The following is a 121,896-nucleotide window of genomic DNA, read 5'->3' on the forward strand; positions in this document are numbered from 1 at the left end:
CCGGTTGTCTGTAGTTTCAACAGTGCTAGTTTTGTGCAGCGCAACATGGTACGCGGTCAGTTGGGAAGTTTGGCCGAGACTGAGGTGCGCCAAGATCGTTATGACGGCGCAGCAGGGGGAGGTGTCGACAGATTCCGCATGGCACAGTGACAGTTTCATGCCAAAAGGCTGCGCCGAAAGTGCGCTGAAAGCTCACCAGCTCCAACCTGATCTAGTTTCAGCGCAGCCGGTCAAGTGGTAGTTTAGCTGACCGGTGCACATGCTCACAAACAGGTTTCCAGATTGTCAGGCAACATATCAATGTAATAAATAATCACAAAAACTACTATTCAATGCAACTATCTGAATCAGCACATGAATGTATCTCTATATCGACTTTCCCATCACATCTGATGTCAGATCAAAGGCGGTTGGCACACGAAATGGAAACTCAACCCGACTGAATTAACACAGCTGAAACTGTCATGCAAACTAACAAGTTCACATCTCTCTCGTCTCAGCCAGCCACAAACAGCCTCGGCATCAGATAGTGAGTATATATTCAACATCTCTCATCTCAGAAAATTCAAAAGAAAAGAGAAAAAGAGAGACGCTCGCCGAAAAGGGCCAGGCCACGGGGCTTGGCGATGCCTCCTTTACGCACAGGTGCTTCTGATTTCATCCCTGTTACGCATGGTATTTGTTTATGTTGTGATCTGTGCACATTACTTATCTTTGTTACACAGGGTTTAAAGGGTTCTAAAAGGGAGCGTCTTTATTAGTTGTTGTTGTTGTTTCTTCGGGGGTTTTTTTTACACTGGGCAACGGTTCTCAGTGTATCAGGGAAAACCTGATTAACAATATTAGTAACCTCCTCCCAGGTTACTTTTGCTTCATCAGCCCATGAAGTTCTGTTCACGTTGCCATATATTCGGCCATTACAACACAAACGTGCCCCGTAATCCGTAATCTCTTGGTTATGACAGACCAACAATACGTACGTATATGATCCACCGCTCCATGGGATGCTTTCTCTCCAGCTTTGTTGAAAACAAATGCACATGGCCGAAGGAGAGTGTTAGCGAAACAGTGGAAAAGCGACCGTACTTTATTGTTGTCGTGGTTTTGGTGTAGAAATGATCTTAGATTTGTAGACATGAGGGTTGTGACATCCATCGTGGGATGAATAATGTCTCTCCTAATCAGACCAGGTCGAGTTCACCAGCAGTCAACGTGTCATTGTTGGTCAGATGAAAATTCTGACGTTTACTTGGCATACGTACTCAACAACTCAACATTCCTTTTGAGTTTAGACACTGAACAAGCTTTCTGGCATCAACAGTCATGCCCCAGTCTGACAATCAGATCACATTTGTCCTCATTTTGATATTTGATTTCCTGAAGCCCCTGATCTGTGTGATTTGCCACATTACAGTGCTGCTGCATGTAATGAAGTGCTCCATGAGAGCATTATGAGTAAAGCATAGAAAGTGCCATTATGTTTCATCTTCTATTTTGTTGGGAAGCCACTCATTTCACCCATAGTACCTTGATTGGAATAAAAATCCCAAAATGAGCTGTAGTAATACAGTTAGTGTGATTTAAGTATAGCAGAAAGTTAAGCTATAAATATTGCACATTATGATTATAGTATTGATATAATACTGATGTGATAACTTTAGTGGAACATGCTTTTAGTGCAGGATGCTGGTGAAGGTTTTAGAATATCGTCCATTGTTTTCCTTTTTCCTTTTTCTTCTTCTTCACAAACACGTGACCTACACCAACTATTTTGATAAGGATCCTTGGAATTTGGTTATTGAAGTGACAGTTTAGGTCATTTGATGTGGGGTTATGTGAGGTACTTGTCTATGGAGATCCCTCAGTAGATTCTGGTTGGTGCGCTGCCAGTTTAGAGAAGGAGGCACGAGCACTGGCAGAGAAGCTGAGTGATGTTCTGCTGTGGGGTCAGCAGTAAAAAACAAAACAAAAAAAACAAAACATGTTTTAACTACTTAAAAATCCCACCACAAAAGTCAACATCTGTTGAATTGTACACTCTGTTTGGAGTATTTTGTAGCTCTTTGTCTTGCCATCAAACAGCTCTCTCTTTTCAAACTTCACTTTCTAAACCGCTGAACTACTCCACTTATATGCACAAGCGTACTTGCACATCTTTGGGATTGGTCGATCTGCCGCTTAACACAGTGTTGCTGCACTTGTACAGTAATTCAACTGTTGACAAAGTGTAGATCCAGAGGCCAAAATGTACCAAATGTTCTGCAGGTAATACACTGGCTCACACAAATAACCCAAACTATTACTTCCACCAAATATGACACATACATAAACTGAGCAACGACTTCTCAGTTGTGCCTCATATGCCAAGAGATGAGCTTTAACTAACACTGGGCACGGAAGAGACTTATAACCATTCTCTTAACAAATTATTCATTTAGTCCGTGACACGTTTACATTGAGGTCCCATATTTGAGATTTCAACATCCTATTAAATTATAAAACAGGTGAACGTTCAATATTAATGCTGTGAAAATATCAAACAGTTCAGTCTACAGAGAAATGCACGCAGCCTATATTCAGTAAGGAAGCATTCAAGACTTCTGAAATCTGCTGTATTTTTATCATATCAGTCAGAAAACAGTCAGCCAATCAGAAGAGAGTCTCTGAGCCTCTCCTCTGATTGGCTCACCCACCTGTTGTTACTAGAGCTCCAGAGAGAAGCCTGAGAAAGATGTTTTATGTCTGTCAATGCTATAAATAAAACTCTAGAAATGTGTAAAATATGAGACTTACTTATGCACATTCAGACTTACAGCATTTGCTTCTAACTGACTGTAAGCCAATGTTAGGCAAAGAAAAAAGTCCAGGTGAACACAGAGACAGATGGTCAAGCAAGAGAGGGGGGCAGGGGGATTCGCAGCCACAGAGAGGGAAAGAGTAGGGCAGGTCACATCTTTGCATCTGTAAAGTGGATTTCCATGTCTGTCTGAGAGTTCACACTAAGAAGTTAAGGGTAAGGGTATAAAGAAAAAAGGTAAAAAAAAGAAAGTAAACCAAAGGTTGCCTAAGGGTGACTGTTCACAGCCCAGTAATAAAAATGTGTTAAATGGACACCAACATGGGCTGGAGTGTTTGTAAAACACAAAACAGATACAGAGTGAAAACCGACAACTTAAATTGAACATGGCAACAAATAGGCACTTCTAACCAAATGCCACAGCAGCAGAAACATATCACTATAAGCACACATTGCAAAGTGCTTTCAAAAGTCGTCCAAATGTTTTTTTGCTGGCCTTCTTGCAGAAAAAAAACCTCATGCAACATATCTCTCCGTCCTTGTTCTTTTCCATTTCTGGTTGATATGCTAAAGAATGTTGTGTTTGTGTTTTCACGTGGCGTTGCCAATGTCCTTTGGGGGTCTCAGTATCTCTCCTCTTGCAACAACACTGAAAACAATGAAGTGGAAGTTGCCTAAAATAGAGGCACAGCCAGAAACAGCACGGCATACAAATGTATGTACACGCACTGCAGCTTTGTGTTTCTTTGTTTATTAATACTCTATAGCGACGGAGAACATGCAGATTAAAGACTGTAACTGTGACCTGGGGATACTGGAACCAGAGGTGACAGAGAAATCACAGAATAACAGCAACATCAGCGGCTCTGCTGAAAAGAGACAATATAGGCAGCAGAGGATTCATCGAGGTTTAATCAAAGTTCATCAGCATAATTTATCTTACTGAGTCCTCCCCAGCATTTCAATGAGATCTCCATGAACAGCCACGAGCGGACATTGAGCATGTTCATCACAATTATGATTACCTCCTTCATAATAGGTTGTAATGCAACTGCTATACAATGGATGTGCGCATGCACAAAAACACACACACACGCGTACCATGTATATACTATCTTCACAGAGATAGTCTAGAGACACAGGAGGTCTGACAAGCTCTTACATATATTTTTCATTGCTCCCTAACGTCAGGCTATTTTTTATATTTTCACAAATACATCCATCTTTTTCCTTGCAGGATAATTGCCCCTTTGTAGATGACTTGTCTTCTCTCCATCTATTATTTCAAGAGCAGCAAAAAAAGAAAAAAAAAACTTTCCCTGGTGCTCTATTACTTTCCACACACGTCAAAACAATCAGACATCAGATCTTATTTGGCTGCATTTTATGGAAATCTAATGGACTGGGCTCATTTACATCTGTAATCTTAGTAAATACCCAGCTGAATAGAAAAACAGTGGTGAGGCAAAAATGTTGCTTCTCTTTATAGGCTTATCAATGCTCCCCATCCCCATCCAGCTTAAAAACACACTAAATGCTCAATCTTAGAACCACAGGTTTTCATATTTCTTTTTTTAAAAGGTATAGGGGAAAAAAGTTGTTGCTCCTTGACCTAAACCACTTTTCATCACATCATCGAGTAAGAAAGTCAAGCTCTTGCCAAAGCACCTTCCACCACCAGCTCCAGTAATGTTTCCCTTTCCACCTACCTTTTCTGTGTTGGTGCACATTAAAGGTTGACCTGTCCGGGATGTGCCCTGCCCTCGCTCTGTGTCAGCTGGAATAGGAGGAACTCTTCTAAGTAAGCCTCTGTGACGCACAACCAGGCCAATCACAGGAAAGTGCTCTGTATTTCAGAGAAAAAAACAAAACAACAACAACACTTGAGCCACAATTGGAAGGTACTCTACTGCGATGATGTGTTTGCTTGCTTGCTGGCACCCTTTAATTTAATTTAATTGCATTTCCTGAAAAAATAAATTCTGTCTTGTAGTTTGCTAGCTCAGTGAGGGAAAGGGAATCAACCCCTGATGCTGAGTTATTAATAAAATTAAAACAACAAAATGAATACATCAATAAATAACCTAACAAACAAAGAAAATATTATGTGTCTCTACTGTTATCATAAGCACACGGACTGAAATACTGCTTCCGCAAAAAAGACAGAGATATCACTTCATACAATGTGGGACCTTCAACAGATAAAGAATAGTGCAAAAACCAGCTCAGTGCAACTAAACCACAACCATCCTCATCTTGAAGCAAAAAGACTTGGAGTGGATTATGCAGTTTATATTTTTCTGTCTTATTATAGAATTTGTATGATGTGATTTGTTGTTGCTTTCTTAGAATTACATTAGAACAAGAAGTGACAGGGGAAAATATTTATTCTACTGCAGCACATCATTATGCCTTTTTACATTATTAATGCTGTATGTACACAGCACTCGCAGATCAGCCTTGACAGGTAACAATAAAAACTTTGTGTCGGGGTATCACGCGCAGCTGTGATTGTACGCAAAACAGTGTAGTCACAAAAGTGAAAATGCAAACAGAGCTGTTAATAAGGAGCTTAGAAAAGCATGAGAACAGTGTGGAGATGCTCTGAAACGAGATTTATTAGAACAATTTCAGTTCCACTTGTTCATAACTTCGTAAACAAGACACCTTTTGTCTGTGCCGAGACTGAACAAACTGGAGTCTGTTAGTGACAGGATGACTTGTCACATGCTGTGTGATCTGACGGCAGTATAGATGCTGTCTCCTTCAAGACTTTGTCCTTGGTGAAGAAACAAATATGAAGTATGTCATAAAGTGTTCTCGCTGTTTCTTGCTCTTTCTTTTGTCTTTTATAATACTCCACTGCCCATGAAGTTGGAACATTCTGTTTTCAGACACATTTCTCTTTTTATTCCTCTATTTATACACATCAGTAATCACCTTTGACCATGTGCAATGATTACTGTGAGTCCCAGCAGTTTTGAGAAGATACTGTATACACTTTATGAATGAATAAAATCACATCATCACAATCATTGTATGAGAAGAGGTGAAAAATATATATTTTATTCCAACTTTATGGGCAACAGTGTAGATAAAAACCTTCATCATATCATCATATACAGACTTTGTGATTTATTATATTTTACTTACTAAGAAGAAGCTGATTTGTTTGCTTGGTACCCCTGGCTTTTTCTATTTCAGTTTATTTTAAGTCAAGCTGTCACCAAGCTGTGACGGCTGCTTCTCCTTTTGCTCTTGGGTCAAATTTAACAACTTTGTATTTTGCCTCATAAATGTAGCACTGAATATTTGATTCAAAACTCAAAACTTTGGGTTGTGTTCCTTCATTCTCAGTGGAATCAGCAACTTCATCCCAAGAATGAATAAGAAAGGAACTGAGTGGAGTTTTGTTGCCACCAGGTAAAATCACTTCGGTCTCAATGGCTGTGCATTTGTCACACAGTACCTCCCTACAGCTGTAGAGTGTGATTCCACAGCTCTGGTTGAAAAATCACCAAATATTATCTAACATTATGCAGTGCTTTCTCAGTTTGGACATGCCCTGCGGCTGTTCTTGAAGCCAGGCTTACAGAGTGACGAATACAGAGCAGCAAGAAGAGGAAGTAGAGCTTGTAGTCTACGCAGTCTGCAAAACTCCATCAAGTGATCTTTTATATCACTCTATGGAGATTTAAAAGAGAATAAAGGAAAGGAAGGGGGAAGTTTAATGCTGTAAGTATGTATGTAAGCCCAAACCAGAACCGTAGGAATCAAATCTGTGAAGTCACCCTTTCAGTTAATTATTTGGAGAATCTACGAAAACAATGTTAACCAACGTAACCACGTCATTTCTCGTTTTTCGTTCCCATGCGTTGAGTGCCAAAAACGAGATTTCTCGTTTTTTGCTTTTTTTTTTAACTGTGAAACTAGACACTTTAACACACCTTATGTGTAAATTTGGGGACTCTACAACGAGCAGAACTGAAATAGATGACGATCAAAAACTCATGACCGCTCATGATCTGGAAGTTTTTATCATAACTCAGCTTTTGCAAACGGAGTTCTGCATGTGGATGCAGCGCAGCTGCTCTGCTCTCACCCGCGAGGCTCCAGCAGCTCGGAGCCGAACAGGAAGCTCTCAGCCGACAGTCCCGCCCGGTCTTCATCTGGAGCAACACCGTGTCCTCCCCAAGGTCCTCCCGCGGTAAAATGTGATGATCCCTCGGTCAAAGCAGGCCACCGGCACCGACCCGTACCACAGAAGTACCGTGACCACCGGTGGGGCCGGTGTTCCCGACCTGCTGTGGCCGAGAGACCATCACATTCCGCGGCGAGAGGCTGTGACACAGCACGGTGCGTCTGTGTTATTGTTGTTTAGTGGCGCCCCCCCGCCCCCGGTGGTGGTTTTGTGAATAGAACAACAATTGTTGTATATATTTATCTTACACGAGCCCTTTGATCCAGAAATGCGAGTGTCAGAAGAGCGACAGACACAAACAGAGCACCATGTTTAGCTTGACTTTTCTCAGGAACGGAGGCACCTAGAAACAAACGGTTTGTGGCCATTTGAAGCATAAAGTTTCACCTTTCAAATGAGCCACAGTATGTGTTGGTGGCAATAATATAGAATACACTATGGCTCTACAAAAATCGTAGAAAATTGTCTAAATTGCCGGTACACTTGACTAAAACTTTGGAAAGGAGCGCGGCACTCAGTGAGTTAATTGATGATACTAAGAACTAAGCTTATACTACACTTTTTTCACCTGGTATAAAGTAGAGATTCATAAACAGATACAGAAAAAAACAGACCCATTCAGTAACTCTTCACATCCTGTTTAACATGAGTGATTTCCATTTAATGTGCCAACTTCTTCTGTCTGCAGTAAAAGCACTGTCTGCAATTAACAATCAGGTCCACAATCTGTCTGCAGGCAGAGACCAAACTGTTCTCACACACCAGCACCAGACCTCAGCCTCCTACTGCACGTCAACACCACAGTTTAGTCAGAGATGAGCAGAGTGCAACAGGAGGTCTAATTTTTACAGGTGTCAACATGTGGATTCAATCCCCCTCCTCAGCTGTTTTCTTAATAGAGTATTTAGCAAAGATAATCATTAAAACGAACACAGCATCTGTCTCTTGAGTTATATTTATGTGGGAATAAACACAGTGTTTTAGGCTCCACATGTGCCCACATGATGACACATCTGTCAGAGTTTTCGAACAGAAGCTCCCAGTGGGCCACTGTCAAAGTCCCACATGAATGACAAAAAATAAGGCTTTTTCTGAATTATGTTGTAGAAAACGTCTCTCTCTCACTCACTCTCTCACTCTCACACACACACACACACGCACGCACGCACGCACACACACACACGTATAGTGTTTTGTTTTTTCAGTGGAGAAATTTAACGGTCATATGGTTAAAGAGAAATGATCCTTAAACACAAGGCAGAGTGGATCTATACAAAAACATATTACTGGGAAAAACACATTTTGTCTTTAAAGGTTCATGAGGCAAGAAATGCACATGCGTTTTAAGTTTTTTACTGCTAATGGGCGATGAAGCGTTAAAAACCAAAAAGAATGAGCCCACTCGCGTATCTCTCTGTTGCCTTGAACAGGCTGTGTGCTGCATAATGCGCTGCAATTCTGGGTCCGAATTTCCCGCGCTGTCCGCGGATGTGACGTCAAATGACGCTGCATGCGCGTCCTCGACAGCTTCGGCTTTCCAGCGCTTGCGACCAGCGGTCGGCGGATGTCTTGCAGCCTGAACAGTTATGTGAGCAGCGAGTAGAGAAATAACGTCACTTTTTAAAATTTTAATATTTTTTCATGCGAGAAAGTGACGGTTTAGATTCCCAATCTGTTGTCAGTTTATCCAAATAACGTCTGTAAGTACTAGATTTGCTCCGACATTTTTCGGAGGAGTGCAGAGCCACACACACGCAGCAGCAGCGGCTCGTCACAGAGGCTGCAGCCGGGGAGCTGAGCTCATCGGCCGGGCAAACTTTGTCCTCCTTACAGGGAAGAAAACGAGCCGAGTAACTTCCCCACAGGTTTTTAGAGGTTTTCTGCCGGCTGGTTGAATTGTTTTTAGGAGCTGGTCTCATTGATGAAATCTAACAGTGGCACTGCGGCAGTCGCATAGTTCATTTGAATGAAAAGTGGAGCTTCAGGTGTGTGTGAGCAGCGCAGTCTTGGGGCTCTGTAGCCTACGTACAAAAATCACCATATTTAGGCTACTTCAATAAATAAATAAATAGTTTTACAATGAGCCGATTGATTCATCCGTGGTCAGTTTATCCAAACAACGCCTGTAAGGAAATTCTCCGACGTGTTCGGAGGAGTGCAGAGCAGCTGAGCCTGGGCGGTCAACCTCCCGGTGTCGCGGTAAATTGAGCACTGTACAATGAGCGCGGCATGGCGCATTTACTGTTTATTAACAGCCAAGCGCTGTGTGTGTGTGTGTGTGTGTGTGTGTGTGTGTGTGTGTGTGTGTGTGTGTGTGTGTGTGTGTGTGTGTGTGTGTGTGTGTGTGTGTGTGTGTGTCGTGAGAGAGACAGCAGGTAGAGGGGCTGACTGGCAGAGATGAGAGATAGTAAAAGCTGTTCTGTTTTCTGTGAGAGACTGCTGCGGCGGACCCAAACGAAACTGTGGCGGCTGATTAATGGAGAACACTGGTATAGTAACGTTATGCCGTTTCCAATTCAGCCACAGTGTCACTGTCACAGCATCAGCTGCACTGCTGTGGAGAGTTAATGCGCGCTCCCGCACCAGCTTGGCTGATGGCTGCAGTAACCCTGACAGCCGCTACGGCCGTTGTATCGCTAATGAGTTTTATTCCTTGATCTTGCCTCAAGCTCCTTTAAATATTAGCACAGTGTGAGACATGAGTGTGAAGGTGTGTTTGTGAAAATACCTATTCCACTCCTTCCTGTTTTTCTATCATTAGGGGTCCGAGCAAGTAAACATCAGGAATCCTATTGTTTCTGTTGAGATTATTGTTTATGGTAGCTACTCCTCTAAAAGCGTGTACAACAATGATAAATATCTACAAACATCAAACTTCATGACATGTCTCCCTCTCAATACTCAAGCCACAAAACACAAGGCACTGTAATCATAGAGGGCACTGTAGTAACAATGCTTATAGCATATCTCAGCAACAGAGAATTCATGCCAGTCTCTCTATTCAAGTGTATTTTTTCTCCATTGAACAGAACTTGACCGAGATCAACCACTGACCTTTCTGATTTCAAATTATAAATGCCAACAATATGTCATACAGTATATGTTACCAATGACTTGATTGTTTTGTTGGGTTTTTTTTTTCATTAAGTAACACGTAATTCTTTACAACATGCACACATTAGTGCCTCATTAAAGGGCAATGATGACTTGTTTTATAGTGTCTGGCAACCTTTCCTGAATTATCTTCCTGGTGACCTTGTTGACCTGCTTCAGAAAGGGCGACCATATTTTGCCTTCATCAATAAGTTATAGAACTTTCATTTCCATTCTCCTCTTTTTCCCAATATAGTCCCCATGTCAATTTTTGTATGTTGTATGATGTGCAATTCATGTATGTGAATTAGTGTATTTCTGTTTTGCAGTTTGGCTGTGTCTGTGCTGTATGGTTTGTTGTTTGTTTTTGTAAAATCAATAAAATATATTACAAAAAAAAATAGTTGAAGGGGAAGTACAATAACAACAACCTCCTTTTCATCGACAAACTGTGAGGAACAAGTTCAAGATCCTGTTACAGTGACTCATAACATTTTTCTTTCACAATATTGCTTAAACCAATGTCGCTTCCAGCAATAGAAATACAGCATCTTGTAATTTCCCCTATGAAACACCAATCAATCAAAATTGGTATGAAGGTTGATGGCAACATGAAAACGTTCAAAAAGAGTTCAAAACCATGGACCAAAAAGCCTCAACAATGACAGAGATATGTTTTAAATGACTATACTTTTTCTTTTTTTTTCTCCATGAACCCACTCATGGTGACTAACCTCCTATCACTGTTGCAACTGGAAAGGGGTTGAAATAGCAGCTCACACACAGAAGCGGGAAAAAAAAAAAACATGGCAGCACTAGCAGCCGCTAATTAGCGTGATTTGGCTATTGGCCCGGTTTCGCAGACAAGTCAAAAAGGTGTTCAGATATGGCCCTTTGTCCTTTTTGTCCCACCTCTGTCCATGAGTTTACGCACGAGTCTACAGAAGTAAGGAAAACAAATTTGATTGGGCGTTATCGAGCGGGCGGGATATATACTAACTTAGCTAGCTAGGCTAAGTGATGGACCACAGAGATCTGGAGGAGAGTGAAATAGAGACGGAGGAGAGTTTTGTCGGTGGTGGTGGACGAGTCTCCTCCATCGTACCTCTCGTTTTTCTCAGATGCTTGATTGATGGATGACAGATCCTGATATCATTGACTGATGAATCGTGAGCAATGTGACACATAATTTGCGCACCTGCATTATCTAATGTGAAAAAAAACTACCCCACTTTCACCCTGGATTTACTCGAAAATATAATTTTGCCCAAAGTTTGGGCTACATCGTCTGATAGATTACACTAATTTTAAGACCCATAGTCAATCAATCAATCAATTTATTTATTTCGGGCATGTCAAGCACATGGCCGAAAGGGAAAGCGGGAGAAGCAAAAGCTTATCTAGTCCCGCCCCCATTATTGTATTTGTTGATACATATATAATCCCATATATAGTGGGATCAAATTCAATTTTCTTTTCTGAACACCTAGTCCCAGACTAAAATGCTGTTTGAGCTGTCTTAACTTTAAGTCACATGTACAGACTTATTTTAAAAATAGTCATAGATTTAGCCTATTCTGGATTAAACAAAGACAATTGCAAGAGGGTGGATTAGAGCTAAATTGAAGTTTATATTAATCCTGCAAAGAGGCAGGTTTAACTGTTTGTGAAAGGGAGCATAGATGGTTTGGGAGCATGGAGTATTTGGACTATTTAAATGAAGACCAATATTCGCTACAGAGGCCAGCCAGACAAATAATTGTGGATAGTAATCCATTGAATCAGTTTGATGAAATAACTTTCCAAGATCGCTTTCGTATGTACAGAGAATATGCACTGGAGATAATTACTTTGCTTGACCCTAGACTTTCCTCCATGTCTCAAAGAGGAAGGCCTGTACCCAGTTCTCTCCAAGTTCTGATCACTTTGAGATTCATGGCATCTGGAACCTTTCATCGTGAAACTGGTCATTTGTGTGGTGTCAGTGAAGCAACAGTGTGTAGAATAGCTCACAAATCCTGCAGTGCCATTTTTGAACTGAGAAATCTGTACATTAAGGTCCCTGATGCTGCTGAGCAAGCCAACTGTAAAATGCGATTCTACGAATATGGGAACTTCCCAGGAGTGACTGGCTGTATGGATGAATGTCATGTTGAAATCAATTATGCTGAGGAGTACAGGAACCGTAAGAACTGGTTTTCCACCAATGTTCAGGCTGTATGCAATGTTTTCAAAACATTGTTGCCTGTTGGAAAGGAGCAACACATGATTCAAGGATGTTTCACTGTTCATTGTGTGCTTAGTTTGAGAGAGGGCAACATAGTGGACTACTACTTGGTGACAAGAGGATGTGCTCAGAATTTCTATTTATTCACGCCTTGGCCACACGCAGAAAAGATACAACAGAACTCATATTCGCACTAGAGGGATGGTCGAGCATATGTTTGGAGAGTGGAAAAATCGATTCTAGTGTTGACGCAATACACTTGAGCCAAGAAGATGCTGCAAGGTGATCATTGCTACACTTGTGCTGCACAACTACCTGAAGCAGCATAATTGTCCTGACCCTCAAATGGAAGACAATGATCCAGATGTGCCCATGCTAGTGGCAGAAAATAACCAATGAGGACTTGTGCTCAGAGCTACTTTCACATTGCATCACTTCAGTTATAAAAAAGATACATTTAACCATGGAATGTATTGGTTATGGTGTTTGTTGTATACAAGATATAAATAGTGTGCTGAAAAGTCAAAAGAGAAGCTCAACCAAGGATGTTCTCAAATGTAGGTTGGACTATAATACTCACACTCTTGTCAAGTGAGAACAATTTTATTTTCACAATGCAGGGTTTCCCGCAGCACTTTCCTGTTAAGGCGGCTGCCTTAACAACAAAGAGCTGCCGCCTAAACTAACGTCTTAAAAAAATTAAAATGTCCCCCCCGTCGGACGATCGCCTTCATTCATCTCCATTCATCTCCGCATCCTCTCACACACATGACACACCACAGAGAAGCATGCATGCATAACAGCAGCGCGTGGTGAAAGCGAAACTTAATATGGCGCGCCGAACCGAAGGCTGTCTTTCAAACTGCCTCTGCATGCAATAGGGTAGCGCTACGACTAATCAGAGCAAAGTGCAGGATGACGTTGACAAGCCAATTAAAATGTATGTCAACATCGCGTTAAGCCCGCCCAACGACTCTCTAAACAGATAGAGCGCTGTGATTGGTGAACACAAATGGTGTTCGAGACTCAAAAAGTTCCTGTGGCTCGTTTCTAGACCCACCTACGGAGCAAATATATTTGCTGCCGCTAGGGTGCGTCTAGATTTCTAGGCTACAAATGGTCATCACCTGGTATACCATCCAGAGGTTGCTGGTCCTCTATTATTCCAGTCAACAAGTCAGACAATTCATCAGTCTTGTGGGGATCCACCACTAGTAGTAAATCTGTCTTCTGGCCTCTGCATTCCTTTTTCAAATCTAATTTTATGTTCTAAAGTCTATGAAGGCAATATAAACAATGTCACAAAACTATATGACATCTGTCTCACCTGCAGTTGCTGTACCACTCTCGTGGTTACATTTTCATTTTCATTGAATTCACTGCAAATGGCAGCCCAAGCACTCCTCTTCTTATGTTCAATAGCAGCACTATGGCCTTTACGTTCAATAACATCATGATTTCCCACAATTTGTTTAAGTAGAGTTTTTTCATACTCAGAAATGTTTGGTGTCAAAATTCCCTCCAGCAAAGCTGTCCTCAATTCCATTCCAGGTTTTTATGAGCACCATTAGGCTAACAGGCTGTACCCCCCTTAGGCCAATGAGGCTTGACCCAGGTGTTCTCAATTAAGCTATACTCCATGACTCCACAGTCTGGAACTAACTAAGACAAATGTAAGCCACACTCATACAAGCCACTTAAATGAGCTTAGCTTTACTAGTCTGATTTAGGCATCTTGGCTTAAGCCTTGTCTGTGAAACGAGGCCTTATTTTATTAGGGTTCCAGCGCCACATCTGTCGGAGAAAATCTTTATTTATTTTTTCTCTCTGTGAGAGACTGTGGCGGCCGCTAACATAGTGACGGGTCTTCCTTGACGGCAATATAACACAATCTCTGTTTGAAAGGGGCTTCAGAGTGTGCACAGAGAGGAGGGGCTGTTCACAGACAAGTCCGTTTTCTATGCGTTTTTGTGTGTAAGAGAGGGAGAGCACGACAAGGAAATACGATTTTAAACATAATTTCTGCAAAAAACATGTACTGAAACCAGACTGAGAACCGTGACCCAAAAACCAAGGTACGGACCGTATCGTGTACTGTTGCATTCCGAGAGGTTACTATGCCCACTGAGCAGCGCTACATCTTTAGACAGACTGGAAGTCACAGTGAGTGACAAAATTGGCTTGCTAGTTAGCATGCTAACTTCAGTAGAAGAAAAGACACTCCAAATGTACTGAGGTCTGAATTTACAAGCTCTGAGTTGGAATTTTAATGTAGAACACCTACTGAGGTCAGATTTCCGAAAGTTAGACAAATTTCACAAGCCCCAGTATAACGGCAGGGACACTGCAGCCGCAGAAGCGCCAAAAATAGCTGTGAAGCGCCGAGAAGCGGAGCCAGTTTCCTTAACCAATTGTGTTGTTCACAACAGCAGGGCCACGACACACACCTCCACGGCTGGCTCACGCCCTGCAGCGATCATTTCGGCATTGGATCTATTTTGTGCGCGAGCCGCGAGCAATCTTGTCAAGCCGAGCAGAAACTCAAAGAAATTAGAGAATCCAGTCAATTTTCATAATACAACAATTTTCGAAATAAAACCCTGCAATTGACAAATGCGATGTTATGTGTGTGTGTTTATATATTTGTCAGTATCTAAACAGAGCACGAGACAGATGAACACACAAACACACAGCTGAGGGGCAGAAGCGCTTGTCACCTGGCGCAGAGAAAAAAAATCAGTCATTACCAAGATTTGGATGCACCATAATTGGATGTGCGGGATGTGCAGGCCTTAAAGCAAATGACGTATGATAATATAATTACAGCAGTGTTTCGGGCCGCGCCGCCACTCCTTAGAAAAATCTTGGAGGACAATGCAGTTGAAAATTGTGCAAAATTATGCTTCCTCAAATAGCTCAGTGGCTAGCTATTTCTCTGTCAATCAACAGGCGAATAGTTCAAGTCCTGGCAGAAACATTGTAAATTATAAAATATTCCATTTGCTGCCAAATATGCTCTCTCTCTGCATGGACTCTGATCATTGCTGCTTGTAGTTATATGTTTTAAAAAAAAATTTTGGGGTGATTGAAGTTTAATCTGAAAATGTGAAATGTCATGGCAGTAAAAGGAAAATAAAGGATGGCTGTGAATGGTGTGCACTTAAGGATGAGTGGACTGAGAAATGCTTATTCTTTCTGCCCAGGGGTAGCACAAAACAGTGTGCTTATTTTTCAGTGGCTATTGTGAAGGAAGCAAAATGCCTCTACAACACTTAGGGTGCCCATTTTGACTGTTTTTGAAGCTGTCCCTAAAGGCTGATGTATATACACACGATAGAGTATGGGTGTGATGTGTGTAAGGACATTAATTGTGCTGAGACCAATATCCCCTCTGTGTTATCAGCAAAGCTTACAGTATGCAATAATAGTTGTCAGACTGGTGTGTTTCCAGCAAAATGCTGGTTATTAGAGTGAAAAGACTGGGATACAGGGATACTTGACTATGATCTGGCAAGCCTCTACTTCAGAGTACATAATGCACTGTTGACCAGTCTGGCAGCGGCAGTGGAGTTGTTAGTGCTGGTGAATTGTAAACAGTACGTATCTATAAAGGTTTCAAAAAGCACAGGACTAAAAATGTCAAAATTAACAACAACTGATTTGAATTTGAATTTCACTGGCTACTGTTCACCAATTTGTCAGGTAAAACATATCTACTGTAGTGAATTAAAACATCAGGTCCCTTTTAGAGAAGAACTCAAGGGTAAGAAACAGCCAAGCTCAGCTTGGAAGTTTAATCCATCCAAACATGACATGTTTACATGAGCCATTGTATCTTCTGTGGAATCTGTTGAAAAATATTTAATATTTAAAGAGCTCCACTCCTTCTTTCTATGAGTAAATATACTTACTGCATGTGGGCCATTAAGACATTAACATTATTTAAAGTAAATTAGCCACAGCTTGTCCAAATTATTATTTGTTAACATCGTTTTATTTTGAAAATTCTGTTAAGACAACAAAGACACATACTGTAGATAGGTGAGCTCTGAAATCCTATTTAGATATCTTACAGCACATAGTATCGGATAGTTCAGAAACCAACTGAAAAATGATTCAAGTATAATTACTCAACATTTGTATATATATATATATAAAAAAAAAAAAAGTTTAAAGTACAACTTTGTTCATTCATATAAGTAAACTATTTCTACTAAAGAAAACTTAAAGGAGACATACACTATATTACCAAAAGTATTCGCTCACCCATTCAAATGATCAGAATCAGGTGTCCTAATCACTTGGCCTGGCCCCAGGTGTATAAATTCCCTTAGTTCCAGTGAAAGGAACTTTGAATGCTTCAGGTTACCAAAACATTTTGGACGATTCCATGCTCCCAACCTTGTGGGAACAGTTTGGAGCGGGCCCCTTCCTCTTCCAACATGACTGTGCACCAGTGCACAAAGCAAGGTCCATAAAGACGTGGATGACAGAGTCTGGTGTGGATGAACTTGACTGGCCTGCACAGAGTCCTGACCTGAACCCGATAGAACACCTTTGGGATGAATTAGAGCGGAGACTGAGAGCCAGGCCTTCTCGACCAACATCAGTGTGTGACCTCACCAATGCGCTTTTGGAAGAATGGTCAAAAATTCCTATAAACACTCTCCTCAACCTTGTGGACAGTCTTCCCAGAAGAGTTGAAGCTGTAATAGCTGCAAAAGGTGGACCGACATAATATTGAATTCTATGAGTTAGGAATGGGATGGCACTTCAGTTCATAGAATGAGTAAAGGCAGGTGACCGAATACTTTTGGTAATATAGTGTATCATGCCCCCTTTCCACAAATTAAAATAGTCCCCAGGTGTCTTAAAGACATATCTGTGACATGCTTTGGTCAAAATATCCCAAGGATCAAGCACCACAGCTATTTTCATACTCTCAAAACAGTTCAGAACAGCTGGTTTCAGTGCCTGTCCCTTTAAATGCAAATGAACCACTGCTCACCCCGCCCCACCCCTTCTACCAGTCCCAGGTAGGGGTGGTATTATGCAAATCTGAATCCTAATTACATCACTGGAAGACAACTGATGGAACAGCTCATAAAACCACATGGATTTCAACCTACATAGGGAGCCTGCACATTACATTTTTTTTTGTTAATTCTCACATTTTGGGAGCCGGAAGGCAAGACATACACCCAAATATAAAGAGCCTTCAAAAAGTGATATTTCCATATGTCCCCTTTAAGTCAGCCTGTTTTTCTATGTGCATGAGCCAACAAACAAGATACCATATTCATCACTTTTGAGGTGTTTGAGGTCAATCACATTCATTCATCTTTTTTTCTTCTTTTCTTCTCAGTTTGGCTGTGTTATTTGTAGTTCTTGTTTGCTACAGGATAAGTGTCATTTGTAGTTGTTGTTTGCTAGTTGCTACAGGATAGGTCTAGAGAATTGTCTTGAATGTCTTAAATATTTTAACATGTGTGTAATTTATGTATATGTGTATATATGTTTTCGGATTGAGGATATATATATTTTTTATTATTATTATTTTGTATTGTGATGTAGGACCCCAGTAAGAATAGTTGCTGCTGAGGCTATGACTAATGGGGATCCATAATAATAAACTAAACACTGCATTCGGCCCAACCTAAGCCATAGACTTTAAATAAGGATGCAACCGTGGGTCACCCATAGGTTTCTGAAAAACATTTCTGAAGCCTAGAGTGAGCTTTGCCAAACTCTGCGCTAGGCAACACTAGTTCATGCTGATTTAGAAAATGTACCAAAGCACAAACTTCCATTAGTATCATTAGCACATCTTACTGAAAGTTAAAATTAAACCTATAAGCCAACAAGCTAAGCTAACAAGACAGGCACTAAAAACCTAAATAAAAGTAGAATTTCACTTAACTCAAAATGCAGGGCCACACAGACATTGCTTTCTGTTAATCATTCAGCTGCACAGCTAACCAAATTATTTGACTAAATCAGCTGAAGGGATGCAGGGCAGACAGTCAGTTATTCACAGCGTTATAGCCCTACTAAAATTGCTTAGTTACAAAACAATTTTTGCCATGCTACAAACATGTTTATTTTTCATTTCTAAAGCTGAGTTTGTTTGTTTTTTTAACATGGAAGTATTTACCATTTTGAAGAACTGTAGCTTTTGGCACTTCCATGTTGGCTCCATTTTTCAGTTCTGGAGGCTAAACATATCTACATACTGTATCTACACTGGACCTTTGACTCTAGGACTTCTGTTTAAGGATCCTTGCTAAATACCATATGCACATTTGACTAATTCCTCTATTGGCACTGAATGTTGCCATAGAAATTAAATCATATGGATTTCCTGCTTTTAAGTTTAAGTCATAAAAGGCAGCTTTGCAGTCATTCATATGAGACTTGACAGTGGCCAACTGAGAGCTCATATTCAAACATCTGATGGATTTTTACATGCAGACACATGTACAGTCTGAAAACACAGCAGTGTTTATTTCCACATCCAACTTATTATTACTGACTCCAGAGGCAGAGAGCACAGATAAGTAGTGGGACTGAATCCACATCTAAAAGCATGAAAAGGTTAAACTTCTCCTGGTATCTCCTGGTGCTCAGCTCTGATGTGCAGTAGGAGGCTGAGGTGTGGTGCTGGTGTGTGAGAACAGTTTGGTTCCTGCCTGCAGACAGATTGTGGACCTGATTGTTGATTGCAGACAGGAGTTTTGCTACATAGAGTAATGTCTTAAAATTGTCAAATTTATTAGTGCTGACAGAGCCACTCATGTTACACAGTATGTGGACAGCGTGTAGGCTACTGACTGGGTCTCCTGGTTTCAAACATGACTAGGTCAAAACCTTATTTCTGTCTGAACTACTTATGGTCAAATTCTGATTTATATAACTATGTTATCAAAATCACCAACCACCAGTGTTGGGTAGTAACGCGTTATTAGTAACGCCGTTACGTAACGCCGTTACTTTTTTCAGTAACTAATAACGTAACGCGTTGTTTTTTTAAAATCAGTAACTCCGTTCCCGTTACCAAACGCTGCGTTACTCCGTTCCTTTTGGTGAGGTTTTACAGCGGCACACAACATTCCTATAACATTTCAGCGATCAATAAAGTTTCATTGAATTGAAAGAAAGACAGAGCACAGACCATAGAGGCACAGACACTAAGCACTAGTTGGTGGCCGCCCTCTAGCGTTCCACACGTAATCAAACACGCTACATGAAGAGGACTGGACAGGTCAGAGCGATTCTCTGGGCAGGGCATGACGGCGAGCTAAGGTAACTTTGCTAACGCAGCATCCGAGACCGAAGCTGTGTCTCAGTTCAGACTGCAGCCCCTGAACTGGGACACAGCTCGAGTCACAGCGCGCACACACCAGCACCCACTCCACCCGAGCAGCAGCGGTTGGAGTCCGACAGACGGACTCGAATTATGACGCCTGAAACGGTAAACACAGCTGATCGCTCTGGGAAAACACAGCTGATCGATCGATAAAAAAAATACCGCTGGAGTGAATTTACTTCTGTCACTGAAAACAGTCTTAAACGTAACTCGAGATTTTTTTGCAGTTAGGTCAAGCTGCTGCTGACATCATGCAGCATGATGATGATGGTAAAATTGTACAGATAAAAACACGTGTTCCTTCATCAGCATCAGTAGGCTACAGAACTGAAATGAGGTTAGAGGGGAATTCAATCAACCTTTATTTAAAGGGACAACGAGGAGTTTTGGAAAAGCGAAGCGTTTTCACACTACATTTATGAGCCTCCGCGCGCACCGTACATTTCTTTGACCGGGCGCAAGACGGACTCATGTTTTCATTCATCAATAATTAAAGTCAGAGGTTCAAAGAGGTTCACATACCACCGTAGTTCCGACCATAAACGGCGATGCGGCTGCGTTATTCTCATGATTCGCAACGAAGGAAACGCTGGTCGGCTCGACCAGCATTTCCGCCACCACTAATAATAACAAAATAACGATAGAGACAGAACGATATATTTATCGAAAATGGGCCCATTAACAAGTGTGGGTAGCGGAGATTCATCCACATTAACGTGAGACTTTTTTATAACCGAATAGAAACTCCTCGTTGTCCCTTTAATGGGAGCATTGAAAAAAAAAAACTTTTAAAGTAACGAAAAAGTTACTTTCTCAGTAACGCATTACTTTTTGGTTTAAGTAACTGAGTTACTAACTGAGTTACTTTTTTATGAAGTAACTAGTAACTGTAACTAGTTACTATTTTTCAGTAACTAGCACAACACTGCCAACCACCAAACACTGTGCTTTGATTCAAGCTGTATTTTCTATACATTTTCAATATTCAGAGATACAGCTAGAGACATATTTTATTTCTTTAATTTGGTCATTATTACAGTGAAAGAATTGGACATGGGGAAGAGCCAGATTTGAACCCATCCCGAAAGGGCAAATGCTAATCCCAAATGGCAAGAGCAATAACAGGTCGGGTCCCTGGGAACTTACTTTAAGCCTTTTGTTGTTGTTGTTGTTTTCATAATTTTGTTCCTCTAACACCTCGCAGCCTCTCTCTGTCATCCACAAAAGTTCAGTTCATTATTTTTTTTACCTTTATAGAAGCAACAGTCTTAAGAGGCAGTTATGTTTGCTAACTCCCACTGTATGTAGAGTTGGTCACGGTAGTTAGCCTTTTTCCCGATCACTCCACTCTCCTCCTTTGCTTCCATTAGTACCAATGATACTGTACATGGAAGTAGTTAATTTGTACTAATAGAACTGAAACTCATTGTAGAGGAAGCACTCCTCTTCACTACTGTTTGCGAGCAGCTGGGAAATCAAGTTAATTCATTAGACTAGCTGGGCAGTGGGCACAGTCAGTACGTTTACATGCAGAGCTTAATCGAGCTATGCTCAAAATTCGATTTTGACGTCAAGTCGGACTTCTGTCCTTGTCTCAATATACATGCAACTGAGAAAATCGAATAACTGACGGGGTCCGCCCCCTCATGCGGCGTCACCTGTCGTTTCAGCGGGTTAATACGCCGCCTGTCCTGTTGACTTTTCTGTCACCTCGTAAAAAACTGAATATAAACAACTTATAAGCTTAATAATAAATTCTCAACTGCAGTTCCCGACCAGACGCGTCAGTCTGGGCCGGATTCACGCTGAGAATAGTACGGGCTTCCTTTTTTCATGTCTCTCTCTCTCTTTTTTTTTTTTTTTTTATTTATTTATTTTTTATATAAAACACTCTCGCTGGTTGCGCTGTGTGAAATGCATTGAATCGGCGCTGACGTTTTTTTTTTTTTTTCTTTACTTTGCCTGGGTTTGGCCGGCTTCTCTGCTCCACTTTGTGCCGTCTCTACTGTTGTGGAGCATGCGCACACGCATTGTCCAGTTATACTCTGATTAAGGTGTATACATGACGGAGAAAATCGAATTCCAATCGCATTATCTGGGTGTCTTAATCGGAGTTCTCAACTCCGATTTCAGTCGGACTAAGGTGTTTACATGCACTTCAGTTATCCAGTTATAGTCGGATTAAGGCAATAATTCGGTTTTTTCAAGTGTCATGTAAACGTACTGACTGACTGACTGCTGATGTTTCCACCACAGGTCAACAATCACTGAGGGACATGTGCAACTTAATGGCTGGCTCTCCTGTTGCAGTTATGCAACAAAAAACAACAACAACTTAATATTCTTGTAAAATATAGGCTTAGAGTCATCCATTAACCTTGTTTTCATAATATCCTCTAGTAGAGCTAATTTACCTTAAAGGACAACTTCACGGATTTGCAACTTGATTCCTGTGCTTGTTCTCAAGGCTTAGGTGTGTTTGAATGACATTAAACTTCCCTCTGCCTTCTGTATATTAAAATATCACTCCGCACACCAGCCTGCAAAAAGATGACATCATTTGGAGGAGTTTTACAGCCTGCTTAGAATATAAGCTGTACTTACTCTTCTTACTCTCACTCATACCTCTTACGTATTCCTCCTCTGTAAGCCTGCCTTCAAGGACAGCCACAGGGCATGTCCAAACTGAGGAGCTAAAACAATCCCTCTGCCATCCCATTCTCTGGCCAAGAGGGAAAAACTGACACTAAAATACCAATACATTTGAGACAAAAATAGTTTCGAAGATATAATGTTGGATGATGTTTGGCTCTACTCTAGCCGGGTCAAATATAAATCTGTGGATTCACACACAACAGTGCACTGAAGAGGAGGCTTTTGGCTACAACTGCAGTTAAAGCAGAGGTGCTGCAACAGGCATGACTTGGTTAACTACACCTACACTACTGTTTCTCTGTGATGACTGGTGTAATGGACTCACTGCATCAACATATACCTCAGTTTCAGTTTTATTTATGGGATGAAGTTGCTGATTCCACTGAGAGTGAAAGAACACACCACAAAGTTTTATGCCTCCGTGACAGAAAACTGATGCTCAAATTAATGTACCAGACATTCTTATTGACTGTCCACAAGCGAAATAACAAGTCACAAACATGTTTGGATAGCTTTCATTATGAACACCTTCATCTGAAAACCTGTAGTGGGCTAAAATACTGAAGAGGAAGGAGTTGTGATGACCTTAAGATTTTCTTTTTGTTCAACAAGCAGAAATACTTAAAGGGACAGTATGTGAGATTTACCCCCATCTAGCGGTGCGGTTGCATGTCGGCACGTATTCTTGCTGTTGCGTTTACGTAAACTCGGGCAGAAGTCAGAAAAACAACACACGCTGCATGTATCAGGATAAACAAGCCTCTATGTAAACAAACGGTCCGCCAGCACGAGGCAAAACAATACAGGCGTGACAATATGTTGTCATGGTGATGTCGTATTGTTTACCTGACCCACGTTTTACCGGCTTTCTCTCGTCGAGTAAAATAACATCCAGTTGGTTTGCCGACGGCGTCACTCACGGCGTCATTCAGGTGTCTGACTGCACCTGAAGGCAACACCAGTGCCTCCGTCCTTCCTCACACTAGCTACACGGTGGTGACAGTTTTAACAGGCGCTGTCTGGAAAACTTTCTCCCCGAGCCGAGAGGCGATTCAACATGGCAGAGAAGGTTCGGTGAACCCCCCCCTGTATGTTTGTAACGACTTGTAACATCTCATTCTAAGGTACGAGAAAGCGCTCGTTTGTATGCGGGCGCGATTCCACTTCAGTGAAATACGTATTTATGAAAGCGATATTTGATTTTTGTCAATAAAAAGCCAATAAAGTCCCATACTGTCCCTTTAAACACAAGGAAATTTAAAATTAAGTGTGACGTAGCACACCTACACCCCAACTGCTCCCGTGTTTGCAGTTCACTCACAAGACAACAACATAAGATTTGTGTGGATGGAGGACGAAATACCATAGTACATTTTCTAAAAACATTAATAAAGGAGGAAAACCATCACTGCTATCCACTTGTCCTTGACTTACTTGACTTAAGCCCTTTGCTCCTCTCGGGTGCATAGGCCGTCAAAGAATGTCCTCCACTTCACACGGTTCTTTGCAATTCTTTCGAGTTCACCCCAGTTGAGCCCACTCCCTGACATTTCTGCCTCAACACTTCTTCTCCAGCTGTTCCTAGGGCAACCTCGTTTCCTTTTACCTTGGGGGTTCCATTGCAGGACTTGTCGGGTTATGTTTGTGGCAGGTTTTCTTAGGGTGTGGCCAATCCAGCTCCACTTTCTCCTCCGAATTTGGGATCCTGGCTTGTTCTTTTCCACAGGTCCGCATTGCTCACTTTGTCTCTCCACCAGATGTGCAGTATTCTTCTGAGGCAGGTGTTGATGAATGTTTGCAGCCTGAGTGTTGTGTGTTTTGTTGTCCTCCAAGTCTCAGATCCATACAGTGTCCACTTGTCCGCTTGTAACTAAAGCTTGAAGTCCTCTCTCTCCACGGTGATATCCACAATCCGGGTCGGGAAGGCAGTAAAGCATTAACATGCTGGTTGCCATGCCAACCTGCGGAGAACTCGCGCGAGTTTGTAGTTTTCACCAAAGTCCGTACTTTTAATGGAAACACACAGGATTCGAATTTCTTTGAATGCACATTTAAGTAAGTAAGTAACATTTCCCAGTAACTCGAGTCACTTGGATGGAAACATGGCTTATGTCTCCTTTCTTGCAGTTCCAGAATCTCACCTACTTTTAACCTCAGACTGTCACAATGATGTATCAAATGTCAGACTGCCTCATTCTTTCAGTTTTACAACACATTTCCCAACGATCAAACCGCTTGACCACAAAACCGTGAACCGAACCAAACCGTTCCACCCCTAGTCTGTTGTGTTAGAAGTAATAAAGTCATTCACGCTTCATAGACAAGCTCAGTGCTGGACCTTGGATGTTGCTTGTTCTTCCTCCATAAATGAGAGTTTTTTGTTTGTTTTATTTGCTTGCTGTTACGCTGGTCTACGCCACTAAGTCTGAACAGCAGATGAAATGGCTACTATACAGAAAATCACATTCTGCAACCATACCACCATGAGCATAGGGCTTTCAAAAAGTACAGTATCTATTAAAGAGTCCCAATCTTAGAGCAACTTCTCTTTGACTATAGGCCACCAAATTTGAAACGAACTGCATATGTTGTATCCGACAAGTGACCTAGTTTTAAGAAATGGCCCTTTTTCCAGCAGCAAAGCTCCCTTTTATGAATCGTAATAGAATAGTGGAGGTGAAGCACACAAAAAAAGAAAGAGTTCAGACAACTGGCCTCTATACGGCAGCGAGACTAGAAATGGTAAGTGTGTGCACCCATGAAAACCCTTATTAAATGAATCTTTCCTGTCTCCTCACTGGCGCTGCCTCTACCTCGCTGGTTCCCTACTGTGTATAGCACCACTGTACATGCTTATGACTCTGCAACCTAGCAACTAAATCTTCAGCTTGTGCCTTTGACAATATAAGTTTGACACCCACCTAGAGGCCGAATTAACTGTGCAAAATGGAAAACTGTACTTGGTTAGACTCATTTTTGTATGTATGTGTTATGATACTGAGATGAGTGAATATTACGTAGGCTATCTGGTTATTAACATTTGAAGCTTTGATATTTTTAATTGCAATCAATTATGTTTTCACTTTTCATCATTTTTAACACAATCTGCACTATGTGGGTTTTTGATAAGACGGAAAATGAAAGTACAACTATTTAGCCGACCTTCATAAAAGCAGCACAATCAGTTGTGTTGTCTTTAAAGCTGAACTGCACTCAGACCATCTGCCACAGGAGAGGCATATAAATGAACATTGATGACTGTCTGCCGAGTGATGAGAGGAGCTTCTTTTCTCTTTGTCTTATCCCTGTGTTTTTCTTTGTCTTAGCTCCCTCAAACACACACACACACACACACACACAGTGAGAGACACTGAAGATTCTATTAAGATTAACCTGTATGAAATTGTACAAATTGAAAAACTGAAACTTCATCTTCAGTTCCAAATAAAGTAGACTATGCTAGAGGTCTTTTATCAGTTTGCTGAAAAGGAAGTCCTTGATTCTTGCTCTACAGAAAAAAAAATCATCTCAGCAATCTCTGAATACTTGCCAACCAAATATGAATAGAGGCGTCATTGGTGAATCTATCCAAAGGAGCAATTTATAACCCTTGTAATTATACTTAATACCTAACATGAACTAAAGAAGTTTTCAGAGACTTGTTTGGCTGAGGAACACAGAAATCCAACTAGAACACTATCAGTACCACATATGTCAGGTTCATTACAGGTTACTGTTTTAATGAAGCTAAGCGGAAGTTCAGACAGGAAGAATCTCTTTAAGCACGCCTCAAAGCCCTTTCCCTGTTTTCCCGCTATCCTCTCGCTCCACCCTTATTCTCATAATTCAGCCAATCACAGTCTGCCATCCTCTTTCCCTTCCACCAATCAGTCATTAGCGTCAAATTTAAAAGTTCTCTCTCTCCTGTCATCCAGCCGTCATTCCTGCAAAACTCTCAGCCCACCTTCACCCCGGCACCACCTCCATCAACCGAGGAGTTCCCTCATCAGGCGACTTCAAGCTTCCCTACCACCACCAGTGTCTAGGCCCGGGGGGGATATAACTACTTCAGATGCAAGCTTCTCATCCCCAGATCAGTTTACTCAGCTGGTCTACACCCGTGGTCTAAGCACCACAGTTTAATTTGTGCACAATAAATGTAATTTCATCTTCATCTTCAAACCTGGCTCTCTTGTCGTAAATGGTCTGTCCTGATTGAAATGATTTGCTTGGAAGTTAAAGTGTATTTTTAATGGAGACAGTTTTAATTATAGTTTTACTTAATAGTATTACAAATACGAATTACTTTACTAATCCTCAAAGGGAAATGTGTTTGTCTGTCAGCTCATCTACCATTTGCAGAAAAATTAAAAAGCCTGATGGCTAAAGAGGATCTTCTATATTTCTCCGTCCTGAAGCAAAGAGAGGAGCCGTTCACCACCGCTGCTTTCCTGGTCCATCAAGGTGCCATGAAGTGGATGATCCGAGCCGTCCAGAATGGCCTCCAGTGTGCATCTCTCCACCACATCCCCCAGTGCGTCCATCAGGGAAACATGTTTGAAGGCTCCTGATATCATTAAAAGTGTCTCAGGATGTCTGTATCCTATCAACAACTTCATGGAGAACTTCAGATGGAATGTCAGCAGTTGTCATTGGGTGAGTTGTAAAGAAATATTGATTATGCATTATACATTATTATACATAACAAGGTGGCATCCTCCAGGTCTGCTCCATTTTCAATGAAAGAAGCGCCTCAGCATCCTGAATAATAAATAATCCCGTCTCCCCACAGGAGTATCCATCAGTAGTTGACAAAATACAACAAAAATAAAGCAAAGGTCGAGTAAAAACTCAGAGCTACTTTGCTGCTACCAGTTGAAGCGCATGTTCTGGAATTACCATGGTTGCCAGAAAATTTCCAATCATGCTTTACAAAGTAGATGAATGAAAAACTTTCATCAGTATCTATAACAATAACAGTTTCTCACTTAATAGGCTACCATCAAACAGAAAGACAGGTTATAGGTGTGTAACGCCGTATTATGTAATAATGACGCATTATGTAATAATGTAATAAATCTTCACGTCATTATGTAATAACGCCGCATTTTGTAATAATCTGCCGCATTTTGTAATAAAAATCTTGAACGCAATATGTAATAAACTTCGCCGCATTTTGTAATAAGTTGTTACATTTTGCATCACTTATTACATATTGCGGGTGTTACACTTTTTTATGAAAAAAATGTAATAATTTGGTGCATTATGTAATAAACCACCAAAATGGATGTCTTAATTAGAAAAAAACATTAACAATAATACACGCTGCTCCTCCTCCCCGCTGAGCAGAGCGGTCGGGGTCCGCCCGCTATTCAGACATCCCGCTATTACGACATCCCTCTATCTAGACATGCCGGTAGTCCGACACTTTTTGATACCGCTATTCCGACACGTCTTTTTTTTTTTTTTTTTTTTTTACATCTGCGATACCCAGGCGCGTCTCTCTCTCTCTTTTCTTTTCAGCATGTCTATCACCGGTTTGATGAGGGAGTGATGTTCTTAATCTCAACAACTAAACTATCAAGTCGCAAACAAAACTGACACATATGATAAACAAACAGAACTATGCTGCAGTTTGTTTGTCAAGTTAACCTGTCACCTTCAGCACCACGGACAGCGCCGCGGATGAGCCGCGGAGCTGCAGCTGTGAGCGTCTGGGCTCTGGGCTTATGGCCTGGGGCCTCATTTATCAAAACTGTAAGTTAGCAGTGTAAAACTGCTGCTACTAAATGTTTTTCTTAGGCCTACGGCGAAAAGACACCCAACATATTTACACCTTTTTCAGATCTATCAAACTGTGCGTGCACAACTCTGCACCTCAACTTTGATAACTGGATCCAAGAATGGTGCGCAGTTGCGCACGTGAACACACCTCCGTCCCCGGAATGCCTACACAACCATATATGGTCAGCACGTGCATATTAATTAGCCATGTGCGCTCTGTGGAGCGACAACAAAGTGACAACGAAGACAACGGGCGGAGGGAGGGGGAAAGAAAGCGAGATACATGGCATCGGGCAATAAATCAGGCAAAAACCTCCCAAATCTCAACAAAAGGGAGCAGAAAAAAGAATACTCTTATGTAATCTGCCCCTTTATTCCAGACAATCTTTTTTTTCTTCTTTTACCTATGTTAAAACAATGTAAAGCAGCAGGATAAACTCAGGTGACTGAATAATAACAGTCTCAGTAGCTGCAGATCAGTGTGCGCTGCCGCCGGTGTGTTTTTAAACTTGGAGGGTTTGTTTTTTCTTCTCTAATAGGCCAATGTATTTGTGTATGAGAAACAGTGTCTCAGATGAAAAAATAAAAATAAATCAGAAGGACACGTCTGACTATAACGTAATCAATCAATGTCGGAAAAGCGGAATGTTTGAAAAATAGTAAAGTGCCGCTACTCCGACAATGAAAAAAAAAATGTTGGAATAGTGGGACGCTTAAAAAATAATGTTAATGCCGCTATTCCGACAATTAGAAGTCAATGTCGAAATAGCGGCATGTCTGAATAGCAGCATGTAACCAGAGCGGTCTCCTCCGACAGCGGGTCCCACGCGGATGGTAACCGCTCCGCGTCTCTCCCTCCCCCCTTGTCCACCGACAATAATACGCCCGGGTCATGTTCGTCTGTGGAGGGATGACATGGACCACGGTCCGACTGGAGCTCCAGGCCGGGTCCAGCTCTGCTCCAGCAGCGGCAGGGGTGGCTGGGATCGCCGCCCCCGGAGCCGCAGCTGGGGCGAGCTGGGGGGGGTCGAGCTGTGGGATTTCATCGGGCTGATGATGCTGGAAGTGATTTTGCCTCTGATTTTCACCAGATTTAACATTTTATCAAAATTTGCCCAGCTGATCCAGGCTGTGCCAGGCTCGTGCTCTGCAGCGATTTGTTTATTCATCTTAACAGAGCGCGAGCGAGATTTAACACACACATTCACACAGGCGACACACACATACGGGCTACACATGATACACATACCCACACACACACACATCTGAGGGGCCGAGGCGCCTGCCGAGCGGCACGGAGAAAAGCGCATCTGGTGGCGTGCCCCTCAGGGAGCACCCAGAGCGGAGCGGTGGGATAGATAGATAGTTAGATTTGACCGTCCTACTGGTTTTAGAAATTAATTCATATTTATGATTCATGCATGCTGGTATGCTTAAAGTCAGTGTTATTCTGATGGTCCTAATGTCTTTTTTTTCTAATTAAGACATCCATTTTGGTGGTTTATTACATAATGCACCAAATTATTACATTTTTTTCATAAAAAAGTGTAACACCCGCAATATGTAATAAGTGATGCAAAATGTAACAACTTATTACAAAATGCGGCAAAGTTTATTACATATTGCGTTCAAGATTTTTATTACAAAATGCGGCAGATTATTACAAAATGCGGCGTTATTACATAATGACGTGAAGATTTATTACATTATTACATAATGCGTCATTATTACATAATGCGGCGTTACAAGGTGTCCAACTAATATAGCCTAACAATGATGCAGCAGCCCTCTTGGAAAGACGATTTCATCAGTCCCAGGCGGTAACAGCTGTGTACCGTCCATCAAAATGCTCCCAACTTTAAAGGTAGGGTTGGGGATCCTGGAAAAACGGTTCGAGCAGGCCACATTTGAAAATACACGACTCTAGAGCGAAGGAACACGCAGCGCTTGTACAGTACAGCGTTGGGTTTACATTAAAGGTACATTGTGTAAGAATGACTCCCATCTAGTGGTGCGGTTGTAGATCGCAAGCAACTCAGTCGTATTTTTCATGCTGCATTCACGTGAAATCGGGCTTAAGGCAGACGGACGACAGCCGCTGCACGTAACGGCATAAACAAGCCTCTATGTAAACAAGTGGTCTGTCAGCACGAGGCAAAACAATACACGTGACAATATGTTGTCATGGCGATGTCGTATTGTTTACCTGACCCGCATTTTACCGGCTTTCTCTCGACTTCTGTGACTAAAATGACATCTGGTTTGTTACCGACGGCCGTTTTTCCGACTGCACCTGAATGCAGCATTCACGTGCAGTCCTCACAGTCCTCAGTGCATCGAGGTGACTTTTCACAGACGCCACCTCGACCTGAGTCGACAGCTCCGGTGTCTCCGGTGAGTTTCCGTGGTTTCCTACCGTCGCGCTGCCATTGAACGTAAAAACATGGCGAAACGACATGGCAGCTACCAACCGAGCTTGCCCGCTCGATGTATATATGAATGATATGAACGGCAAATTCAGAGCTTACCGGAACACTTTAGTTTGTTGATGGGGGTGATTATTGATGAATGAAAAACGTACTTTTGAACGAAATAATTGATTTTTGTGAATAGATAACAGAAGAACTTACACAATGTACCTTTAAGTTGAAGTCGCGAAGGTATCACGACCCAATGTAATCCCAATGTGAGTGACGCGGCTTTCTGCGATATTGCGTGGCACTGCGTGACATTTAGCTTACAGGTACAGGTGTGTGATTTGGATCATTGGACTCTCCCCTAGCTCCTCCAGGTAACGTCTAGGGCCTTGTCCAATAAACAGTTAGTCGAATAAACACAAGAATGTTGACAGGAAGTTGTGCCAGTCCAAATACCAGTAGGCTGATATGGACGTGTTTCAGGCACAGTATCCGAGGGACTGGCGGTAGTCCACCATTCTTGTTGTTATGTGATGTCTTGCGCTTTGACTGAGGTTACAGATTATTAGAGAGGTGGGGGTATGCATTTTGGTTGTCCACACAAAAATGCTGGGGTGGCAGTTTCCATGTGGACGAAATGGCAAAACAATAAAATAAACTTTAGTTGATACTCCGAAATCCACCTCCATGTGGACAGGTCCAGATGGTTGCAGTGTATGTGCAAACACATTAAATATCAGCAAGCTATGGGCATTTTTCATTGTGCTACACTTCCTGCACTGAAACTATTGATTAAGACAGATTGTTAATTGTTGCTGATGAGCTTAATGATCTATAACTACAATAATGTGTTTCTTCCCTGTTATTTTTCTGCTGAAGCTGGAGCTGGGTCATGGTGTCTGTGGGGGGTTGTTGACAGAGTGGAAGAGAAAATGTAACAAGTCCTAAGCAGTAGCTTCCAACTGTTCTTAATCCGTCTGATCTGCACCTCCTCTCCCCTCTCTCATCCTGAGCTGACTCATTCTCTATAGGTCTTAACTCTTATCATGTGGAAAAACATAAATGTTATAAAACATACTGTACATCAAATATGATTGATTTTAAATAAACAAGTTTGTTTTATAATTAGATTAGATTTATTATTTTCCACCTCAAAATTATGAATTTTGTGAAGAGACGGACAGGTTTGGGTGGTACCACTCTCCTGGGTCCGACTTAATATTAGTTTCCTGATTCATCATTATGTTCAAATGCCAAATGCTGAAAATATAAGTGAGTGAGAGGCATGGAGCAGCTACAGGCAGCTTTCAAAAAGCTTATATGACCACCGGAGGAGAGGCGGGTGTGATCCACCTCGCCTCACTCAGACTCAAAACACAAACAACTCGGTTTGATCTACAGAAAATACCCCAAAACTGTGGCATTCACAGTGGAGCTGGTCACAGGAGCGCTTACAGGATTTGGTTACTATGGAAACAAAGTGCTTATTGAGTCACATATAAGCTGCATCTGTCCTCATCTACATGTAGTTTAGGCGTAGTTTTCAGATATAATCTATAGAGCGTGGATGCTGTTGTTGATGCCGACTTCCAGTAATGTTTGTTTTCCTTCATACTCTAAAGAAAGGTATGCTTTCCTGCCTCATCAAACAGGCTACACTATCATTGTTAAACTGTGAGTGTTCCTATATTTAGCTAACTAATAACTAAGCTGGTAACTAGTCCTAGACTGCTCTGCTGAGGCATGTTAGTGGCATTCTGGGTAAACTTTACCCTTGCTGGCAACAAGCACATGGTCTATTTTGCCTTTGCTGTTAATTCTTTTTTTATCTAGATAGCCTACTTAGTGACCACCTGTAGACCCTGTATTTATCATGTTTAAGATATTACATCAGCTCCCTTTTTTATTAAAACTCCCACTGAAGCCGATCCAAGACGATGTTATGGATAATTTACAACCATGTGTTTGTAACAGGAGCATTTTCCACTTGAATCCAAATATTTTGGTTAGTTGGATAAAAAAAAGAAGTGCTTTTGCTTCTTGCAATTTGTTGTGTGTTTAGTAAGTCAATACAGTATTTGTAGCAGTAGCCCTGAATCCTTTGGCCGCCAGGTAAATACCCTGAGTAATGTCAGTCTGTAAATGAATTATTGGCTTGTTGTATTTTTCATGGAATGTGTGTTATTTCACTGTGTTTGTTTCAGCTCACAGCATCCTCACAAGTTTATGCATTTGATCGCAAACCCAGTAAGGAAGAATCGAAACCGACGATTTCAGTATAGTTTTGATTTGACATATCCTGGTCTCACAGCGTGGTGTGCACAGTTTGCCTTCCCTCATTTCAACCTGAAGGTGGTCATGATGGAGGATACTCTTGTCTTGGTATTGATTATCTCAGACGGGGGCTGAGGATGCATACATGAATTGTAATTATGTCCTGCGTGGTTGGCAGATCTTGAGTGGAACATGACTGTGTGCTGACAGCTGCCTTAGTAGGTTTTCTGCTCTACAGAAAACCTACTGTATCCAGTATCCAAAGGCAGCCCGAGGCAGACGAATGAAAGAGGCAGGACCCTCCTGCCACTAAAACAGAAAGGGTTACAATTTCTGCTACTGTAATCCTGTGACTTCTTAAGCTTCATCTTACTGCGCGTTCACACCAAAAGCTTCCAAAGACGCAAAGTCGCCTGAGGATGCGCTTCAGACAAGACAGCTTCCAAAGCGGCTAAATATTTTTAGCCGCTTTGGTCGCTCTTCACGTGACTGATGTCAAAGTTCGATCACACTGGTCATTTAAAGGAGCCGAAGGACACCTCTATTCCGACTGGTTGCTGCCGAACCGTGTAATTACCATAAAGTTAACTGAGATTCAGCTTCTCGTCTGGTGACGCTTTGGAAGCGTGGATGAGGGCAGTTGACACTTTGCTCGCTCAGGTCGCCGGGCTCTCATTGAAAATGAATATTCTGCCATTTTTGAAGCTTTTGGTGTGAACGCACAGTTAGAAGGGCTGTTTGTCAACTGACAAGCTAATTCATGACAAATATGCAGGGGAAGAGGAGGAAGATGTTAAGAACAGAGGCCAGAGCCAAGGTTGGTCATAATCTGCAGGCGAGATGCATAAATTATGCGTACACACACAAACCGTGACTCCACCATTCCCTGCATGTAAATTAACATTAGTAAACACACAGTGCCACAGTGTCACAGTGCGTGTGACAATGTGCGCACCTTAGGCTTTCCTTGAACCATGAATACTGTATATATGGTTTTTCCGAAGTAATCCAAATTACGGTTACACTGCAGAATGAGCCAACATGCGTGATATGTATGAGAGGTTATATGAATAAGAGTGTGTCTGATTGTAATTTCCCAGTGGGATTAATGAACTTCAACACCAAATTAATGGAAGGTACAAGTTTAAACTGAGGCAAGCAAATAGCTGAGAGGTAAACAACACAAACTCTAGGTCGTTCTTTGAGCTGCAATTTCAGCTGTATAAATCATACTTTTTAGGGTCAGGATCAATGCACTGTCAGGCTTGAAATGAAACAAGAAGATGAACTTGTCATGGCTTGTGATGGAGTTATTGTTGTCAGGTATCTTTGGTATTTCTGCACATACATGTTATATTTATAGGCCAGTTAATTGACACAGAAACATACATAGGTTAGGCATAGGTTTAGTTATGATCCAAAATATGTGCTTTTTGTTTGAAGGACACACCAGTTCAAACTACTCCCACCTGGGATTTTGCTAGCTCTCTATATATTAACAAGATGCATGGCAGCTGCACTGGCCCTGCTGCAGGCAAGGGGAATGTGAATTCTTGTATAGGTACATGACTGATTGCAGAGGACAAGGACACAGGCAATCAGAGACAAAGCGTCAGCATGTATAGCCAGTTTCAAAGCAGACAGTGTTCATATGTTAATAGGTTGTACTCCTTATTGAGAGAAAAACTAGAAAACTACGGGTTAGTTTACAAGTCCTTGATTAATTTAGGGGGCATGTTCATGGTTCACTCATCACCACTTCCATTAGATCCTCTGTCTCTTTGGTCTCTTGAGATCAGGCAGACTGGTGTAGTCAGAGCCCACAGGCCCAGATTAGTAGAGGGTTATGGTACACTGGGTCACATTTCCCTGAGGCCTTATCACCACAATGATATACAGTAAAACTTTTTAGAGATGTGCTGGTTTTCTGGTTCAGAGGCTCCAAAGCAAATGTCAACTAGGTCTTTTGACGATTAGCATTTTGTAGCATTTTGTAACCAGTTTTGGTTAATGAATCTAGTAAAAAACAAACCCTAATGAAGATTGATAGTTTACAGTCACATTACCCCCATCTTATTCTACTCAGAAAAGACAATGTATAAATGGTTTGCAAAGGATGGTTTTCAAAGATTAAATTGGAGGAAGTAAAGATGTCAATTCACTAAAATCCACCTTTTATTTCCTTGGTTCCCAGTTTAGTTCATTGCCTTTCAGGAAGCGCTCAAATGTGGGGTGGATGACAGAGCAGGCAAAACAAGGCAATTTAAGTGGCTGACTGGACTGATAGGGTCTAGAGGTGAGTGAAAAAAAGACAATATGATACATGCATTTAGTATAGCAAACATGACAATGTGTACAGGCCTATTAGATTCATGAAGTAGCCTAGGGAAAATGACCTCAAAACCAAAACAAGGTGCAAAACAAATGCAATACCACAATTAAGGCTCAAAATAAAATATTTGGCCCATGAGTGATCTGAGTGATCATCACCACAGTGTGGTATACAAGTTTGATCAACTGACTATGTAGGCCCATCACTGACTGACCAATTACTGTTTTTATTTAGAGTCAGCTGTTTATTCTACATGGCCATGTACAGTTCTGCTTGTGATGCAGAATTCAGAGAACCACAACATTTGTAAGATAAATTTGTATCTATATGTTTTCTCTGAGAAATAACATTATACACGCTAATTAGCGATTGTACACTGAAGTGACTTTTGGCTGTCAGTGTGGTGTATCGATGAAACTTCAGTGGAGAGGAGGAGCGGTGGCTTATTATGGTAATGTGACCTTCTCTGCTTGACTGACCTCTGGCAAGTAACTGACATGGATGCTCACAATTTATGTCAAATTGAACATGCACCATTTAAGCATTATTAAGAAATAGATTTGCCTTGAAGCCTGGGCCTGTTTTCAAACTGATTCGCAAAAAAAAAAAAAAAAAAAAAACACTTTAGGAAAGTGTGTGTGTGTGGGGGGGTGCTGTAGTTGCACAAACTATCCTCACTTTCCCTCCTTTGAAATTAAAACTTAAAAAAAAAATATATATATTTATAAATATATATATATATATAACATTTACCTCTCTTCATAATTGCTGATTTGATGGTCTGATTTTGTGTTTGACTGGGAGAAGTCCAAAGTTGTCCATTTTGTTCTGTTAAAGTCCAAAAGATTTAAAAAAAAAAGGGGGGGGGGGGGGGGGGGTTGTGAAATGTGAGACCTACTACGCTGGCAGGATGATGATTGCAATTCTTTGGTTCTTGAGGTTTAGACATCCGTGTCCACATGGAAATTACTCGCCATCAAAGTGGCCCATCAAAGGATTCATCCTCAAAGGCAAATCTGGTTCAGAGCTCTCATTCAACACAGATTCACTAGTTGGGTTGAATGCTTATCTGTTGTGTAGCATCCCCTATCTGTATGTCTTCAACCAGCATGAATGGCTACCAGGTGCACTGTGAGATCGACACACAGTTACACACACCGTTTAGAGTTTACATTTTACCCAGTGTGTTTTCATGATAGACTCTCACAGATACAGTAGATGACTGAACCATGAACTCATGCAATCATTTCCAGACCATCTCTGATGAAAATTATGTTCTGTCCTATTATTGTAGATATACTATAAAGTGCCTCTGCCATAACATTTTCACAATAGAACTTTAAAGACCCCCTCCGATGAAAATTGTGTTTTTTGTGCTTTTCACATGTTCCTGTGACATTTTTCTGATGTTAGAGGACATATCAGCAGAAAAGTAAGTTTTTCTGCCTTCAAATTGCTGTGAACCAACGGCAAACGCAAACTGGCAGTTTCAGGCAGACTGGGGTTGACGGCGTCATGACCCCAGGGCGGGGCATAGTGCTAACAAGCTCCCGCCCCTCTCTGCATCTGGTTTAAAATGAAGGGCTATAGAGCTCGGTGTGAGGCGGCCTGCAACAGTCTCATATGGGTCCGCCACAGTTTCTCACCGAGAAAAAACAAACAACCGTTTCTTTAAAGGTGTACAGAAAAGAAAATTGAATTTGAGCCCACTCTGGATCATAAAATTAATGTAATAACTCATCTTACAGATGATGTAGGCCAAACTTTGTGCAAAATTCTATTTTTGAGTCAATCCAGGATGAAAGTGTGTATTTTTTTTTCGCATTGGATAATGCAGGCGCATGGATTATACGTCAGCCTGTACACGATTCATCAGCCACTGATATTGGATCCGTCATCCGTCATTCAAACTTCTGAGACACGCACACACACACGGAGCTCGGGCTCGCCCCAAGCTTTGAATATCCCGCCTGCTCGATAACGACCAATCAAATTCGTTTTCCTTACTCGGGTAAACTCGTGTTGCAGCTCGTGACAACTCGGCGCGACAAACAGGACAAACGGCCATTTCTGTACACCTTTAACAGTGTTTCACCATCTTTCATCTGTCAGTCAGGTGCTGTGAGGGGGGTGGCTGGGTGCAGGCTGGGTGGGTGTAAAGCACTGGAATAAGAGAGTAACAACACTTCCATTGACTCCCGTGGTAAGCATTTTGCGCCCCGAGAGGCAGGATATGGGTATTGCAAAAGTGCCCAGAAAACCCATTCACTCCAGTGTATGTGTGTTGCCCACATGCTTGTAAATTGATGAAAACGGCCGTGTTTTTGTTTTTAGGTGTCTTGGTCATATCAAATCACACGTATAATTTGTTTATTATAAAATGTAGATTGAAACATTCATGTAGAAAACTGTTTTTTTTTGTTGTTGTTGTTTTTTTACTAGCTTATGTGTTAAGGTTTATCTGTAAAAGGCTGCTATTAACGTGGGTGATCTAGAAATGTCCTTAAATTATTGAAAATACCACAAACACGCTCATTCACCAACAATGCAGAGATGTCAGTTCTTGGGCACTTTTGCAATACCCATATTCCGCCATCAGGAGGCGCTTCCATTTGACCAATGCGTGTCGTTACTCTCTTATTCCAGTGCTAGGTGGGTGCAGAGCAGCGCAGTCTCCGCCCACCACTCAGCGGTGCATTGCTAATGAGCTACTGGTGCTGTGCAGAAGGAGAGCCCTGGGAAATGGCACAGGATTTGTGATTTTGGCTAAAAACTTCATAAACACAATTTAAAAACCACAGAGAATGCTTTAAAATAACGAAAAAGGATGGTTGGAGGGGGACTTTAAATAACCAGTGTTACATAACAGATTCAGACAGCCAAGAATGCATATGCTATACAAAAAAAAACCAAAAAACAATACTGTTGATTTGAAGGGGATGGTGGATGGGCCAAAACAACACTGGAACCTGTCAGCACAGAGTGACAGTTTGCATTAGCACAATCACAAACACAATGCGAGCAGCCTCCAGTTAACAAAGATAATATGGCTGCTAGTCTTCAGTTTTAGTCCACAACAAACCCCTGGGTTTGGCTGAGTCTCTCTGTGAACACTTACCCCAGTGATACAGACTGCTCTTTTACTGAAACCTTGTCAGTAGAGAGAGCAAGAGTTTCCTCATAATGATACGTGTTCTAGTTGTCCATTTGATGAACAATAAAAGCCTCACTTCCTCCTCTCACATCTTGACATGCTCTGCTCTTTCAACTGTCACCCAACACCAGCAGTGGTGGTGGGTCCAGCATAAGGCCTGATTCAGATTTGTATTCATTGTCTGTATCTCTATTTTGTACAACACCATCAACATTCATATGTTGAAATTCAGCAGAATCATTTTTATTCTGTTATCACTCATCACTGTACTTCCTATTCATCATCTGTGCAGTTTCTTTTCTTTCTTTCTTTTTATTCTGTATAGTGCTTGCTGTTCCCATCGGGAGGCAAACAAGAGATAATTAATGGCAGGGTAAATTATAGAAATCTTAAAAAAAGAAAAAAAAGGATGCATCCTGTATTCATAAGATTTTACATTCCCTTTTCTTTTGGGGCTGTATGAGGTAATGGAGCTGTCCCTACATCCTGTCACTGCACAAAATGTTGGATGAGCAACTCTCAGCTATCCCTTACAGACAGTGTAATTCCTCCTTGCAAGAAATCCAAAAAGCTCTAATATGAGCCATGATTGATTTTTACCGCATATTAAGGTGTCTTAAGGACTGATGTCAAGATTCATGATATTTTCAGCAGTTAATTAGAAGTGCTTGGTGCAACCGATTGCGGCAAAATTAGTAATTCACTTTTGTCCCCCTGTATGAGTAAACATTATAGAACTTTATGTTCAGTGTAGAAATTAGTTTGAATATCCTTTAGGATTACTGCATTGAATTATTACCTGATACAATATAAGCACAGACATTTCTGACGTTAAGTGTGTGGCAATGAGTCAGAGGAAAATCAGCGACTTTGGCCACTTGAGATTTACCTAAGGAAATTGAAGGAATTTATACCCATAAATGATGACAAGGAAAACTTGTCGACAGCAGCGTTCTTAGGTGTATTAGCTGTGGAATCCAGATGCTGCCTTAAATTCCAGCCATCTAATACGCATGTGATTTTAGACTTTGGAAAGCAGACAAATATAATTATCGACCTAGCAGGATAGAAACCCAGTGGGATTCTGTATCTTGAGGGTGGTAATTGAAAACCACTGATATGCAGATTTAATGGAGCAGCATGCCACTCAGCCCAACTCGCAGAATCTAGGAACTGTATTAAAGAACAGGTACTTCATGTATTTTAGAATTTTTAATGAGTCTTTTAGGGAAACCAATACTCCGCATGAAAAAGTGAGGAAGGTTGTCACACAATTTGTAAACAGATACAGCAGTGTGGCTGAAGAACAATGGCAAACAGACAAGCACCTGAAAAAGGCACTGAAGAAGCAAAAATATTACAGCTTGCAGTGACGAAACAATAAAATCAACAACAACATTCACACCAGGAACCAGTCCTAAGTGTACCACCATGCCGCCGGACTCTCTGGGGTCTATTTCAGGGTCTGCATCTGCATGTGCACAAGGATATGTGATGGGATGATTTAAGACAAGTTGCCTCTAACATGTTAAGCCATCGTGGGTTCAAATGGTCAAGAGTATTACAGTTTAAAGGTTCTGCATGGTCGAGGCCATGCCACGTCAGGTGGGTGAGAGTATGTTTGCCACAAACCAGTATTCACCAAAGTCTCAGCTCCACACCATCCAGGATTTACGGTAAGTTTTCCAACAGCTGAGCAGATTGCTCTGAGTTTCAAACTGCTCCTCATCACAACAGCTACGTCCATCTTACTATGCAGTCAATGTATATATTTCATCATCTGCCCAAGTCTGCAAGGCATCTGTGGTCAGCGCAACATTTTTCACCATGTACTGTGTATGTGCACTCACTGCATAAACATTGAAAAGAAAACTGGACCCTCTAACCTTAAATAAATACAACAAAAACATTGTCCTGTGAAAACTGTGTAAATCATGAGGGACCTCCTTAAGAGTGTTTCAAATATCATATTTTTCTAAATTTCAGTGACAATAATGAGACACACATCATTGTCCCTCTGAGGAGCTTATTCTGCTTGGCATCACTGCCTCAGCAGCAAACATAAATTAAATACAGTCAGTTAAAATAAACAGTAAAAAGAAGAAAAAAAGGAAACACTTTTTAAAGCAGATATCAGCTTCACGGCCGTTTCGGCTAATGCTGCGTTCAAGGCAGGCTTTTGAAACCGTAAGTTACAGCTTCAAGTCACAACTACGACTTGGTAGCGTTCCAGGTAACCCGTAGCTCGTGTTTTTACCATCCTGTTGTCTGTGAAAGTTCCCTATAACGGCCACTCGTAACTTCCGACCCGTGAACTCGTACCAGATCGAACTGGTATGACTTCACAGGAAGGAAAAACACAAAGTACGAGTTTCTTTGAACGCACCATGAGTTAGCAGCCCCCGCCCTTGTCAGGCATCAATTGGTCCTCGTGCTACGTCACCACATTCACGCGCATCCCTTGGCTGCACACACAGCCCTTCATGCCGTTCTCTCTCCTCATTGGATAACACTTGTATCCCACAAGGAAAATTTTCTCCTCGGGTTACAGCAGAGCAGAGTGACGGAGAGACTCGTGTTTAGGCTGAAATACTTAATGTAAGTGATTGCTGACGGAAAATAGGACTATTTAGGACTTATATTAACAAAAACATTCCACTGATATCTGCTTTAAGTCAGTCCTTCAATCACATTTCAATAATTAAAGCAGAAGTAAGCGGAATGTTTGTGTTAATATAAGTCTTAAATAGTTGTATCTTCCGACAGCAATCACTTAGTGTTTGGTCCGAAACACGGGTCAGTCACTCTGCTCTGCTGTAAGCCGAGGAGAAAACTTTCCTTGTATCCTACAACCTTTATCCAATGAGGAGAGAGAACGGCATAAAGGGGCGGTCCTCTCTGTGTGTGCAGCCAAGGGATGCGCGTGAATGTGGTGACGTAGGGACGAGGACCAATAGATCCATGACGAGGGCGGGGACTGCTAACTCCATCGGCTGACAAGAAGTTAGCCAAAACGACCGGATCGCTTACTTCTGCTTTAATTATTTGTGTAAGTAATCTAACAGGCAACAATGCCAAACCAAGTTTCAGTCAATGTATGTTCTTATTATTGAGATCCAGTTTGTGAAAAAAGAGACAAATAACTAAATCTTATGACATCTAATCTGCTTTGAGAAATTGTGATTTCCTGTATTTTACTTTCTCTCTGTTATGCTCTAGACCAAACAATTGATTAGATAATGTGGAGAATCGTTCTCTGATTAAGTGATGACAGGTATAATTGTTAGTTGCAGCCAAATAAAAGAATTATCATCAACATCCCTTTGTCGTTCATTAAAAAAGCAGCTTCACAAGAAATGTTGTGAGCCTGCTCCATTATCTTCATGAGTAAACCATGCTGGTAGAAAGTAGTCAATTTACACCTCAGGTTACGTGGCTTTTCTACCATTTCATTTACTTTCTACAGCTTCTCGGCTATTCGCGGCGCTCCCGTGGTCTGGTGTGTCGCCGGCGTTAATTGCACGATAAAAAAAAAATGACGCCGTTAAAATTGATTTGTGGTAACTTTGAGAGCCTTAGTGGTCACTGGTGTATTTAAAAATCTGCACAAGTGAAGATGACAGAGGGAGAGTGGCACCGTTCAGTCAACAAGAAAGTTAGTACCAGTTTTCTAGTGTGGGGAAATGCATGTGCCAGTGTACTGGAAATGCTCCTCTGCCTCTATGCAGGTAAAGCTCTTTTCTCGCTGAGAAGTGGTGGAAATAACATTACTTAGGACTGGTCCTGCTGCTGCAGTCCACCTAAAATGATCTACCGTTATGTTTGATTTGGGAAGTGGAATGAGCTGAAGTGTTTGATTCAATTCAGTCCAATGACTGTGTTAATTAATTTGACTACAGCCTTTCCTCCACAGCTTCTTTCTTTGACTTTGGCTCCAGTTATTGATTAACTTGATAATGAACACAGACAGGGGCATGACAGTGATCATGCCATGTCTCTTGGTTGTATAGCAATGTGAGTTCCTGGAAGAGATGCTCTTATCTCTGCCTCTCCGACAGAGTTTCTTTCTGTTGAAGGCTGATGGAAAATAGTCAGTTCAATAAACTCGGCCTTTGGTCTTGTGATGTGTTATTATACAGCTGTAAAACAGTTGAGATGATTTCAAAATTATTATGTTATCTTACCTAAACTGCATTTTCTTGTTGCATTATTTGAAAAACACACACAGCTAAACACAGCCTAAATACACTTTACATCCCCAATCAATCTTAACACAAATTTAACAATGGTAAATGTGTTCAAAGTCTGGATTGTGCATTAAAAATTAACATGTCTTTCATTCTTCTCCCCTTTAGAGTGCTGACTCTCCCCTGATAATTTTTAGACAGCAGTGGCTTACAACAGCAGGCATGATGTGATAAGGAAAGATGGCTGCCTAGTTGAGACATTTAACATTTGTTATTCACCGTACAAGATTTTGTTGTCCTAGATATGACAAAAAAAGTTTCAACCAGTGATTTAAACTTGCAGTTAATTCAACAACAGGACCACATGCACATTCGAATCCTAATCATCAAAACTACAAAGCAATGAAACATTTACAGCAATTTGATGCCGACTTTAATCCTCAAAGACATAAGACAGAGATGTCACGAGAGAGTGCCTTTTCTATTGTCATTCCTCTCATAGCCAATGAGCCTGTTTGAGCTGCAGGGACTGTATGTTGCAGAATATTAATAGCAACACCACTAATTCACAAACATTACCTTAGAGAAGATGCGTTTAGGTGAGTGGCTAGACTCATGCCGAGCTCAAAGAGTCCAAACTGTAGCTAGGTGCGACTAGATGATTTCATCATACGCTGCTGCGGGGGTGGACTTTGAAGGTATTTTTTGGAGCTCTTGCACCATTAAAATTGTATTTAAACAAAATATTCTCAAGCATGTATCAATACTTGTAAAGTCACAGAGGAAATAGTGTAAGGTTGTAGCAATCTGAACAATACTGTACTCAGCAGATATCCATTGACAAATCCCTCATCAAAATCCTGTCTTACACCCACATTGGTAAGAAGTTATGTCACTGAGTTGGCCTATATACTCTGATGTGACTAGAAAAAAGCAGAAGGCTGCACCTATGCTTATAATATGATTTCTTTTATCCCCCCCATACAGCTATTTTATCTGTGTATTCATTTAAACTCCCCCATCTTCTTGCTTCCATGGTTGCTTGTTTTTCATTGATATTATTGAAATACAGTATGATTTTTCATCACTTTAACAACATAATGCAGACTTGATGAAGTTTTCTATCAACATAATGAGGAATGTTTTGAATTAAAGTATGTAGTACTGTAAGTGTCGATGTGATGATACTACTGCAAGCAAGAGGGGCCACAGATGGAGTAAAAAATAAATAAATATTTCAATATTAACATAAAAGAAACTGATTACAGCTCATTTTCAAAGAAATGCATTGAACATAAGTAGAACACATTGTGTTTACTTTCTGATCAGATCATATACGTAGAAGAAAGAGTTTACGCAAAGACAAATGCAACCAACTGTCTGTCATTTCGTTGGCAACAAGCCAAAAACAAAAGTTACAAAAACCAACAGAGTTTGAAGAAATGAGCCAAAATGATTTTGCCACAGAAGGCTGTCAACTAACTTTTAAATTAATTAAAATACCTTACTCAAATTAAACAAATTTCACTTCATTTAGAGAACAGCTGGTGTCAAAAGGGATATGAATCAAACAAATACTTTTAAGCAATATAAGTTTGTGTAAATTAAAGTACATTTTGTGATGATGTGGGTGGATGTGTAAAGACTTAAAACTTGAATTGTGTAGCTGTGTATATCAATATCTGAAAAATGTTAAATGACAATATAGTTTAATTTGATCAAAATCCGATCCTGCACCATCCATCCACACACACACTCAGACCTGAGGACAATGGAGACTAGTCCACCTTTTGCACATGTCTTTGGACTGTGTGAGCAAGTTAGAGAACCTACAGAGAACTCAGAGCACATTCAAACTTTTTGTTGTCATGCTTGTGGAGTTAAAGCAGATATCAGCTTCACGGCCGTTTCGGCTAATGCTGCGTTCAAGGCAGGCTTTTGAAACCGTAAGTTACAGCTTCAAGTCACAACTACGACTTGGTAGCGTTCCAGGTAACCCGTAGCTCGTGTTTTTACCATCCTGTTGTCTGTGAAAGTTCCCTATAACGGCCACTCGTAACTTCCGACCCGTGAACTCGTACCAGATCGAACTGGTATGACTTCACAGGAAGGAAAAACACAAAGTACGAGTTTCTTTGAACGCACCATGAGTTAGCAGCCCCCGCCCTTGTCAGGCATCAATTGGTCCTCGTGCTACGTCACCACATTCACGCGCATCCCTTGGCTGCACACACAGCCCTTCATGCCGTTCTCTCTCCTCATTGGATAACACTTGTATCCCACAAGGAAAATTTTCTCCTCGGGTTACAGCAGAGCAGAGTGACGGAGAGACTCGTGTTTAGGCTGAAATACTTCATGTAAGTGATTGCTGACGGAAAATAGGACTATTTAGGACTTATATTAACAAAAACATTCCACTGATATCTGCTTTAATGCTCCTACTGCTACAACACAATCTGGTTTTCTTTTAGCACTTTTCGCATCCAATGCTAAAAAAAGAGCTGCAGACAAGAAAAACTACACACCAGCCTACAAGCTTAATTTTGGATTTGGGTTAAACTGCCATTTTAGTAAGTTTGCTGCTGTATGTCATCTCTGCTCAAACTTATCATTGCCCTTGGCTCCCTTGGCTGTCATCTCCAATGGGTTGCTAAATCATCTTCTTTTCTACAGCGACAAGAACTACAAAAATTTCCCAGATCCACAAATCAGAGAAGTTCATGAACACCATTGTCTTTGGTCCAACTTGGAGCAAGACAGCATGTACCTGAGTGCCTGATACCACTGATCTGTGTTTCTGGCTCACTGTCCTGATGGTGTTCCCCATCTTCCAGTCTCTATCACTGATAACTTCTAGACACATCTCAGGACCCCATGACAATACCAATCAGTTGGTCCTGGTCCCTCCACCTGCTGTGCCTGGACCCTCCTCCTGCACTGGGGCTTGGTGCTCCATATGGCTCTTAACACGAGCACTGTGAGGAGTCCCAGCCCCCTTTCTGTCCAAGATCCTGTATCTACTCTATATCAGACACGTCTATTATCGGACAAGTTGCTCTCCTGGTAGTGTCTCTGTCTCCTCGATTGAAGCTTCTGCTGCACACTCCCAGTCCTACATTGCTGATCACATTTAATACAAAATAAAATATTTTATCAAATTAAAAAACAGCAGTGACCCTCTGCATACCCAGTGTTAAGAGTAGATATCACACAGCAGATTCTATCTTTGCTCAGTGAATAACCACATGTACTCTGTCTTTTTATCAATGCAGCAAGAAACAACACGATCAAGCAGCAGCCTGAGATTTTAAAATAAGATTTTAATCTTTTTTTTTATATAAACTCAAAAACTGTATGGAAAGTCCTCATATAGTCTGCCTTACCCTAACCTTACACTAACTGTGCTGAGGTGCAAAATGCTTTTGCCATCTGGTTTCTCTGAACACCTAGCTGCAGTAATTCTGTCAATACCACAATAATACAGTTTAGTTTAAATTGATCATTTGAATCTTTTTTGGAACAGGAAGTATCTATTAGTAGGTATAGTGTCTATTCAAAATGCAATTATGATTATGAATGGCAATTATGATTATGGGTGGATGAATAGTTGGATGGAAGCTGATAGTAGTTACCTGATAGTAGTTACCTGATCTTTTGAACTTTTTGTGCTTGTGACATTTATGGTTCGAATATGATTTTTTTAAGACTCTTGCCAACATTTGTATGCCTCTTTCCTACCATCGGTATATCCTAGTGCAAGACGTCATTTATTTACACTCATCTGGAAAACCTAGAACCTATAACGATCCCTGTTTTTAAATACAAGGATCCAACTCGTGTTTTGAATTTCAGGCACCTGTTCCCCCAGAATTATTGGCAAACTACTTCTCTAACAAATTAAAAAATCATCAGAATAACAATGACATCAGACTGACATCTGACTTCCAATGTAGTTCTTTCTCCATCAATTTAACCGTACAGTATCTAAATTAGTATGTACCTTAGTCAACAAGATCATTATGTCATTATTTGCAATGTGTGTTGATTTCCGTTAAGTATTTGATATATTGAACCATCCGATGGTGCTACCGAAAACTTATTTCGGCCTTTTTCTTCAGTGATAATATATTCCCCTTGTAGGCTCCAACAAGTTAAACTAACATTTCCCCAAACCCTTCTATAACCTGTAATATTGGAGTGCCTCATGGCAGTATTTTGGGTCCTTTGCCCTTTCACAAATAACTCTCCTAATTTGTGCAGATATACCACCTGTCAATTATGCTGATGACACTGGATATTTTCTTTACAAGATTTTTATTTTTATTTGGGAATAACAATCCATCCCACCCTTCTTTCTATTGTTAGGATAACTATACCACAATTAAAAAAAAAAAAACTATACCACAATTTTAAAATTAATAGCGACCTAACCAAATGGTCTCCCTTGCACATGACTCTTCATGGCCGTATCTCAGTTATTAAAATTAATATCCTCCCCCGTATCAACTTTCTTCATGCTTCCTCTTTCACCTCCTTGTAAGTTTTTTAAGGACTTGGAGGCAATATGTAGAAATTTTGTTTGGAAAGGTAAGCACCCTTAATTAGTTTTTCCACCCTATCACGTCCCAAAGCATTAGGTGGACTCTTCCCAACTTTAAAATGTATCATTGGTCTTTTCAGTTAAAATCACTGACAGTATGGGCCGATTTTTCCTCCTGTGTTCCATGGTGAACTCTTGAGAATGCTTTATGTCATCATTTTAGACTTCATGATCTGCTATTTTGCGGCGCAAATATTAGGACGACGCGGTCACATATGGGGGCTATTATATCAAATTCTCTGACTGTCTGGTATCTAATAGTTAAATATTTACAGTGTAGCAATTGTAGGTTTCATGATTTCCTCCGTTCCTTTCAGGATCTCAAGGAGTATTACTCATTGCCAGGCTCCTCCGTGTTTCTCTATCTTAAACTCTGTACTGCTCTAAAAGCATATGGAGTAGCCTACTGTGGGACTGTCCGTGACATTCCAGACAGTTCCTCTCCAGATTCCAGGTGCAAAATGACTGAATGCTATTGCGGTAAAGATGTCCCTCTATCTTCAAAAATATCTTGAAGACCCAGCTGCATCTGCACATCCTCGCCTGACAATTACAAATTCAAGTGTTAAGATTTCTAACCAGCACTTATGCATTTTCACCTATGAAAAAAATGTAGTACTATCTACTCCAAGGTTTCCTGCTGCACTGAAGCCATAGAATTGGCTCTCAGTTGTTAGTTGCTCCTTTAAAAAGGAGTACACAAGAATATATGATAAACTCAACTCCCCTCCGAGCTTCAGTGTTTGTATGGCTGGTTGAAAATAAGTCATTAACGTATTACTATTCATTGTTATTCACATCAGATCCATTGCAATGGTAAATGGACTTGCACTTACATGTATATAGCGCTTTGCTAGTCACTCGGACCACTTAAAGCGCTTTACAATGTAATGGTCATATTCACCCTTTCACACACATTCATACAGCTCTGTTCACAGGCTTTGGAAGATAATCATTCACACACATTCACACAGGGCCCAAGGACACTTCGACATGCAGACAGGGGGAGCCGGGAATTGAACCACTGACCTTCCGGTTAGTGAACGACCCGCTCTACCACCTGCGCCCTCAATCTCACGCAATCTCATCACTCTACTGCACTTTCATATTCTAACACCTTGACACTTAGGCTTATAGTAATTGTACACTTTTTCTGTGCTGCAGAACACTGTTGTAACTTGTGGTAAACCAGTTTTGACTGATTCATACGACTGAAATATAACAGAAAGTTAGTGTTAATCTTGTTTGTTTTATTTTTCTTTTTTCTTCTATTTTTACATAGGGTAAGGTTTGGAAAAGATCCTGTCATGGTGTAAATCAAAAAAGATCATAACGACTTCAGGCATCATGGGTTCTCTGATGCCTGAACCTAACCACGCATACAGTAGTAGGCTTCTTGTGCTGCCATTTATACATGCTGCACAAAACATATCAGTGCAAGAATTACATTTTGTACAAAACACATTTCCTGTTGCTGTTGTTATCTTTTCAGCTCTGGCTCCCATTGGACAAGAGTCATAGTTCAGTGTACGCCCACTAGAGGGCCACTATAGAACATAAACATGTCATTTTTGCTTAAGTGACTGGTGATTTTTCTTGGGAGGACAGTCTTACAGTATGTGTCAACATATCACAAGGATAAATCAGTTTTTTTTCTGAATGTAAAACATAAAAGCCCTAGTTTGATCTTCCTCACTCTTCCTCTTCCTTGCTCACCTGTCTTAACCCCTGTGTTTTCCATTCCCCCTGTCCTTATCTGACATCTGTTCACCCCACTTGGTTGCATTTCGACCCTCCTCCTTCTCATCACTGGCATCAAGGCTCTGTCTGTGGTCAAGGAGAAGGAGGAGGAGGGGGAGGAAAATGGGGAGTGTGTGTGTGTGTGCGTGCGTGTGTGTGTGTGTGTGTGGGGGGGGGGGGTCCATAGCTTTGCTGATTTACAGCTCCACCTCCTTGTGACTGTGGCTCCAGGCGACCGGGCCACTGTCACACCTCCAATCAGACTGCTCCCTGTGCTTGTTAAATGAATTTCATGGTTCTTGTCACTCCCGGTCTCAAGTGTATTTCCTGTCTGAGCTGTACTTCACCAAACGTTATAACCAGATTAAATGTTTTGGAAAGAAATGTGAAAAATTCTGGGAAATGCAGCAGAGGTTTCTAATCGCAGTTTATGGCGTACAAAGATGAGAAAGGTCAGACCTCGAGGAGATTCTGCTAAACATGGTCTGTTTGTCAAAATCCCCCCCCAAAAAAGTCCACTCAAAAAAAGGTCTGGCCTTCAGAGGAGCACTGACCCATAAAAGATTATTGTGATACTATCAATTTGACCACTCAATCCTCAATACCACAGCTGCTTCACTGACCGCAGGAACAAACAGCTAGTTGGTCAAAATATAGATATTTTTCTATCTGCTCTGTTTGTATGAAGCTATTGCCAGTTCTCCTTCTTCTGGCACAGCTTCGTGTTAAAAAAGTGGACATGACTTTTGAAAAGAGACTGAAGAGATTAAAGTAAGATAATTACAATATTAAAGAAAAAAGCCTGTCCTGGAGAGAGAATTTTCTTTCAAGAGCACATAAAGCTCTCTAAAAGATGGTTTGAATTTAAACCAATCTGCCCTCCGGTGTAAGTAGCATAAGCTTTCCAGTCAGTCGTAGACAATTAAATAAAAACAGTGACAAACAATACATTACATAGCCAAAAGTAAGTAGACACCCAAACCTATACATTTGCTTGACTTCCCATAGAGAATACAAAGGATGCATATCCTCAGACAAAAACTAAAAGCTGGACTGAAGACAGCCTTTGTCATCACTTTGAAGTTCACATTTAGAATATCGCACTGCCATAAAACTTTCAGTAAGTGACTATACTGTGTGACACGGCTGAATCGAAAGTCAAGTCAAGCTAAAGCTGTTTCTTAAAATGGGAACATTCTGATAATTTATCATCGTTCTTCATCTCTTGCGTCTGAATCATCTGAGATAAGTACCAACTGTATGACTAACACCACTCCAGGAATTAATCACAATCTGAACTGATTGGAAAAGGTGGGACTAAATCAAACATTTGAAAGTGTTATGGACTGAGGATATAACTGCAACTGAGTGTTTCAAATTAGAGAAAGATGTTATTGCAGCAAGACTTCAGTTATTGCCAAAAAGGCGTAATCACAGATATTTATGATCACATAAAATCAAAAATATATTGGGGTTTTCTTGTTTGGACAGTGACGTACTCCATAATGAGGGGCTTTGAAATGTTTCACTACAGTATAATGCTTTTTTAAATTAGGTGAAATCTGTCCAACAGCCTCTCTGCTCCAATAGGAATCTTGCATTTAGCTTTCCTTAGCTCCAATAATTATGCAACATAAGGTGGGATCAGGCAGGCTTCCCACTCATGCTATAATGATCACCACATATAGCCCTCAGCACCTCCTCCACCACACCTGCATAATAGACTTACAGAAGAAAAGCATAGTAAAGGGGGGAGACGACTCCAGCGCTGGCTTGTTTGTGTTGGTGGTGATGAAGACGGGATAAAGCAGATCAACGAGAAAACAAAAGCAAATCTGGGATCTGACCAAATCTGCTTCCAGCTGCTAAACACTGCATTGAATGCTCTCTCTCTCTCCCTCTCTCTCACACACACACTTTCTCTCATTCTCGCCCTCTCCTTTTCTTTCTCCCACATGCGCGCGCCTGCACACGCTCCTCCACGCAGCCGGGCGCGCACACGGAAACCTGCTCGCCAGTTCACTGCACAGGGGTCCCTGACAGTGCCCGTGCCTGGCTGTGATCGCTGCCTGGCGTCTCCGCGGCTCCACTGGATGTTTGCGCAGAGGACATTTACCTCCGCCAGCGACCGCACCGCTCCCCCCGCGGCTCAATCCAGCTCATCCCCGCATCTGAACTTTTTTTTTTTTCCCGGCGTGTGACCGACTGCTTTGTGGCGGGCAGCCTGAGCCTGTTCCGACACTGACTATGTTTTATCTCGAGTGAAAAAACCCAATAGAGCCAGGCGTTGTTTGACTTCCAACTTGCCGGGGCTTGATGGCACAGTTATATGTTACAGGTTTGGAAAGTTAAGCTGCGTCAAGGAGGCATGGCCGCAAACTTTAAAAGCTTTTTATAATCCAGCGTCAGTTTTTTATTTTATTTTTTTCATTTTTATTATTGAATCGTTTTTAGAATGAAGGCAGGTGAGTCACCCGTCGCGTGAGAGGCGCACAGAGCTCCGCGGCTCTCCAGGTGCGGGAAAAGGAAGAGGCGGCACGGAGGAAGTCGTGATCTGTGCGGTGGATTGCGCTACGGAGGACGGAGGGAACGGACCGATGAGACAACATGGGTAAGTGAGCGGAGGGACTGTCTCGTTTAGAATCGATTGGATGGAAATTGAGAGCCCCGGGAGTCTGCAAATTATTCGTGTTATTAGTTGAGAGCACTTGTGGTCTACATTATCAGAGAGCGGTGTGTGTGTTTTTTTGCCTCCTCTGGCGCATCTGTGACTGTGTGAATGTTTAGAAAAATTCTCCCAATTTTTTTTTTTCGCGGCTTATTCCTGCGCAGCAAGCTGACATCTGCAGTAGACTGTGTTCTCCCCCCTCTCTCTCTCTTGTGTCTGCAAAGATTTCCCTCAGACAGACTCAGTATTATTAGTTAAAAGCATCATGATGAGCACTGATAGGTGTTCATCATCCTCTGCTCCTGAATGTAAATAGGCTGCTGCAGGCGGGAGTGTTCATGCCCCTGGACATCAAGGGGGAGGAGAGAGAGAGACAATAATGCTCTCACCTTTATCATGTCTAAGTGGTGTCGACCGATGTGGATGTGTGTGTGGCGGTGCACAATGAGTAGAAGCTTAATAATGCATAGAGTGTCAGATAAGGGTTTTTTTTTTTTTTTTTTGCTGTTTGAGCCGCAGTGACAAGTTCATTCACACAATCCCACCCTGACCTTAAATGTCCGATTCCTGATGATGAGATGTGTCTGTTATCTGTGGCCTGCCCCCCCACCCCTCCTCCTCCTCCCCCTCCTCAGCTTCCTCCCTGTCTTCTTTCAAACCTCTGACATGTTTTGACTCCATCCCATTTCTTCTACCTCCCCGCTTCTCCCTGACAGCTCTGGGCACCTACAATCACATCCCACACTGCCTATCACCTCCTCCATTTTACTGACTGAGAGTGCTCCAAAGCTTCAAATCACCGCTCAGCCAGCCTCACAAACCCACACTTCTTCTCTTCTTCAGTGTTTCAGGGGCTTTGCCTTTTTTCTTCTCCTCTCTTCTCTTCTTTGTGGGTGTTCAGAATTGTGACTGAACAGCCCCGCGCGCTGAAATGATGCTGTCACTCTGGAGCGGTCTCACGGTGTTTCACGCAGTTTCTTTCAGTGCAACTTCTGTTGTTGAAAATCGCAGTAGAGGGCTGTTATTCACGAGCGGGCGCGCGCTCCGCCCGTGCACGCACAGGGGCACACGCTCAGAAAACACACAGGGTATGTTTGACAGGAGGTTAGGTTGCAGGGAAAGAGAGAGGGAGAGAGAGCGCGCAGCACTCGATTTGCTCTGTAAACTGCCCTCGTTTTGTTTGTCTTGACCTCTCACTTGTTGAATGTCAACTGCTATTTTGTTTTATTTTTTACCTTATTCTTTTTTTTTTTATTCCTAAAATTGACGAGCTGACACAGGCTGGAGGGATGGATGCTGCCCACACATCTGTGCAGAATTGTGGCATTTTCCCTAATGAGTAGCTTAGTGCTGCTAATGAGCACATTCTATTACAGTTTTAATTATGTCATCACAATTACTATAAGCCATACTAAGTGTTTGCATTTGCTAGAATAACAGCACTCCTGAGTAAGGCTCTTTCTCTGATTGGATCCACCCCATCCATCACCTTCTGTTCCCCTCATGTGTGGGCATCTTCAATCAGACGGAAAAAGTTACTTCTCCCTGCGTTGGTGAAACTAGTCTCTGACACAGATGGGCTGGGTCTGGTTTGGCAGTGTCTGTGAGTAACAACTACATCGAGTAACGACTTTGGAGAGTAGAATCTACAGTGCAGCAATTAACTGTTCTTTTGAGTACTGATGGCTTTTTGATAAAGTCATCAGTAACTCAGTCTAAAATATGAAAAAATCCCATCACAAATTCCATCTGAGTTCTGTCTCATCCGACCGACCTTTCAACTCACATTCATATAAAACAAGAAAAAAAAGCAGAAAATCTTCACATTTCAGAAATGCACAGCAGAGAATATTTGGCATTCAAATGATTAACAAACGTGTTGCCAGCATAACAGAAATAACGAGCAGAGCAGCAAAAAGGAGTAAAATCCTTTTGACTAACAAGGCCAACACGGCTTCATTTAATCACCTATCTGTGGCCTGACCTGTAAATCTACGTACATCATTCCCATGAGTCCATGATAGAGCAAAAAAAACAACAACAAAACAGTGTGAAACCTTCAACAATAAAGTTCTGCAGCTGTAGCTGATATTAAAATAGCTGAGGCCATCACCAAGGATTATTCTGTCAGTGTGAAGCATGTTTCCCCATCCAGAGTCTGATTGAAAACCCCCATCAGGCACTTTTTTTGCAGCAGTTCAGTAATATTCACTTCAGCACTTCCCACATGCATCAAATCAAACTGTCACAAAACACAGAATAAGACATAGAACTCTTTCTCCATACCTCTATATAGTCATTAATTCAAGTTTGCTGTGCCGCAGTGTTGGACTGTGGTGCGTGATCAGGCTTCTTCCAAGTATGTAATTGTGTTCCTCTTCCATTATTGTGTTTTCCTTGAAATTCTCATAGAACTGTGAGAGACCTTCCCAAACAATGTCTTGCATGCACATTTAACTCATGCAGTGAAATATGGGCAGTGATACACGAGTGGGAACAGAAGCCTGGCAGTAAGCACTGGAAGCTGAGCTTGCACACATAAACAACAAAAAGACCCCGAACCGAGAGGCACATGATAATGTGTTGTGTATTGTATATGTCACTGGACATCTGGTTGTCATGGTTTTATACGTTTGAATATGCTGGCTGTTTTATACCGTTGGCTTTATTTGCATGCAAATCTTCCAGCCTCGGTGACAACAAGCAGTCGCGTCAGTGCCTTCCACAACAACACAACAGATTTTTCATGAATGTCTACCACCCGTAATGTTAACACATTTAGTATGAAGGTGGATTCTCTTGTATTTTTTGATTATAAAACAGGTCCAGGTTCTATATCAATACTGGGAAAATATCAAAGCCTCAGTCAACACAGACAAACGCACACAGCCAGTATTCAGAAAACCAAACCTTTAAACAAGCCGTCAGGCCTTTCGCAACTTTTTGATGTCACAACAAAGCAATCACCGCTCAGTCTGAGCCATGCCTCAAGCCCCGCCCACCCAGATCCACCATCCAACTTTTGGAATTCTTTATAGTTTCTCTGAGTTTTTGAACTTGTGAAATCTGTTAGATTTTTTTTATATCAAAAGTAGGTGGTATTTGTTTCTCCAAACCACTACTGTATATATGTTCTTATGGACCAACACTTCAAATAAAACATCAAAAAGTCTAAGATATGGTATCTTTAAGTTTAGGCAACTAAAATGGAAAGGGTGGTGACCATATACTGTACAAGAAAGACAAGATAAAAACTTTAAGTGATATAATAACACTGTTTCCGTCTTCCTCAATGACAGCTGCCATTCATTTCAAGACTTCAAATGTCATTTGTCAGGGAAATAGAACAGTAATTTTAAGCCCTTTCAAAGTGTTTTGATATCATAAGTATTTCTCTTCAACATTGACACTGCCAAGAGTAATAGGTGCCTGAGATGACTATTTATCCAGACTCAATGATATCAGCACAAATTCAGAAATGTTTTACAGGAAATACTGAGATTCTTTTTAACTCAGAGCAGAAAAATGTGAGTCAAGGTTTGAGCTAATAATAAGAGTCTGAAGTTAGGTCTTCAGGGCCTCTAATGAATGACCAGTGCTGTCAGTGGTCATCTTCTAATGAGGACGGCCTCTTTGTATAAAGTTCCTCCATGGAGACGGGACTTTTGAATTCTCTCACAAAAGTTTAAACACACAGTTTGACATTGCTCCACATCAGGAGTAACATTTGGATATGCAGAAATTTGTGCAAGATCTGTGCCAAATGTATGCGTTGTAGGAGGTGGTGCTTTTATTATTAAGGATTATACCAGGAGTCTTACTGCTGCTGCTACAAGTTGAATGCACAAAGCGTTTCTTTTATTCTCTTGCATTTATGATATTTCCCACTGCATTCATGCATTAACTAATATACTATGGATAATTTGTCGATGTGAAATTAGCGCTTACAGTGTATTAAACAGAAATAATTAAATTCACTCTGCTGCACAAAGGCCTTGATTAATCACAGGCATAAAGTGCTAAAAGTATATATTGCTTTTTACAACCCCGAATGGGTGGACATAACCTTACCTTTACTGATTACCGGCACACCACTCACACACTAACACTCATCATCTATGATGTCAACTCCTCAGGCTCTACAGCAGGCCCGCCTCACGGTGGCCAGCTTAAACGTCTCGGTTTGTGCTGATCTTTTGACATCAGCACTCATATCGATCAACGCAGCTCTCTGCCTCCCTGCACACAAGCCAATAACTTTTGTGTGTGCGTGTGCCACTGTCTGTGTGTGTGTGGTGTCCACAGGAAAGCCAGAGTCAGTAAAGTTCTTGATATGTGTGATTTTATGGGCCTGTGAAGACTTTGAGCTGTCAGCTCTTGACAGGCTGAGTCCAGATGTGGAGCGCTGCGGGAGTGAAGGCTGCAGACCTGGGTGATATGGCTGATTTATTGGGTGCAGCTATTAGGGAATCAAACTATCTGCCTCTTGCAGTTCACTGAGCTGAGTGATCGATAGAGGTTTTCCTTTATGAGTTGATTGTTAAAAATAAAACAACCTCACTCCTACCAGACTGCACTTACTAAAAGTCATCAGATTAAATAGTTTCTGTTGTGCTTTAATCATTGCAGTCGGAGGGAATCAGTAAGTTTTATGTATCTTTAGAGCAAGAGAAATTAGGCTTCTGCCAGTGTCTAGGAAAGATAAGGAGTAGCTACAGTAGTAGCTGGATAAAAGAGCAGATATCAAGACCAAAATAAAATCTCTATGCTGTTTCATAACTTAAATGCTTTTTTTTTCTTCTATATTTCATGGATCCTCATCAGCCACAAACATGATGTCTGATCAGAACACCACAGCAGTAGATAATTAAAGATTTAATAGGAATATGAGCTAGTGCTCCGACAGCTCAGATTTATGGAGATTGTTTTCAGTTTACCAACAGTGCATATAAAACAGTGTATGTTGCTTTGTGATTGTGCATCTTACATGATTCAAATAGCAGACTACACAGACAAGCTTTAAATGTATGCATGCTGGATATTCACAAAGACCAAAGACCTTCCAGTATCCAGCAGGGCAGCTGCTGAGAGACAGCTGTAGGCACCAGACCAGCACCGTTTGGCCCAAGCTCCTCCAAAAAGTCACTTTTCCAAGCGGACTTCCGTCCAGCTCTTCTCATTAAGCCCTGCCTTTTTTTCCCACGGAGGGAGCCTTTCATGGCTACAAAATCATGGCTACAAAATAACCTGGTGATATAAAAGACGCCTGACATTCAAAAATAACCAATTAACCTTTTTTTAAAGGTTTTTCTCCAGGCAAATTATATTTTACGCCCTGGAACGAATAGAGTATGTGGTCCCTACAAATTGGCTGTAAAAGGTTGTGGTTTCTGTGATCCAAATGTTTTGCTTTTAAGATCAGTTGTTTGTTGTCTGTGTAAGATTTATTGGGAAGCTTCACTGTGACAACTAATAAGATATCACTGGAAGCAGAGATCTAAATTGTCTCTAAAAACACCGATAGGAATGCCAAATAACAGTGCATTTGATAATCAATGAAAAAAATATATGAAATCTTTAGTTATTGATCTGGTAATCTGATAATCAGATTTGTTGATTTGAAATTTATTTTACTTTGTGTCTCAAAATGTCAGTGAAAGACAATTAAGTGAGATGACAAAGCTGAGCTGAGCTGAGCGATTTAAGAAATCATCAATTAATCATGAAAATACTATACTACTAGCCCCCATGTGCAGTTTTTATCCTCCCTTGGCCTTTTCCAACAAGCTGCCTCATGTACTCAAATTAAACTGACCTCTCTTCATTTAATCCATTTTCTCTGTTTGGAAAGTTTTTGAGATTCACTTCCAGTGTCTGGGTGAATCCTCTCTGCAGGCAGTGTCAACATGCACACAGCACCGAGTACGTTACACTCGGCTGCTCCTGGAGTTTTAAAAACCTTGACAAATTCAGAAATGGGGAGAAAATTTTATTTCTTTTCTTTTTGCTTTTTGCTTTTACGTCTCAACCACACTCAATACCACACACACACATACACACACAGGCTGTTATATCTGTTCACTTTCTATTGCTCCCTCTATTTCCCTGTCACAATCTCTTCGGCAGCTTCAACAATTTTCTTGATTTTCTGCTGGTTACATTTCCTCTGTCTCTGGTTCTGTCTCTGCTCTTCCCTGCAGCAGTCCCTCAGACCCCGCAGGCTGTTAGCTTTACTGTAGCTAACACAGCTAATTATACCAGTCCTTTTCCCCCACCCACGCTTTGCTGATTTAAACGCCTAAACTAACGCAAATGTCAAAAACATGATTAAAGTTGCTTTGACTAAAAAGTGATTCATCTGTTTCATTGTATTAGTTTCACACAATGACCCATAGCTTAAAGCTCTTGCGCTGCGTGAAGCCACTGCTGCTCTCTTTACCTGCTGGAGCACCGACCCAGTGTGTGTGTAACCAAGGTGCATGTGGCTATTTAAAGGCTACACCAGCCAGCCAATCAAAATCAAGGATTGCCAGTAAGCGTGATAGACAGTTCAGTCGATAGACATTGTGGCAAGCGCTGCTGCACTGATGTATGTCACAGGCAGCCCCTCTTGTGGATAAATAAGCATTCTACTATATGTGGCTAATCCCAGTGATCTGGAATCCATACACCTAATCATGTCATTAGTTCTTTAAGTGGCAATAATTCAGGCCCCTCTCCTTTTCCCTATTGAGTGGCCCGCAGTCAAAGTGTTGAGCGAACTGTCCGTCTTCATTCCCCTCCTCCACTGTTATGCTTGAGTAGGTCATGGGCTCACTAGACCTCGCTTACTACATCCCTCACAAATCCAGACAGAATAACTGGAGCTAACAAAATTGACTGCTCATTTCATTCCACTTTTTAATGGATACTGCCCCATTTAAGCTGTATTTTGCCATTAATGGTGTGATATTAACCAGCTGAGCTCTATTTTCCATATATCTTGTAAGTATGGCACACCATAGTGCATATTTAGGGCAGGCTGCTCCTCCTATCTCCGCATGTATGTGCACTTCCAGTAGTAGTAAAATAAGCTTTTATCATATATCACTTTTTCTTTTACAGCTTCATGCTTTTGCTGTGAGTTAAAATTACAGCTGACTCCAATTTTCAAATTAATGGATGTAAAATAATGGGTTTTAAGTGTGTAAAAGGTACTTCATTTCAATACTGTAATGCCAGTGTGTCCAATTAATCACCGTTGCATGATGGGCCCCGTGACTGGTAATACTTCTCATACTACAGTGCCCTGAAAATATTTTTAATTTTATGTGCCCTAAATCTGAGTGAACACACTCAATAATTGTAATATATCACGCATGCTGCCGTGCCCTACAATTCTGCTTGCCTAAGCTTAGTCACACATCACACACTTTAAAACCCTTGGCTTCCATGTCACGGAGGGAGACAGTCGAAGAGCGGAGGGAATGCAGGAAGTGGGGCTGGAGGAAATAAAGTGCATATCTTAAGCTTTAAGGTCTATAAAAATGTGTAATATCATCTATAATGATGTTATTTATCGTCAGAGTGAAGCCTCTTAGTTCTGCGGTGATCAGACTTTACCTAAATTACACCCCATCACTGAAGATTATACTTATATATACCAAATGCACGGTTCAGCCGCGACAATAAAACAGGTAACTGGTTTTAATACTTTGTAAATATATATTCAAGTTTGATGAATCACCAGAATTCACATACATTTTTATGCACTGGAAAGAAGTGAGAATACTGTAAGGACTAACTATAAAGCTATAGAATGAGTGCACATCAAAAAAGTTTATGTTTCTGTCAGTCAATAACCCTGAAGAGCTGCTGCAAAACATACACACAACTCCTCCGTTTCATGTGTGTAACCTGGGGTAGCCTACAGTAGACCATTTAATAAGAAATAGTAGATATATTTTGTTTTCTTGCGCACTTTTCATTTCTTTGAAGTGCCCCGGCATGCGGCCCTAACACTGTTGGCCAACCCACTCGGGCACTCTGGGTAATAGCCTTTGCATCAGTGCTCAGAGCAGCATGCATTCAAATGAAATATCAACTTGTCGCACAGCCAAGGAAGACGACAGCTGACTCTGCTGGGCCTGCCAGAATCCACTCTGTCCTCAGGGGGGGAGGTGGGGGCAAGCAGCCTCACTTTTATGAGATTTCAGAGAGGTTGCCATCGGAATCTGACCCTAGATGAGGTAATTGGGGGAAAGATGTATTTTAGGAATTATATAATAATTTAGCTTTTCGCTGTTTACCACATTTGCAGTGCGGGGCTCATTTCAGTAGGTGTTCAGTTTGAGTGTAGCTTCGGTCGGCAAGTGGAGCCCGGGGGGGGGGGGGGACACTGGTGCACAGAGCCTGCTCTTTAATTGAAATTTATTGGCTGCAGTTGTGTCTTCATCGGATGCAAAGTGTGTTGAAGTGTTATTCTTTGCGCACAATAAAGTCAATATGCTCCAGTTAGCTTCAGGCATAACTACACACCCTGCCCTCTTCTAAGAGTGCTGTTCCACAAGTTCAATCAAGGGCATCACTGTGTGTGTGGTGAAGGGATGGGGGCATTAGGGCTCGGAGGAGAAAAACATTTTTAAATGGTATGTTTTTAAAGCAATATTATGTGTCGACTGGTTTGACCAGAGCTGTTAATTATAGCAGGAAAAACATTGCACAGCAGCACATCGAACAGGCTGACAAAAGGGTCGACAAAACGAAAATACTCACATCAATAATACTCATGCATATAAATCACATTCACAGCTGCATCGCCATGTCAATCAAACAATGCAAACATCACATCTACCTACGCACCAGCACGTCAGTCAGCCCAGAGATAACAATATCCATTATTACTGCACCAGAATGTGACAAAATGAAATAACTGAAAGAATTAGTGTTAGCTAAGCCTAAGATAATAACTCAAGCATACCTTTGGATATTATGTTAACCTTGTCACTGCATACTCTATATTAGAGAAACAGTTTATGAGTGAAGAGCAATCAAAGACTCGTTCTAAAGGTAAGGTTAATATATGATGTTTAAACCTTTTAGTTATGAGATGAAACTGTTATGGCTGTTTGCCATTTTCACAGAGAGAAAAGGGAAAACAAGGACAAAAGTTTACGATCCTTAGGTCGTTTCAGAATCCATAGGCTTGGAGGTAAGTGCAGTTTGTACTGTAATGCAAAATTCAAACGCTAATATCTGGCTCTAAGCTGCTTTTCAGAAGAGACAGCAGTGGTGATATGTCTCCAGTGTAGGTGAAACCAATTAGCATAATAAAATGGGTTTAATCGACAACAAGCTACGACTTAAATCAGGTAAAAATCAAGGTTAATTAATAAAGGCAAAAAAATGCTTGAGTCAGCATTGAGTCTGAAGTGGAAAAAAAACAAACAAACAATTTGCATATACGAATTCATTTGGGGACAAAAAAAGTATTTTCTAAGCTTTAACTAGAAATTTAATTAAGAACAAAGTCATCAAGAGTCTTAACTCAAATTAAGCCAAGGACTAACCAAGGACACTGGGCTGAGTGACATTTCTTGCAGAAAGATTAGACGTAGGCTCAGTTAGCAGTGATCTGACCAAATGATTATAAAATAATCACAACCAACAATCTGAAACACTATCTGCTTTCAACTCACTCACATTCTTCTTCCAGTCATGACTTTCACAATTCAATCATTCTGCCGCTGTGACACTTGACTCTGATGTTTATACACTTCAATACTGCTCCCTCACATTGCTGCCCTAGTGAATTGTAGTGAATTGAATTTACTTATAATGAAATTATAGTGGAAACAAACAAATATTTAATGAGAACTATAAGATATATATATGTATTTTGACAGGAACTCTCAGTCGTTGCCATGGTTTCTCATCTCCTACAGGGGAGCTGTCTTGTACTGCATCTGGTGACAGTAGTGTTAGGAAAAAAAAGGCAGTTAAGCTGAACCGCAGTGAGTCGCTAATTGTTGAACAGTGAGCAATGGGCTGGCTGGTAGTGACTGAATATCACCACTGCCCAGTGGTTCACCTGGTAGAGCCATGTAGGCTTTGTCATAACAGCAGTGGCCATGGGCTTGAGTCCAATCTGCAGCACTTTGCCATTTGTCATCCCCCCTCTCTGTCTCTCTCTCACTGTCCCACCACAATTAAGGCAAAAATGCCTTTTCTTTAATCAACTTTAAATGATGTGACCTGTACAATTAATAGGGGTGTGCCAAAAAATCGATTCACATAAGAATCGCAATTCTCATTTAATATGATTCAAAAATCGATTTAAAAATGTCCCAAAAAATAAAAAAGTGAAACAAATCTGCTGGCTGTCGGCCTCCATTTCTTTAGAATTTAAAAGGCAGCATGCACTATTTTTTTTAAATAAAGAGGCACTTTTAAAGGATCATAGGGCAGGATTTGTGAGAAAATACCGGAAAATACCCATGCGTTTTACGTTTTTAAAATAATAATGGGTGAGGAAGCGTTCAAAACCAAAAAGAACGAGCCCACCCGCGTATCTCTCGATTGCCCTGAACGGGGTCTGTGCTGCAAAATGCGCTGCAATTCAGGGGGTGAATTTCGCGCGCTGGCCGGCGGACCTGACGTCAGCGCGTCCACGACTGCCTTCGAATGGATCAATGGAATGGACATGAAGAGGGCAACCGCGGCAGAGCGACTGATATAGTAACAGAGTGGCGACACTCTCCGTTATATCAATCGCTCTGAACCACGGTGGATCCAAATTACTGTTACTGCCAGCAAACGACCCAGCACAACTGAAAGCCCTGTTACCCCCCCCCCGCCCACTCTCTCTCCCCCTCCCTTCACACACGCACACAGCAGCAGGCTGGTCACTAACTTACACACCCTCTCCCTCATCACTACTGTCTTATTATTAGCCGTTAGCCGCAGCTAGCGGTTAAAAGCCGACGTTAGCCTATAACTTTAATGTTATCAGGCAGGTGGACAAACGTCCTCTTTTCCCCCCATGTCCACTTTTCACGTCCTGGCCGGGGTGTCCGCGACGCGTCCGTTTTTTTTTTTTTTTTTATGAAATCATGAATAGGCTATGTCCGGTGTTTATTGGTTTTCATGGGACCGCGGACCCTGACAGATGCGCTCCGACACCCGGACCCGACACGTTAATTCTCGGTACCGGCCTGTAGGAGTAGGAGCCCATACAGATCCATGCAGAGGAGCTCAGAGGAACAGACACGCAGCCTCCTGCTGCAGCACAGTGAAGGTGTGTGTGTGTGTGTGTGTGTGTGTGTGTGTGTGTGTGTGTGTGTGTGTGTGTGAGCGAGAACCTACAGTAAAATACCCCCCCTCCCTCCCCAGATAGGAAAGACTGTGTAAAGAGTAAAGTAAACAGTGAAAAGTCTGTGCGCGCTCCCGTGCCGGTGGCTTCGCTGGTTGCTGTAGTTACGCGCAGCGGCCGTCGCGTCACTGGCCGTTCTCATTAATCCTGCCCTATGATCCTTTAACTTTGTTATTTAAGCAATATGTGATATTACTTTTATGCAACAGTTTCAACAATTCCATCTAAGCATGGATAAATGTTTAAAACTCAATAAATGTGAAAAATACACTTTAGTCATTCTGTCTTGCATAGCAGACTGGAGTAGATCATGAGGATCCTTTGCACACCGATAGACTGAAGCAGAAATCATTATGAATCAAATCGTTTTGAATCAAAAATCGATTTTGAACCAAATCGTAGCCCCAAAAATCAGAATTGAATCGAATCGTGAGATAATAAAAGATTCCCACCCCTAACGATTAATCTAAAAAGTAGAGAAGTAGAGACTTTCAGGCCACCCAGATTTAGAGTCTACAAAGTTTGACACACAAACACATCTCTGCAACATGTTTGTAAAACCCAGAAAATAAACCCAACTTCCATTCATACTTAAGTTTACAATAAGTGAGAAAAGTGCACTTGTGATTCAAAGTTTCTTTGGAACAGATTTACCTTTGTGATAATTCCACTCAAGTTTACTTCTGTGTTGATGTAGTACAAGTTGTTCAAATCTCTAAGATTTAACTCCTACAAGATACGAAATCTTCAAAGCCCTGCAGCTCTGATTGGTCATGCTCTAGTAAGAAGAGAGGGCCAGGTAAACAGATGTGTAGGGCTTACCACATGAGATCAAATCTCCTCTCCGGGGAACAGATTTTGATAACAGCGCCTGCGTGAACTGCGATTGCACTGTTTTGATGATATTTTAGGTCCATGAACTCATTTCAACTTTTCTGTCTCACCCTCATTTTTCAGTCAGTAATGACACCAAACCACATGTCCTTCAATTTCTGATATTGTGTGAGATTCCTCATAATGGGACTGAAGAAGAGGGAACATTTGCACAGAGTGAACCTATTCCCAACATCTGATGCATGAAGCTAGAGGAAAACCTGAGTGGTGCCCGCGCATAACACCACGTTTAATGATTGAATAGTCAATCAGCACTAAAGTGAAAGTCTCTCCATTCTGAGCTGGAAAGCCTCCCATGGGAGCCCAGTGTACATATGTCCAGTGGATTTCTATTACTCCCATGTCTATGCAGAAATCCAGGTTGAACCGGTACGTACTAATTAACGATGCTGTCATGTGGAGAGCCAGTAGCTGAATACTGTGGCTTTCTATCACACTATCACACTGGAGTTTTCTGCCACATAAAATATGCCGGGACACTTCTCTCTGTTTTTATGGGCGCTTGATAGAAGATGTAGTGCGCTCTCCCTGCGGGGTTCACAACAGACCCTTCTAAACACCAGTGAGATTATCAGTAAAGAAGAACTGATGAGTGTGTGTGCGTGTGCGAGTGGTGCTATGGATACTTAACGATATCAGAAACACCTAATCGAGGAGATGGAAATGGTTGTGAATGTATTGCAGGGGATTTATTTATAGCGCACATTTTCACATTGCGTGTATATTAACTCATTCCCATACACTCACCATTATTAGACCCCATTTACCTCTCTAGTGCCTCACTTCTTCCTGCTGCTCTATTTTTTTTTCTTGAATATATTCATGCTTTTCTTTTCCCCTCATGTTATGCTTTTCACTTCCATTTGCATTAAAATGAACATTTACACATGTGGATACACTGTGGTTGGGAATATTTCAGAATTACTGACAAAATATTCATACCCTTTAGCATGGTGGCTATTTTAACAAGTACAAAATTCCTATTCTCCTTTTATAAAAAAAAAAAAAATACCTGGATTCATCTTACCTGGATACTATCTGTGTGTTACATTTGCCATTTATTTTTGCCATTTTATTGTACAGCCTTGGGACCTCTGTGGTCTTAACAAGTATGTAGTGGTCAACTGTAATTGTCATATAGGCAGAACCACTACTAAGCAGTATGCTCAAGAGCACCAATACTAACCAAAGGTTCTGTACAGGCCTGTCTTGGTAATCGATGTAAGACCACCAGCATCTCACACTTAAACAAATACTTTTTTCTGTCACTTCACCTTCTCAGTCATAAATGTATTGTGAATCCCAGTGACCAAAAAAGTAACTAAAAAAGTAACTAATAAACACAACAAGAACAACTGAATAAAGTTGCTCTGTGTACAACAATCCAAACACCACCATTACACCACGCTAACATTCCTTTGATACCGGTATGCACCATAGTAACACTAACATTCAGGCCTCCTACAGCAACATTTGCCAAACAGTTATCAGAGAGTTCACTATAAGCCAGCTGCTCCGTATCACCCACTCTCAGTATTGGCTGCATGGTTGGACTGCAAAAGAAATGCAGCCTTGGACTTCTCCCTGGGACCATTGGCTGCACAAATGATACTGATGGAGCTGACAGAGATGTTTTAGTAGTTCACCAGCATCTGTGATTCTAGCTGGTAGTTTCCAGTCCGGGCTCATCTCCGTCATTGTCAGAGGCCTTTTCGGCTGCAAAACCTACTTTTGACTTTCCCCTGAATGCTACTTTTTTCACTTTGACATGCACTGGGCTATATATCCACATGTGCTGCCAGATCAAAAGCAAAAACTAAAGAAACAGTGAAAGTGAAACTACACAACACACACATCCCTTCACATAGACAGTTGTTTGCTGCTACATCGTCAAACAGAGCCTTTGATATAACACACAAGCCACGAAGCGTCACCTCCACACCAAGTAACTTATTGTACAACTGTGTAACAAGGAAATTTCGTCACATACAGACTCACAATTTCAACATGTGAAAGTGCATTTGTTTGTGCTTGATTGTCTGTTTCGAGTCTCAACACAAAACTGCCTGCAGAGAGGTACAGCATAATCACACATACAGCCTGTGATTAATGCAGGTCATGTGCGACGCAGCATGGTTGCTAACCATTTTAGCATGAAATTGTCCGTGTTGTGTGGCACCCCCCAAGTTGTGGCATAATGGTGCATACTAATGTGCTCCGCATACTATATTCCTCAGCAGGTGAGCACGATGAAATGTTGTAATATATTATAGCCACATATTGAAGCTGGTAATGAAGATTTACAGGCGGCATCACAGAGCCCTTTGCATACTGTTTACCTACAGCTTATAGCCCACAGGAGCAACCTACGGGTCTCTGTGTGTGTGTGTGGGAGTGTATGTTACTCCTTCTGGGCAGTCAAGTATCCATAATGCTAAACATTAGTAATCTGATTACTTTAGTTATTCCGTGCCTTGTTGACAACCCATGTGTGAGAGATGAGATAATTGAGGGCACTTTGTTCATACACAATATCTGTGAACTTGTAGCCTGAAGCTTGTGCAATAACACCACGCAAAATGCTGGATGTGCTTTAGAGGTAAAAAAAAAATACAAAGCATTTACCACGGGTGCAAACACATAAGTCAACCACCATCTAATGATAACAGAAATAAAAAATATACGAGGGAAAAAAGAAAAAAATATATTACAATGTAATTAATCTCTCCCTTTGCTCTCTGTCTCTCTTTCACACTCACACACCCACCCACATGCGTACACACAAAACAAGCATAGAGTTATAATCTCAGCAATATGACAAAAGATTGTTGTCCCACCACACAATTAAGAAACTCCATGCATGTTGCAGCATTTATTGAGGAAAGACATAAGCTTAGATGTCCTTATGTAAAAATACTCATTAGATTTCTGCTGCAAAATTTTTTTTGTACATCTCCACATTGCTGCTTGCCGTCCCTTCCTACTCACAAGCACGGCTATTTCGGCCCGTCCGTACAAAATTAACACCCTCCCCCTCCTTTTGTGCCATTGTAGCTCTTCATTGTTAATTGTCAAATACATGGCTGTTAGCAGCAAAGCAGCTGCAGGAATGCAGACAGATGCCTGCGGGGCGGTTAGAGTACATTTGAGAGCAGCAGAGTCGTGAGAAATGAATATCAGTAGTCCAAGCATTACTCAGCGTGAGACTTGAAGAGAGCCCTCGGTCAAGGGTGTGTCCCCTGACATATTGTGCAGTCAAAATCTATTAGGTCACCTACACATCTTTCAAAGTGTTGAATCTGTGCCGCATAGTGTAAAATTTGAGATCAAACTAGAGTGGAAGGTTATATGGCTGAATGTCAGCTTAACATTTAAGTGTGTTTTTACATTAGCAAACTCACTCAACCTTTTAAAAGACTTTTCAGTGCCTTGTCTGAATAGCTGAAATGACTCCATAAACTGCAGGGTTATACATGTGAAGAGAGGCCATGAATTCCTGAAACGCCATAAAGGTGGTGCATTTACAAGGCTTTTAATGTTGTCACTGATTCTGATTACATGGAATTTATATTTGTGGACATTAAAGTTTTTTTTATTTTATGGTTTTAAATTACTCACGGGAGATTGTTTCAGGCAAGCTGCATTTGTTTAATTGCATGGTTAATAGGACAGTTATCACATAATATACAGTAGTAGATTTCCAATATAGACGCGATATAGACGAGAGGATACAAATTACTTAACTTTTAAACATAAACATAACAAAATGCATCTGATTTCCCCTTTCAAACCAACAATAGAGGTCAGAGGAGACTTGCACATCATGTCCAAACTTCAAAATTGAATCTGTGGAGCTTGTGCTAAACCTGAGTAAACAGTGCTGTTGCATGTTTCCCGAGAAACTTCTCAACTCCTCAGAGTTCTTGGCTGTATCACAATTAAGCAGTGAATCTATTGAAATCTCCACCCCGAACAGATGCTTTGGATATTTGTCCAGATGTTCATTATCCTTAGGAAGTCTGTGTTCAGAATATTAATATGTCAGAGGACAGCAACAGTGTGCAGTATACTTTTGCAGAGCTTAGTGCTGTGACCTGCAGTCATAAACAGACAAGGATGTTATGGAAAGTATGATATATAATATATGTGCTTTGAGAAGAACTGCCAGTTCCTGCACTATAGTAGTTTTCCATAAAAGTTAGTATTTTACAACATGATGTTATCCTAATTTGGACTGGGAACATATGTCTCTGCTGTATCATCACTGATGATAAGAGGAGAGGGATTCAGATTGTCAGTGGTGAGAGGATGCTGACATGTAATTCTTTACTGGGTAAAGGAGGGAGAAAACTGTCTGTGAGATCTGTATCTTTTAATTTAGCAGATTTCATATATAGCACAAGTGCTTTCATGATCTTTCCTGAATGATCATACATTTTTAAAATCACGTAACAGTATTTCATTTTGGTTCCATTCAAATTATTCAGTTATTGAATAAAGAAAGTAAAGGGTGTCGTATACCTCAGTTGATTGAGCAGGCGCCCCATATACAGAGGCTATAGTCCTCGCTGCAGTGGCCAAGGTTCAATCATTCCCCCTCTCTGTGTCTCCCTGTTTCTTGTCTCTCTCCAGCCGTCATGTCATTAAAGGCATAAACGTCCCCTCCCAAGAACAACTAATGCTGAATTTTGGGTCTGTCCTCAATATATCTAAAAGATCCTGTCTCTTCTTCTCTTCTAGGTCCACTGCTGTGTGATGGACGTCTGACACACCTCATCTTTCCTCTCCTCCTCCTCTTGCGGGCTCCCCTGCTGTTCAGCTTTGGTGAGCGTACCTGCCCCAATAGCTGCCGATGTGAGGGGAAAACTGTCCATTGTGATTCATCAGGCTTCATAGAAGTCCCAGAAAATATCTCAATAGGCTGCCAGGGCCTTTCTCTGCGCTACAATGAACTGCATACCCTCCTGCCGTATCAATTTGCCCACCTCAGCCAGCTTCTCTGGATATACTTGGACCATAATCAGATTTCAGCGGTTGACAGCCGAGCATTCCAGGGGGTCCGCAGGCTTAAAGAGCTGATACTGAGCTCCAACAGGATCACATCCCTGCACAACTCAACATTCCACGGAATTCCCAACCTCCGCAGTCTGGACTTGTCCTACAACAAATTGGAAATCCTGCAGCCAGGCCAATTCCATGGTTTACGGAAACTGCAAAACCTACATCTACGTTCCAATGGTCTCTCCAACATCCCGATTCGAGCGTTCCTTGAGTGCCGAAGTTTAGAGTTCCTTGATTTGGGCTACAACCGAATCAAGGCTCTGACCCGCACCACCTTTTTGGGCCTACAGAAGCTGATGGAGTTGCACCTGGAGCACAACCAGTTCTCACGGATCAACTTTTTTCTGTTTCCACGCTTGGCCAACCTGAGATCGCTGTATCTGCAGTGGAACCGCATCAGGGTGGTTAACCAGGGCCTTCCGTGGACTTGGTATACACTGCAGAAACTCGATCTGTCAGGAAATGAAATCCAGACCCTGGACCCAGCTGTGTTTCACTGCTTGCCCAACCTTCAAGTCCTCAACCTGGAATCCAACAAACTGTCTAACGTGTCTCAGGAGGCGGTGTCAGCGTGGATCTCTCTGACCTCCATCAGCCTCGCTGGGAACATGTGGGATTGTGGAACAGGCATATGCCCCCTTGTGGCTTGGTTGAGGAATTTCCGGGGAAGTAAAGACACCACTATGATATGCAGCAGCCCAAAGTATCTCCAGGGAGAGAAAATCATGGAGGCCACACGGAGCCACGGAATATGTGAAGAGACTGATTATGTTCTGACCGAAACGCCCTCACCAACGTCAGAATTCATTTCTGAAGCCACTGCTGAACCAACCTTTGCCCCTACCAGCAGCTCTCCATCAATGCCACCAACCAGCACCTTCGGTCCCCTCCCGCCGTTCAGACCTCGACCCATCCCTCATCCTACCTTGCCGGGGCATATGAGCAAAAACCCTAGAGACTCAGTTGCCCGCACTCGACCCACCCAGACACCACCACCAGAGATAGAGCACATGACTCTGCACAAAGTGGTGGTGGGCAGTGTGGCACTCTTCTTCTCCATGTCCCTAATCTTGACAATTATCTATGTGTTGTGGCGGCGCTACCCAGGTGCGACCAGGTTGCTGCAACAGCGATCCATGGTGGGGAGGAAGCGTCGCAAAAAGAGTCCAGAGCCAGAACAGAACCTGAGCTCCCAGCTCCAAGAGTATTACATGAGCTACAACCCCGCTGCCACTCCAGAAGCATTGGAGGTGCTTGGCAATGGCACCGGATCCTGCACTTGCACAATTTCTGGCTCCAGGGAGTGTGAGGTATGATCCATCGCATCAGCCTAAAAATAAAAAGTCAAAATCAAAATACAAAGGCTCAACACAGAGGTAAATTCTTTATCAAGTATGCCCTCTAAAATGACACTGTTGAATCACAGCTAAGCACCCTTGACTCTTTGTTCATAACACGCTTGACTTCGAATGTTAGATGTCTCCAATTATTCAGGTTTTTACCCTTAAATTGAACCCTAAAGTGGGAACAAGAGGACAACTAATCTGATCCAAGGGGAGGCAATCTGCTCCTCGGGTTCAGAGGACCACAACATGACTGTTAGGCAATACTGACTTTTGTGTTCTCTGAGATTAATAGAGTGTGGCTTTAATTACTCCTCTGCTGCACACTATTTATCTCCACAGTATTTATCGAAATTCTTACACTTTCCGAAAATATTCTTCATGCTGAGTCCGCTAAAGGGACCGTGACTAATTGGACACTGTCTAACTATTTCACAGACACCACTCCACAGCTGCATGGCATGGCTCACACATGTTTGAAGAATATGTGTGGCGTTTGTGTTTGTGTGCGTGTTTGGGGAGGGCGGGTTTGAGCGCAGTGCTTCTTTTGCTGGGAATATTCATTTTATATTAACAAAGCAGCGTGTAAACTTAATGACTGCCATTATTTTGCTTCTTCTAAGACACAACATTATCAGTTTGTGCAACATCCGCATCAAGTCTCGTTGAGGTGCTTTGGTATGGATCAGAGGCTTTTCTTGAATTACATTGTTCAAAACGGCTCAAAGAACCTACTCATTACAAGGGTGAAAATCAAGTATGTGAGACTAGGTTTTGTGATCTGCACAGTCCTGGGCGTGGACGTGCTTCGCAACTGCCCCTCCATGTTAAACTAGTCTCACTGCAGAAGTGCACACCGCCTGCAGTGTAGGGATATGTCTGGTAATCTGTAAAAAAAAAAAAAAAAAAAAAAGCAAAGAATTTCAGAAAACTCAAAAAACGAAACAAGAAAAAATAAGAACCGTATGACACAGCTTAGATGTAGATCCGTCTGGAGTTTATCAAAATGGGTAATTACAATCACTGACCCGGAAACTCAGATTTGTAGGTTGTCTTTGCTTGGTCTCAGGATGTGTGCAGCCATGGCAGCTTGATTGAGGGGTCTAAGAAGGTTAATTAAAACACAGTCTCTTAAATATGTGGTTTTAAATAGATGCCAAGGTGATGCATAAAAAGACAGTCATTTTCATGACATTGAAGGATATATTAAAAAATATATATTTAAAATGAAATTATTCAATTTACATCTTAGTGAATTTACATGGGTCTATACAATATGAACACTTGTAATGTTAAAGCAGAAGTGAGTGATCCGGTCGTTTTCGCTAATGCTGCGTTCCAGGCAGGCTTTTGAAATCGTAAATTACAGCTTCAAGTCACAACTTACAACTTTGTAGCGTTCCAGGCAACCCACTCGTGTTTTTCCGACCTGTTTTACCGGTGAAAGTCACTATAACGGCCACTCGTAACTTCCGACCGGTGAACTCGTACCAGATCGAACTGGTACCACTTCACGGTCGGAAAAATACGAGTTTCCTTGAACGCACCATAACAGTCCTCGTCGCTACGTCACCACATTCACGGCGTTCCTTGGCTGCACACACAGCCCTGCATGCCGTTCTCTCTCCTCATTGGATAAAAACTGTAGGATACGATAAATGTTTTCTCTTCGGCTCAGAGCAGAGCAGAGGGACTGAGAGACCCGTGTTTCAGTCCAAACACTCTATGTAAGTGATTGCTGTCGGAAGATATAACTATTTAAGACTTATATTAACACAAATATATCACTCACTTCTGCTTTAAGTCTGTCTTTTAAATCTTGGATATTTTCCAAAATAAAATATCTTTGTGTCTCGGGGCTAGGCAATTGAACAATGAAGCATCAAAACAGGCATTTAGTACTACTCACTCCCATGTCAGTTAATTCAGTTTAATACTTTCCTGTGTGTTCTTTTTACACAAAGTGAAGCTGGTGATATGGATGCAGAAGACACAACCTGTGTTACGAGTGCGTGGCGGCAGCGTCCCTGATTTTCCGCAGCTGCAGTTTGCCTTGGATATCCCATTCCTACTTGAATGTTGGATTTCTTTCCATTAAAACCCGATTAACCTTATTTACCCTTGTCCAGACTAAGACACACAGAGGGGGAGAGAGAGAGAGAGAGCGCACCAGTAAAATACTGTCCTTCACTTGTTATTGACATAATATAATTATAGGCTGCATTGGGCTTCAGCTCTGACCATGTATAGTAGCTGCTAAAACTGTACAAAAAAAAATTAAGACAAGGCTTTTTCCTGGTAATTTTGCTTTGAATGGTGCGGTGTGTGTTAAAAATGGTAGAAGTATTCAGCAGAGAAAACTGATGATGTGCGGTGCAACATTTATATTTTTTTATGGGACCTGTCAGCATTAAGTGAAGGTCAGATAAATTTAAAGTGAGTTAACCGAGTCAGTCTGTCGGGCATGAGTCGGAAACGTCAGATATTAGCAAAGGAACACTTACCTTTTTATACCTAATGTTAAAATAACATCTCAAGCTGCATTTTCTTTCATCTCTCTTCATTATCCCTGTTGACAGTGGGTCTACAAGCATGATAGCCTGAATATTTACCACTGTAGTAGGACTAGTGGGGTTGCGGAGATGGTGATTACATGGTAATTTCCTAAAATGTAGTGGTAGAGAACAGTATCCTGAGATTTTCTGGTGAACAACTGAAAGAAATTGCCTGTGGAGACTGCCTCAGTGAAACATTACTGTTCACGAACCTGGTATTTAAGCTCACAGGCAACTATGCGAGTATGATTTAGTAAAATAGGTAATGAAGCAATCAATCACTGTTTTCTAGTTCCTTCATTATCACCTTCAAAAATGTACAGTCCAGTAGTGGTGAAGTGGCAAAAACAGTGTTAACTGTAAAGCCAATTAGGCTGCTTTTCATGCTGAAAGTTTTGCCTGCTCTCAGCAGTTCCACTTAACTTATTTCTTGTTATAATTTCAAGTCATGGCAGGATGAAGAAGTAATTTTTTTTTTTTTTTTTCAAATGAGAAGTTTGCAAGAGAAAACTTTGTGCAACAAGACAAAGGCACAGCCCAATATAGAAGCCTGTGCCATAAAACTCCATTGTCATTCAACAACACATAAAAGAATGATTATCTTTGCTTTTGTAAACCTTTGAACAAGCTTCATGAGCATGTTCACTGACATCTGCCCTGTTCAGCCACTTTGCGGAGAGTTTCCTCATAATAAAATAAAGCCGGGGCGTTTGCATTTTGCATGAAAAAACAAAATAACTAAAAATCACTGTTTGGATGCATGTGGCTCATCAGAGACTGCAAACTGCAGAGTACGCCCTGATGTTTTGCAGTTTTGCAGCTGAAGTTGAGTTTAATTCTCATTCCTAATAATGTGACTGACATTGTTTTCTACATGGCATTGACAGGAAGCAAAGTTCACGACAGTGTCAATATCACTGTAGAAAAGAATGTAGGAGGTTTAATTTAGAGCATCTCTGAATTCAAAGACTTTTCTGCCTCTTCTTTTATTCCTGGGACTGAGGTATAAAAAGAGAAAAAAAAAATAGTGGCAGAAAACTGAAATTGTGATTATTTACATTTCAAAGACGTATATACCATCCAAACAGCTGCTTTGCAAAACACTAAATAATGATGTGATGTGTGATGTGAAATATATACAGTATGTTCCAAACCTATCAGTAATGTAAACTTAACCCTCTAAATATCCAAATGTCATCGACAAACTCACATGATGGTATATGTATGCCTGATTGATTTTGCATCTTGAAAACAGGCTGAGAAAATGCGAAGGGATTCAGGCTTAGGCAGTGTCCTGTGTCTGCAGGTGTTAGTCATACATTTGGCACCAAGTCACAGCTTGACTGCAGTTTGCTACACAACAAAAGCGCTGTTCTGGTTTTCTCACGGCTCTGCAAATATTTCTGTAGCAATCAGCATCTGCAAGTATTGTCCCAAGCTACGTAACTATAATCCAAAATCAAAAACAATCTCTCCTTTGGGCACAGTCGATGGGTGTCTACAGTTGTTTGTTGGGAGGAGGAGGGGTGGGGCTCTACACTGTTGCTTATTGCAGGTGTTTAATAATTGAAAATCTGGCGTCAGCCTGGCTTACTTTGATGAAAGTGCCATCTTGCTGGTCGGCACAGCTGGCTGTGCCTTTCATTATGACTCTGTGCAGAGCCAGCAGTCCCTGTGGATGGCAATGTGGAAGAACGAACGCCAGCACACGCTCACCCTGCTGTGGCTCGGATTCAGTGAGGTATTGAACAGTGGCACTGAATGGTGTCAGAGCCCAGCAGGAAAAGAGGTGGAATTGTTCACTTTTTCTTTCACGTTGTTTTTGTTTTTTTTTAAGGTCTAGAAGCTGGGAAGCCCTGCACACCCAGGCGGGTATTATGATTTTACTCAGGCTGATTAGACTTCCACTCAGGTTGGATGGAGCTATGTTTGCTGAGATCACCGAAATCCATTCACTAATGCTGCACTCACAACTGTGCAGAATATAAATATGAACAGCTGAATGGGTAATACAGATCTGGCTTTCTTGACGAGGGGTTATTGGGAATTTCTGACGGCTACAGTGTCTCCCACTTGCAGAAAAAGAACAACAGAAGTATGAACAAACTGCTCCCAAAATAACCGCAAAAACCATCGGCTCTGGCTAATCCAGTGCTAATCCAATCAGCTATATTGTTTATATTTGGAAGGTTGGAATTATTAATTGTTTTAGTATTGAAATTGTGATTTAAAAGGGTGCAATTCTCAAAACCCCAGAGCCAGAGTTGTAATTGTAACTTACATAATTAACGGTGCCTTAAAAGCAGGGTGAGGGAAATGCTGTGATTGATTCAAATCATCAATAGTAGTGGAGTTAATCTTCAAAGAAAGCAAGTGTCGGAGCCAATTCTGATTACAAGTTCCACAGTCTGGCAACAGATCTGTGTCCAAACAAAATTGTGGATGGATTTGCCTTTAAAAAGAAAGGCCAACACTTTGGTTTAGCAGAAGACATTTAGCCTGTGGTGGCAGCCAGTAAATCACCATAACACTTTCATTTCATTATTGCTTTTAACTTTAAACACAAAGCTGTCTACTCCCACGCAGTTTTCTCTGCCTCTTTCTGTTTGGACAGTGACAGTGACCTAATTTCAATTTGCATTTCAGTGGACTTCAACTTCAGTCAACATTTTGGCACAAAGGTCGCTGGAATAACAGCCTGAAAATAGTGCCACCCTCTCGATTTATTGAATCAAGAGTTTATTCAGAATTAAATTATCACGGCACAATAAATTAACTACAAGTTCACCTTTTTTTTTTAAAGGAACTTGAGGCAGGATCAAGGAATAAAACTTATTAGCGATACAACGGTCGTTGCGGCCGTCAGGGTTACTGCAGCCATCAGCCAAGCTGGTGCGGGAGTGCACATCAACTCTCCACAGCAGTGCAGCTGATGCTGTGTTACAGTGTGGCTGTAATGGAAACAGTAAACTATACCAGTGTTTCCCATTAATTAGCCGCCACAGTTTCGTTTCACCATCTCTTATCTCTGCCAGTCAGCCCCTCCATCTGCCCTCTCTTGCGTGCATGCGGGCACACCGCACGTACACAAACACACACAGACACACAGACACGGACGCATAGGTCGCACTTGGCCGTAAATAAACGGTAAATGCGCTATACCGCACTCATTGTACAGTGCTCAATTTACCGCAACACCCGGAGGTTGACCGCCCGGGCATCAGGTCAGCACACCGGCCGCCTCCTCGCTGAAGAGCCGCTGGTGCCGCTCGGCTGCTCCTGACAGTGGCTGTAGTCTGCACTCCTCCGAAAACGTCAGAGCAAATTTCCTTACAGGCGTTGTTTGGATAAACTGACCACGGATGAATTGATCGGCTCATTGTAAAACATTTATTTATTTATTGAAGTAAATGTGGTGATTTTTGTAGCCTACGTACAGAGCCATGAGGTAGCGCTGCTCTTCTGTCCAACACACACCTGAAGCTTCACTTTTCATTCAAATAAACTAATGGGACTGCAGGGTCCGACGTTAAGGTTTTTTCGTACTTGCCCTGTCGGGCAAGTACTTTTCAAATCTACTTGCCCCATCTAAATTCTTACTTGCCCTGCCTAGGTTTTTTTTTTCTGGTTGTGTGGTGCATACTTTCGCTCATGACTTATATCTTACTAAAATCCTTCCTGTTGACTATACACAACACTACACAACACTTCTTTCTTCAGAAAGCAGTATTTATTATTATCTATAATTGCATTTAAATGGCAATCATTGCAGACATGTAAAATTAACTGCTATTTCACATAATTTGACCAGTAGCAGTTACACCCTCCATGCCCTATCTGAACAGGTGAGCCACCTGTTTAATGCCCGATCACAGTTGAAATCTTGAACTGAAGGGCCTTTTAATGGCTAAAACATTAACCTGGACAACATTTTAACAGATAGCTGGCTCGTCCAATCAGATTTTATTCTTTTCATTGCATTCACATGCTGCAGTGGACAATTTAGCTTCAGTATTAATTCAGTATCTAAAAAAAAAAAAAAAAAAAATATATATATATATATATATATATATATATATATATATATATATATATATATATATATATATATATATATATATATATATATATATATATATATATATATATATATATTAGAAAAGACCAATTTAAAAAATAATTTTGAATATGAAAATGTTCATGTCCATCTATATGCTCTCAATACTTGGTTGGGGCCATTTGACTTGAACTACTGGAAATAGCCTAGACTTTTCCATGTTACTCTAGTTTATTGAGTTGCCCCTGTAAAACTCAAGGATGTGGGACATTGAAACAACAGTGACAGGCAAACAGCCAATCATGTGTGTCAAACTCAATTTAGTTCAGGGGTAACAAACAGCACAATTTGATCTCAAGTAGGCCTAACCAGTAAAACAATATCATGATAGCCTATACATATATTTTAAAATTTCTATTTTTCCTCTGTTTTAGTACATTATTAAGATGTTTACAGTTAATGAACTATCCTTTTACAAAACATATTATGAACCACCTGAAATTTCTTGATAAAAATATGTGCAATTTAAAATTTTCACACTTGCTGAGGGCCGGATTGGACCCACTGTTGGGCCGGTTTTGGCCCGCGGGCCGCATGTTTCACACCCCTGGTTAGCGCCGTCTCCACGTGTGTTTATTGACAACAGGATTATAACCTAAAAAGGGCACGTTAGCTCGTCGGTATGGTAACTAAACGGTGCGTCTGCCCCGAGTCTGAAACAGCGGCGGCGTTAATGAAGCAGCGTCAGGCCGCTCACCGTCAGTGAAATGCTCGGTGAAATCGCCGATTACGGCGAGCCGCGAGCGACGTACCTATCTCACCTGGTAGAGCACCCGCTGCAGCGACCCAGTTCGATCCCACCTGACAGTGCCTTTGCTCCGCGTCAACCCCCCCTCTCCCCCCGTCTCTCTCCAGCTGTCCTTTCAAAATAAATGCATAAAAAGTCCGAAAATAAAAAATAATAAAATCTGAGTCGGTGCTTGCCCGACCGGGCAAGTCCGCGCAGGTTCTACCTGCCCGCCGGTAATTTTTACTTGCCCCGGGCAATCGGGCAACCGTTATTGTCGAACCCTGGACTGCCACAATTGTTAGATTTCATCAACGAGACCAGCATTTATCTTCTAAAAACAATTTAACCAGCCGGCGGTAAACCTCTAAAAACCTGTGGGTAAGTTACTCGGCTCGTTTTCTTCCCCGGGACGAGGACGGAGGTTGACCGGCCGATGAGCTCAGCTCCCCGGCTTCTGCTTCTGTGACGGCTGGTGCTGCTCAGCTGCTCCCACACTGGCTCTCCACTTCTCCGAAAACGTCAGTGTTAATCTCCTTACAGACGTTATTTGGATAGACTGACCACAAGAAAGTGACGTTATTTCTTTACCCGCTGCTCACATGACTGTTTAGGCTGCAAGACATTCACCGACCGCCGCTGGTCACAAGCGGTCTCAAGCCAAAGCTGTCGAGGACGCGCATGCAGCGTCATTTGATATCACATCCGCAGGACAGCGCGGGAAATTCGGACCCAGAATTGCAGCGCATTATGCAGCACACAGCCTGTTCAAGGCAACAGAGAGATACGCGAGTGGGTTCATTCTTCTTGGTTTTGAACGCTTCATCAACCATTAGAATTAAAAAACTTAAAATGCATGTGTATTCCTTCACAAATCATGCCTCAAGTTCCTTTAAGTATTGTCTTAATCTAGCAACAGGTTGAACCATCCTGGACTAAGAGCTGTAACAGCCATTTGTTTTCATACACTTTGCTGTCACATGTGATGTCGCACCTTTTTTTTTCGAGTCAAAACAATGTCAGTCAAGCACGGCCAGTCCACACCCACACAATGATTACAAGGGGTCTAATTAGATGAAACCACTGAAAACACTGCAGTGTCACACATTCTATGATACAATGCATTAGTCCAGTATTGTTAATCAACTTTCTGTATGATTGAATGAATGTCTAAGCGTTGTTCCGTGAAAGCAGTGCTATTTATATAGATTCTCACAGTGAGATGTGCTATATGAACTGATTAACTAATAAAACGCAATAAAGTTCAAGCTACAACCTCCATTGCGTTTCTCTCAGGAGTTAAAAAACAAACAAAACAAAGCAGTAGAGGAGTGTATAAAATGTATTTTCACCAACAAGTAAATGTACATTATGTTTAATGTACAAACATTATTTAAACTACGTCTTGGTCAATAATTATAATGATGTCTGATGAGGATTAATTACTTAAGGAACCAGAAGCAGTATACTTTTACAGCGTTGAAAGCGAGACCTTACTGTATTTGGGTAATTCTCTCCACTGTGTGTTAGAACTAGATGTGTCGAATGAGAAAATCTGGATCATAACCTGAATAAGCTTGTTTTGGGCAGTCTGCAGCTGTTTTTAATGAGCTGGGACAACTGCTGTAGCAGAAGGTGGCCACATACGGTAATCAAAGTGACATTGAACCAAAGCCCGGGCCCAAATGTTTTATGTTACGCTATCAAGCAGGGCTGCTTTGCTTTTTAAGTGCTTTTAGTGTCATGGCCTTTGGAAAGAGTTGACTGTGGGAGATTCAACCTAAATAATTAACAGTAGCTTTCGTTAGAATAACTTTCTGACCTACCTTCACTGAATATGTAGGATACATAGCTACAAGGATATAGCTCGACTCCAAATACACTGAGCTCAGCTATTCTTAAATGAAGGGAGAATCTCTGCAGTCAACACATTTTCTGCAAATGTTTTATCTTAATGAGACATTATCAGAACAGCATCACCTGCATAAAGAAAGCCGTCACATGAAGAGGCAGATTTTAAGGCAATAAATAAATAAATAAAATAATAAAAAATAATGGGCCCAGGATACTCCCTTGAGGGACACCATAATGGAACAACATCCAATTTAAATATCCACCTGGCCTGAACCCATGTAATTGCTGCTGTTATTACTAATTTGATACAACAATATCCCAAAAATTACAGTATAAAAATATTTGGGGGGCTCCAGCAGAGTCTGTCTGTGTCTATCTCCATCCTGCTTTTTTCAAAATACAGGTTTCAGTTTTTAATCCCCCACAGAGAGTAAGTACTCGGTACCTTCTTTGCATTACAAAAGCCAGGATATCTAGGAAAACTAGTCCAGCAAAGACACAGAGTTAAGCAAAGAAAGTGTTTTACTTTGCACATTGTCTTGTTGGAAGGTGGCAACATAGTGTAATCAAGTGACACTAAATTATATCTTAGGCAGGAATAGGATTTTTTTATGTTACACTACGAACAAGGATTGCTTTACTTCCTAAGTGCTTTTAGTGTCATGGCCTTTGCTGGGAGCTGACTATTGAATAATTAACAGCAGTTTCAGTTCGTATGACTCTTTGACCTACAAGAACTGAAATACTGTCTTTGCTCGACTCGTGCTCCGAGTACAAGTTTTCCCCAAAATGAAGAGAAAATGTATAATCAGAGAGCAGTCTAACAACAATCTTCAACAACACTCCCTGCAGACAACAAATACTTACAAAGAAGAATAATTGCCCTAAACGATGGGCTTCAGACCAGAACAACATCCAATTCCAATATGTAAACAGGACTGAACCCATTTTATTGTTGCTACAGTTCTTCATTAGATCCTGTAGTTCTCAGAGGCTTTATTGTACTTAGATGCAGGTTTCAGTTAAATTAAATTTTTCCCAAATGCATACAATGTAATTAATTTTCTATATAACATTCAAGCTGTTAATTACGGTAATAATCCTCTTGATGATTTTTGACACTTCCTATAGTTTCCTTTAATGTATTGCATTTTTTATAGGGTGGAATAACTCTTGAAGTCAGTTGAAACTTTCTCTTGTTCAGTGTGACAGATTAATTATATGAGCTATATATGGAGTAATGATTTCTGCTGAGTCTGTAAGAATCGTAGCTGTTACATCCAAGCCAGTGGCTTCATTATAGCTTAGTTATTTTTGAACAATGTTTTCATTTACTCAGGTAAAAGAAAACGAGTTGGGATTAATCCAACATAGGGAGTAATATCTCCGAGTCTTAAACGCGAGAGAGACTAGGATGTTACTGTTAGAAATAAACATAAATAATCACTTAATTTCAATAAGGACCAAATTCTCACAAAATAGTCTTATTATGAACTCCATCTAAAATGATTTGTGTTTTCCCAGTTGGAAATGTTTGAAATATATAATCAATATCAGCAGTGCAACGGACACAGCCATCCAGTCTAACACAAGAAACACATTAAAATAGCTTGTGTTTGATCGACTAATAAAGACCCTACAAGGCGTTATACACACGATTGTCAGAAATCATTTTCACCTAGTGCACAAAAGGCCTCCCCGTCAACAAACGAGTACTCGAGTACTAATCGAGTAGGGAGTAGTAAAATATGCCGGCTGACCCATAACCTTTGGTGACATGTGCAGGCAAACCAGGTAAACCAATGTAGGCTACCAGCTGTAGGGGAGAGTGGGGTAAGATGAGCCAGTGGGTAAGTTGACCCACCCCTTATTTCTAGTAAACTATAGGAAAAAAATAGCATTTGACCACATTTTTGGGAGGCAGGCATCAATTCATGGAGTCTGTGAAGGTTAGAACCATGTGAGTAAATTGGTTTAACATTTATGACCCAAAAATCTTTTTATACTCTCGAGAGTGAATTTTGTCGATCATAAGTTTTATGAGAATTGTGTTTAGACCAAAAGAGATTATTGTAAATTTGTTTTATACATGGGTTGTGGTATCTATGAGCTACAACATGAGGTAGTAAACCTAGCATGAAAGTGCACAATTTTAGCTGTGGGAGTAATACACCCAAACTAAGGTAGCTGTGGGGTAAGTTGATCAATTTGGCCAGGGGTAAGTTGAGCCACCTTTCCTATACAGTTAATGAATGTATTTTGGCTATATATGTCCAAATGATTAAATCAAGATTCTGTATGTTTGTGATTACAGTAAGTGTGTTCCTATAAACAGGAAAAGTTGTTTATAGTGTGCCAAACTTTACTTTCAAAGAAAAATATCTGGGATTCTTCCCAGGATGCGATGTAATCGCAAAACTCCCCAAATCTCAGTGAGTTGGTGGCTCAGCAGGAAGTCCCTGCAGTTTGTGTTCACCTGTAGCCTGGATCGGTGAAATATTAAGTAAAGGGGGAGGTAGGAGATGGATGGAAGGAAAGAAGGGGGGGTTGATCAATTTACCCCACTCCTATGGTCGGTAAGTTGAGTCACAAGACCACTTTTTTTGAACATGCTATATATTAAAAACTGTTATATTTACACTCATTCTGTTAATTTGTAGGGATGCAAAACATCCTGAAATATATGCAGATGTGTTAGTTAGCAACAAAACTATAATTGTCTTGATATAGTGATCCTGAATACAAAGGTGGCTCAACTTACCCCACTCTCCCCTAGTGCTGTTATTTGTCACTTTATTAAGTTTTAATATTTTTTCATGCAAGTACTAAACCGTTTAGATGCCCAATATGCGGTTAGTTTATCCAAATAAGTTTTCTCCAACGTTTTGGGAGTGAAGCTCCAGCTGGCAGCAGCAGCCCGGTCTGTGGAGCCAATCGGCCGGTCAACATGCGTCATTATCCCGGTGTAAGAAAGAGAGCCGATTAACTTACCCGCAGGTCTTTAGAGGCATACCGCCAGCTGGTTTCATTCTTTTTAGGAGATAAATATTGGTCTCATTGATTAGTTGTTGAATGTTTGTTTGAATGAAAAGTGAAACTTCATGTGTGAACTGCAGAAGAGCAGTGCTGCCTCGGGGCTCTGTATGTACACAAATCACCACCTATAGATCAATAAATACAGTAAATGTTTTACAATGAACAATCAGTCTATATTAAATCTAAAGAAATAAGTCTAATTTACAGAGGGAAATTCAGTGTGATGTGCTTGTTTTTTGTTGCACATCCGCAGCGCACAGCTCTGTAAAGTGTTCGAGAGAGAGAGAGTTGGTTCAAAGATCTTTGTAAAAAGGATGAACAGCAGGTCGAGTCCGATTAAGGAAAATGGTTTTCAGAGGTCATAGTTTGAGTACTCATTTAACAAAAGTCACAGTCTTCGTCCTATTACCAAAATACTTTTTCTTTTTTGCCTCATCCTAACCACAGACTGGGGTTCTAGATTATAACTTCGGCCTCTGGTGAGTCAGACATGCTCATTATATACCCACTATCCACCTCGAACACGTCCTGGTGACTCCAATGCCATTAACAAGAGCAAAGGCTTCATCCATTTAAAATAAAATGTCTCTGAATTTAATGCCATCGGAAAAGCAATTTAGTTGCATATGAGCATCATTTCTAGGAGACAGCATTGCCTGTTCACACATCACACTTTGCATATACACTATGCTCAGAATTACAATAGTCACCTATGAAGATTTGGAAACACATTAGTTTAATGTTCTGTAATGTGTTTCAGGGTTTTATAAAGGCCACGGTCCTCAGCCATCATTAATCAGTATGATAGATGGTTGAAACCCACCACCAGCATGTGCAACTTTGCACAAAGTAGTAAACAGACGGAAATAATTTCACGGCAAACACAATCACAAACACAGTGTAAGAAATCAGCACTGGGTAGCCGAGGTTGTGATTGTCCCCTGCGAGAGACAGAGAAAACAGATTTGCCAGTTCACCGTCTCTCTCCGGTCTTTTCCTCAAGCACACCCTGCATCTCGGAGATACTGCCCCTCACCCCCACTCCCTCTCCCTCCCCCCTCCCCTCACAGCTTTGAAGAGAGAGGGATGTCACACAGCCAACCACAGCGCTCACTTTGCATGTCCCCTGGCTAATTTCCCCTCCAGTCCCGTTCCACTTGACAGGCATTCCTCCAAAAACCATTTAGAAGAACACTTTCATTTTCCGCTCCCTCTCCCCTTTACCTCATCAGTTTTAAGGAACCATTAAGAGCTTAAGTGCAAGCAGGCGGAGAGAGATCTCGGTGAATATACAGTAGGTTTCATATTCCAGATTCAAGTAAAGTCATTCACCCTCATGCTTAACTTTCCTCCCCAAAATTCTTCCTTGTGGGCACAGAAACAGCAGCTTTTAATGTGTGCATCGTGAAATCCTCCCTGGTCTTAAATTATTAAATTCATCATTTCTGTGATCAAACAAGATAGAGTTTTAAAAGACTGAATTATTAAAAAAAAAAGATTTTTATGGTTAATAGAAAGCTTTCTGTTACTCTTAAATGGTGTTTCTGAACTCCCATCATGAGTGGGAGCAGGATGCCGCTCCTGACAGCCAATAAATGAACCGCTATTAATGACAACAAGAGGGAGGGGGTAATGAGGGCAAGATGTATGTTTTTCATTGGTCGCCTCAAGTGTTTTTCTGGCTGAGAAAACGAAAATAAAACAAAGTTCGTTTTTTGGTCGTTTAAAAGTGTGGATGCTGAGGATAAAGCCACACAGACAACAACGCGGGCGAGCCCCCTCAGTGAGAAGCGTTTCCACTTACTGAGTGCAACAACCTCTCAACTATCTCCGAGGTGCAATTTCATGCACTCTTCCTCGATTGCCGGGTCATCCTCAGAAGAACTCCTCCCCACAGAAGCTGTGCTGGGTGATGAAGCATGTACTAAAATGTTGTAAATGTGGCTCTTTACCCGAGGCGCTCCTCCCTATCGTATACGCAGCAATACAGTCACACACACTCAACACAAACCCCAATGAGCGGTGTATTATTAGCAGCATCTGCAGCCGAGTTTGGCCCTGCAGCTAAGACAAATAGGGATCTTCCTCTTTACTGGATATCACAACAAAAACACAGAGAGAGAGAGAAGATTCTGTGGCTGAAGTGTGTGTGTGTGTGTGTGTGTGTGTGTGTGTGTGTGTGTGTGTGTGTGTGTGTGTGTGTGTGTGTGTGTGTGTGTGTGTGTGTGTGTGTGTGTGTGTGTGTGTGTGTTTGTGTCTCAGACTGAAAAGGGGAAAACAGCTCAGTGGCACCTTATATAAAAGATCCACCCCCTCTATTGCCCTAAATTGAATTTTATAATCTCCTACCTGCCCCCCTTCTCCTTTTACCGCAGGCTTTGGCAGCCGCTGTATTCTTCATCCTCAGATAACAGTAGCATCAACCCACCCACCTTCACTTGTTCTGTTGAAAACACACAAACATTTCATTTATGCCCGAGTCTGTAGCTGCAAAGCTGGCACAAATATATACACAAAACTGTGCAGATACTGAATGGGAATAAGTGTAACTAGCGGAATCACAACATGACTACACTACTCACATAGTGTAATTAAAGTCAACTGCCTACACAAGCTTACACAATGTCTTCATAAAGCAGTGAACCTGCAGAGTGATGCTGTGACAGATGCTTTGAGGTTTGAATTTATTCTCATTGTAAGAATTCTATGATGCTGAAAGAGAACAGTTGTAAAGCTAAAACAATCAGTAGATTAGATCAGTTGCCCTCGACATTGGGTCGTTGAGGGGGCTCCTGGGGGTCCCCATCAGGGAGATTGGAAATAGGGGGGGGGGGTTCCACCCATACAGTGAGGGCCACAATGACGCAATATGGCTAGTTTGCTCAAAGGTTTCTGAAATGAAACATCTACCACCAAACCTCTCATTGTCAATATCAGTCTAGTGCAGTGGTTCCCAGCCTTTTTTGGCTCGTGGCCCCATTTTGACATCACAAATTTCATGTGAGTGTGGCTGTCAATCAAGATGCGTCAGTTCAGATATTTTTATAACTGCATTTTATTTTAACTGGATTTATATTCAAGAAAGTGAAAGTATAGAATACTGTTGTTTAAGATTGTGTGTGGTGTTTTTTAATCATAAAGAAGAATACGTAGTTTATTTTTTAATCAGTAATTTTTTTTATTATCAATTACTAGACATTTCAGGCAACCCCATTTGAATTCCAGGCGACCCCATGTGGGGTCCCGACCCCAAGGTTGAAAAACACTGGTCTAGTGGTTGAAAAGTTTGGTGGTAGGTGAAAACGTTTGAGAGCCACTGGATGAGATGATTAACAGAAAAGTTTGCAGTTACTTTGACAATCAATCAACATTTTATTGTCAACATGACCGAGCTCCAGTTTCTTAATTTCAATGTTGTTTTTTGACTCGCCTCAGGCAGGCCTAAATATTTCCATAACACAAGACCAATTGAAACATCATGCACAATGATTTTATTCTCTATAGAGATGTAGGGGATCTCTGTAGAGAGGGACACAACACAGTCTAGTAGCTCAGGGTTGTTCCCACTGAGCAGTGGTTGCAGCCCCTTCTTGTACTCCATCCTACAGTATGCCTCTGGTTATTGCTTTCCCAGCCATAAGATGAGCTCACATGGGTAATAAAACAATCAGGGTGCAGTACTCAATAAATGTGTCCCTAAATGGTGTTATGTTAACCCCATTTGTAACTTTACAAATGTACAACACAGATCAGTCTCATTGGAGGTTATACAGAGTTCATCCTGTTACCTTCACCTTAAACAGAAGGTTCGCCATACCAGGGTCAGCCCTCTCTCCCTCTCTCTAAACGTTATTGAGGTTCGAGACCAAACTCTTTTCTGTTTGGGGTGATCAGCCTCTGTCTGACCTCGGCAGATGGACAAATCACTTACGGGATCCCTCTTCTGACACCAACTTGTTGTGGACATTTTTAGGTCTGCCTGAGGAGAGTCAAAAAACAAGACCATGAAACATCTTGCGCTTTATTCTCTATAGAGAAGTATAGAGAAGAGATCTCTATAGAGAGGGGCACAACACAGTCTAGTAGCTCAGGGTTGTGCCCACTGAGCAGTGGTTGCAGCCACTACTTGCCTCTGGTTATCTCATCCCCAGCCATAAGATGAGCTCACATGGGTATTAAAACATCAGGGTGCAGTGCTCAATGGATGTATGCCCCTACAGTTAACCCCATTTGTTGCTTAGCTTTAGGAATTTACAACACAGATCAGTCTCAGAGGAGGTTATACAGAGTTCATCCTGTTACCTTCACCTTAAACAGAAGTTCACCATACCAGGTACAATTGGTCAAAACTGACTCTTCTAACAGACTTTCCCAAAATAGGACTCCATCAAAACTTCCACTACAGTTGCACTGCTCTTTTTCATGTGACAGTCAGGAAATTGACTGAGTAAAAATGAAATTGAAATTCTAATTTGACATTTTTCTGACAGTTTATCAACCAAACCAAACAATCAAAAGGAAGAAAGAAAGAATCATTAGCCTGGGGACCCGTGTGTGTGTGTGTGTGTGTGTGTGTGTGTGTGTGCGTGCGTGCGTGCGTATGCCGGTACAATCGTGTCATATTACGTGCGCAGCTATCAACTGGACGTGTCACACCCGCGTGCTTTGACGCCTGTGCAGCAGACAGCGCCTGACGTGTAATGTAGTTTCCTCATTGACTTATAATGGCCCCCCGTTCACGCGCACGTTCACGCGTGATGGCTGCTGCACGCCGGTTATCACACTACGCGTAGTGACCACGTGTAACATTCATGCGTTTTTCAGCAAACGCACGCATTAACGCTCGCGTGAAGCTGATTGAACATTTTTGTCAGGCGCTCACGCGTACGCGGAAACGACGTGCGCAAACTGTGTCACGCGTGACAAGAAGCTGCGTTCGTATGAAGCAGATTGTGCACGTCTGTCTGTCACTGTTTGACTAATGTTGTTACGCGTTCACACGTGCGTGCGGTCGCAGACTCTATTGCTGCGCAGCCGGAAGTTGATCTGCCCGGTGTGCACCACTACGCGTAACGTGACGCGTAGTGTAACTTAGTTGTTCTGTGTTGCATTTTCATTTTCATCCAGTAGATGGTGCAATCGATCCAATACGAGATACAGATATAGCCTATAGGCTGTTGCATGACATGATTTATTTGTTCAATGAAGACAGAGAGAATAATCTGTGTCCCAGCTGGCCACAGCGGCCGGCCGGAGCCACTCTCTCCACACCTTGCGTCTGAGCCGCTGTGGACCGTGGTCGCCATCCCCGGGTCAAGCTGCTGCTCCGCCCCGCTGACCAGGCAGCTCACAGCGGCAGTGGCGGCTGCGGCGACGTCGCTCCCCGGTCCGGGACGGAGCGATCCGCTGTAGGAAGAGGCCGCTGCGAGCTGCCTGCTCCGCGGGGCGGATCAGCAGCGTGACCCGGGGAACTCTGGTGCACTGCAGGGATGGCATATGGACCACGGAGCTCCGGCCGGGGGGGGGGGGGGAGCGGACGCAAGCGGGGGGTGTGGAGAGAGTTGCTCCGGGACCTGGCCGCTGTGGAGCGAAGTTTCCAAATATCATAATAACAAAACAATAGAAAAGTCAAATACTTAATTTTCCACGTTATTCTGTTTTTGTTTTAAAACAGAATAACAGAAAAACAAAGTTGTTTTTTGTTGTACATTTTCACAGCTGTGTTTATTTTTTCACACAAGCTGATCGTTAACTAATCTTCCTCATGTACTGTTCTCCTCGCTCGTTCTCCTGATCCACCTGTTTGTGTACCTCTGTGTAGGCTCCACCGTGCCATGAGACAAACGTAGCGCAGTTTATTGTGTTTCACCGGCGAGGAGCTGTCATTACGCGCGACCATTACGCACGGCGATTCCCCTCATCTAAGCTGCCGATTAGAGTGCCCTGTGCCGGGAAGGGAGCCTGATGAAATCCCGGACTGTAGCCGAGGTCTGGGACTGGATCCCATGTGACTGAAAAGAGTAGAAAAGAACCATAAAGGGGCCGCTGCCACCTGCCAAATATGCCCGGGGTTGGAGACCTCAGGGTCGGGTTGAGTCTCTGAGAAGAGCTGGTCTATCACCCAGCCCCATGCAGCATTATTCCATAGGGTGGCGAACGTTACTGCAGCAGATCGTAATATAGCTATATTCCTCAAATAAAACAATCAGTCAGTATTCAATTAATAGCCTGGTCTCATATAATGGCGTTCAAGCCATATAAAATTAAATTAAAAACTATCTATTTCATAGGCTATTAATATAGGCTACAGTACAGTGGCTATAACTCAATTCACTGGGCTTTTATTTTGAAGTTCAGACACTTCCAGGCTGTCATCGGCGTTAATGCAGGAGTGAAGCTGACCACCTCACCCTCTGCTTCAGAGAGGGACAGCCTGTCCGGAGCCCGGTTGGGACCGGAGACGGGCCGCAGAACACGCTGTGAACATGATCTGACTGAATGGAAGCAAGCGAAGCGCTACAGCAGCGGAGACAGAGAGCCAGGCAGCGAGGAGATGAGGAAGATTAACTAATTAACGATCAGCTTGTCACTCATATGTAAAAATAAACACAGCTGTGAAAATGTATCCATGTGCTCAAAACACAACATTTACAAAGAAAGAAAAAAAGATTTTATAGGCCATTAATCAACAGTCTGTGGCTATAACGCAATTCACTGGGATTTTATTTTGAAGTTCCGACACTTCCGGTCTTAATGTGTTGTTTAAGATCAAAATCGAAAAGGCAATCAAAATTTGACCATAATTTGATTTTGGTTTTTTTTCGTTGTAAAAACAAAAAACAAAAAAACAAAAAAAACAGCCTGAATTGTGGTTTTTTTGGTTTTTGATTTGAAACGGAAAACCAAATTACCAGCTGACTTTCGTTTTCTGACAGTTTGGTTTAAGGAAAAATCAAACTAACGAAACGTACACGGACCCAGCTGGAGATGTGCGTTAGGTTTGTGCACCTGAATAGCTGCACAGAGGCTGCAACACTGTCCCGGCCAATTTTTTTTTTTTTTTTTTTTTTTTACACTTTATTAATAATTATATAGGTACTGTAACAAAACTGTCGAGCCATCAGGAAGGTTGAAATTGAAATATGCAGAATCAGTGTCAACCATGGAGCATAAAAAGACATGACATCACTGAGCCTCCTCCTGTCCTAATATAATTATCTCATGGGTCTTTTGTGGTGGCAAAAAGTTTTCTATCCATTCAGTAAGGAATGAGCCTGGCTCACAGCTGAGCAACACATATCACAAGGTGAGGAGAAGTTCTGTTTAAATACCAGAATTTTCCATCACACAACTCTTTAGGCAGAGGCCGTACAGGGCCGTTTCAAACAATCTGACTGTGCTCATAGGCAGGACTGCTGTTCTATGTAAGGCTAAGCAGTAGTACTAGTAGTAGTAATTTATTTGTCCCCGTAGGGAAATTGAGTTGCAGCAGATCACACGCTTGACATTTCATCTAGCAAGTTTATTTCTTGATTGATGCACCTTTTCTATAACTTAACATTGGGAATTGTGTGAAAGGTTACAGAGGGACTTCTGAAATCAATGCCTGTATGGCCTCAAAATTAACTGAATTTGTCCAAATCGTAGCAGTAACCTTAATCAGTTGACTCAAAGCATGTTGTAAAATATTGACTGGGTGTGTGAGGGATTATGGTGGATCAACGCAATGGGTTGTTTAAAACAATGCCACAAACACAGGGGATCCAGTTCATCGTATTTATTGTTTAGCTGGTTGGTTTCTGATGAAAAGGAAAAGGAAAGAACAGCAAAATATTAGTCCACAACCCACACAACTCAAATATTCAGATCAATTAACAACTAAACAAAGTGTACTTAATCTTGGTAAGCATAACTCACACTTAATAAAGAGTAGACGTTAGTGGTGGCATGGCATTTAAATGACCTCATGGTTTTTGTGGCCTGGCCTGGCTTAGAGGATTCACTTATCAATTATGCTGTTGTGACTGATCAACTGTATCCTATAATAAAAAACAAGATTTGATCCTGATGGGAGTGCTTTCTTCCAGCTGACCCAATCCACAAGGGAATGAGGTGTAACTTATATTCTATAGCCTTCATGGTGATTGGTAGAAGACCAATGGGTTGTTTTGGACATGTTACACACTAGACAAGACTCTCCACCATCAAAATAACAATTAAGGAAATATCTGTTGATACAAATGTGTGTTGCAATTTATTAATATTCATATTAATGCTCACACTTACTGTATCTAAGCTACTAAATTTGTGTCTGCGTTTTCATTTAGCCTAAATCTAATAATAAAACTATATAACATGTCTATATAGACCCAGCTAGCAAAAGTTATGTGTAATTTAAAATATGTTTTCAATCAAAACAAGCTCTGTAAGTGCGAGGGGCTGTTTAAAACCAAGAAAGTGCTTGGAGACTGTAAAGAGCATTTAAAACAATATTTATTCACAGAAATTATAAAATGGGGTGTGGGGGGAAGGAGTCCGTAATTGTGGTAGCTTGGCAACACCGATCCTCCACGTCCACCGCTGGTCTTCCACTTGCACACTGTCCTCTGCCGGGCGCAGACTCGGAAGCTGTGAGGGAAACAAGATGGCAGTCACTGCATTTACACCCAACACGCCACTTCATTTACGTCCTAAGATTGTTACTCACATGATGGGGCAGAGTATCAACTGTTCACCGTCACCTCGGGCCAACACCACTCTCGTCGCTTGGCACCACTGCTGTCACACCATCCTCGGGCGTCGGCCTTGTACGCTGTTATGTGGGGGGAGAGACTTCAGTCACTGTACTTTTTACACACATTCACAATAACTTTCCACGGCCAGGGATCACTACTCCCACAACGGGGGCAGAGTAGGGATGTAACGGTAATGGTAATACCGCAATATCACAATAACAATAGTGTCTCAATATTATTGTGGACATGTAGAGAATGAAATGACGCAAATACTGTAGATTTTAATACCATTACATCCCTAGGGCAGAGTATAAACTCACATTTCACTTAGTCCGACAGTCAATGCCCGTCTGTTGACGACAGCTGTCGCTCTCTTTTTTCTCCTTTCCCCGTGGATCTCACACTCCTCTTCCTCTGTCTGCTCGCTGCAGGTGTAACTGGGTCGGTCTTCAGGCCTTGACCACTCTGCTGTGTTCTGGTGTAGAATCAGAAACTGGCAACTCTTGTCGAACTCTGGTTTAGCCCTGTCTCAACAACACACCTGACGTGAAAAAGGACAAGCTTAGTGTATATAAAATGGTGAAAACCAGACACAACGTTACAGGCAACACTAGTTTTGTAGGCTCTCAAAACTCAGTTCTACAGGTGCTTTTCACCAGTGTGACATGTGTCTGAGTGGATCTGCTGTTAAACTATAATGTAAAAGTTCCCAATCATGATTTGGGTTTAAGGATCGCATACAGTATCTCACAGATTGAGTACACCCCTCACATTTTTGTAAATATTTATTGTATCTTTTAATGGGACAACACTGTAGACATGACACTTTCATACAATGTAAAGTAGTCAGTGTACAGCTTGTATAACAGTGTAAATTTGCTGTCCCCTCAAAATAACTCAACATACAGCTATTAATAACAGGATCACAGGAGCGCTGCTGGTGTCCCTCAAACCACCGGTGCTCTTGCAAAGGGTAACAGATCAAAAACAGAAAAAAGTGCAGGCACTCCGGTTGGTTTGAAAAAGTTAAAAACCCTTTATTTTGAGTGCCTGCACTTTTTTCTGTTTTTGATACAGCTATTCATGTCTGAACCACTGGTGAAAATGTCCAAATTGTGCCCAAAATGTCATTTTTCATCACAGCCTCAACTGTCTTGGACATGGAGTTCACTAGAGCTTTACAGGTTGCCCCTGGTCCGAAAAACCATTTTTACTCTCGAAAGTGAATTTTTGTCAATCACAAGTTTCATGAGAATTGTGTTTAGACCAAAAGAGATTATTATAAATGTGTAGTATGCATCAGTTGAACCTTTTTGCATATGGGAAGTAATAAAGTCAATATGGTAACTGTGGGGTACATTGTGCCACCTGCCCCATACACTACATCAATGTATTTTTATATTTTTCCTTTTTTTAGTTCAGTTGAGAGAGACAGGAAATGGGGAGAGAGAGGGGGAATGACATGCAGGAAAGGACTGCCCGATGCGGGATTCGAACCGGGGCCGCCTGCAGTGAGGACTGTAGCCTCTACATATGGGGCATCTGTTCACTTGACGCTCCTAAATGAATGTATTTTGTCTTTACTTGTCCTGATTACTAAATCAGGATTCTGGATGTTTATGATTACAGTAAGTACGCTGCTGAAAACAAGCTGCTGTTTATGGTGAGCCATGTATTACTTTAAAAGAGAAAGATGAAGGATTCTTCCCAAGATGCAATGTAATCACAAAACTCCCCGAAGCTCAGTGAGTTGGTGGCTCAGCAGCAGGTCCCTGCAGTTTGTGTTCACCTGCCACCTGGACAGGTGGAATATGAAGTAAAGGGGGAGGTGGGAGCTGGTGGGGGTCGGGGGGGGGGGGGACTCAACTTAGATGCTCCTATGCTCAACTTGCCCAATTCTCCTCTGGTGAATGTGTATATTAAATGGTTCATGTAGCCTATATAAAACCCTGAAAAGATGAGAAGTGTTGGTAGAAGCCCTTGTAATATCTGCACACTAGTAAACAGTATTCCACTAAAAACAACAGAAACAACAACCACCACAAGGACAACTTACTTTAGTAATCCTTTGCCCCACAATCTTGGAATAAGGGAAGCTCTACAGGTTTATGTGGACGTCACAGTCTGGAAATGAGTGAAAGTTTGTAAGTTTAGCATAAAAGCACAAAAAGCTAAATTACTGAAATGACTAAAACACTTGTTTTGATAGAGACATCCATGAATGACGTGAATACAAATATTAATACTTAGAAAAGACTTACACTAATAATTTTTGAGCAATTCTTAATGTTAGTGATGCTATCTACATAATGGATGTGTGTGATACACCTGCCTGCCTGTACATGTGCATCCCTGTATACAAGATCTTGTTGTTAACAGATAAAGTACTAAATAACTTGGAGAGAAGAGTATAGTGTCAGTCAGCTGCAAGTGCTGAAACAGTTACAGTTACCTCTCACTTGATGCCATATGCCTTGGCATAAAGCACAGACAACAAGGACGTCATGGTGGTCAGGTGGCTGTATTCAGGCTGTATTAGGACCAGTACTTGCCAACTACGTCCATACAGAAGACTGGAGGACTTGAGAACATGGGATATGCGAAGATCTCTCCCCTGTAGGATTGCATACAGCATTAATAACAGTAATTGTTGGACTGATGGTGAAAATATATTAACAGTCACACAAAGAGTAGTAAGTAAAATTGCAGTTAAACTCTTATTGTCTTCTTTCAAAAAACAAACAAACAGAACAAAACCAAAAGAGCCCAATAGATAGGTTAATTCAACTGGGTTTTTGTTAGTCTGTGAAAGTGAGTTAGTGAAACCTTAATCAATTACACTGATTTCCATTCAAGTGTAGTACAGTTGTGAATAGATGAAGTGCAAAATAACTTGTAGAGAAGAGTATAGTGTGTCAGCTTAAACAGTGAAACATGTTGGTTGCATAGATTTAGGAGAATGTAGTTGAGGACTATCAACAAGAATAAGAATGTTATTATACGGTACTTGCCTGTACATATTTAGAGCACAAAGAATAATGCCATGATGGCATAACTCTTGTATGATACACACCTGCTCATCAAGGCTGGAGCGACTCCTCCTCGTTGTCCTCACCTTTGCTGCATTCAGCTGAGACCGACCACAGATGCCCTTTCCTGGTGCCTACATAGACAAAAAGTTTCTAATGTTATTTTAAAAATAAACTTTCAAGTAGTACAAGAAGTTCAATGAGAATCTATGTGGAAAATACACAAAAACACTTACTGCACATGCTTGGCCCTCATTTGGAAGTCATCATCATTGCAGAGAAGCACCCGTCAAAGTAGCCCCCTTCCTCAGAGCTGGAGAAAATAAAAAATAAAAACAGTACATTGGTCACACATGTCCATTTATGTCCATCTTAGTTGAATGAACCCAAACATGTTGCAAAAATGTTGCATTTTGTTGTTATTGTGTGTCTCCTGCACCCACTCCCCATTTAACTAACTAACGCAAGCCAAAATAGTTTTGGCTCACTGAAAGATGACGCGGGAATCACGTGACCCGTGGGAATTTCCAACATGTATCATCCTCTATTCTGCGCACAACTTGTCCACCTTGAAGGAGCTTATCACCCACCCACTCCATGAAACTCTGGTAAAACGGTGTTCAAACACACATTGCCAGTCTGTTGACAGAATAATTGAAAATACACTTATATGTAGAATTAAAAGGTGGTAATTGTAAATATTGCATAAGCCAGCCCACCCTGGCATACTCCATTTTCTGCCAGCATCCATATGAAGTTTAGGAGAGAGTTCTCAGGTGGTGTTATGTTGCGTGTGTTGGAAATATGATTGGTAAGAGCACCACCACCGGTGTGATGCTGCACTGAGCTAATTTAAGGTGGTACTGTGGCTTAAATCAGGCCCTGTGAAAATCACATTCTAAATGAAGTATTATGGTGATGTTGAGGTGTGCAGGCCTACGACTACAACTACTACAGACTTCAGAAAGCTTCTTGGACTGGTACATCCGCATAGAAATCCTAACATGATGTTTTTCTACCAAAATTAGAATAATGATGCACAATTACATACCAAATCCTGGCTCTTGTTCATCAAGCATCTCCACACCGTTCTCCTCAAGGACACAGAGATGATCATCACGTTTTCTCCATCGTGGCAGGTCTGATGCCTTTGTCCTCTTTTTTGACCTAAAAAAAAACACACACAATATAATCAAAGTAATGCAGTTAACCACACAGACTTCCTGCACAAATGCATCATAATATCTGATCCCCATGCATGGAATAAGATATTTAAATTACCTTTGTGTCAGGCTCTTCGTTTTACTGAGCGTCTCATCGAACTCAGCTTCAGCTGTAGCCACTGTATTATCTGTAACCTGTAAAACAGTGAGAAAAGTACAGTGAGGGCTGGGCATGTAGCATTAATGTTAGCCTAGCTATGTTAACGTTAGCCTAATCATTAAAATCTACATCAAACAGTGCAGCTAGTAAAGTCAGCCAGTTTAACAACTTTGATCAACCACAAACAGTTTGTGGTTGACGACATTGGCTGTTTTTGGAGGTAAAATAGCTTTAACTGTTAATTATTTAATCACAGTTTTCCATGTTGTTTGTTTACCTGAACGGGGGCTGCCTGTCGGTGAGACGATGACGGACTTGCCGGAAGCTACGTCAGTCACAATGAAATCAGCTGATCGTTCACTGTAACCATAGCAACGATGGAACTCTGAGCAATCTTCGTAATAACTAACAAACGAAATACACATTAACTGAATAAATATAACGTTAATGATTAAAATAATGCAGCAAACGTTACCACAATAATGAAAAAAAACAACAACCACGACAGCAACTACAAGCTGAAAAAATCTTCGTCAAAACGAAAAAAGTATAAGCCCATAGGTCGTCAGCTGCCTTGAATGGTTACAAAGTTATAGCTAAAAATCTGTTTTTTTTCTCTTCTGGATATCCATTTCATTCGCACTTTCGGGAACCTCCAGCACCCACAGCATGCATGGATGTATTGGTCTTTTCCTTTCTCCTTTTCCTTCTCCTTTTCCTCCTCCTTCTGCTGCTTCTTCTTCTCGTCCGGCAGGCAAAGTCTGGCTCACTGCTGCCTCCCCTGGTTGACTAAAATGAAAAGGCCAACTACATTACACGTCAAGTTACGCGGAGTGGTGCGCACGGTGCAGATCAACTTCCTGCTGCGCAGCAACAACATCTGCGACCGCACGTACGTGTGAACGCGTAACATAATTTGTCAAACAGTGACTGACAGACGTGCACACGCTGCTTCATACGTACGCCGCTTTTGTCACGCGTGAAATACAACCTGCGCGTAACAACGCACGCACGCACGCACGCGTAACAAAGTAACCATGCGTGCACACACACGTCGCTGTGCGTCTTTCCAGTTGTTTTGACTTTGATTTCACCTCATAGCGTGCGTGCGTGCGTGCGTGCGTGCGTGCGTGCGTGTGTGTGTGTGGCAGCTGTGGAATATACTGATTTTAGATTCACATCATAGCAGCAAATTTGCACAAAAACTGACAGCTTCCAGTCTAATTGTCTAGTTGGGCTGAATCTGAATATGATGGACATAGATAATGTTTCTTTTTATTTCAACCGTTTTAGCAGTGCTGTTTGAAGACTGTGGCACTTTGTTGATATTTTCTGTCAGAAATGAATAAAAAATTCATTTATAATGATAAGAAATCCAACATCCTGGTGACCTGTAAACTCTATGTGGAGAGATAGATCTGCAGCAGCAGCGACGGAGCCAGTGTGAACACTTGTGCTTCTCTGTAGCAGCTTAGTGATATCTATACCACCACACTCACACCAAATATCTGTGTGTCCCTGTGGTCCCAGGATAATAGTTAGTTACAGTCCTGCTCCTTCGTGTTTGGAATATATAGCACACAACCCGACCCAGGTTCTCCTCCAGATAGATAGATGGAGCTGGTATCCAGTGTTTTATTCTCTTTAGAATAACATTTCCTCACAATGGAGACACACAGTGTGCCTCTAGTTAGTTGAATTGCTGCTATAACACCATGGTGAAGATACCAACCTTTCTCTAGCCTCATGTTGCCTTTCCCTATTGTGTTAATAATTCTTTTTTCACAAATGCAAACGTGATTTGCTTTTTATTTACACCATCTTGCGATCGGTGGGTAATGTGAAATCAGGCAAGATGTAGCATGAAATCGCTTGGATCAAGTTGGATGCAGAGAGAGCGTGACTCAAAGGGGGCCTGGAGTAATAACACAAGCGCTCGGTTTATGAAGGGCGAGGACAGAGCCGCCTTGGCCGGGTGTACGGCACTTCATGACTCTTGAAACAGCGAGGAGGTGCATAAGAGCCCCTTAAATGCTCCGTCATTTCTTCATGAGAGTCAGTTAGAAGTATAATGTGATTTCTCTGACAACACTGGCACAGGTTTTTGTTTGTGCTCCAGGTCTGTTGAGGAAAAACACGTCCATTCAAAAGGAGTTAGAGAATATTTGCTTCTTCTCATCAGAGACTTGCCGGGTCTTTTGATTTCAACTTTTTGCTTTGCCCTTGTCACTTTTAAATACTTTGTTTGTGTCTTCAGTTCCTCATCCAAATTCAAGATTTATCAAACTTATATTATTGTACTGTACTTTATGGCTTTGTCTTGCCTTGATCTTTTGCTGTAAGTTGCCTCTTGTGCTGAAAATATACTGTATTTGCCGTATGTTTTCTTCCCTCGTCGTCACATTAATTTTAATTTCACAAGGCGCGGGCTCTTTCTCTGCAAATGTTTGAATTATTAAAGTGTGGTTTTCAGAGGGGAGCAGAGACATTTGTGGAGATCACATATTTTTTAATAGTGCCCTATAGGCATGGTGTTCACTTGCTGGAATCAGGCGGCAGCCACAGCCACAGCCACCCACAGAGGCCACTCCTTTTAGCAGAACACAGTAACGCTGCCTCAAGTTGTTCTTACACTTGCGTGACCTGTTAGTTTGAAAAGTTTACATCGCATGCACTTGTCATGAGATGGAGAAGTGTGGAGAAGTTCATCGAGTTCTGACCATCCACTGGATCTTTGCAACTGGAAACTGTTTCATTATTGTCCGCAGACAGATATGCAACCAGGCAATCTAATACACAACCTTTCACAAGACTTTGATTGGATTAAGTAATGTCACATGCCAGTGGCGTGCGGTGACTTTTACAGATAGGCAAGCAGAGCTGAAAAATCAACTACCCCCGAGTCCTAATGTGCAATTTAGCCGTTTACTACACTGACAAGAAAAATGGATTGGACTAAAACACAGCATTACAGTAGTGGTGAGCCCATCTTAAAAAAAATCTGGGCCTGGACATCTTCTCCTTTCTCCTCCATGGCTTGAGAAGTTTCATTAAGATTCCTTTGCACTTAAGGTAAATGAATCACTTGTGCAACTAAGGGGAACTACTGTATGCAAGTCCGGTTGCTTTTCTGCTGTTTTGCCAACCCTCCTCATGGCCATGTGCATTTGTTTTTAATGAGTCCGACGAGAAGGCAATCCATGAAGCGTTGGATAATGTTCTTTATCATATACGATGTTACTACGTGTCTATTTGTGTAGTCTTATCTGAGATTACGGGTCAAGGTTGATTTTCGGCCAAGAGACGCTACGTGGAAGGCAGAGAGCCTCCATTGTCCCTGTAACAAGTTACAAGTCATTTATTTAACCATCACAATTACTCCAAAGCTGTTAAATTAGGGTAAAAATGTGGCATATTTAAGATAAAAATCTTGCATAGTTAGTCTTTAACTATTAAAATTACAAAATGGCTTCTATGTCCGTCTTCCCTGTGACAGTGACAATACAGTCAAGTATTTTCCTGCCTCAATGTGCCATCTCAAACTTAAGATCCTCGATGATCAATTCTTCAGAGCCCCTCATTCCCATCAACAGAGAAGAAAACAATCTTCATGTGACAAGTAAAAAGTAGTAATTATACACATGGTTAAGTGTAAATACGTCACAATAAAAGCTGCTCCACAATAAACCCTTTCCTTGTGTTCTCACATGCTGATACTGAGGCAAGGCTCATCTACATGCAACTGCATCAGCTATTATATACATTTCCACATCTGCACATGTGGATTACGTGAAATGCACCATTCATGTCACAACATGGCAGCTTGATGAGGACACTTGTCTGTAGCTGTCTGTGGCCTGCCACCTGTCAGAGCCGTTATCCAACACACGTCCAACAAATGACAGGCTCCAGCCTCCGTCATCAGGACCGAGTCCATCAAAACAGCAAGGGGGATAGACGGTGGTCTTAGTCAGGCTAGCGTCCAGGGACAGTAGCCCAATATGGCCACAAGAGGGCAGTGAATTTCAAGACGGACGTTGACAGGGCAGCGTTTGTCAAATAAAGGATGTCGTACTGCTTAATGTGAGCCTCCATTATTCTACTTGATGTCAATATTTAGCTTTAACTGAGCAAGTCGGCCTTGTTTTCCCTGATAGCATATCACTGGTAGCTGCTTATTGAAGACGGTGTCCATGGTTGAAAGTAGACAGGCGGTGTTAAGGATAAGGACCATTTAATCTAAATGGAAGTGGCAGCAAACGGAGAGAAAACAGACACAAAAGTTGTGCATTGTGTCAATCAATAGCCTATAGGGAAATGGGCTTTACTCTATCCAATCACATGGTCTAAAGTGCACAAAGCTTGTGCATTTTGGATGTTTGCAAATCCAATTTTGCTAGTTGCAGCGGGGCATGGGCGCATGGTTCACAAGGGTTGTATTCAGTCATTTCATTAATCATGGAGGTGTTTTGGGCCCAAACAAGCAATACACCAATGAGAGTGTCTTTTCTCTGTCCCTGTGAAAGCCAGGTGCATTTTGCACCCTTGTGTATTGCTATTTTGACAGTGTTCTTGCCAGGTAAGAACATTTCTCTGCAGAGGAAGCAGATCTCTGTCAGAGCAGAGACAGGACTCACAAACAGCTGTTTATGGCTTGCAGCTCTCACTCTCTTCATCTCTCTCTCTCCCTCTTATTGACTGTCCCCTGCCCCCATTTTTCCCCATTCCCTGGGGGAAATAGAATTACGGCTGAAAGTTTTATTTACAACCATGAAAAGCAAGTAGGCCAAGAAACCACACACTCTGTCAGTCTATGATCTCCTCTGCACCGTTTCAGTATTAGCTGGGCTTTGCACTCGGACTTGTGTGTGTGTGTGTGTGTGTGTGTGTGTGTGTGTGTGTGTGTGTGTGTGTGTGTGTGTGTGTGTGTGTGTGTGTGTGTGTGTGTGTGTGTGTGTGTGTGTGTGTGTGTGTGTGTGTGTGTGTGTGTGTGTGCAGTTCATCCACCTGGTGCACATTATAACGGGCCCTTAAGATGACAGTGAAATACTGTCTTCAGACTTGAGGGTGAAAAACAGACAGGCGAATGCATCCAAACAATCACCAGTGTGATGATTACTACTTCTGCTGCAATCATTGCAAACTGAATATATTTGGACTAAACAGACTGAGCAAACAACACGAGGACGTTACCGTATGCTTCTCATTCCATGGCCTAACAATTCATCAAAATATATCTGCAGATCAATCAATTAACCAAAATTATTGTTGCAGCACTGTATCACATCCCATATTTTCATACTATACAGGCTGACGAGCGAAACACCTCATGGCCATCACATATGTTGCAAATAGGTTGAATAATCTCATATCGCCAGAGCAGGTCATAATTGTTTTACTGTGACATATAAAAATCACCTTGCAATCACATGCACCGTCACACCTTATTTGGATAATTCTGTAGAGTGATTGGCTAACACATTATATACTGCTACGGGTTTTTTTCCACATTATTAGTCTTTCACATGAGCCCCTGATTGAACATATGATTAATTGAGTTAATTGTGTAATGATTACCCTTTAATTTTCCTTTAATCGGTTCTTGTAAAAACCAATAGTGTGGAAACTCTGTAAGAGGTTGCCCTTTACACAACACCACACAGGAGCTCTCCACTTAAAAAGCCCACATGTAGATTAGCTTTTGAGAGCCAGTCTTATGTAAATTGGGAATCTGCTGTTAGATTGAAAGACAGTAAAGCACTGAAATGTGCAGATATACTGTTATTACTAAAATCCAAGCTCAAAATGTTGTTACATGAAGATTTGTCGACTACGTACAGACACTAATGCAGCTCGTTAAGGGGTTACTGTTGTTGTTTAGGTAGTGTATTGTGAAATTTATTTCCATTATATCTTTTTATTTTGTAGCATATTATGATTATAAAGGTTCTATATTAATACTTTTACAAGAATATAAAGAACTTCTGTAACTTTGTGATGTAACTAGGCTTCATCAACAACATTAGATAATTTTTTGGTGCTCAAAACCACACATATCCTCTACATACATAACATAACCTTTAATGCTCAACAGAAAGGTTGTGACTTGAATTTGGTTAACATCCTCATGGTGTTTCATACCAGGGTGCTTGTAAAGTTCAAGGTATCATGTTCGGGATCATGATATGATTTGCATTTCATTTTCCGTTAAATGTCAAATTAGGCCTGTTATTTAGTATGACACTGTCACTAGTAGTTGCATTGGGGGTGCTAATTGCACTACTGCACCCTCTGGCAAGTGTCAACAGCCACTCCAGTGGGAAAGGGAGGGAAATGAGAAAGAGGCCTCCTGCAGCCATCTGGCAGTTCCTCGGGATCAAGTCCTATTATGTCAGAAAGTCAGAGATGATTTGGAACATATGAACAGGATCTGAATGAAGAACTTTCCACAAAGGATGAGAGACAATGAACATGCCTCGTAGTTTCCACTCGTGTCCAAAGACATTAAACATGGTAAAACACATTTTTGTTACTGGCATTGCTTCAGCATGGCAGGGCCAATCAGAAACTAAGCTTAAAGAATTAATTAGGAGGAACAAAATTGGAAAAATAAAACTTAATTAAACATGCTTATCCTTTTGGCCAGAAAACTAGAAACTTGACGCCAAGTAGCCTAAAGACCAAACTGTGTGGTGTTTTGTTGGATTAATAAGGGAGCTCAGCCAGAGTCCTGTTTTATTTGAATTTCCATAGCATGTCAACCTGCTAGAGACAGACATCCTCTCATGTATAGCAACAGTGAATTTTAGCCAGAAGTATAAAGAAGGCCTGGGAACATTTTTACAAAAGAATTGAACTTAAACACACTTATTTTGTGACAAAAAGGGGGAAAAAATGAAATGACTGATACAGTCCAACACTGATCCTTATCAGAGCATTCAACATCTTTTGATAAGCAGCTCTTTTCATCAAAAGGTCAAAACCATTTCCGAAAGGCTGGAAAGTGTATGAGTAACTCTTTTCCGCTCTCTCAACAAGTGCCAAAAATATAACTGAATGGGGCAGCGCCGCGATTCCTCCTGTGATTTCATGTAATCTGCACCATTGTATTCAAATGCAAATACCCTGTACACACTGGAGTGGGGGAATTGTTGTTCCAGGGTGGAAGGATTACATGAATGAGATGAGTAGATACATGTTATTGTCTGGATCTGAAATTGCTGTGTGAATGGGTAGAAATTTGACATTATTGCCCTTTTTAGACCTGATATTAACATGAGTCACTCTGCAGTGATCCAGTCCCAAGTGATCAACTCGGAGTACATCAATCTGTACTTGGATTTAAAATGTGTCTCCAGTGACAATTTGATTGGATCTCACTCTCACTTTATATGCAAATAAACAGGTATGTGAGGCTGCTGGGTGCACGTGTGTGTGTGCGTGTGCGTGTGCGTGTGTGTGTGAGAGAGAGTGAGAGAGAGAGGCGCTGATGACTGGAGTGAATCAGTGCGCTGTGCACAGCTCTACAGTAAAATAAGATGTCAGCCATTTGAAATAGTAAAATGTTTTTGGTTTATTCATAATGTTGCTAGTAAGACTAATGAGATGGGATGTGAGTAGAGTAGGAGGTCCATCAATTAGGAAACATTTGGGTTCACACTGCTAACATGTGGCCACATATGGCTCCAAATGTGCAGAGTGATTGGATCTCAGATGTGTCTTTAATGTGTCTCGGGTGCGTTTGCAGCCGTACTTAGGGCTAACCACTTCTGATCGGATCACCCGAGACGGATGCTAATACCAGGACTGAACAGGGACTATGGTCTATTAGGCCAGTCATTACAATGGTCTCTTATTCGAGATAAAACACAGAGGATATTTAATACACTTCAGTTTTCTCTGCTGATGAGATTGCACGTTTCATCAAGGCAGTTCTCACAGCTCTGCACCAGTCCCGAGGTGGGGGAAATGGACCTGAAGCTTTTGGTAACCAATCAAACTGAAAGGAACAATAATGCACTTCAGGCAGTTTAACTAGGCTTTGCTAGCAGTTAACCATAAACTACCACTAGCAATATCCTAGCATGTTTAGGGGCTGTATTAAAGGGACATTGTGGGAATTACTCCCATCTAGCGGTGCGGTTGTATATCGGAACCAACTCAATCATATTCTTTATGCTGCATTCACGTGGAATCGAGCAGACGGACGACTGCCGCTGCATGTAACAGGATGAACAAGCGTCTATGTAAACAAGTGGTCTGTTGGCATGAGGCAAAATGATACACACGAGACAATATGTTGTCATGGTGATGTTGTATTGTTTACCTTACCCACGTTTTACAGGCACTCTCTTGTCGACTAAAATGACATCCGGCTCGTTTGCCGTCTGCCTGACTCCACGTGAATGCAGCATCAGTGTGACCCTCCATCCTTCCTCACACTACACTATGGTGAGGGTTGTCAAACAGACGCCACCTCGATCATTTCTCCCAGAGCCAATCGCTCCGGTTGTCTCCGCTGAGTTTCTGTGGTCACCTATACGGTCACACTGCCACTGAACGTAAATGACACAACACACAACATGGCAGCCAGCACTGAGCTTACCAGCTCTATGTAGATATGAATGGCAAATTCAAAGCTTACCATAACACTTAATGACTTTTTAATGAAACATGTACTTTGAATGAAATAATCATTTTCTTTAATAGACAACAAGAGAAGTTACACAATGTGCCTTTAAAAGTAAGTACGCAGGTCACAGATTAATGCAAAACTCAGCCAACCAGAAGAGCATCAGACATTGACACAAAATGTCCTGTTCTTGCTCGACGTCCAAAGAACAGCATGAGATGTACTGTACTGTAACACATCAACAATAATACAGAGTTGTTTTTTTCCAGGGTTGAAAATCCTACTGATGGTATGAAACTGAAATTATTCAACTGATTCAAAAACAGACAGACAAACAGTCTAACTGTAGATGGTTGGAAAGTGAATTTCATGGAAACACAACGAAAGTGGAATGAAAGAACAACATAGTTGAGTCGCTGACTCAGAGAGCAGCTTTTGATGGCCCAACCATTTGCAAATGGAGTTATTCATACAATAATGACAGGCTAATTCTGCAGACATCATTGTGATATTACAAGAAAAGGAAACATGTGAAAATGCCCAATTAGAGTCCTATAAGTGATGATGAAGATAACTGCCATTATGATGAGCTTTGACTCAGGTATGTTGTTGTGATGAAGTCAATCATTTCCCGCCTGTCAGCTCTGCACAGGCACAGCTCATCATACCGCATCACATTTCTGTTCACGTGCCAGTTTCCTGGGGCTGAATATGCCAGTGACTGTAGGAAGACATCTACTGTACTGCTGCACACCATACCTTTGTGTGTTGCAGGATGCATAGGAAGGAAATAAAAACCTGAAGCTCAAAGCACGTGAAGTCCATAGAGAAACAGTTTTCAAGCTTGGTTTCCTGATCAGGACTAACAGTATGGCATAAAAAAAGAGAGATCTTAAGTCATCCCAAATGAAATTCTGGTGCCAAATATTCTAATTTTATATTATTGCAGTAATTTAATGTGATTACATTTTCTATTCAAGTAGAAATAGCAGAGAGCACCACAATGGCTTTCCAGGCTGATGGGCCATTGGCTTTGACAGTGGGGAGGGACACTATTAACAGTGTTGACAACCAGTTCATCAATATTCATTGTGTAGGCATCTGGCTCTGGAAAAGAATAGTGTAACTCTCAGTTCTTACTCCATAGTAATACTTCATTAACTCTGTGCAGCCACACATATTACCTAGGTCCATACTGTATGTATATGTTTTATTAGAATATCTTTGCACCTGTGAAATACACAAGGTCTTCGACAAGTCTACAGTTGATTTGGCATTCTAACTGCTCTCATTATTGTAGCTGAGTTCGTATTGATTATAAGCACATGTACTTTGGGATCAGATTAGTGACATCAAAATGCTAGGACATGTGTAATTACCTCTGTGAATTTAACCCCCTCAAGTCTCAGCCCAAGCTAATTCCAGTTAGATTTTATACTAAATTTTACAACTTCATACTAAACACAAAGGTGTAAAATAATGGCTCTGTAATGTGAGTGTTGCTCACAGTGGGTAGGCCAGTGATTTGTGCAGCAACCATCAGCGCTTGAGTGTTCATGTGAGTGACTGAGTTGGAGGTGCGTTGTAGAGTGCTGTAGTCTTTTCAGAGGAATATGAATGCAGTTCATTTATAATCTACCAGTGAGACAAATACTTCATCATCTTCATTATGCTCTCATTCATTTTTAAATGTCTAGTCAGATCAACAGCTCTATTCAGTTTATTGTCACATACAACAAAGCAATGCATCAATCGTCCAATTTGAGAAACTGAAACCCGTAAATGTTCAGCATTTTGTCTGAAAATATAACTCAAGCAATTATTCAATTCTCAAACTAATTGTTGTTTATTTTTATTCCAAACGGAGTAATTGTTGTCTACTTAACATTACTGATTATCCTTGGTTACCTAATTTTACACATTATGTCATTTGGAAGTGGCTGCAGCAAAGATAATAATAAAGCAAGTGGCCTTTTGAATTAATGAATAATGAATCCAATGTTTGTAGCTGCCAGATGCTCAAAGAGTTTTAAAAAAAATGTTAAAGTGAACAGGAAACCTCTCCACCTTCTTGGTAATACAGTCTCATGGTCAGCATAGAGACGTAAAATCTTCAAAGCAAGGGGGGTGATAAATATACCTACAGATATCACACAGCTACACTAACGGAAATGCTTTTTGACGTACATTCAGTTTTCATTTCACCACAATCATGTCGAATCACAAAAGAGCACGCTCCCATACGCCCGAGATTGGTGATATTTATAGTCTTTCATTTTAAAAGTGGCCTCTAACTGCCTTTGATTTCTTTAAAGTATCCCTTTTGTGAATGGTCCGCTTCACCTACAGCCAGCTGTAACACTGCCATCAGAGAGCTTTCAATATACACTATCCTCAACAGCTCTGCGTGGTCAGAATCAGTTACTGAGTTCGCTGCATATGTACGATACAGTATATAAAATCCAGCAGCCTAACATTACGGATCTGCAACAGCGGGCTTAATTTGAATCGACTTGTTTCTATTTTACCTTTAGTAAAATAAGATTGTGTCGATATCTGTCCGAACAGAATGTAATGAATCATCTGAAGAGGTTTTTATCATGATTATTACAATATGAAGGAGTCCATTTTAATTTACATCTTTCCCTCCTAGCGAGGCCAACAATGCCCTTCTGCAGCCAAAATACTGTCCAGTAGAAATAATGGAATAATAAAAGTGTTTACAACTATTCTATCATACTTAATCATATTAGAATGCATTGTGTTGCATGGACGCAGGCCTGAATTGATTTGCACTGAGTCACCAAGTACAGATTTTGATTTGTATAAAAGATGTTTACTCAGGCGGTATTAGAAGTACAGACACAGTGACATTTTCTAACATGGCTGGGTGCAAATGTGTTTGACTGACACGCTGCAGCACAGTTTTGCTCCACATTACATGAAATCAAAGACCAGAGCCGTGGTTCCCTCGTGTGGCTTTTGTAATTAGTTATTCATGCTTATAAAATGTTGATTAATTGAACTGTCCCTTACCACAGAAATAACACACAATACGAATATAGGGCAACTTTTTCTTCCCTCAATTAGTTATTATTGGGTTATTTCATACAGCAAGTCGTTACAGTCCGTCTAAAACCTATTCATTTCATTTCTTGTGGAAAAATAAAAGTCAATAACAGTAAATGAGGGAAAAATGACTTCAACTATGTGGCACATTTGCAGCCAAGAGAAAAAAAAAAGACAGCATAATATTGATGCTTTTTACCCGTTATTTAGTTATGACCCACAATTCCCAACTACAAGTAAGATAGCCTTGAGGAGGCAAAAAAAAAAGTACAGAAACCCAGCTGTAGAACCAAGTGTTGGTTCAGAGTAGAGCTGAGGGGGATGTCCTGAGCCACGAGAAGAGGATCTGTGGGGAAAGCAGACATGACCAAAGCAGAAACCCTGTGACGCTCCATTTCCAGCGGGGCAGCGGGAGAAATGTGGCAGAAAAGAAGTGCCAGTGTTACACTAGAGCACTCACAAAGCAGGGCTGATGTGATCTATGCAAAGAGAAGAAGGAACGTTGTGATCCGACAGAGGCTTGGCTGTCGTACGTCTGGATGCATAAATGCATACTGAGCATTGTTGAAAGTCAGGGAGTCTCACTTCTCTTTGTATCCCAATTAGAGGATTTATTTTTTAATCAAAATCAAGCACCTTGATTTTCCAGGTTTACAATCCACTGGATTAGCTAAACACATAGGTTCAAATCCACCTTATTAATTACTCTATCCACCTCTGAATTCAAGGATTCAAAGGTTTAGTCGTCGCATGAGGAGGCAAATACATTAGTGCCATGTTCTTACATTTAAAAGACCAGAGAGAAAAAGACTTAGAATAAAAGAGATATAAAGGAGGAACCTATTTTATAAAAAATGTTACAAATGCCACAAAAATGTTACATTTACAGCTCCCAAACTCAAGGAAATCATACAATAAAACTTGTGATTCATTTGCTGTTGAAACTTTGAGGACCAAGCGCTCGACAAGGCCCAACTGAGGCCATTCAGAGGTCCAAGTTCATCCGCATGGTCTGACGAAGGAACATTTCACTGTCTTTGTGTGTTGCACTGGCGGCCACAAAGGTATTTACCTTGAAATACAGGCTGGAACTGTCTTGCTGGAGTACTGAGGATCATTCATAATCCTACCAACTGTTGCTATCCTCCTTCCGGTGTATAGGTCCTACAGAGTGGCGATCACATTCCCTCTCTATCTCTCTGTATAAGGCTCTATAGTAGTTTCCAGACCATTTACTGAGACCTCCTTTTAAAGGATGTTTTCCACAGTGTCATATAGACACACGGTGGGTCGTGGCAGGTGAAGGAAACGCTGATATTGTTTATTGCTGGTGAGTCACACACATCTCATTGTTGCTTCTGCCTTCGCCTCCATTGTTTGTCTTCTCTCTGCTTTTTGATTTAGTTTTCTGCTTCTGTCCTTCAGTTTATATAAATACAATCTACCATAACTCTAGATCCTGCTCTCAGCCGTGCACTCGATAATCCACCATTGCATTCAGCTCAGAAGTAGTCAAAAGGCCTGCTTGACAAGCCATTAAATGTTGCTAGATGATGTGATACGCTAATTAGCTAATTACTGATTTCCTAATCAGCGTATTCATGGCGTCATTGTCATATTTGCTTTCTGCTTAGCGTCACCCGGTTTCAGCCCTTTATGTTTGCTTCTCTTCTATCTGTGCTCATATATACGGCACATTTAATACAGCTCAATTCCCAATAAAGCCGGTCTCATTTACATGTTATTTCTGCTTCTGTTGTCAGACAACAGAACAGGTATGAAGTAGACACCGGCACACAGCCTATTCAGATAAGATGCAGTCACTTTCGAGCCATTTCCAAGCTGCTGCTGCTGCTGCAAATCCTGATTTTATAACGGCCAGAATGTCTGTCTCATTTTGTCTCTTATACAGAGCACAGCCTACGTCTGGGTTACAAACTGCTGCTCCTCCTCTCTGCCACTCACTGAACAGAGCGGACACAGAGAGAGGTGTGCCTCTCGCTCGCGGGGCAGCACTGGCGGCTCTCTTCAACGGAAAGTAGCGAAGGTTTGTTCAAGATATGTGGCCTGGTGCTTCAAATATTTATTTATTTTTAAAAGCTGTTGAAAGGGTCTGAAAAGACAAACTGCTGTGAAGCTGTTAATAACGCCCCATAGGAAGTGTTTGCGGCACATTATTTTCAAATGGCAACAACCGGGAACGGTAAAAGTCCAACACTTGGTTGACCAATGGTGTGACCACCGATGGGTATATTTAGGGTGCATTCAGGAACCAAAAAAGTTTGAAAAAAATGCATCTGTTTGCTTGTTGTTTTTTTTGTTGAATTGGCTACCAATCAAGAATGGTAGCCAGATGGCACAGAAGTAAAGGTATTGAAAAAATAGAAAAAGCACACACATCCCTAACTGTGCGTTCACACCAAAAGCATCAGTAGCGTCAGCAGCATGGTCAGCAGACACTCTCAACGTTCTGTTCACTGGCATCTCACCGCCTGCCAGCTCCAGCGGCCGGCGACCAAAGAGGCGGGACTTTCAAGCAGCGCGAAAGATGTGTCCATTCAGGCGCTCTCAGTTTATCCCACTGTGAGACTCCCGGGCTGCAACTGGCTCCTCATTTGCATAAAGTTGAACTTCTCTCAACTTCTAATTTGACGCTCTCGACACCCGTCGACGCCAGTCTCCATTGAAAATGAATTAATTCCGACCGCTGCGACGCTCCCGATGCTTTTGGTGTGAACGCACAGTAAGTCTAAACGCTGGGTGCCGGACGACACAAGTAAATAATAAGAAAAAGGAAAGTCCGCACACCAACAACAGCTCCAGAGCTATAATTTATTATCACCAAAAAGGGAGTAACGTTTCGGGTTAGAAACCCTTCCTCAGACAGAAGTACAGGTAACCATGTTAAAATAAAAGTCAAATGGATATTGTGAACACAAGTGTATTAATTGAGTGTAAATGTATGTAATTTTTACCTGAAATGACCATGTAGCTCAGGATTTGGTCCGTCCAGCCAGATATAAATGGAGGGTTCAGACCGTGGTGAAGATGATTCAGTAGCATCTACCGAGTCATCTTGACTTATTCATTTAGCTGGCGGCCACTTTCCGTGTTTACTTCCACATAAGACTCAGTGACAGGCATCTGAAACAATTCATGTATAAACCATGTTTACTTGGAAAGCTTTACAATGGACCTGCAGCATAACTACATTATTTTGTAAGAGTCCTAGTTTCCCCCAGATATACAGCGGTGGTGGCCTGTAGATCTGTGCCCTGTAGAAATATAATAATGGGGTTGCGGCTGTTCCTGACCATATGCTGGCCTCTGATTTTCAGTTTCTGAACTCGTTTACTAAATAACATGTGTGTAATTTAACCAGTGTCATACAAGTTTGGGGGTCAGTTATGGGGGGGCAGTGTAAGAAAATGTGTCTGAACCTCTGAGGCTATATAAGTAAAGTCCAGGGAGAGTTCACTGGTTCAAGACTGAGAAAGAGAGAATGCATAATTGAAAAGAGGTGGAAAAAGAGGGAGTGAGAGGTGGAAGAGAGAGAGAGACTTATGTGATGCATATCTCGGATGGACTGATTCTCTTCGTATCACGTTGTGTGATGTGACTCCGTCCTTTATTTCTATGATTTCAAAGCAGACGATCACTTAAACTCTGATGAATCCTATTTCGAAACAAACAAACTGTAATCTGAGTGCAGTTGTCAAGCTGATATCAACCCACTGATGTTTAGCTAGGCTGCATGTTGCCTAGCAACGCAGCAGCAGAAATTTGAAGGGAGGAACTTTTGTTTTGATGATAGGCTACTTTATAACAAAAGGAACATTATTAAATATTACTTCTCCACCTACGAAACACTTGGTCATAGAAATGTCATCATTGATGAGATGGTTGATGAGTGTGTCGCTGCATACTGCTGTTAGAACATGAGTAATGGATGACACTGTGATCATGTGCTCCATTACCCCAGCTGGATGTGGTATTATCCCTTAAATGATACATGTGTCCTAACATGGGTAAAAAAAAAATCTTGCCTCCCTCCCTCATTTATTTATGTTTTGTTTTTTATGTTCCACACATGTGAAATGGAATTTATTGCGCAGCACATGATATATACAGAGAGAGACAGGGAGGGTGTGTGGAGACCCTGCTGTTCTTAATGTGGCCATCCATCACTTGCATAAATCACAATCATCATAAATCATAACCCTCAAGCACAGATAAGCATGCATGTGCATGCAGTTACATAAAAATGCTCACACACGCCGAGGCATTTCATTAGGGACTTGGTCAGAACATTCCTAACCACAGCTTGGTGGATCGGATTTCCTTTGGGATATTTTTGAGCTCTACCTTTAGACCATAGTGTGCATCTCATGCGTAATGCATACATGCACAGAATCGCTCTCTGTTTGACTTCAAATGATGTTCTCTCAGAGCAGAATAGTCTCACAAGCCCGTTTAGATGTAGGTCAGTATAGCCTCGCTTCTAATGAAGTGCATTTTGTGTGGTGAGAGGAGAGGATAGTGTAGGAGGGTAAACACGCTTAGGCTCAGTTAAACATTAACTGCAGAGACAAAACACACTAACATCTTCAAATTAGCATGAAAAAATACGAACTAATTTGAGGTGACAAAAAAAAAAAAAAGCATAAATTTGAAGGTAGAGTTTCCCACCGCTCAGTGGGGGCGGCTTCTCCTGCTCGCTGCTATGACAAATTTAGTCATCTGATGATGTCATTTACTTTCATATGCATATCAATCTGGATGTGACAGAATTAAATGGTAGTGACTGGTGTTCAGCTTCTGTTTGATTACAAGCAGGCTTTAATGATATAGTACGGTACAGTATAGTTGGCATTCAACACATTTCTGTCACTGCAAAGTTTGCATTTTCTCTCAATGTCATGGAGCTTGGCTGAAGGCAAACCAGGAATGATATAAGGCTATTCACAGTCCGCACAAGGCCACATTCTTTCTGATCAGAAAGACATGTAAGAAAATAACACAAATGACATGGAGATCAAGAACTGTCACCTTCACCATATCAATGCAAGAACAGTATTCGAGTGTCAAACTCACTGAAAACTAAATGAACACATTAGGTGTTATATGAGGCAGCAGGAGCAAGTAAACAAGCAAATTACCCACATTTATCATCTCTGTGCAGAGTAAGTTTGAAAAGTATGAGACTGAATATTTTGGAGCGGCTCTTCTCATAAAGAGATCAGTACAGTAGGTACGGTCTGCACCTAGCGAGAGATATAGAGACAGATAGATATAGCACTAATATTAATCTGCATACACATATTTATGGGATGCAAAAAATAATAGCAACTCTATACTGTATATTGATCTCTACCTTGTTCCCATGCATGTATTGCATTAATAATGTATCGTCTTTAGTTATGAAAACAAATTGAGAAGCCTTTAATGAAAAGCTTCCTGTCACACCATTATTAATCATACATTTCCATTCAACACTGTCTTGTTATCAAGCAGATGATAGCAATTATTTTTATGTTCTGTTCTATGTGCAATTGCTTTTATAGGTGAGGTTTAAATATAAGCCCATAGTGGGTTTCTACCTCACCTGCACATGTGTTTTTTATATGTATTTTATTGTTGCTTTTATAATCGTGCAAATAAAAATAATATAAATATGAATAAAATAAAAAATATATGTGCCACTACTTTGGTGGATGTAGACTAGGGGGGACCTCGAATTGTCGACTATCTGACGATTCGATTCAGAGGGGTCTGATCTGATTCGACTATCAACCTCGTGGTTATGAAAAAAAGATTGTACCATTCTGAATATATAGGGTCTCTAACTTTCACTTTTCAGCTGAACATCTGATTTTACAGAGAATTTCTTTGTTTTCTTATAATACAGGCGAGTCTATTTTGATGCAACTGAAGGACACATTCTGTCGATCGATCGCACAGCATCGACACACTAGGGCTGACCCAAAAGAAATCGAAGCTTTAAAGCTTCGTTCATTGCCATGGTAATCGATCATGAAGTCCGTGATCGATTTTTTTTTTTCCCCCCCTTTTTGAGACCGGGTCTCATTGCAATTGTTACTGTATTAGGCTACACTGAAATGAGTAGGCTACTTGGCATCCTGGAAACCTGCCTGATTTTGGAGACATTGCCCATAGTCGACTAATCGTCAAATCAAGTTGGCAAAGTCCGACGAATCAGATTCGACTATGAAAATCCTTAGTCGAGGACACCCCTAATGTATAGGGATATTGGTGATAATATTAATTTTAAATTAATATTATCACTTAATAGATAAATAAGAAAGGGGTAGGGTCATATAAGTTTTACCTCTACCTGCTCTTTTTCGGACACAGCTCTATTGTTTGTATTTTTTTATGTTCAAAATAAATAAAATTCATTCATTCATTCATTCATGTAGACATCTTTGTCATGTTTTTACATTCTTCCACCAGCCACTGACACATCAAACAAAAAATTAATCAATGCTTTAACTAGGAAATTTTTAATTGAAAGCAACTGGACTTGGTTATTTGTCTAGGAAGACGTTTCACCTGGTCAGATGCGAGCATGAACTGATGAAGCCTCTTGGATGAGAGGTGAAACGTCTTCCAGGACAAATAACCAAGTCCAGTTGCTTTCGATTTAAAATTCCTTTGAGATACCATGACCTGGACAAATGAGAATACGCACAGGCTTCAAAGCAGAAGTAAGTGATAATTTTGTGTTAATATAAGTCTTAAATAGTTATATCTTCCAACAGCAATCACTTACATAGAGTGTTTTGACCGAAACACGGGTCTCTCAGTCCCTCTGCTCTGCTCTGAGCCAAGGAGAAAACTATTTTTTGTATCCTACAATTTTTATCCAATGAGGAGAGAGAACAGCATGAAGGGCTGTGTGTGCAGCCAAGGGATGCGCGTGAATGTGGTGACGTAGGGACGAGGACCAATAGATCCATGACGAGGGCGGGGGCTGCTAACTCCGTCGGCTGACAAGAAGTTATGGTGCGTTCAGGGCAGCCCGTAATTCGTGACCTGTGAAGTCGTACCAGTTCAATCTGGTACGAGTTCACGGGTCGGAAGTTATGAGTGGCCGTTATAGTGACTTTCACAGGCAACAGGTCGGAGAAACGCGAGTTGCGGGTTGCCTTGAACGCTACAAAGTCGTAAGTTGTGACTTGAAGCTGTAACTTACGGTTTCAAAAGCCTACCTGGAACGCAGCATTAGCCAAAACGACCGGATCACTTACTTCTGCTTTAACTAGGAAATATAACTTGCTCATGATTAATCGTGTGTGTGTGTGTGTGTGTGTGTGTGTGTGTGTGTGTGTGTGTGTGTGTGTGTGTGTGTGTGTGTGTGTGTGTGTGTGTGTGAGTGAGAGCGAGAGAGCAAGAGAGAGAGAGAGAGAGAGAGAGAGAGCGCTTAGGAGAAAGTATCTATGTTGCAGAGATCAAGAGCTTATACAAGCATCAGCACCCAGGAAGGCTTTCCTTTTATGTGTGTTGTTTTCCTTTAAGCAGAAATAAACCCAGTGCTCTAATCTGTCCTTTGTCTGTATCGTACGCAGCGATTAGAGTTTGATCCATGTCAGTCATGATCTCATTTGACGGGGTTGTGTGGATGTAACACAGAGGCTTGCAAATACACCCTCCTACGTGCGTAGGCCATACACACATACATGAACACAGCTGCACTCACATACACAGACCTTGTTACGTGAATAATTTCCAACAACCGAAGTGGGGGTGCAGACGGCATTCCACTGGTCTCATTAAGTTTCACTTTTCAGAAAGAGACAATCAACTTGACACATCCAGCCTAGTTCCTATTGTCTGCCTCTTTTCCCGGTCTTTAGGGAAATGAGGGAACACGCAACTTCACACAGAGAGGGTGGGGAGGTAGAACAGGGTAATTGGAGCCCTGAGAGGAGTAAGAGGCTTCTGATCCCTCTGAGAGTGGCTGGCATATGTCTGTGTTACTTCCAGCTGTCCTGACTGAAGGCAAACTAATTACATCATGTTTGTATCCCGCTAATTAGTGTCCTAATTAAAAACACATAAAGGCATTAGAGGGGGGTGGATGATAGTAGAGACTGCTCTGGACATCTAACCTGTGTTCTTGAAAAGACCGGGGCTTTGTCTTAGAAGTAGTTTTCCTTTAGAATACGTACAAAGCAGGGGAGCGGCGTTTATATCTGTTTGCCTTTCAATTAAGGTAGTTAGTGTTGTTTGCGATTATATCAAAGCAGAGAAAGTATAGACTCACATGTGTCATTCTATAAAGTTCAGTTTTCAGTTTCCAGAGTCTCACAAAGTGGGTTCTCATGCACGAGGCATATACTGTACAGTATAAGTAAGATATGCTTTTTTAAAAATTAGGAATCAGGTGAATACTGTGGAGGTATTAAAGTCTACCCCAGTCCACAGAGTAATGTCTTGGGCTCTTAAAACAGATAAAATAGCGAGGGAAGAGGGATGAAAACACAGCACACTGCTGTTGTCCTCACTCCTGTGTAAAGGCCCCCACACACCGCCCCGACGCAAACCGACGGCCGACGACTGCTCCGCCTCTCGTCGGCAGAAAGGAAGCAGTGAAACACATCGCCTCGACTACTGCTGACTACACAGCAGCCTGTAGGTCTACGTTCTGCGCTTACGCGAGATGCAATAAGTCTCCCTAACAGCAGGTGGCGCTAGTCTCGTGCCAGTAATCCGAAACATGAAAACAGGAAATGCCGTAACAGAGAAACCATAGAAGAAACCATGGAGATTAAAAACAAAGTGCTCACAACATTAGCTTGTTATTAGTTTTGAGAAGACGTTTTGGAAAACAAACCTTGGCATTGATCGCTCTGGCTGAGCTGATAGTCGCCAATGATGTAACAAGAGTCAGCTGGCTTACACAGTGATGTTGTTTGCCTGAAATTCTTCAGCAACATAAACGTATAAAATTCACAGTCTTTCAATGAAAACCAATGATAAAATAATAATTATGTCACAACATTTATAGTGTTTTCTGTCTGGTAATTACTTAGGGAAGAGGGATGAAAGCAAAGTACACTCTTGTCCTCATCCGTGCATAGGCTGTTTCACTAATTTGTATTACCCGAAAGTTTATCAGCATAATTAGAATTAAACTAATTTATGCGCTTTGAAAGTACAACACAAAATATATTTTGACTGTCAAACGAATTGATTCTTGAATTGTTTTTTTTTTTCTTAAAAGCTACAAATGCACACAGAAAATGCACCTTGAAATGAGCCATCCAGACTTCTGTGACTTTATGATGTCACAACAAAGCTGTTACCGAGCTCAGACATAAACTCAGCCCTGCCTATCCAACAGCCCTAGCTATTAGATCACTCTAAAAACAGTGGCACAACAAACCGTTGTTCCTAGAGCTCCAGAAGGAAGCCTGAGATGTACAATGGTTCATGGTTCTTAAAACCACGAACACATTTTTATGGATCAACACTTCAAACACAAGACAGGAAAAGTGTAAAATATGGGACCTTTAAACAATAACTGACTCTTTTAATTACATCATCATTGTGTTGTCTTTTTCTGCAGTAGCAATTATTGTATTAGTGCAACCAGTCGTTTATCTTCTAATAATTACAAAACAGTAGTGATGAAATGCATCCATTCATTCATTTTGCTCTTTCTTTGGAAATTTCAGCAAATATGAATGGAGATCTGTCACATTGTTTGGCTACTGTTCTATCGCATACATCTTCTCAGAATAATGGTTGCATTTTATACGAGTGGCTGAAAGCTGAGGATTTTATTTGGTATAGGCCTTTGTTTACTGTATGCACTAACAATAACATTGGGTGCAAAAATACAGACTCTTATTTTACTAAATAGACAAAGAGAATCTGCACTTATTTAATATATTTTTTATGGAAAAAAAACACTTTGTCAGAAGAGTGATCTACAGCTGCGTGTTGGATGTATGAGGGCCCTCCATGTGCACTGATACAGCCTTTATACAGTATCATGAACTTTTTAAGGGTGTTCTCTATGTTTTCAAAGCGATGCACACCACTAGAGGGGACAATCCCAGACTTAGGAGCCAACTCCTCTCAGGATTTCATCACAAGCTGCTGCCCCTGTGACAGTGTTATAGGGAACTAACTAGGGAGGAGGAAACGTCAGCCAAGTCATTTCTGAGTGTCACTGTAAAGTTGTTCAGAACAACTGCAAGCGTTTTTTTTTTTTCTTTTCCCACTTGAACATTTTCCGATAAGTAAAAAGCTCAAGTGTGGGGAAGGACAGCATAGAAATTCCTCTTTTTTCAATGTTGCTTGTGCAAATGTAACACCCGCGGGTAGATTATTATGAGATCCACAAGGGACAGTTGGTGTTTGTCCCAGAGGTAAATTAATCCTTTTTTTTGCTCTCCAAAATTATAAGTCTGACTTGGATCTTGAAGATGTGTCTTGACAGCTATTGGCTTGTCACTGGATGTCACATTAGCTCTGGCATTTTATATGCCTGGAATGTGCTGTCCTCTGAGGCAGTGACAGAGGTTTCTCTGTGATCCTGAGCAGAATTAATAACTAACAGCTACATTTCCGCCACACGCTGCCATCCTGTATCAGTGGGAAGGAAGGACTCCTGACTGGAACGTCCGCCAAGTTCATCCCGGGTCATTGTCAGCTGGTTGTAACTCGAGGACGTTACCTTGGCCTCACTGTTAAAGACGAACTACTTCTGTGATTTTTTTTTTTTTTTTCTATCATGGATGTGGTGCCAGCATTTTCAGAGATTTCCACAGCCGGGCGGAGGAGGACAGCTGTGCCTTCAAATATGTGCTGCAATATTGCTCTTGTTGTGAAATGCGACTCGGGTGTCGCCCCCAGAAAACAATATTGGAGAAACAGCAGCAACCCTTCCTGCAACTGGAAAATTCCAGTACTGAGAAAGTGCAGAGGTTCCTCCTCTTCACTGCGGGGAAGCAGTTTGTCACCGTGGCGTGTACGTAGAGAGTGGTCAGTCTTGCTCACCAGAAGCAGAAGTGATGAGGTCTGGTGAGGCAGAGTGTGTTGACAAAAACATCTTAAGCTATCAAGTCCTTTAATGCAAAGTGATGAATAAAAAAATAAAAAGAAAGCATTCCCAACTCGTGGCTGAAAGCCATCAAATCACTAATGGCTATTTGCAATGCAAGTGTTTTGAGAGGTGTGAGTAGCAGAGTGAATAACAATGCTCCTCATTCAGCCGAGCACTTGAAGAAAATCATGTTGGAGAAGCGTAATGAGTTTCTTTCTGCAAACAACAGCTCCGATGTTTGTGAGGCAAGAACATGTGAGCTGTGCTACAGAAGAGCAAGACACAAAGATAATGAGCTCAAGTGACTGCTTACCGTGTGGAAACAGATAGCTTTAACCATCAAATAACAACACGCGATGGCCTTCAACCACAGTCTTACGGACAGTGCATTCCTGCAGTCACTCACCAGAGTGCAGGAAGAGTACACGCTGGATGGATTCAGGTTTAACGAGACAAAGTGAGAGAGCGACGATTTCAAATTGATAATCCCTGGTAAAAAAACAAAATTAAAGGGACCACGAGGAGTTTCGGAAAGCGAAGTGTTTTCACACTACATTTCCCATGAGCCTCCGCGCGCACGGTGAAATTCTTGGACCGGTGCAAGACGGACGAAAGCGAGAGCATTTGCCAAGAATGTTTTCATTAATCAAGAACGAAAGTCGGAGGTTTGAAGACGATCAGATACCGTCGTAGTTCCGACCATAAACGATGCCAACTAGTGATCCGGCGGCGTTATTATACCACTAAATAATAATAATAATAATATCAAAATAACTATAAAGACAAAAAGATATATTTATCGAAAATTGACCCATTAACAAGTGTGGGTAACGTAGATTCATTCACATTATTAAGAGACTCTTTTATAACCAAAAGCAAACTCCTCTGGGTCTCTTTAAATTATATGAATACACTCTAACCTGCAGAACCTATAACCGATCAGAAATTGAAGCCAGAAGCTAAAATAAGACTATATTAAAAAGGGTTAATGGGGTGCTTGGTGGTCAAATAATTAGAGCAACTCCAATGTTAGCAAGGTCTGAAGCGGTGATCGCTGGTTCAATTCCCCACCAAAACTATCTTTACCGCATGTCAATCCCCCAGTCTCCCCTGCCTATCTAATGAAAGGCATAACAAATTCCCCAAATATATATAAAAAAGGGTAATATATGTATAAGACAGTCACACTAGTTGCCATGGTATGCTTATATAACAGTGGATTCCATGTATCTCTTACTTCCAGTTATCAACAGATAAACAACACTGTCAAGGACAGCACACGCTCCATTACTTGTTGCAATGAGGCAAAACATGTCTGTAATATCCACAGTGTAATCTGTGTAATCACAAAAATTAAGTGGGTAGATGATCGGCTCATTTCTCCGTTGATGTTTTTTTTTTCCTCTCCCACCTGACTCCATGTGTGCATCTGACTGTGCAGAGGGCTGTGTGCCCCTGCGTCTCCTGTGGAGCTGGCATCAGAGCTGACATTAATGTGCATGTGTTCAGAGCTCAGCTTGAGCCTCTGCTGCGAGTTGTTCCTGGTTTTTTTTTGGTGCACTGCTGAAATTGTCTAAGGTATGACAATTTGTGCAGCTGTCTTCACTTCCTCACTCACATCCACCTGAGAGGTAGATAAAGCGTTGAGTGAAGACTTGTCAGCCTGTTTGATAACATTTAAATCAAAGCTCTGCTCAGGGCATACTCGTCTGAGCCCCGTGTTACAGAGATCTGCCTCACACCGACAACAATCTCAGCTTCAGCAGCAAAAAAGTTGAACCAGGATAATTTCCGGGCGAGATTCTGAAAGCTTTAGAAATTGCTTAGCCTGGCAAAACCCAATAGCATTTTGTGTAATAATGAGGCATCGTGGATTTACCTGTAGCCAAGTGGCGAAACAGCCTATTTTTGAGGTTTAGTCATAGAGTGGAGAATTCAAGAGCGCAAAAACCCTGAGGGAAACTTGGATGACTGTGCCTCTGCCTCTCTTTTTACTGTGAGGATCAGTTTATTGCTACATTTACAGGTACATGAGGAGACGAATGTCAAAAACACTTAGTAATTTGTAACCACATCTCAACAAGCTTGACTTGACCAATGGGAAAGCGCTGACATTTAAAGGTCTTGAATTATTCACTTGTTATGATTTCTAATGTACTACTCTAGTAAAGGAAACATGCTATGTAACAGGACAGAGCTGTTTATTTCCACTAGATGTATTTTACACTCTGTATGAAAATATAACTCTGCATTACACCGGGAATACATCCAAAAAGTATGCAAATGCCTTCACGCTTTATTGAAAATTGAAAAATAATATTGAAATTGAAAAATAATAAAACTACAATTTGTTTACTGTTTTATGTATAGATACAGCTATGGGCTGCATTTGGATGGTCATAGTTTTACAGTATTTGCCCCAGTTATTCAATAAGCCTATTATGTGAATGAAGAAAAGGCCTTTTATATCAAATATCTGTAAATGCATGAGTAATACAATATCCCATAATAATTCCACATAATTACTGACATTGTGCGGTAATTGAGATTTCAGTCGTAGCAAAACAATACATGACAAAAAGTGCAGGTAGGCGAGTTCAATTGAAGTTTTTCCCGTTTGATTATTTCAGCGTTAATTAACATTTTCATAATGAACACTTAGGAGAGTTCTGCAGGTTGGTTTAAGCTGTGGGAGACACTGAGGGAGTCCGTCCACCTCAGCCTTCTGAGCTATCTAGAAGCACATGAGATTTCATCATCTGCTTAATTGCTTACCCTAATTTGCTTTACTGGCACTGTCACAGCCCCATTGTACTGTTATCAAATCACTGGGCACTGTAATTAACTTTACATTGTAACCACCACCTCTGTAACTGGCACAGAGCAGCTGTTAAATGGCTTTCACTTTAATGTCTTTGTTTTTTTTTCTGTGTGTGTGTGTGTGTTTTTTTCTCTTTCCTTGCAGAATGAATACACATGTCCACGCCCCCTACCTGGTGCCTGGCTGGGAGATGTGCCTACCATCCATTAACCCCACTGAAAAAGTAACTGCGTTGGATGGTTGCAGGAAAAACCACAGAGAAACAGGGATACAGAGGAGAGGGGACATGCGAAGACAACCCATCAGGATCCTACTCCCATTACTCACGCCACCCAAGAATACATTTCAAACGGTCCTCCATGCTAACAAGGACAGCCGCGGACCGAGGGAAAAGAGGAGATACTACTGTCTTTTTCTTTTTCTTAAGATTTTATAACATGTTTGGTTTTTTTGGGGCCTGCGGTCATTAGCCATCAGCTTTGTCGCATTTCTTCATGCTTTCATCACACAAACACTGACGTCGATCATTGTGGAAATGCAGTATGGTGAACGGCAGAGCAGTGGAGGAAGACTCATGAGCGCTGATGGATGGATATAACCAACGCGGGGATGTATAGAAACTGCAATAGCTTATTGTCTCCATGAGGACAACGTGGCATTGTTAAAAAAAAAAAAAAAACACACAGGCAAACGACTGTACAAAAATCCAAGAGGCTTTAAAAAGTGTAAACTGAGCAATGAATCATTAATGAAATGCACTGAAGTAGCTCTGACCGCT

At 41.4% G+C, this 121,896-nt stretch overlaps 1 protein-coding gene, 1 long non-coding RNA gene and 1 pseudogene across 3 annotated transcripts; 2 read left to right on the forward strand and 1 right to left on the reverse strand.

Annotated features, from left to right (window-relative positions):
- The first annotated feature begins 11,786 nt into the window (after window positions 1-11,786).
- LOC310995128 (putative nuclease HARBI1) lies at window positions 11,787-12,717 on the forward strand (annotated as a pseudogene). Its single transcript has one exon. The product of its transcript is annotated as a putative nuclease HARBI1 (transcript).
- Window positions 12,718-26,718: 14,001 nt separating this feature from the next.
- Window positions 26,719-121,328, forward strand: LOC310995129 (leucine-rich repeat transmembrane neuronal protein 4-like; the record flags this gene model as incomplete). Its single annotated transcript, XM_083984056.1, has 3 exons — window positions 26,719-26,803; window positions 68,480-70,110; window positions 121,263-121,328. 3 exons carry the CDS (start codon window positions 26,719-26,721, stop codon window positions 121,326-121,328), a joined length of 1,782 nt encoding a protein of 593 aa, XP_083840182.1.
- On the reverse strand, window positions 89,880-95,343 carry LOC310995244. Its single transcript, XR_014595819.1, has 8 exons — window positions 95,248-95,343; window positions 94,433-94,509; window positions 94,241-94,330; window positions 93,620-93,781; window positions 93,224-93,291; window positions 91,488-91,708; window positions 91,140-91,244; window positions 89,880-91,060 (listed from the first exon to the last, which is right to left on the reverse strand). It is a non-coding gene; the product is annotated as an uncharacterized lncRNA (long non-coding RNA).
- Window positions 121,329-121,896: the final 568 nt, after the last annotated feature.

The sequence above is a fragment of the Trachurus trachurus genome, assembly GCF_905171665.1.
Source record: "Trachurus trachurus genome assembly, chromosome: 12".
NCBI lineage: Eukaryota > Metazoa > Chordata > Actinopteri > Carangiformes > Carangidae > Trachurus > Trachurus trachurus.